The sequence below is a fragment of the Phlebotomus papatasi genome, chromosome 1 (assembly GCF_024763615.1).
Source record: "Phlebotomus papatasi isolate M1 chromosome 1, Ppap_2.1, whole genome shotgun sequence".
NCBI classification, from domain to species: domain Eukaryota; kingdom Metazoa; phylum Arthropoda; class Insecta; order Diptera; family Psychodidae; genus Phlebotomus; species Phlebotomus papatasi.
The window spans coordinates 107,452,243-107,567,579 of record NC_077222.1 but is presented as its reverse complement, the minus strand read 5'-3'; the positions used below and the strand labels follow the sequence as shown (position 1 = coordinate 107,567,579).

The 115,337-nt window shown below is 36.2% G+C and overlaps 7 protein-coding genes across 10 annotated transcripts; 3 read left to right on the top strand and 4 right to left on the bottom strand.

Annotated features, from left to right (window-relative positions):
* The first annotated feature begins 2,820 nt into the window (after positions 1 to 2,820).
* LOC129799111 (protein vav) lies at positions 2,821 to 27,172 on the top strand. 2 transcript variants are annotated; one of them, XM_055842750.1, is made up of 10 exons: positions 2,821 to 3,167; positions 3,245 to 3,426; positions 3,496 to 3,570; positions 3,715 to 4,045; positions 9,248 to 9,415; positions 12,665 to 12,988; positions 13,103 to 13,977; positions 26,438 to 26,590; positions 26,676 to 26,844; positions 26,908 to 27,172. In XM_055842750.1, exons 1-10 carry the CDS (start codon positions 2,952 to 2,954, stop codon positions 26,965 to 26,967), a joined length of 2,553 nt encoding a protein of 850 aa, XP_055698725.1. In that variant the 5' UTR covers positions 2,821 to 2,951; the 3' UTR covers positions 26,968 to 27,172. The 2 variants fall into 2 exon arrangements, with proteins under 2 accessions (XP_055698725.1, XP_055698726.1); XM_055842751.1 differs by lacking the exon at positions 3,715 to 4,045 and adding an exon at positions 8,956 to 9,061 and having other exon boundaries at positions 2,822 to 3,167.
* Positions 27,173 to 35,211: 8,039 nt separating this feature from the next.
* Positions 35,212 to 35,856, top strand: LOC129809931 (uncharacterized). The gene has a single exon (XM_055860088.1). It carries the CDS (start codon positions 35,212 to 35,214, stop codon positions 35,854 to 35,856), a length of 645 nt encoding a protein of 214 aa, XP_055716063.1.
* Positions 35,857 to 38,635: 2,779 nt separating this feature from the next.
* On the top strand, positions 38,636 to 46,452 carry LOC129799110 (protein pygopus). The gene is made up of 3 exons (XM_055842749.1): positions 38,636 to 38,949; positions 39,217 to 41,348; positions 45,772 to 46,452. Exons 2-3 carry the CDS (start codon positions 39,379 to 39,381, stop codon positions 45,890 to 45,892), a joined length of 2,091 nt encoding a protein of 696 aa, XP_055698724.1. The 5' UTR covers positions 38,636 to 38,949; positions 39,217 to 39,378; the 3' UTR covers positions 45,893 to 46,452.
* A 5,744-nt stretch (positions 46,453 to 52,196) lies between these two features.
* Positions 52,197 to 58,820, bottom strand: LOC129799108 (tubulin polyglutamylase TTLL6-like). Its single transcript, XM_055842746.1, has 2 exons — positions 58,696 to 58,820; positions 52,197 to 53,781 (listed from the first exon to the last, which is right to left on the bottom strand). Exons 1-2 carry the CDS (start codon positions 58,767 to 58,769, stop codon positions 52,242 to 52,244), a joined length of 1,614 nt encoding a protein of 537 aa, XP_055698721.1. The 5' UTR covers positions 58,770 to 58,820; the 3' UTR covers positions 52,197 to 52,241.
* A 5-nt stretch (positions 58,821 to 58,825) lies between these two features.
* Positions 58,826 to 67,858, bottom strand: LOC129799109 (zinc transporter ZIP3). 2 transcript variants are annotated; one of them, XM_055842748.1, is made up of 3 exons: positions 66,676 to 67,858; positions 59,041 to 59,410; positions 58,826 to 58,953 (listed from the first exon to the last, which is right to left on the bottom strand). In XM_055842748.1, exons 1-3 carry the CDS (start codon positions 67,423 to 67,425, stop codon positions 58,946 to 58,948), a joined length of 1,128 nt encoding a protein of 375 aa, XP_055698723.1. In that variant the 5' UTR covers positions 67,426 to 67,858; the 3' UTR covers positions 58,826 to 58,945. The 2 variants fall into 2 exon arrangements, with proteins under 2 accessions (XP_055698723.1, XP_055698722.1); XM_055842747.1 differs by having other exon boundaries at positions 58,826 to 59,410; positions 66,676 to 67,840.
* Positions 67,859 to 68,369: 511 nt separating this feature from the next.
* On the bottom strand, positions 68,370 to 72,473 carry LOC129799107 (uncharacterized). Of its 2 annotated transcripts, none has more exons than XM_055842744.1 (2): positions 71,677 to 72,473; positions 68,370 to 68,964 (listed from the first exon to the last, which is right to left on the bottom strand). In XM_055842744.1, exons 1-2 carry the CDS (start codon positions 72,188 to 72,190, stop codon positions 68,423 to 68,425), a joined length of 1,056 nt encoding a protein of 351 aa, XP_055698719.1. In that variant the 5' UTR covers positions 72,191 to 72,473; the 3' UTR covers positions 68,370 to 68,422. The 2 variants fall into 2 exon arrangements, with proteins under 2 accessions (XP_055698719.1, XP_055698720.1); XM_055842745.1 differs by having other exon boundaries at positions 68,370 to 68,961.
* A 48-nt stretch (positions 72,474 to 72,521) lies between these two features.
* On the bottom strand, positions 72,522 to 78,585 carry LOC129799106 (biorientation of chromosomes in cell division protein 1-like 1). The gene is made up of 3 exons (XM_055842742.1): positions 78,226 to 78,585; positions 75,681 to 78,163; positions 72,522 to 72,842 (listed from the first exon to the last, which is right to left on the bottom strand). The coding sequence occupies exons 1-3, from the start codon at positions 78,462 to 78,464 to the stop codon at positions 72,667 to 72,669; spliced, it is 2,898 nt and encodes a 965-aa protein (XP_055698717.1). The 5' UTR covers positions 78,465 to 78,585; the 3' UTR covers positions 72,522 to 72,666.
* Positions 78,586 to 115,337: the final 36,752 nt, after the last annotated feature.

Sequence of the window (115,337 nt, the reverse complement as noted above, 5' to 3'; positions counted from 1 at the left end):
GTAAAATTTGGCGGTAGGGTCAGGCAAAATTGAAAACTGCCATATTTAGAAAGTTTAAGATCAGGTATGACAGGTTCTTTGCTTAAATATCCTTTACTTGAATTTTTCTTGCTAAATTTTACAGGCTAAATATTCTCGAAGATCAGCTTGAATTTCTTTGGATAACTAAGCGATCTTTAAGCGGTCTTCAGACTAGTGGATTAGTCCAGTTCCCAAAGGTCCTAAAAATCTAAATAGCGAGCAATTTTATTGCTTTTCGATAACCCTATATGTCACTTATTTTTAATAACCCAACCCAATCCTATGTTAAATTTTTCCAAAAAATCGTGATTTATAAGAAATTAAAGCAGTTAAGCCATATGGCTGTCTTAGGTCTGAAGACCGTATTAGACGGTCCTCAGACTAGAGATTTAGCCCAGTTCCTGAAGATCTCAAAATCCTAAATAGCCACTAATTTTCTCACTTTTTCAGAATCTAAAAAGTCATTTTTCCTTAAAAATCAAATCCTAATTTAAATTTATCCGAAAGATCTTGATTGATTAAGAATTAGATCAGTTAATCCATATGGCTAAGCCTTAGGTCTGAAGCCCGTATTAGACTAGAGGTTTAGCCTAGTTCCCGAAGGTCCGGCTTGTCTGAACAAAATGTAAGTTGTTTAGACAAAATCATAAGCACTTAAACCGTATGGCTAAGCCTTATACGGGCTCCACACTTAGGCTTAGCCATATATGGCTTAACTATTATAATTTCTTATAAGTCAAGATATTTTGGAAAATTTAACGTAGGATTGGATTTTTCAGGACTGATGGCCTTATAAAATTGGTTGCCATTTAGGATTCTGAGGCCTTCAGGAACTGGGCTAAACCTCTAGTCTGAAGACCACTTTATATGGGTGTTTTAGACTGAAGTTTAGCTAGTTTTCTTATATTACACAATCCTAAATAACGGACACTTTTAGTGGTTTATCAAAATTTAATATATAATATTCTCTTAATATTCAATCTTAAGTTAAAAATTCGAAAAAATCCTGCCTGATAAGTAAGTAATGAAATTAGGCCATTTAGATAAACTTTAAGTCCATATTAAAAAGAGCTTTTTTACTCCATTATTAAGAAGAACATGCAATTTTTTAATTAAACGTAATAGAACATTCTTGATCTGTCTGGTAAGTCTCAATTGATTAACCAAATTTTAACTGTTATTATTAATGTGTTGAACAAGCTTAAGGTAAATCAGAGATTTTATAGTTTTGTGGTTTGTTTAATTTTAAGAAAAATGGGTGGTCGAGTAGAGGAACCCCAGGCGGTCGAGTAGAGGAATACTGGGGTGGAATGATAACTTTTCGACACAATCGAATCGATAGTATGATAAATCTATATCTGTTATATTAAGCGAATGTCGACGTTTTACACATTTTTGAAACATTTTAATTTTTTTCTAATTTAAAATTATATTATGACTAAATTAAGTTCACAATTAGATAGACAAAGATATATTCTATAGTTTTAGGCAAAAACCCTATCAAAAAACACAAATTATAACGTTTTTTTCATAAGTTTTTCACAAAATCTATCTTTAAGTGGTTGGCATAGGGTACTTTTCCTTATATTGCGTAATTCAGAAACAAAATTGTATTATTGTTATATTTAAAATATGGAGCCTAATACCCTAGAGACTTAGACACACTTACGACTTAAGCCGAGAGACGACTTAGTGGAAAATTATGGAAATGTACCTTCATTTCTAATATAATTACGCTAAGCCGTCTCTCGGGTCTCTCGGCTATTCTTCAGGTCTGTCAAGGCCCTAAGTCCTTAACAGACTTACGACTTAAGCCGAGACACGGTTTAGTGAAAAATAATTGAAATGTAGTTTAACCATTATTTCAAATATAATTACGCTATAAGCCGTCTTTCGGCTAATCCTCAGGTCTGTCAAGGCCCTAACAGACTTTTTTCTATTTTTTTGTAAAGATTTCATATCAAAATCTAATCCGAGAACTCCGAGAATATGGATTCAGCCTTGAAGATTACTAAAATCACCTAATAGAATTAAAGCGGTTTTTAAACATGTAAAGTGCAAGAAGTTTTGGAACGGAACTATTAAAAAAATATTTTAAAAAAATAACATTTCCTGTGTGAGAGATTTTCCGTATAAAATGCGGTAATGTTGGAATTAGAAAAGCTTAATATCGTCGCTTGAATTAGCAATTGTCGTAAATTTCTTATCAGGTAGCTATAGGAACACCATACAATCACAATTGGTACCATACAATTCAGCTTCATAATTGGTTTTTAGAGCTAAATTATACCATGATAAGGTCCAATTCCATACAAAAATAGGAGAAAACATCCCAATTTTAAAGCTGCCCCAATTCAAAGGTGCTCCACATTTCCTACCTGTTCTATCTGTAATTCTTGTAACAATATGCATATACACAGGCCAGTGATAAGAGTTGTTAATACAGAGGTTGCAGAAGTTACGACAATTGCAGATACAGACGATTAGAAGTTGCAATGCATAATGCGATAAGACCGTTTTTGCTTTGATCTCTCTGCAGCGTCCAACATCTGAATTGAAGATTAGCTTGATTGTTTACTTCTTGATCCCAAGAAGTTTAACCAAATGTTGCGAATAATTTAAATCTAATTGTTAAATGGGTTAAATGCTTTGAATAAGTTCATTTGTTGATTATCCTAGAGAATCGCATTGGCTTGAGGAAAAACGCGGGAAATCTCTTGGACGTAGAAACTAGCGTTCGCAGTAGCCGGTATGGAAAACTTTCTCCAGGCCGATCGCAGCGCTCTGTGAGCAACAAGTGAATAAAAGTGGTGACAGCCAGTGATAAAAATATGGCCGCTTTAAATTTTTCCCAAAAAGTGTTTTCCTCCTAATTTTTGCGTGTTTTGTGCTCAAATATTGGTTTATTGTGTGCCTAGCAGCTTGCAAAGATGGCAATGGCAGATGATCTGTGGAAATCATGCCTGTCCTGGCTGATACAGTGCCGTGTTGTGCCCTCAGACCACAAAGCAGCTTGGGCAGATTCAGAAATTAAAGTTTTGGCATTGACCCTCCGTGATGGTGTTATTTTATGTAATCTCATTAATTTTCTCGACCCAAATGCGCTCGATATGAAGGACTTTCATCGAAAGCCCCAAATGGCTCAAGTATGTGGTGGGAACCTTCGGAGAAAGTATTGATTTTCACGGTTTTTTTTTCTGTCTTTCCCTCCTTTGCTGTCCAGTTTCTCTGCTGCCAAAACATTAAATTGTTCCTGGAGACATGCAAGAATTACTTTGGTCTCCGGGATTCGGATCTGTTTGAGCCAACGATGCTCTACGACCTTACCAATTTCCACCGGGTCCTCATAACACTGTCCAAGTTGTCCCAGTGCCGGAAAGTGCAACAGCTTCATCCAAATATTCTGTGAGTTTTTAGTTTTCCGGGAGTTTTTGGGAGGACTTTTTTTTTGCTCATGATCTCTTGGGTTTACAGAGGATTCAATGCCCAATTGTCACCAAGTGAAAGAAGTCACTCAGAGGAGGATATCTACAAGGATTTGCATTCAACGTAAGTACAAACAAAAGAAAAAAACAATGAATATCCTGAAGAATGTACCTTTCCGGAAGGGGTCTTTTGTGGGTTTTCTATCTCACTTGTTCTCTCTGTTTGTGAACAACTTTGGGGGTGGATAAACAATTGTCCAAATGCTAGTAATAACAATCACACGGATTCCGTGGTGAAGAATGGGGAAAAAGAGGACTCCATTGAGGAAAAGGGGGTTCCTGTTGAGGAATGTCCAGCAAATCATGATGATTCTGAATGTGCCGAGAGTGCAGAGAGTGAAGTGGACAATTTGTTGGCGGTGAAGGATCCCGAGGAGGAGGATCAGGAGAACAATGTTAAGGGATTGTGTGGTGTACTGAACACATACAATTGGTCCACGTCAATTGCCACTGAACACCTCGTTGGGACGTCTCACAATGAGGAGAAAATCTACGAGGATCTCTGCTATGTCACCTTCTCCTCCGAGAGTTTTCCAGAGGTTCATATTCACACAATTTTCTCACGTCGTTTCTCGCTCGTAGTTGTCTTTCTGGCTGTGTTTTTACTTAGAAGAGCATTTTGGAGTTTTTTTTTTCTTTTGCATTCCCCATTTTTTTTTTACAAAAAACTTATTTTGCCGTCACCAGCACAGCAGAATCCTTGCTTTTATTTAGTTGTTTTTGAAAGGACAAAGGGACATATTTCAGGAGTAGTGGAAAAAAGTGCTGGAAGCCCAGGAGGATGAGCCACATCAAAGGGAGAGCATGAAAGTCTCAGTGAAAATGTGTTATTTTTATTCATCTTTAGTTTTAAGTTGATAATAGGATATTTCGTTGGTTGTATCAGCAATTGTTCAAACCTGATTTTTTCGGTTTTTCAACAATAATTTGGTTATTTCCTGAGTTATTTTCTGAATTTCCTGAATTTAAATTCAGTGTTTCTTTACTGGATTTAGCCATTTTAATAACCGAAATATGAAAAAAAGTATGTTAAAGTTATAAACGTGGCTTACAGGACAACTGAAATTAAATATTGCGAGTAATCACGGCGAAAATAGGAACAGTCGCAGTGAAAATAGAAATAGCCGCGGTGAAAATAGACAGCCACAGCGAAAATAGGAATAGATCCGGCGAAAATATGAATAGCTGCGGCGAAAATGGGAACAGCCACGGCGAAAATAGGAACAGACCCGGCGAAAATATGAATAGATGCGGCGAAAATGGGAACAGTTGTGGCGAAATTAGGAACAACCGCGACGAGAATAGGAACAGTTGTTCGAAAATTTGAAAAGTTGGGCAAAAATGGGAACAGTATTGTAAAATGACAGGAATTGTGATTCAAATTGTTCAAATATAATTTCCAATTTGTTTTCAAATGGCGTTTTTTTTAAAAACGCCATTGCGCATTTTGATCAAATTTTAGAGTATTGCAGCCTAGTCTATGAAGTTTCCAAAAAGTGGCGTGGGTTCGCTGTGGTTAACAATAGAACCGGAGAAATGAGGGGTAAAAGTTCATGAAATTCAAAACGCCATATCTTTGATTCTATTTGACCGATTTTGGTGAGAGGGCGCAAATTAATGGTATCCAATATCAATATAACATAACCTCAATTATCTCGACTGTCGCTGTACCGATTTTGATGATTACTTCGACATAATTGTAGACGACATTTGTGTCTACATTTCGTATGTACATCATTTTCCACTCAGACTACGCTATCTTCCCGATTTTTCCATTTTTGTGTAAAAAAAATTGATTTTATCCAATAATGGCGCTGAGAAAGTACACAGGTACCCACCCGGCAAATTCTGCAGAATTCTGCAGAATTCTGCAGAAATTCGTCAGATTTGAAAATGTAACTGCCGAAAATTCTGAAGAATTTCTACAGAATATTTGTTCTAAAAGTGGATCAGGTGGATCCGATCGTTGTATGAAAATTCTGCAGAATTTTCTGTAGAATTTCTACAGAAAATTTTATGAATTTTCGGCACTTTCCTCAAGATGTCGTTCTGTTAAAATTAACTTGGAATATTTTCTCTGAAATTATTTATCAATTTGATAGAATTTATAATCACGATTTTCATGATATATTTTATATATATAATATTAGATGAGATCATATATTCTGTCAGTAGAAGAGGTAAAAAGTTTGGAGTGGTATATCTCAGCTCCTGATGAACATAATTGGATGAGTGAACTATTGTTGGAAAGCTTGGTTCATTAGCTTTCAGAATCTGGTATATGTAATTGGCTATGGGTAAATCATGGTCATCCAGAACCATTTATGTCGAAGAAGACACTTTTTGCAGCGTCATTTTTGACCATCTACTGCTGGGACCAGGAGTGACCCACAATTCTCGCACTTGGACTGTTCGTTAGAGGAACTCAAAGGGTATAATTTGTGGAAGAAACTTTTTTTTTTGGACATCTTACTTTTTTTTATTCATCGACTTTTGCAAGAATTTTAACATTTTATACGCATAGAAAAAAATGACAGAAATCCTTCTATCTCATTTTCTGGACAAACTAATGAAGATATCGACTTGGAATGTTCTAAGTACTCCCCCATAAGTTGATCCAAGGAATCCAAATATCATATCAATTTCATCCCCACGTCTATCCTTCCCCTCCAGAAACCACTCTTTTAGGATTTTTGTAATTTTTTCCTTGCGTGTAAAATGTTAAAATTCTTGCAAAAGTCGATGAATAAAAAAAAGTAAGATGTCCAAAAAAAAAGTTTCTTCTACAAATTATACCCTTTGAGTTCCTCTAACGAACAGTCCAAGTGCGAGAATTGTGGGTCACTCCTGGTTCCAGAAGTAGATGGCCAAAAAAGACGTTGCAAAAAGTGTCTTCTTCGACATAAATGGTTCTGGATGACCATGATTTACCCATAGCCAATTACATATACCAGATTCTGAAAGCTAATGAACCAAGCTTTCCAACAATAGTTCACTCATCCAATTATGTTCATCAGGAGCTGAGATATACCACTCCAAACTTTTTACCTCTTCTACTGACAGAATATATGATCTCATCTAATATAAATACTGCGAGGGTATGCTGTCTACAGAGAAGGATTTAATAGCAGTACTCAACATACTCCCGACCGAAAATTCTGCATTTTTTAATAAATTGTATAAGAATTTTCTTGAGAACAAAAAAAATTTACATTGTGATTTTCAGCTGAGGCCTATAAAATTATTTATTATTTATGAAAAAAATATTCTTTTCATTTCAAGAATTATATTTTCGTCAAGTTCTTCCAATAAAATGTAGAGATTTGAAATAACCGTCTCTGAAGCAGCCATTAGGTAACGGGTGTGAGACTTCCCTTATTCGAGACAAATTTTGATAACTTTGGTTTTTCGCCCTTACGATCGGTAGTGCGGTTGGTGATTGATGGCCGTTAAAAAAAGAAGAACAAGAAAAATTGCGGAATTGCAGAACGAAGTTTTGCTGGGTACTAATATGATCGCTTTTATTCAACTATTTCATTTAAAGTGAGGTTAAAATGAAAGGTTTTACAAAATTCAGCAATTCTCTGACATAAATGAAGTTCGTCATATGGACAGGGTCGCTCAAAAAATTAAAAAAGTCAAAAAATTACAGTAGATTCTTTCTAATTCGGGCATTTGGTACCGAAATGTCAAACTGTTTGATTGAAGTGCAACGATCTTTTGTTCATCTGAATGCACATATCGACGGTTTCGTTCACTGAGAAAAAACGTGGGTGCGATTAACTTTTTTTCCTCATTTTTTAGGTGTAAAAATATATCAACATTTTTAATGTTAATTTTACACCTTTTTAAGGGTAGAAATAACATGAAAAAGGGTAACTTTAACCCCTAATACACATAAAAAGCATAATATTTACACCGATTTAGGATCAATACTTTAGGGTAAAATTAACATTTCCGGAATGTTATTTTAACTTTTTCGGATTTCTCCGCCGTCTTGGCTTACAAAGGAACAGACTAAAACGATGTTCAGGTTTTTCCTCAAAAATATTTCTGTAAAATTCAAGTAATACAAGATTTTTGCTTTCATACATTCCTTTGCACAGTGTGGGATATTTATTCTACTGATTGGTGGTGCATTCTGTTGAGGAAAAACAAAGACCAGAGAGTTAAACTCTGGTCTCCCTCTGGAGAGAGGGACAGTTGCACAAACCGGATAGCTGCAGAAAGGTTCTCACTAACTCGAGCGCGGAAGATTTACCCAAGCTCAAACTTAATAAGAGCACGGTTCCCGGTTAAAATCCCGAAAGCCAAAATCCCGAACGTCAAAATTTCGAATGTCGAAATCCAGAATTCTGGGGAAACTTTCTGTGTCTTGAGGAATTATTCTAATCTAAACATTATCCTCCATATAATTTCATCCCTTTCAGGATTTTGAATATTCGGGATTTTGGTTTTCGGGATTTTAGCTGCCTCCGAAGAGCACATATTCTTCTTACTTCCCTACGAGTATGTGTTGCTCACATGAAGTATAGGGGTAACTTTAAAATTCACTAATGCGCGGCACTTATTCCCTGAAGAGTGCCGTCACTGAGAAAAAAAAAACGAGGGTGCGATTAACTTTTTTCCTCATAACTTTAACACTTTAGGTGTAAAAATATATTAACATTTTTAATGTTAATTTTACACCTTTTTAAAGGTAAAATTAACATGAAAAAGGGTAACTTTAACCCCTAATACACCTAAAAAGCATAAAAAAAACACCGATTTCGGATCAATACTGCAAGGTAAAATAAACATTTCCGGAATGTTATTTTAACTTTTTCGGATTTCCATCAGTGCACTCATCCATTAAAGAGCGCCGTGCAGCATCTCCTAGGTAGAGTATGCTTTAAAGCCGGTTCGCAACAATTTATTCATTTTCAACTGCTTGTGTCAATCGGAGTCGCAGGTATGGGACATCTAGGTTAGCAGCCTATGCCTGTCGATCTTTTTTGATTTATAAAGTTTCTGGATTATGGTAAATTGACAGACCAAAAGCGCGACCGTAAATCCAACAAAACTCTGTATACGATTAATATATTAAGCTAAGGCAATGTTTTCTCTCTGTTTAGAAAAGTGTCTCGGATAAAATGGTGTGTTGTATGAGATAAATGATGTTGTTCATGGCTAATTTTTTGGTTAATGACCAGAAAATAATATTTAATGAGCAGTAATCAATAATTACGATCATTTATGTAAGAAAGTGAATAACCAGGAAATGCACAGTTAGAACAATTGCTGATTCAAACAATGTTTGCTGATATAAAATTTGTTTTTTTCTTTAGTGGCATGTATTTTTTTTTAGAAGTCTGGAACGGATTTTTTCCATTTGTTGTTCATTTTGATTTGTTTCTTTTTTCATTTCGCCGTGATTTTGAATGTTGGGCTAAAAAAAAATCTGTAACAGTACAACGGAGAATGCGGTGGTGAATGGCGATCACGATGAGCATGACATGAAAGAGGAGGAAGTTTACCAAGATCTGTGTTCAATTCAGCGAAGAAGTCGCAATCAGGTATTTTTCATTTTAAACTTTTTGGTTATTTTTTTTAATGAGCACCGATTTTATTTAACAATTACTTTTCTTATTTTAAATGTGCATTTTTCTGCTATCGATAAATCTCTTTGGGAAAAATAGTTGTACAGCATTCAGGTGAAAAAATGTTCCTGAACCTAATAATAGCTTTTAAATTCCCTCAAGGTGTCATCCTCAACAAGCTTCGAGCAGAGGGATTTTGTCATAAGGGAGCTCGTTGACACGGAAAGTAACTACTTGGACGTGCTGAATGCTCTTAGGTACAAATTTATGCAGCCAATGGAGAAGTTGCTGTCCAAAGAAGACATCAAAATCATTTTCCCAAAAGTCAGGGTGAGTTCAATAATATTATTTGATGCTTCCATTTCCTCTGGAAATTGTCCTTACTTCTATTGATTGAATGGATGAAGAAATATTTATTTCATTGCTGAGAAATAGGCCTACGTCATGAATTTCAACAAGAAATCAATATCAATAGTTCTGATGCCTTCTTTCTGATTAAATTTCCATGAAGAGATTTTTTCGTAGAGATTCCAATTGAAGTAATTGGTGCTATATTTCCGTTTCCGACCAATCGATTCAAAAGAGATTAATAAATAAACTATAAGACTTTTTGATAAATTTTCGATTACAATTCTCAAGTGTCACTCGAAGTAGAAGCAAAATCTCTAACATTGAATTATCCAGAAATTTACATTTTACAATGAAAAGCTTTGACACGGTTTCCCATTCAGATGAAATGCAATTAAAAGTTTGTCAATAAAACTCAAAGGTTTTTTACATTGTGAAATTATTCCATTAATTTAATTGGATTTCAGGAAAAGTTCTGTGCGCGAAAATTTTAATGGGAATGCATTGTAAATGCCACAGAAAGTGTAACTTTTTTTTGCTTTAACTATGTAGAGAGGGTAAATATCTACCGACCAATTAAAAGTTTACTCTAAACTTTAAATTAATATTCTCTGTAGTTTTGCCCTTTTTAAACCAAAGGTCAATTTTATCAGCCAAAAAATTAACCATGGAAAACATTAACTATCTCATACAACACACCACTTTTCTTTAATCCGAGACAGTATCCGCTCTTTTAAAAGAAATTATCGTCATTACAAACAGGAATCGCCCAAAATATTGTCTCTAAAGCCAAATTTACGAGCGTACAGACAAAAATTTGAGTTTTTATATTGATGTTAAATATTCGTCTTTGTTTAGAAGAGGGAAAATGTCTTGGATAAAGGGGAAATGGTGTAGTGTACGAGATAATTGCTATAGAGCAGGGGTGTGCAAAAACCGCTTGAAACTGAATAAACGTCAAAATAAGTTTGTCCAGGTAGCGTTTTGCCCATTGCCGTACAATTTTCATTTGACGTTTATTCAATTTCAAACGGTTCTTACACACCTGTGCTATAGAGAATGGTTGAGTAATTAAATAATCTCAAAAAAAAACTCTGATTTAGTAAATTAAAATCTTTAAACCGTTTGATTTTATCACTTTCATTTATAATTTGGGAAATTTTTAGGAAAGATTAAATACGTCGTTGTCGGATAACCTAAAAATCATTAAATTTACTACAAAGTTATTGCACTATGATGCAAGAAGCCTTGGTTCGATTTTCCACAGAAATCTAAAATTTACAAAACATGGGTCTGATAAATCTAATCTTTCATAAGAAAGCAAAAATTGTATTACTTAAGAACCTATTTTGAGTAGGCCTAGGTCTTATTTGTTGGACAAATCGTTATCAGGGTTAGAAAAATATCGTATTTGCATTTTTACACTTTTCCATTTCTTTATTTGATCACCTGATCATTTTATATTTCCTCTTTCCTCTTTATTATTCCCAGTCTTTCCAAGATTTCCCACCTTTCCCTCGTAATATTTAAGCTAAGTTAAGAAAGAAGATAGAGAGAGTGCGAGTATGTAATAGCTTTAAGAACTCTCGATGTGCAGTAGTTAATGCAGTTGAAAGACTTGCGAGGGAAGCAGTGACTAAGCAAAGTTCACGTTGCTAGAAAAGTGCATAGAGGTTCGATTTAGAGAGATGAATAAAGATTGCGCAAGCAGAATGATTGCAGCGTTCCCTTTTATTCAACCTAGCACACAGTGTCGTCTTACTTTATAACGCATATGCGTTTCTCTCATGAAGTATACAGATAAATGTAAAACTCAATAAAAAAGGGGTGACAGAGCATCCCAAGCATTGCGAAGTGCTCGAACTCATGACTTAGATGCTATGCATCAAAAGTACTTTCGCAACATTTACCTTTTACCGATTAACAACCGATTTGAACCGATTTATAAATCACTCAAACGGTCTCACAAAATACTTTTAAAAGTAATAGAATTAAGTTAAGAACAACAATCGCGACCCCAATAGGGATAAGCGGTTGAAAATGAATGAACAACAATCACTTATCGGTTCATAATGAAATTTTTAAAATAAAGAAAATGGGAAAACGTCCCATGATAATGTGAATGTTCTATTGTGTAGGGTCAGCGAAAACAGGAAATCGTTTTCTCTCATTGTTTGGCCTAACAAGCTTTCGGAAATTAAAGTGACATACATCAATCAAGACAGGGTTCTTTACAGATTCGTTACTATAATTGATACCGATGCAGTCGGATTGGAAATGTCAAGACATTTCAATTGAAACCATCTTTGGTTAAATCAGTTGGGAACTAAACCCTCAAAAATGGTTTAAATTTGACCTTGAAAAGCTCAATATTTCGAATTTTCCGGTCATCTGGTCATGTTCATCTGGACTTTTGCTTAATCATATCCAATATGAAAAAATCACTAAATCCATGTTTAAAAAAAAAACAAGTTCTTTTGAGATAACACAAACTTCATATTTAGTCCGTATACGATAATGACCTTGAATCATCCCATACAAGAAATTTTCAAGGTTAAAAGTCAAATAACGCTACATGGGGTCTTTCTCAACCGATTGAGGCAAGTTTGGATTCATTTATAAGGTTGTAGAATCCTTAATAAATGTAAACTAATTTCAATTAGTTATGAAACATTAAGTCATAGGTGTATCCAACAAATAGTTCCTTGCGACCTATGAGGTACTCACATGAAGTATAGGAGTAAATGTAAATTTTTACACAGCACGGTATTTACTCTAAAAAGAACACTGTACAGTGCAGCATCACCATACGCACTGTGTATGCAGAAGCTTGTCCATAATACGATTCCCATTTCTTTTTAATTGGGAATATGCAAAATATGTTTGAATTCACCATATTTTTTTTACACGGCTTCTCTTCTTGAATCTCGCGAAATACGCAGAAAAAATCTGATTTTCAGCAACAATTTCACCTCAATTCAACTGTGTTTTACTGAATTTGCATAAATGAATAAAATTAAATGTTAATTAGGGGATTAATTCAATTCATGCTATTTACGGGATTTCTTGTGGTGGAACTCTCACAGTGTTCAAATTAAATTATTCTGCTTCTATGAGCGACAACTTGTTGAACATTTAGGGCATGGTTGTTATAATAAACTATAAATCACAAAGTTTTGCTAAAGTTTAGAGATGGGAGAAGATGTCAAATGAGGATGGAATTTATTGCAGGAACTGGCGGATATTCACACGAAATTTCTGGAGAAATTGCGTGAAGCCGTTCAACCCAATTCCAAGTTGAAATTGAGTCAGGTATTTTTTGATTTTCGCGAACCATTCCTCATCTACGGTGAGTATTGTTCCAATATGACAAATGCCACGGATGCCCTTCGGGATCAGACAGCCAAGAATGAGAGTATGAGGCAGATGGTGAATCAGTGTCAGAAGGAACATAGTGAAGGAAGGGTTCAATTGCGGGATATACTATCGGTGCCAATGCAGAGAATTCTCAAGTATCATTTGTTGCTGAAGAAACTTGTGGATGAGACATCTCCGGTAAGTGTCTATTTTTATTATTTTTTGACTATCGTGAAAGAGTGAGAGACAGAGAGGGAAAGTGGGAATTGTTTACATCAAAGAGGCAATTCTCTTTTTTTTGTGGGGGAGCAGACACATGAAGATTTTCGGGGCTTGGAACGTGCCAAAGAGGCAATGGATGATGTGGCTCAGTACATAAATGAGGTGAAGAGAGATTCGGAGCATTTGGTGGTGATACAGAAGGTGCGTGAGAGTATCATGGATTTGGATTTGCCAAATGGGAATGATTTGCAGCAATATGGTCGTTTGTTGCTGGACGGAGATCTCAATATAAAGTCCCATGAGGATCAGAAGACAAAGCATCGGTATGCTTTTATCTTTGAAAAAATCATGATTCTCGTAAAGATATCCAGTACACGAATTGGCGATGGGCAGTATTCGTTTAGGGAGGCGCACAATTTGCAGGAATATCGCGTGGAATTGTGTCACAATCGTCGGACACTGACACGCGATGCCAGACTGAGATTTCAGCTGTTACTGGTGCGAAAGTCGCAATCGACGGCTTTTACATTGTACATGAAGACAGAGGCGGAGAGGAATAAGTGGAATAAAGCTCTGCAGGATGCCATGGATAATCTCGATCCGCCTGGATTGCGGAATACTGATCATAATTTTGTCATAACGACTTTTGAGGCTCCGGCAATTTGCAGGCATTGCTCCAAGTTTCTCAAGGGACGCATCCATCAGGGATATCGATGCAAAACTTGCGAGATTTCCGTTCATAAGGGTTGCATCTCGTCAACGGGACGCTGTCGTCAGGGTCCTGTGAGTATTCCACCGCCGGTTTGTGATCGTCAACTGTCGGAGTTCTACTGGTTTGTCGGCACGATGGATCGGGATACGGCCACGAGTAGCCTGGAGAATAGGCGCATCGGGACGTACTTGCTGCGGGTTAGGCCTCAGGGAGCGTCTAATGCCAGTGAAACTATGTACGCCCTCAGTCTCAAGTAAGTCGAGGTCCTATAAATTTTTTAGGTATCTCTTTCAGGATCAAGAGATCTGTTGAATGATCTTTCACTTCTTTGAGACCTTTATTCCTAGGGAAACCGCACTCCTCCTTTTTAGGGCTTTGATACTTCTTTTCGTGTCAGAAGTTATTTTGTAGTGAAAATTCCAAGGATCGTTTGCGTTTTGCCTTCGGTGTCCGAAAATACGATAGCGTTTCTGTTTTGGTAAACTCCATTTTCGATCTACTACTGTTCTCGTATATGGAAGTTCGTGTGACGAACTTTATGCCCTGGCTTCTTTGCATTGGTAGAGTCTACCAGGTAGACCCCGGTATTTTGTGAAATGATTGCTGGACATGTGATTACGTGGTACCCAGGTCATGTCTCCGTTTATCTTGTTCAGAGAGTCGTAACTTCGCAACTCTTTCTTGGTACAAGAGGTCATTCTTTGGAATCCCCTTAACCGGTGCTACAACAAATTACTGGTCTTGGCCTGACTCAGGACCCGTCGCCACTCGAACTTGTTACGCGTCACTGTTCTCCAATTCTGCGCCCCTAATGAGCTCACGTCCTGATCCACGCCGTCGGTCCATCGGAGGCTGGGCGGCCTCGTTTCCTCAAAGCATAGAGTCCGCCCCTAAAGATTTTCCAGGTTGAATCGTCCTCGACACGACAGTTATCTTCTCGGTAGCGCTCATACACCTCATGCTTGTAAAGGCTCCGGAATCGTGCCTCCATACATACGGGACCAAAAATCCGTCGTATTATCCTCCTCTCAAACGCGGCTAAGCAGGGAGGTGACATTAGCCTTTATCAGTACGACCACTTTTGATATAGTGTACTCACTCCCGCTTATTTTCTGTCTCTTTCACGCCGATTCTATTTTTTTCGTGCAACAAAAAGTAATTACTCGAAAAATTTTTACCAAAGTACACTGAAAAAAAACGGAATGGCAAAATAAAGTAAAATATGGAAAAATCGTCTTAAATACTATTTACTGATCAGTTTATGAGAAATTCGTAGTTTTTTCAATACTGGTGGAGATTATAATTGTACTAGTGGTTAAAAACAAATGTATCCAACTTTTATTTTCATTTTAATGTTTTATAAAAAAGTTTTGTACTTCAGAATATATATTATTTAACTAATAGTTAATTAAGAAATACATAATTTTTATTACAAAGGCATACATTATAAATATAACTGAGGTGAACATGAATTTATTTATAAATAATCTTATTATATTATCGCACCTTTTATAAACGGCTTTATTCCATATTGCAACTGTATAGATTGAATAATTTTACTTCAAGAATAGAATCATAAATATAATAAAACTCCAACAACATAATAGAAAATTTCATCATATGAGAAAATTGAAATTAATTGCAAATTTTAAATTTTAACAGGCTATTTTTTATGCAGTCATTCTAATATAATTATCACACATTTTTATGTTTTCTTCTTCACCTTGCGTTATTTATGTATTAATCTAGTTTCAATGTCAGCGATTACAATGTTTTCTCATAATTCCGATACATTAGAAGTTAATAACAAAGACAATCATATATATGAAACTAAACAACATCATAGATAACTTCATCATACGAAAACCTTCTAAATAGCAAATTTTAGATCATTGCAGGTGAGTTTTTGGTACAGTCATTGTAATATAATTATTATAGATTTTTACTTTTAGTTAATTAGATTAAGAGAAGTTTTTAAATTATTGCTCTTGATTATGTATCAAAACTAAAAATTCGCTTGCCCTAAAGCACATCTTTAGAAGGTAACAGATATAATTTATTTATACATTGCTTTTTTAATATGTTTTTTCAACTTTGTAAAATCTGGGGATTATAGGGTTAGCTCTTTCCGGACCACAACATATCCAGCGAACGAATTTCAGTAAAACTCACTTTATTGTAAGTCTTACTGGTCAAATATGATACTTTTGTAGAGAAAGAATTTTCTCCGCCTCTGGGAAATTGGAAAACTCATGGGAACTCTCGTCCCCTAAAGAACGCAAAAAATAGAAACTCGGGCAAACTTCAATTTTCCAAAAGCCAATAATATCAATTTTGTGAATTATTTTTGCATGTCAAATGACTCCTTTACAATGTTGATCACTAAAACAAGAAGAATTATTGACCAGTATCTTGTGGGATGTCCAGGAAGTGCTGAAAAGGACACCCAGCTCCTGCTTTCCAACAGATTCCTCAAAATATTTCACAGAATAACACTTTAACACACATTTCTCTCAACAGGATGTTATTGCAGACACATTAAGCTTTCTCAAGAGCCAAAAAACACTTCCTGGACAATCAGAATTCACCAAAATCTGGAAGAATAGGAAAAACTTCCCCGAAAGGAATCTTTTTCGCTGCCAAATGTCAAAATTATCGGCCATATTGGCAAAAATTTCGCTCCCGCTTGAATTTTCTTACAAGGTTGGTGTCAAAAAGCAAATGGCGGGCATTGGCGGGATAACCTTACATTTGACCTCAAGATTCATGCGGTCGAGAATTCCCAACAAGTTTGAACAGGTTTTTTGAAAATTTATAAAAAAAATTGTTTTTCGAATTTATGTAATCTGTAATTGATAGTTATCATACTTATTGGCCCCGAGAGGTTTTTCCTTATTCGGGTCTAGAAATATGAAAAAAGTCACAATATGTGCAAGGAAGCAGAAAATCGAAAATTCACGATTTTTGACCAAGAATATCTTAGCTCAGGAGTTAATTGGGATCCTGCAAAAAATATCCTAGATTTGGACATCCTTATAGTTTGTAATCATCCACAAGAATCGGAATTTTATCGATTCTAAATAGTCTAAAAAAATTATTTTTTCCATGGGTATCCAGAGTCCCAAAGGAGACGAAAGAGTTAGAGATTAACGGTCCACTGTGATCTCCCCATAAATTGACATTAATTCTAGTTGATTCTTAATTTTTGCTTTTTACCCCTTCTATATTTTCCTTCATACGTTCACCCTGATTCAGTCTAGCCCTAAAGAATCTCACCAATTTTTATAATGGGTAACATGGCGGAGCATATTTCTGTCGGACTTTTTTTCATTGATTTTTTTCAACTCATGATCTAGTCTTATTTTAGCAAATAATGCCACAACAAGCTGGATCAGGTTGGAGAAGTGATCAATAGATTCTATGAAATGCATAATATTATGCACAAAGGCATAATCACTGACTTTCAGTAGAATATTGTTGATCATATCTTCAACCTTAAAGTTGCAGATGAACTCGTTATGTCCAGCTGAGAGACCGTTTCTAAAATATGTCTCACATTCCTTGCAGACATCCTGCATGAATGTTGAAGGCTGAAGACTCTTAGAATTATTATGCAGTAATGAGTTCGTTCTGATTTCTCCAGAGAGGCAGTCTAGACAGTGTTCACACTTCAAATGCTTTTTAAGGGCAAACAAGATATGCCCGCCTGTCATTTCTAATATACTCTCCAAGACATTGGAAAACCTCTCCTGAATCAAAGACACCTCTTGTGTATTCAGGATATCAACCTCTTCTTGAATTGGGAGGTCGGTCTCCGCTTCTTCCTCTGTCTTGAAGACTATGCTACTCTTATTCCACTGAGGGGATTTTTAATTTAATTTAGAATAAGATTTAAATAAAATTCTATATATTTGACAAAATTTATAGGAATCGGTTTAGTCTTTCTAGAATAAGTGAACATTGGTGTCAAATGCATAATGGCATTACCACTATCTTCATTACTTTTTAATAGAAAATATCCTTTTTAAGTTAGAAAGTTTTTAGCTGTAGTTTTTTGAAATATTTTAGAATTTAGAAATATTTTATATAAATTGATTTACAGGTTTATACAGGATTTATTATTTTTATTTGTGAGTTCTTTAAAAATTTTATATTTTCACCGCATACTTGATTCAATAAGAAGAAAATAAACGGATCTGATATGAACATTAGCATATTTAGGGTGCCCTGAAGGTCTCAAATCTCTATCTCTAACCGTTTATCCTCTATGCGCGGTAACAGCTTACAGGACATGCGGACAAATAGCGTGACGTCATTTCTCAGAAATCGTATGAAACTCAAAGATAAGTTCAGAAAAGTGGTACTCGAGTAAAGTATTGAATAAGGGTGTGATTATAAAGGAATTATACCCAAGAAGGATGACAATTGGAAATAAATTTAATACAGAAAGATCCAGTCCGATTCCTATAGTTTCAAAATAAAATATCTCTAAAAAGCTGCAGTAATTACTTGTATTCTAGGCGTATGACACTTGCTTTTTTCATATTTCTCACAAATCCATTAAAATGTGTGTTTATTCTCTATTTTGTTTTGCGTAAATCAAATTACTGAAATTTAATTATATAAAACAAAAGCTAAGTTAATGGTAATAAGTAATTTACGAAATATTTATGATTTTTATATTATTTGGGATATAATACAAGAAATATTCTACAGCAGAAAAATTTGAACCAAAAAGGTCAAAAAAGTTGAAGGTTTCTCAGCTAGTGCCATACCCTAGTTCTTGCTTAGTCGTGTACTACAGCGTGTAGACGACAAAAACATTTCCTTGATATGAAGTTAATCGTAGTAAGGGTAGTAAGCTTTGGATTTTGTTTCTTCTACGATGTCAATTCAAGAGAATTCAATTACCTTTCTTTTGGGGAAATTCTTGTTAAAAATATTGATTTTTGACTAAGTATAGTGCCCGCTTTCTTATTCGGATGGTTGGGAAACAAAATGACAAATGTCCGCTTCGTTAACTGAATGGATTTTTTTGAATTTGTTCAACGTCTCGAAAATATAATACGAGTTTTTTTTTAGAATTAGAATGAACGTTTTAAAGAAGATTAAAAGACATAATTAGAGAATTCTATGCTATTAAACTTCTATTCTTCTTCTGCTAGAGCTTTTTGAGAAGCAACTAAATCTTTCCGTATGAAATGTTGGAAAAAAGATGGGAATACATTGGAGCTTGGTCCATAAAATCAAGAAAGATTAATGATTTGATAACCTACAAAGCTCAGGCTGGTTCCAATCAGACCAAGAAACAGCGTTAAAGTGCTAAAAAATGGTTGCAGAAATTCAACGATCATCTAACGATTAAAGGATTCTAAGACTGTTCAACTCGCCCCGCATCCCGAAAGTCTGCCCGATTGATAAACACTGGGGAATTAGGAAGACCAATCTCAGGGTGTAGGTCAAAACTTGATGGATTTCAAGAAGAAATAGAAAAAGACTGTCCGAGGCTGTGGAAATAGGTTTACTAAGTCCCTAATGAGAGCCTCAAGTGGGTCAGTGGATAGAGCAGTGGCTCTATGACTGTGAGGTCTGGGGTTTAAAGCTGAGCAGCAGCGGAAAAAGATTTCTCATGCCATATCGGCTTTGAATTCGTCCAGTGAATGAATGAATAGTAATGTCAATGGTGCATATTGGCAAAAAAGTGAACCGCCTAAAAACAATAGAGGCTGGTACGAAAACGAGTTTCGACATGAAAGTGGTACTTCAGTCGATACAAATATTCGCTGTCACTGATCCCAAACACACACCGAGAAGGGATGCTGTGATATAGTAACGGCACTGATTGTCCACACAGAGCTGCGATATAGAGCGGCTACCCGTATCGGGGGATAAGATAGAATAGGAGTGGGGAAGCATAAGGGGCCCAATTGGTGGCTTGGATGCATCGGAATATCCGAAATGGAGAACTGACCCCTGGCAAAATCTTATCTTAAAATCTTAAGTCCCTCATGAGAGAGTTAAGCAGATTGTCTGGGATTTCGGCAAGAAGCCATTGGATTAAAAAAAAACAAAATCCTAGAAAAATCCTTATAAAATTATCTTTTCGAATATACATTTGTGTTTTTCATATACACTGTGGTTAATATATGAGAGCAATATTTAAAATTGGAAATATTTTCGTCTACACGCTTTATATTGTGAGAATTTCTTAGAAACAAAATAACAAAATACCTGAAATTCCCCATTCAAAATATTTAAATTTCGACTTGGACTGACGGAGAGCACATTGACCTGTTCAATGTTTGACAAACAGTTACCCTTTTGTGTTTGGATTTCGACGTGAGATATTAACCTTTTGTAGGCTGCTCTAAATTGCAGAACTGTGGGGCTTGTGTTGCACCCAAGACGGGTGCGAACAGCCCCGAAAAACATCTCCACGTGGTCCTGATTTAAAAAGTAGGTACAGAGTCCCGTGCTCTCCACACTGGTCTTCACTTTTTCATAAATGTGGGGCAAGTTTGTCAGGCAGGCCCTAAGACCTACGAATCCCCGGTAGTTTTGAGACTCAACTACCAACTTCTTCCCAGATTTCTGAGCAATTTTGAGGTCATTTATATAAATGCAAGTTTCCTCGCAAAATGCTCGAACACTTGCAATGTTTTGTTGGGTGATAGTTCCTTTGAAGCTAGAAACAAAACATATCTTTACTTATTTATTAAACCAAGAGAAATTGTTTTTGTTCTTTACTAGAAAATTGTACCTTTATCTATTGAATCATCAAAAATTTTAAAGTTTGAGGAACTCTACTGTATTAGAATGACGACCGAGAACTTTGACTTATACTAAAAATACCATAATTCTAAAAACAGCATCTTGATCTTACCCATCATGTGACATCTTTCGGCTGTTGAGTAAATCGAAAGCGTCATTCATGATTCTGATAAACTGAGATGTAGCTTCACTTCCGGCGAATTCTTCAATTTGAAGAACTTCACGGCAATGATCTATGTCATCGGCGACAGATCTGCTTAATAACTGCACAGCGAGCCGTACGTTCATTGGCCTACGCTTGTAATCAATGTGTTCACTTTGCAGTTTATTGCGTAGATTTAAGCCTACTTCTTTTTGTACTTCGTACAACGCGACAACATACTTGAAGTTCACTTCCCTGTTTTCTGGGTCGAAAAGCTTGTGATGAGCGAAAGTGTTTCTAACAACTTTCAGCATGTGCACTGGGTCCGGATAAACAAATAATTCGTTGTCGGTGGGCGTAGAACGGTTTTGTTCGTTTGATGGGGTGATTGCAAATTTTGTGAGACTTTTTTTGAGATCACATCCCAATTCGTTGATGGATGAAATATTAACAGAAGCGTTATCGAATGTGATCCCCAGCACTGTTATACCAGCTTCCTGTGCCAAGCATATGGCTCGTTCAATTAGTATTTTCTTTTGTGGAGCTTTTAGAGATGCAATTGGGAAATAGCCAATTGGCAATTTCCATTGTAGATCTATAGCTACCAACATGAAAAGTAAGATCTCCCTTGCTGAGTCGGAACATTCATAAGCGGATCCATATGAAACATTCCCAATTTTTTGTAATTGCTGGAAAATACTAATCTCGTCAAACACTAATTGGCAATACACCACTTTCCCTTGGGATTGTTGACAATCGGTGTATTCTTTGAGGATTGCTAAGGTTTCTGCAGTAAATCCAGGATTGCATAGAATTGTTTTGTACCATCGAGAAATTGATCTTTGGTCTGGCAAAGCCTTCAACAGATTATCCCTGACAAACCTACAAAAAAACTACATTTTAAAATTTATAATTCAATTCAAAGTATTCGAATTTTAGACGATTTACATATTGTTTCACCTTTTTACAATAATACTTATATTTTCAATTTTAAATGTTACCTGTATGCGAGCGGACTTCGAAAATCTAAGCCGATTGCGAAGGTTTTCAATTCTTCGTCGTCAAATTTTCTGATGAGATTTTTGCCACGCTTGTTCTCAAACATTCTCTTTATTAGGCCTTTACACGGCCCTGGGAGTTCTTCCAGGAACTTAGATGTATTAGAATCTATTAGATTCTTTTCCTGAAGGTCTTTGGTCATTGATTCTATGTCTGTTATCTTCTTATCACGTCTTCTCAATTGAGACTGCAAATGCCTTACTTTTTGCGTTAACTCTCTGATTTTTTTATCCTTCTTGGCAACCTTGTTTTGAAGCTAAAAATTAGAGATTTAATTAAAGAAGTATCTCATTATTTATTAAAATATAATGAGTCTCGCGACCCTGAAAACACAGTAGAAAATAATAAACAAAAATAAGAAAACTTAATCGAATATTGATAAAATACAACTAATAGAGGTCTCAAAATTTACATATTTACAATTTTATATTGTTATTAAATCCTAATTTATAAGGATACTTGAATTCAATAGTTAAAGCACACCAAAAATATTCTTTTTACATAATAATTTAAGAAATCTACATTTTTAGAAACTTTGATTGTTTTATTACTAAATTAATATTAGATGTAAAATATTTCCGCGCGTCCGAGGCTTTGCGAGCTGATCGAACACCTAAGAAAAGAGCTCTGCCATATATACTTTATCGAAAATTTCTTGGGTGCTTGTACAAAATTAATTTCGATTAATTTGTCTATAAATTACCACATAACCATCTTGAAATTGAAAATTGTTTAAACAAAGCGTCCGAGGCTTTGCGAGCTGCTCGAACTCCCGAGAAAGAGCTCTGCTTCATATTCCTTTTCGTAAATCTTTCTGATGCATATAAAATTATTGTGCAATTAAATTTGTCTACAAACCACCACAAAACCATATTGAAGTTGAAAATTGTTCAAGAAGAGGGTTTCTAAAAATCATTAACCTTATAATTAATTAACTGACCAAATCGGGTGAAAATTCGACATTTGACCTTGAATAATTCAAGATGGCGAATTTTCCGGTGATAGGTGTCTAAGGACGAAATGTTCAGCTGGACTACCTCCATAACCATCCAAATTTCTTGTAAAATTAAAACCTAATTTTTGACCTATTTTTGGGGGATGGGGAACGCATCAAGGGGAGGGGGAAATAAAGAGACTAGTTTCGAGATAATGTCATTTGAGCATTATTAGCATTAAAAATAACTCACCTGTCTAATAACATGTTCAGCTTCTATACAGTTCTTGCCACCATGCATATGAGATCGAAAACTTGATCGTGAATGATGAGTCCTTTTATGATGATCGCCGAAAAACATTTTTCCAGCAGATATTTCCATCTCATCTTCTTCATCTTCTCGTGTTGGTTGCATCTCGTATCCGAGGCTCTCATTTGCAAATATCTCAGGTGGCATTTTAAAGTAATTGGCAAGCGGATTTGTCTCATCGGAAATTTTGGTAGGACTCTCATCCAAGTAGCAGGTATCCATCACTTTCTCAGTGCTAGGAATTGAGCACTGAGGCGTATTTTCATCCTCTTCCATCTCCACCACCTCTTCCATACTGCTCTCCAGAAGTCCCTGCAAAGAATTGGTGCTTAATTGAGCTTCAGACTTAGATTTAGATTTAGATAATCTCACCATTGGAACTGCATCGGGCTTTCGATGAGTTTGCCAGGATGAGCGCACGTACTTCCTTACGATGTCGTCAGGATTAAAGTGTGCACTGCACACTACATCATCTTTTGTGACAGGATGAGAAATCCTTAAATTTTTTATCCACAGTGCCCTCTTCTCATCACCTGCGGGGAATCTGAAAAAAAAGAAACCGAAAAAATATATTTCCTAAAATTAGATAGAGAAAAGTGTAGTAACGGTCATTTTGAATTTAAGTAAACTGTCTGGATTCAAGTAATAAGTTCACCATGATATAATTTTTCTCTTCTACGTGTATTTTTCTTGCATTTTCTCTTAAAATACCACGGTTGCATTCCTAATTTCATCGGTTGATTATGCGTTGTTATCAACGCTTTCACTTTTTAGCACTGAAATTCACTACTTCACTCAAAAATAGGTAATTTTATAAAAATTGTACTCACCTGTGAAAACTCACTTTCTGGCCTGTTTTGTGCAGAAAGCTCCTGCAATCCGTCACTGCACAACGCAATTTTGGCATTCTTAAACACTATAGACCACATATTTATTAAAAAAACAACAAATTAATTAATTATTCACCTGTTTTTTAGCTTTTAAAGAAGGACTGACTTACCGTATTTCGCGGAGAGACAAAGACATACTGTTAGAGCGAGACAAATATATAAGGAAATCGACTCGCTCAATTTGTATAGAAAACAGTTCTAATGTCACCTCCCTGCGGCTAAGAGTTTGCAATTTTGTTTGCTGAGGACCCACGTTTCAGACGAATACGCGAAGACTGGAATGATCACAGTTTTATACAGTAGTAGCTTAGTTTTCATGCCTAAGGTCCTGGATTGGAAAACTCTTGACAGACTGAAATAGGCTTTGTTGGTTTTCAGCAGCCGTGCGCAGACTTTTGTTGAGATGCTGTTGTCGGCTGTGATTGTTGGCCCAAGGTAGACGAAGGAGTTGAGTTTAAGGGAGTTGCTGTTGACAAAGCCACCATCCACTTTGATTTGCTTTCGTTTATCTGTAGCCCCAGACTTCGTGCCGCATACTCAATCTGAATGAAAGCCTCTTGTACAGCTCTGGGATTGCGTCCCATGATGTCAATATCGTCAGCTTATGCTAGGAGCTGCGTGGACATAATGAGAATGACCCACCTCATGCTCACGTCGGAGTCACGGATCGCTTTCTCTAGTGCCAGGCTGAAGAGAACGCCCGACAGTCCGTCCCCCTGTCTGAGCCCTTTGTTCACAAAACTCCTGTGACAACGATCGGTTCGCCTTAATTTTGTTTCTTACATCAGTCATAGTCATCCTAATCAGTCTTATCAATTTGTTCGGGATTTGGAATTCCCTACTTAAGGAGCAAGAGAGAGGCTTATCTTAAGTGGTGTTCTGTACTCATTTCTCGAGTCCTCAATTATAAAATCATGTAGGACAAATTTATGCAAGAAGAGGTTTTGAAGCCTGAAGTGTATGTTACGAAGTGTGTCCCACTCATTGGAGGTAACCCACAATAAGATGACAAAGTCCATTATGACTATGAAGTAGTGGTCCTGGTAGTCTCACTCGAGATCTTGCTTTGCTATTTCCTGGATGTCACAAACCCTTTCAAGGACAAAGAAAAATCGACAAACTTCTGCTCGGTTGGTACGTAAGCCGAAGAAGTTCTGTGTTTTTGCACAGACAGGCGACAATCAAAACTAGTGATTCCCAACTCCACAAACTTCACCCAAACAGAGACAGGAAAAAATTCTTGTCTAGACGAATGCTTGTCTATTCCATTGATTTCAACCAATTGCCATGTGCACTTCAACCCTTTTTTGACTCAATACGAGCCTAATATATGCTAATATATGCCTAATACGAGCCTAGTATGTGCTCTTTAGATCGCGATGATGTCGACGCGTTCATCTCGTATCAGTCGACAGGGATATTCTCGCTCTCTGCGCTTGACAATCCTTCGACACCATTCTCAGTCTTTGAGGCAGAGATAATGGCCTTGTTATTCTGTACTGCAGAATGTGGGAGGATTTATGTTCCTCAAAATTTAGTTCTTGAATGTAGGCAGGAACTAAACAAACTGGCTGATCGACATCAGGTAATTTTCACTTGTGTCCCCGACCATTCTAATGTGGAGGGCAACAACACTGCAGATACCTTGGCTAAATCTAGTGCCAAGACATCTTTCATTGCATCTTCCCAATCAGAAGGTGGCCAATGAGCACAAAATACACTCGGCTAAACTGTCAGGATTTGCGATAATGTCTAGAAGATGAAGAGGATAAAATTTACATCCTGTGCTAATATCCGATATTTGGGATACAGCGGAGAATATCCCTGGGCGACTGTATTTGCCATGCCTCCGTCATCAAAACGTCTCAATCAAGGAGGTTGGGTACAATACAGTAGACTCTCTCTCAATCGGGAATATGGGGCGAAATGTCATCCGGTTTATCGATAGATTTGGGCGTCAAAGCCTTTGTAAATTCCACAAAAAGTGCTCAATTATAAAGAATCACGATAAAATAGGAAGAACTACAGCGAATTTGAGCAAATTAGCTTCATAATTAAGCGTGAAAACTGTCAACAAAATTTGTCGCCCGATTGAAAAAGAGCCGATTGAGTGAGAGTCTACTGTAAATTGACTAGTCGCCCGGGCCTGTTTTTGGGACCGCCTCAGCATAAGTAATAAGTCCGCTGTTGCCATTAGTTACATTGAGTTTTCTTTATTGTTTGTCGATGAGACGAAACTCCTATAATAGTCACCACAGAATTCAGTGACCGCTACCCGAGAATAAAAAATTGCGTAAAACTCAGGATATGTGCAGTCTGTCGACTTCCTCCTCATTCACTTTAGTTCCAATTGCATATGTGTTGCTCACATGAATTATAGCCTTAACATGAAAAATTGTCTTTCAATGGCAAATCGAACATAAAATCGCGATGTTTATCATTATATTTATTTATTTACGCAATGATTTGAATTACAATGATGAAGCGTCTTTCTAGTCAACTTTTTTGGCTGAATCCCGGAAAAATTTCGTGTCCCAATGTCGTTTACATAGATAACTTCTGTTACCTCTGATTCTATCGATAAAATATGCTTTTCATCTTTTGCAGAACTGATAAGCATGTGATAAAGCACATGAAAATCTATCAGAAGCGTGATTCAGAGACTGTATCGTACTATTTGTCAACCAGAAGGTACTTTAAGACTATCATTGAGCTAGTCTCGTTCTATGAACGAAATGATTTAGGGGAGAATTTTGCTGGGTGAGTGCCACTCGATGGGCAGCAATAAAAAAGCTAAGTTTTTAATTGATTGAATATTGTTACTGATGCTCCAATTTGCCTGCAGCTTAAATCAATCACTTCAGTGGCCTTTCCGCGAAGTGATAGCCACAGCACTGTATGAATTTGTGCCGGATGAGCAGAATCAGTTGCCATTGCGGAAGGGGTGTCAAGTGATTGTGATCGGGAAGGAGGGTGACAGCAAAGGATGGTGGCGTGGGAAGACCAATGAAAGGGTGAGTTGAAAGTTATTTTGTATTTTCAGGAAGTGAATATTTGAATGGGAATTCTGTTTGCAGGTTGGGTTCTTTCCCAAAGAATACGTTCGGGAACATCCTATGACCCCGGATGGTCTATGATATTTCAATTCTCTGTCAGTAATTCTGTGCCAAAATTAACATGTAATTCACAAAATTGTTCAAAAATCACATGTCCATCCCAGAAAAAAAATGTATAACAATTCCCTTTGTCAACTGTGGTGCAAAACTTCTTAACTTCTCTGTCGTTTATTCAATACGAAAAATAATTAATTAAAAAAAAACTATTTATTGCAGAAGAAAAAAACTTAATGTTCAGAAAACTAATACATGTTGCAGTTGAAATAATTCAGTGTCTATCGTAGAGAAAGAAAACAATATTAACCGGAAATTCTTTTTTATATCAAAAAAGAAATTTTTGATGGCCGATTAAGCGTATTTTTGTAAATTCCATGTAGGATGAATTTTCAGAGAATTAAGGGCTTTTAAATATTCGAAAAAAAGAAAAAAAACAGAAAGTTGCCTAGAGACATTCCTTGAAGATTTTTACAAATTTTAACTGAGCTTCTTTGGAAGTCTGGCTTTAATAAATTTTAAAAAGAAAAATCGGAGAGGCACTAAAAAAAACGTACTGAAAGCTGCTCTTGTGACTTAAGAGGACAAAAATAATAAAAAAAAATAGAGCCAGAGGATGAATTTGGGTGTAAGAAAAGAGACAATTGATTAAAAGAAAATTTTAAAGGACGAATATTCAATTATCAAATATACAACATTATACAATATATTAATAATTATATATAAAAAATGATATTATTATTGTTAAAAAGTATTTATTGCATGTGATTCAATTAATGTTAATGAAAAAAAATGATGAGATATAATGAAAAAGAACCCTTTTGAGACATTGAACTTGAGAATATTTCGCCTCATGAGCACTTTTTTATCGATTATTCCACTTTTTGAGACACTTTTATTGTGAGCAATTTCTTTTTATTGCCGTAGAGAGGCATCCCTCTGTGTTAAATGTCCTTTTCACGAACATTAGGATCTTCTTCGCTCTATACAACCTTGATTTTTTATTTGTAATTCGCATGGAAGCAGTGTTTGACGTTCTAAGGTCCTTCTGCACTTTTTGTGGGCGTGGCTTAAATTTACTCGAAAACAACAGGCCGCCGCACGCATTTTACTTAATTTAGAGAATGTGTAGCCGTTCTGGGCTACTGACACTTACACTCAACATTTATAATATAATAATAATAATAATAGTTTATTTAATTCACAATAATAGGGTCATCCCTCTTACAATTGTGAAAAAAGAAAAGAAAAAAATTTACACAAAAAATTAATACATCAAAATGTGAAAAAAAGAAAAATCGACTTTGTGGTGACTCTCTTTTTGGGAATCGCAAGCTCAGTATCCGCACACTGAGCCTTCCCATGACACATGGCGCAGGGGGTGTCGTATCACGCACCCTGAAGCAGGTCATGGAGGCAACCTTGAAATTGCAGTAGAGAAGGATACCAAGGGAAGGGAAAGTAACGATACGATCGCTACTTAGCCGTTGTCTGGCAGAAAATCTTCTATAAACGTAAATACTGTGTTAGATTTTTGAAAGACAATCGAATTCCTAGGATTTAACTTCTTGAGCTTAAAAATCTGTCTTAGTAAACGAGCATGGCGATATAAAGGTTACTTTTAAGGGAACAGAGTTTGAAAAGAATTTTTTTGTGGCACAACGTTCCTTAGAGGAACTTAGGGCTTCCCACAAGGGGAGTGAGGGACATCAATTGTTAGTTTCTTATACAGGAATGGGGTTGTCAGTACCATGTCTTGTGAAATCAAGTGCAGTGAAGCTCACTGAATGCAATTCGAACACCTTTATTGCCAAAAATAAATTCCTGGTGACCTGAAGGGGATTCGAACCCGGGACACTTGCATCATAGAACGATTGGTTTACCAAATTCCTAAGTCATGCCTTTTATCAGTGAATTTGACTGAAATCGCTGAAGTGCTAAGCAAAGAATCTTATTCTTAGGATCTTAGCATAAAAATAAGACTGGGCTCTTTGAATAGAATCTACATTTTTCAATTCGAATAATCAAAGATTAATAAGGTACTAATAAATTAAAGAATATGCGTAAACTTCGAGCCTAGAAACGTAAAATGGAATCAAAGTGGGATTCTTGACAGAACGTAAGAGACATTTGTAGGGGAAAACGCCTTGCCTTAGAATGACTAAAGCGACGGTAAGGAGAAAAATCTAAGGCCAGATAATTTAACCTCACAAACACTGTCTTTACTTTACAATTAACGTACTTCACGGAATGTCCTGCAGCTGAAAGCGCACAGGCAGCGCAGTTGTGCAATGTAGGATAGCTGCAGCAATGTTCTCGCTTAGTCGAGCACAGAAGATTAACCCAAGCTCAAACTTATAAGAGCACAAATACTCGACTTACTTCGCTGCGAGTATGTGTTGCTCGCATGAAGTATAGTGGTAACTTTAAAAACTTGAAATAGCTTGAAAAACTTGATAGCAGTAACTTGAAAAAATTAGTTGTTCAAGGCTTTAGTCGTCCGAAGGTAGAGTGCTTTCCCTTATATAACCAATTTCGATTTATTTACTTCCTAAAGGGCCCAAAGACGCCTGTGAACACCAGGGTTAAAAATAACATTGTAGTAGGACTGTTAAGCGTATAGAAGTTCGATTGAGGGAGTAATACCAAAGACCACCGCCATGGGAAGTTCTCTTTTTTATATGGAGTTATTTGAAGCCAGCGCCTTTACTGAGCTCACAAAGCCGACAAAAATATAGTATATTTATCCCTACACAGGAATAAATAACTTCCAAAAGGGGAACAGTCCTCACTTTTAAGTTATTTCTCGTAACGGTTGCAAATACAGAGAAATTCCCATGTGTGTTTGCACGTAAAAGTACGCTTTGGCTTCAACTCTATAGACCACATATCAGGAGGTGTCCTAGACACACTTACGACTTAAGCCGAGAGATGGCTAAACGTAATGTTGTCGATATTTTCTAATTTGATAGCGAAATAAAGCCCGGATAGTGGAATCCCTTCCCTGTTCGTGTGAAATTCGTTTTCCCGCCTCTCGTTCCAAGTAAGGCCTTTTACTGACGGTATAGTTCTATTGCCCGCCGCTTAGGGATTGACTGACAGGAGACACTGTCAGTCAGTCGGTAACATGGCCTGTAGGGGAATTCTGTAACATTATGACAATGCCATATGACAAATTTTTGTATCAAAATTTGGGTATAGGCCAACATAACAGCAAAGTGAGTATCGAATGGCCAATGCAAGGAGCTCTATAAAGCTTTTAGTAACTGATATAAGTCGGATTTATGATTAGTTCTTCCGGATTTACCATATAAAAAAAAATGAAACTTGTCATATGACATTGTCATACTGTTACAGAATTCCCCTACTGGAAAAGTTCGGATGGGGCAAAGAGTTGGGTCGTTGCCGGGCAATTGGCCGCGATAAGCCTAGGTCTACATAAGGAATCTTTCAGGATAAAAGCCCGGCTACATTAATTATAATCGAAATAATGATTTTATTAATTTCCCAACAGTTTCCCACTAAATAAGCCGTTTTTTGAGTTAAATCGAGAGACGGATTAGTCAGAAACTGATGAAAATGTAAGCTGATCATTATTTTGGTTATAATTACGTTAAGCTGTCTCGCGGCTTAAATTTTCTTAAACTTCTTTTTTAAAAATTCTGAAAGAGACGTGGCTTAATGTGAAATAGTCTTTTAAGGTGTCTACACATTGAGAACAATTTTCGTCAAAAATTACTTTTTTGAAGGAAATTGGCTGCAGTGCTGTAGACAGAAACGTCAAAATTCTGTCAAAAATGCAATTTTTGACAAAAATTGCTCCCAATCTGTAGAGGCCTTTACTGAAATAAGAAATGGTTGATCAATTTCAATTAATTATAAATATTGAAGAAGTGCTTCAAACACATTCTTGTAGGAGGAAAATATTTAAAAAAAAAACTTCGAAACACTCCCTCCATGCCAAAAAATAAATAAATAAATAAAATCAAGGTTGTGTAAAGTGAAGTTATGTCCAAGAATTGTAATGTGAGCGTATGATAAAGAAGATGAGAAAAAAACCCATGAGCAATTAGTGTTGTAAATTTTCAATACAACCCAAAATTTTGTAGTGCACACGAATTTAAACCTAAATACCTAAATTTGGAAATGTCACACGTAAATTTTATGTAAAATTTTTAAAGAGATATCGTCAAAATTTTTAACATTTCACCGTCCTCGTGACAAAATTAAACGTGATTGGAAGTAAATTGTAGAAATAAAATTCGCACGAAATTATCAAAATATACGTGAAAATGTCCTCCCGAACAATTCGAGAAAAAAAAACAAACTTTTTAAAATGGAATTGAAATTTGAAATTAGAGAGCAAAAATTGTCCAAAAACGCAAATGGAGAAATGTTTAGGGTGTTTTCTTTTTGAGTATGAAAGTGGTTTAATTTTAGCACATTTTGACACACAAATGAAAACCAACACGGAGTATTAATAATTGCATAAAAAAAGTAACTTTTATCTTTTAGTTGACAAGTTAATTGTGTTTCTAGTTAGATACAGCGCCGGTGCATTTAGTTTCACATGTAGAAGAAATTGTTTAAAATCTCTGTAGTCCTCTCTCTCTATGAAAATATTTAATAAATATTTTTTAGGAATTATGTATTTTTTAATCAAATTAGTTTTTTAAATATGAAATTCTGTACCTTTCTGCAAAGAGATAAAAAATAGTGCATGTAGATTTGTTAAATTTTTCTTGTATATTTTATGTATATCTGAAGATTTTGTTTTTAAATGAGAAAGAAAAATAGACAAAAAAAATGGTAGAAAATATCAAAATGTTATCATAAAAAAAGCGTAAATAATGTTGAGAAAAAAAGAGTCGTACCACAAGAAAAATTGTGGAATTGAGAGAGTAAAATATTTTGATGAAAAGTAATTGTATTTACTGGCAAAATTTTATCTCTATATTTAGGAGTGATAGTGGAGAAAAGGAACATTTTATGCGACTGAAATATTACTGTAGCTAAATAAATATTAAAATATATATCGCCAAAGGATAAAGCTATGCATTTTTATTGGGGAATGTTGCAGTGTCTAAGGATGGAATGCAGCTATTATGGGCTGGTGGACTTATCCTAATTTAACAGCTACGTTTAAACTCCAGAGTTTCTATGCAGATATTTCCACCAAAGTGCACTAACACTTCTTTCAAAATGGAGTTATTTGTAAATTTATTTCACAAAACACGTATTATTATAATCAACACCAAGAATTACTCACTAGAATCCCGGAAACTGGCTTAACTCTTTCCGGACCGCAGCATATGCTGCAAGCCAAGTTCACCATTTTTTAATCAAAAATATCTAAGCTGAGGAATTAATTGAGGTCCTACAAAAAATATCTTACATTTTTACATCCTTATAGTTTGTAATCATTTACAAGAATAGGATTTTTATCAGTTCTAAATAATTAAAAAACATTGTTTTGCACAGAACATTCATATCCTGCTTTGGGTACTCAGAGTCCCAAAAGAGACGAAAGAGTTAAATCGCAAGATATTTTCGCCTCACAAATAATAGTAATAAATATTAATAATTACACGCGAACTGAGATATAAAATTACAAAAAGTTTCATTATCAACAATAATAATTGTTCAAGATGAACATGCACGTTCATACAAATTATTTTCAAATTAGGATTTTTTAATCTTTGAGGGATAATAATGGGTTTTAATTCATATCGAACTACTTTTGAATACTTAAATCGCCAGAATATTCATCATAAGTCCTCACATCCTAAAAAGGATACGAATAATTCAACAAAAAAGTCGGATAGTTTTGGCTTCACCAAGACTTTACAAAGGTTTTCGTTACCCCTACTTTTCAAGTCAATGACTTATCCTTAAAGGATTTAAGGACTATTACACTATTTTTAGATACTCTTACTACTAGGAATGTCTTGTCATTTCAATTAGAGACGAATAGTTTAACTAATATACGGATTTTAGTTTTGGTTAAATCGAGTCATTTCACGAAGTATACAAAACAAGCCTCACTTTAACGGCAAATATTGAAGAAACTAGGATGCTAAACGATCCTAAATTTTTACCATCCTATTTTCTATATCCTTAACTCTATCTGGTATCAATTTGCTACCATTCTAACAAGTAGTTTCTATGATATTAGAGATTGAAAATTGTCAAATTCTTATTGAAAGTAGGTCATTATGCTTAGTGCTAATGACACCCGTTCATTCACTTCTTGATCAGCATTTTTTCGTCAGCAAAATAAAGAATGTGCAATTTTGCAATGACGCATTATGGGTTCACGAAGTTCACCTTAGTAATTAAGTGGGGTAAAAATGATTTTGTATAAATAGGGTTAATTTTTGTTAAATAAATGAGATTGCGATAGAGATTCCTGAGTTTCACTTCTAGCAGCACGAGAGTGCTTGTTCCAGAGAAATCGCATCTCCCTTTTGGCCCAAGACCAGCGGCATCCTATTGCCTAAGGATTACCAGCGGCCAATTGGCTCCCTACTGCCAGGAAACAGCGGCTTCTCTTCAAGAAGCCTTAAGACCTAGGGCAGGCTTTGAGAATATTTCTGGAGGAATTTTTCCCTAGAGGCATTCATTTGCCGAACTGCAAGGTTGGAAATTTATTTCTAACCTTGGTTAAACTCTCTCGAGGCACCCCCGGGGGTAGCCTACACAAGGGGGCATTACTGCCTTAAGCCCGGTGGCTCGAAAGAGCCGTTACTAGAGGCCGTGAAAACAGCCGAGAGTCAGTTCAAATAGTGGAAGAATCCCCCAGGAAGTTCTCACCAGAGCAAGGGAATAATCTGACGAGATTCGGATTATTCTCTTCCTCTAGCTTCGGCTTTTCAGCTGTTTGGAGCCGAAACATGGTCCTTCGAGCCGGATATTCCTTACAAGATTATCCGGCATCGTTGAGGTCCCAACCCAAGGTGTCTACGCAGAGGACGTTAATCACCAACCAGAGGACTGCTTCTTCCCTGTGGACATACGACAAGCAGTTAGAAGGGAACCTCATCAGTGATCTATCAGCGACACTGACCATACCAACGAGAGTATCTTGGAAAGATATTCGACTCACCGTGACGTCAGTCTCCATAAGACGTCATTTCACCAGCGATTGACATCAGTTTCATCGTTTCTCGTCTCATCAGCAGACAGCTAATTCTCCAAGAAGTAGTGCACGACTCCTTGGAAGGATTCCGGCGAAGGTGTCCTGGGACAGCTCATCCTTCATCCGTTGTCTTCAGGAGGTTCGCAGACGACTTTTCTAAGTCATTCCATCACTGAGTCCAGTCTCACGTGATCAGCAGATTTATTCCAATCTGTGTTGGGTGCCCTCTATTCTCGAGCGGTGTTCCCATTCAACGGCAAACCGGATCCATTGCCAAATCTTCAGCCTGCAGTATTTCTTTAAGGAAACATCGCAGGATCCATCATCGAGTCCTGTCTCCGGTGATTCAACGATATTTTATCGTTAGACGACCTCATCAGAAGGTTCCAGACTACAGTTCTTATCGAATGAAGATTGAGAAAAGTCCAACGTCGTTTCAAGGTCCAGTCCAGACGACATCCATCCAAATCTTATTCAGAAGGTCACTACCATAAGAACGTTCTTCACAATCCTCGAGGAGAAAAACACTTTATCAGTTGACTGATCTTCGGTGAATTTACTCACCAGACTTCATCAATTTCTGGGAAATTTACGCCTTTCCAGAAAGAATCCAGCATCCGCCCAGATCCATTGGGAAAGCAATCACATTCGCTGATTGCCACAGCTTGTTGACTCACCACCTCGCTCCAACATTTCCAGAAGACAAGAGGGTGGAAATCCAAGAATCAAAAAAGCGGCAAGAGCACTCTATATATGAATGCTTCTTCATAAATTTGCTAATCCAGGCATTTTCCTTGTGGGACACCACACATTCTTCAGTATCTTCAAAATCAACTAGAGATACAGAATTATCTCAGACTCACTGCACCATCCACGCACTCACGAAATATATTCACAGATATCACTATCACGCGGAGAGGATGCAAAGTCCAACACGTCACATTCCGCATTAATTTCACACAATTCATCTACAATTAAAAATCAAAAGTGCAAACGTTGGAAGATTGAAGCGGCAATCCACGACGCGCGAAGAAGGCACAGTGAGGATCAGATTACATTTGGGTAAATCACACGTCCAGTGTTGACACACACCAAAACTTTCTTCAATAATTCCCTACAACTCTACTATCAGAATGGCTCATTCAAATCCAACGGAAGAAGAAATTCCATCAACTGAAGAAAACATCAGACTGTTGTCTCATTGGTTAGTCCAGTTTCCCAAACTACCTGCCATTGAGATCAAGAAGTTTTCCGGCAACGAAGAAAATTGGCATTCCTTCTTTGAGCTCTTTAACACAGTCATTCACGAAAATCCAAGGCTCAAAGATGTAACAAGGCTCCAGTATTTGATGTCATATCTTGAAAAAGGACCACTGTCCTTGATTGATCACCTGACACTCTCCAACGCCAATTATGCCAGTGCTATCAGCATCCTTAAAACCAGATATGAAAGCAAAAGGATTTTGGTCGCATCTTACGTCAAACCTTTAGTCAGGTACAAGAAATTCAAAATCTACTCCGCTGAAGATGTTATTGGGCTACATGATCGCATCAACGTGTCTCTTACGGGACTTAAGAATCTTCAGTACGACATCAGTTCCTGGGATCCCTTAATCGTATCCATCGCCATGAACAAATTTGATTCTGAAACTGCTAAAGCTTTTGAGGAGACTTTGCCTGATACAACGACGGTTCCATCCTTGGAAGAACTTCAGAACTTCCTTACAAGAAGATACAGAATCCTAAAAGCCATAGGAAACAACTCCAAGAGCAACTAAGAGGATCCGTTATTCCTGGGCGCGGGCCCCAGTATGTTCAAGATGAACATGCACGTTCATACAAATTATTTTCAAATTAGGATTTTTTAATCTTTGAGGGATAATAATGGGTTTTAATTCATATCGAACTACTTTTGAATACTTAAATCGCCAGAATATTCATCATAAGTCCTCACATCCTAAAAAGGATACGAATAATTCAACAAAAAAGTCGGATAGTTTTGGCTTCACCAAGACTTTACAAAGGTTTTCGTTACCCCTACTTTTCAAGTCAATGACTTATCCTTAAAGGATTTAAGGACTATTACACTATTTTTAGATACTCTTACTACTAGGAATGTCTTGTCATTTCAATTAGAGACGAATAGTTTAACTAATATACGGATTTTAGTTTTGGTTAAATCGAGTCATTTCACGAAGTATACAAAACAAGCCTCACTTTAACGGCAAATATTGAAGAAACTAGGATGCTAAACGATCCTAAATTTTTACCATCCTATTTTCTATATCCTTAACTCTATCTGGTATCAATTTGCTACCATTCTAACAAGTAGTTTCTATGATATTAGAGATTGAAAATTGTCAAATTCTTATTGAAAGTAGGTCATTATGCTTAGTGCTAATGACACCCGTTCATTCACTTCTTGATCAGCATTTTTTCGTCAGCAAAATAAAGAATGTGCAATTTTGCAATGACGCATTATGGGTTCACGAAGTTCACCTTAGTAATTAAGTGGGGTAAAAATGATTTTGTATAAATAGGGTTAATTTTTGTTAAATAAATGAGATTGCGATAGAGATTCCTGAGTTTCACTTCTAGCAGCACGAGAGTGCTTGTTCCAGAGAAATCGCATCTCCCTTTTGGCCCAAGACCAGCGGCATCCTATTGCCTAAGGATTACCAGCGGCCAATTGGCTCCCTACTGCCAGGAAACAGCGGCTTCTCTTCAAGAAGCCTTAAGACCTAGGGCAGGCTTTGAGAATATTTCTGGAGGAATTTTTCCCTAGAGGCATTCATTTGCCGAACTGCAAGGTTGGAAATTTATTTCTAACCTTGGTTAAACTCTCTCGAGGCACCCCCGGGGGTAGCCTACACAAGGGGGCATTACTGCCTTAAGCCCGGTGGCTCGAAAGAGCCGTTACTAGAGGCCGTGAAAACAGCCGAGAGTCAGTTCAAATAGTGGAAGAATCCCCCAGGAAGTTCTCACCAGAGCAAGGGAATAATCTGACGAGATTCGGATTATTCTCTTCCTCTAGCTTCGGCTTTTCAGCTGTTTGGAGCCGAAACAATAATAAAAATATCTGCACAATAAACCCTTAAAAGTTAAGTTTTATGAGATACAGTGAATACTAAGCCCTGTTTGCAGTGTATCAGGAACTGACTTGGCTGTGAACGAGCTTAGTTGTTTCTGGATTTTAGTCGTAAGTATCTTCAGTACATAATTCTGTTATGATCCAGAAATTAAGTAGAGTAAAATAGGCTAATTATGAATCGAATTTTTATTCCTAATCTTTGAAACTTCCTCAATGTTTCAGATGGGTAAATGAAAAAGTAACCGAAAAAATATCTATCTTTTCCTTCTGAAACAGTGTAAAACATCAAATTCCAAGATTAGGTTCTCTTCAAAAATTAACCTATTTCACCATAGATCCAGTAGGGGAATTCTATAACAGTAATTTAATTTTTTATGTGGTAAATTTGGAAGAACTAATTAAAAATCCGGTACATATCAGTTACGGAAAGCTTCACAGAGCTCTTTACAATGGCCATTAGATGCTCACTGCGCTTTTATGTTTTTTACTCCAGAATTCCTCAACAGGTAACTTAAAATTTAGTTATTTTCTATTACTAGATTATAATAACTACATCTGTGTATGGCTTGAGTGATTGCAAAGCATTCAACATCAGTAGCCATCTTGATTTTTTTCTGCCCATAGATGCCCTCTGAAACAGTGCAAAAAACATCAAATTCCAAGATTAGTTCTCTTTAAAAATTATCCTATTTCACCATAGGAAATTTTACCATATTCCAGTAGGGGAATTCTGTAACAGTAATTTAATTTTTTATGTGGTAAATTTGGAAGAACTAATTAAAAATCCGGCCCATATCAGTTACGGAGAGCTTCACAGAGCTCTTTACAATGGCCATTAGATGCTCACTGCGTTTTGATGTTTTTTTACTCCAGATTCCTCAACAAGTTACTTAAAATTTAGTAATTTACTCTAACTAGATTATAATAACTACATCTGTGTATGGCTTGAGTGATTGCAAAGCATTCAACATCAGTAGCCATCTTGATTTTCTGCCCATGGATGCCCTAGTGGGCTTCCAACCAAGAAATCCAGTGTTAATTTTGCCGATTCTGTCATAAATAGTTGATATGTAGAGCTCGAAGGTTCTTTAAGATTTGTACACGCAGAAATACAGCTCGATGAGGCCGTAAAATAGGTAAAACCATTTTCTTTGAAATTTTTCTTGTCGATACTAGAAACAGCATTTCCCAGGCCTCCCGGTATTCTTTCTTCAGTTTCTTCCGTTGCTACTGCACAAATTCCATTTGATTCACCAATTGAGGTGTGTATTTAGAGAGGAAATTCGTGTCAATATAATTATTTTTCACATAAATCGCGATAGAAGCATCTTGCTTATAAATTGAGACGCTGACATTAGCTTTTGTTTTCAAATGTATGGCGATTTCAACAAATTTTCACTCTTTCACGCTCGCAGCGCCGTGGTAGCCAAGGGAAACAGGAGCAAAACGCCATTTTTTCCCATTCAGCACACCTAGCGGCAATCCGAGGGTACTACAAGTGAAGCGTGTTTGTGATTGGAGTTCCTCCAAGCAATTTTTAGAAAATAACACAAAATTGTTACAAAATCCAGCGTGAATTGTAGTGCTAGTGTTAACAGTGTCGTACAGTGTGGCTGTAGGGCGTGCGTGAGTGACTATGTGAGTGAAAAAGTGATGAGAAGCCCTCCTTTTTCTTCCCTGGGAACTTTGACAACTTCGCGAGTGCCATTCGTAGTATTAACACAGGGAGATTTTCCAAAATATATGGATTTTTCAGCATATTCACCGCAATAATGACTAGGTGAGTGTTCCCTGAGGTGGTAGGTGGACTTTTGTCGTGCCAATGGGTAGCTGGGGATGGTATTTGGGGTGAAAAGGGCGGATTATGCGAATCGGTGACATTTGCATTCGGGGAGGAGGAAATGTCAAAATGTATGTCTCTGGGAGATTTCCGAGAGTATCTGAAGAATTTTTCTTCCCCATTTCTATTGGAGATAATTCTACTTATCAGAAGGAGTGTGCTTGAATCAATGAGGAGTTATTCAATGGGTTTTGCTTGTTTTTTCAGGGTCAGCCAGAGAGAAGAGCCAGAGAATGCTTCCTCATTGCATGTAGAGAGCTAGAAGCAAAATTCCCCCCCAAAAACTTTCCGGAAAGTACTTTAGGAGAGAGAGCGAGAGATTGTGTGGACAATCCCGTGTGAGACTTTCCGCGTGACACGCCCGTGACAATGACACACAATCTGGGCATGGCACCATATAGGATGCCGGGTCCCGGCATGTGTCCAGCAGACTTTAAGTCACCATCCGAGTCACCACAGTTGCCGGTATCGGCGCCCAGTAATCCCAAAAAGCGTCGGAAAACATCAAATGCGGCCAGCAATCAAATGAACTCGGCACCACCGCCAACGCCTCAGGATCTGCTGCCGCCACCGTTGACGGGCTACGGGGATACCATTGTCGCATCGAATCCCTTCGATGACACCCCACCGCCCACGAGTCATCCTCCCCCCATGAGTCATCACATGGCCATGCATGGTCCCATGAATCACCATCCTCACATGCATCACCCCCATATGGGAATGCCTCCACAGTTGAGAGGCATGGGCCCAATGGGGCCGGGTCCGATGGGTCCTATGGGCCCTATGCCACCTCACATGGGTCCTGGACAGCGAATGCCCGGCGGGATGTCGCCGATGGGCCAAGCTATGGCTCAACCCAGTGGAATGTCTCCCATGGCTTCCAGTATGTCGCCCATGGGCTCCATGGGGGGCATGTCACCGATGCAAATGCAGAGTCCGATGGGACCAAACAGCCAACGGTCCATGGGGAGTCCAATGGGAGGCGGAGGAGGCCCAATTGGGAGCCCCATGAATAGTATGCCGATGGGCTCACCAATGGGCCAGGCAATGGGGAGCCCAATGAGTGCGGGCGGTGGACATATGAATAACGGACAGATGGGACCTCCGATGCACAGTCCATTGGGCAATGGGCCAAGTATGGGGCATATGCAGGGAGCCGGAGGCCCTCAGAGGCCCATGAACGTGCCCAATGGAGCAATGACGTCAACAGGGGGCCCGATGCCGCCCCATCCTCAACCCCCAATGCAGCAACTCACAGCAATGGCGGCACAGCCGATGACGGGCCAGAGTGGGCCCGTAATGGGCAATCACCAGGGGCAAATGGGCCAAGCGCCCGGAGGTCATCACAATCACATGAATCACAGAAATCACCCCAATAGTGGGCCTGGAGGCCCTGGCGGAATGAATCCTATGGCGATGCACCAGCACCATCATCCGCATCCCCATGTAGCCCCAGGGCCGCAGCAGTCGCCTCAACAGCAGCCGCCGCAGATGCATCAGCAACAAGGGCAACCGGGTCCACCACAGCATGGTCATCCGATGCATCCACAGTCCATGGGGCACCCAGCAGGGCCACCACAGTCGGGGCCCAATCAGATGCCCCCTCCACAACAGCCGCCACAGCAAATGCCACCGCCGCAGCAGCCGCCGATGCCACAGCACCCGGGCCAGATGGGACCCATGGGGCATCCGCAGCAATCGCCGCAGCCACAGACGAGTCAAGGACCAGGCGGAGGGCCCGGCGGCGGAGCTGGGCCTCCACAAATGGGCTCACATCACCAGCAAATGACGCCCCATCCGCCACAGGTGTCACCGCATCAGATGCCACCACCTCACCAGATGCAGGCGCCGCCGCATCAACTTCAACCTCCCCAGCAGATGGCACCACATGGGGGCGGAGCTACAGGGGCCCTCAGTGCCATGTCAGCCATGGCGAATCACGGTATCATGGGAGCCGGAGGGCATATGCACGGAGGTGGAGGCCATATGGGTCGGCCGGGTCCTCCGCCCCATGGACCTCATCCTTCCCATCCGCCACACTCGCAGCATCCACCCCATTCGCAGCATCCGCCCCATCCGCCGCACATGCAGAACACACCGGGAGCCATGCCGCCGCCCGGGGGGATGTTCGGTGGCCCACCCGGGCCACCGCCTGACATGACACCCAAACCTATGCCCGTGAGCGCGGGCAAGGTGTATCCGCCCGATCAGCCCATGGTGTTCAACCCACAGAACCCCAATGCGCCGCCTATTTACCCCTGTGGGGTCTGCCATAAGGAAGTTCACGACAACGACCAGGCAATCTTGTGCGAATCCGGGTGCAATTTCTGGTTTCACAGGTGAGTCTCTCTCATTTTAATATTTATTGTCCAATTGGACTCTTCGAGTTCTACGATATCCGGCTGATCATTCAAAATCTAAAGTTTCAAGGGATAATCGTATTTTTACGAATGAGAAGGTAAAAACATAAAATAACGATTAATTTAGAAGTAATTGAGGTATTACTGCTCTTCTCCCAGATCACTTGCGTGTAAACAAAATGGATAAATTAAGTGCTAAATGTGAAATTTTATCGCCAAAACAATTTAAAGTGTCATGCTATTCTTAAACTTTGGGTAATAACATTTAATAAAACACCTGCTCAAGTAACAATTAAAAGTAACATGAGATTACTCTTGAGTGTAATTATTCACAAGAGAAAAAAGATGTAATCTAATTTAATAACCGAAAAGCATGAGTTTACAAAATGAAAGCATCGTTTGCCATAGACAGCATTAATTTTTTTGATATAAAGTCATTGGGAAATGTACAGTAACTTGTTTTGTAAACATGTTTTTATTTTATTTCAAAGAGAGTGAATGAAATGTAGATCTAGTCATCTCGCTCACTCTCATAGGGATTTTTCAATACATATTTACAAACAAAAATTATTGTTAAACTTCTGTTTTGTAAACTTGTTTTTGACATTTGAATAAGAGTGAAAGAGATCTATATTTAGTCATCTCGTTCACTCTTACAGATAGCGAAATCATGTTCACAAAACAAAATTTATTGTGCGTTGGCTATAAAGCCCAACGCACAATAACTTTTGTTTGCAAATATGTTTTTAAAATTTCCTATGAGAGAAAACGAGATAACTAGAGCTCTGTTTCATTCACTCTTTGAAATGTCAAAAACATGTTTACAAAATAAAAGTTATTGTGCGTTGGGCATAATATACAACGCACAATAACTTTTGTTTCTAGATATGTTTGCGAAACTGCCTGTAAGATTGTTGCGAGATGACTAGATCACTCGCTTTCATTGAAATGTTAAAAAACATGCTTATAAAACAAATTTTATTGTTTGTTGGGCATAATGCCCAACGCACAATAACTTTTGTTTAGTAAACATGTTTTTGACATTTCAATGAGAGTGAGTGAGATCTAGATCTAGTCATCTCGCTCTTTCTCACAGGAAATTTTGAAAACATGTTTACAAACAAAAGTTATTGTGCGCTGGGCATAATGCCTAGCACACAATAATTTTTGTTTGAAAACATGTTTTGAAAATTTTCAATTAGAGAGAGCGAGAAAACGATTCATTTCACTCACTCTCATAGGGAATTTTGAAAACATGTTTACAAACAAAAGTTATTGTGCGCTGGTCATAATGCGCAACAAACAGTAACAAATTGTAAAGATGTTTTTCAAACTGCCTATATAAAGCGGGATAGCTAGATCTAAGTTTCACTCAGTCTCATTGAAATATCAGTTACTTAGATTACAGGATATAAAAAAATCGGTAAATAAAATGTCGGCCAAAAGTTTCTTGACACATTTGAAAATGTTACTCAAAATGATTAAATACTTACAACTAACTTCTTTTAATCTGGTTATATTTTGTACTTATGCTATTTGAAAGATAATTGGTGACTTTGCACGGTGCTAAAATTTGCAATGGTTAATTTATGCATATAAATGATGATAAATCGGTTAATAAGCATATTAGAGATAGAGTTCGGTCATTTTTTGGTATAGTAAGGATCGGGTACCCGGTACACTTGCAAAAATCGAAAATTCATTCATATTGGTGTTCAGTGCATTTGTCAAATTTAAATTAGTAAACAAATGCACGTCAATTAAGATAGAATTAATATTCATAGATTCTATGTTTATTATTGCAACTGCAATAATGGACATAGAATATGGGGAAAAAGCTCACAAGAAGTTCATTAAGCTCAGAAGTAGATGCGTGAGAAGAGAGAAGAGTTAAATTAGTGAAAAAGAGATAAAAAAATACAAAAAGAAGTAATTTATTTATTAGATAGAAATTAGATGAAATGTAACAGATTAAATTTTTATAGGAATACAGAAAAAAGATAGGAAAAGGAAGGAATTAGGTGTAGGAAAAAGTTCAAGGTCTTAAAGGACACTGTAAGTGCCTGTAGCCATAGTTTTTTGAATTTTGTTTTATATTAGGAAATTTATAATTCATTCCACCAGGAAAAAATTTTACTTGTTCCTACTATTATAACCAGTTAATTTATAATAAAACTAGAGTAAGTGTGCCAAATTTCGGCATATAAGCACCGAAGTCCTAAGTTTGAAATGCAATATTTTTAATTCATATTGATATTTTTTGTTACTACTAAAATATTGAAAAAATAATGATAATATGGACATTGCTTTGGGTAGTATTTCGGCCACTTTGAGTGAAATACCGGCCACCTTTTTTCTGACCACCTTTTATGACGGAACGAATAGAAAATTTCAAAATGCCAAGCGGAACGAGTTTAATATTTAGTTTAATACGTTTATATGACCCACAAGCCCTGAGATCTTCCGTGTAATTTGTCCTGAAGACCTGAAGAGTAGCATCTCAAATTTACGCGCAGATTCCCGTAGCAATTTGCAATTTCTGAACTCTTCCAATGCCTTTTCCACATCATCTTTTTCATAGAAGCGATGGTTTTTTCTCTGGACATTGTAGAACTCAGAAATTGAAAAAAAAAACACACAATATGAAAAAAAAAATTAGGAAAGCAAAAGATGTTGCCGGAATAGGCAACACTACCTCACCGGAGAGACGCTCACAAAAAATATATACTTTTTTACGCGAAATACAGGATCCAGCTTGGAAATTTCACCCGAAATTTAAAGATTGATTCACTATTAACATAAACAAAAACAATCTTTAATGAAATTTAATCAATTTTCATGAAAAACACCGAAGGAAAATGTTTTGTACTTCACCACAAATCGCAAGACTGCTAGAAACACAATCGATCTGTTACTTTTTTTGTAAGACTCTCTCCACACTGAGTTTTTACAACGCAATTTAAATTCAAATTATACCTAAAATTTAACGATCTTTGTGTTAATACATCTTAAAATGAATAAATATTTAAAAGCAAAATGAATTCATTGACTATTCGAAGATAACATACATAATTTTAATTAATTTATTTCCATGGTCGAAATTACACTAAAAGTGGCCGAAATTAGAAGCTGGCCGAAATTTGGCACACTTCCCCTAGATGCTATACCTTAAAAGTAAGTTTGCATCATTTACCTGTTCTCAAATCATTTGAACCGATTCTGAAATCACTCAAAAGATTCCACAAAATAGTTTTAAGAGTAATAAAATTGATTTTCTGAAAAAAATTATTTATTGATTTATTACCGGTTCATTTCCGATTTAGAACCGATTTGAATCTATTTATAAATCACTCAAATTATTACTCAAAATAGATTAGGAGTAATAGAATTGATTTTCGGGTAAAAACTATTTATCGGTTATTAAACGGATCATTACCGGGTTATAATCAACTGGAACCGGTTAAGTTTTGTCAGAAATTCCAAGACCTTTTCAATAAGGTCAAACATGGCTCCATTTAGTTGAAAAATACGCTCTTTAGAGCCTTTTGGATCTTTGACCTTGAAATACCATTAATAGGAATGATTTAACGATATTTCCGTATAAGGACGAAATGTCCGCCGGGGCTCTTGTACCGCTTGTACCCATCTACTGAATCTTTTGCAAAAGTTGCAAAATAAAAAGCAAATTTATACCGGATAAATTGAAAATCCATTCAGTTTGATAAGTATTGAACCGAAATGTTCCATTTGGTGCAGGTTCTGAATTAGGCTATTCTAGAGTACTTTCTTAACCGTTTAAGGACAAGGGGATCAAAAATTTGGAATCAGAAAAATCACTTTTTCTGACTTATTAGAGGAGAATATAGGGGAAAGTGCTCTCCATTCGAACGTTCATGCCTTCGAATAATGTGAATTTCTTCTGTTTTTCATAAGAGTTTTACACAAAATTATCACGGAATTATCAATAATTGATGATAAGCCAACTAATATTTGATAGAAATGTGTAAGTCTCTTAGGAAAACTAAAAGAAAATTTACATTATGCGAGAGTACTTTCCCCTATTAGAAGCCCGTAGGAATTTTTTTTAGGGACACTGGTATTCCAATCGTCCTTAAATGGTGAAGGTAAAGTTAATTACTTTTGCCTCATAGTTGTCAGGTGCCAAATGGTTCCGGTTTATCCCTTCTGTAAGATTGAGCCAATTGCCGATGCGATCGCAAGTGTTGCTTGAAATTCAGCAGAAGTAAGCAAAATTTTTAGCTTTTTCAAGCTGAATTTAAATTAGTTTTATGATTATCATTGATCAGCCGGATAGTTCCCCTTGGGACCTTTGTATTTCCTTAAAGTGGGGGAAAAAAAAGTGCTAAAGAAGCATATTTTTGGTGTGATGTGTCTCCTGCAGGACATGCAGTGGCCTGACGGAAGCGGCATTTCAGTTCATCCATGCGGAAGTGTACGCTGAGTGGAGTTGTGACAAGTGTCTGTCTTCCAAGAATATTCCCCTCGTCAAATTTAAACCATGAATATTGCGGGGACATTTCTCTCATGCAACAAAGTATAACACACATTTTAAAACACATTTTAAATCACACAAGAACAGAGTACACAGTGTAAAATGGGACGAGAGGAAACATTTCAGTACTAACATGAAGAGATTACTTGTGAGGATAACTTTTAGGGTAAATGACAAACAAACAAACAAAAAATAATGCAAAATCTACAAAAAAAAATGGAGCATCAATCTGTGTTCATGCGGTGACTGATCTAAGAAATATCACGTAAAAAAAAACAACTGGATGACATTAAAAAGGGGGATGATGATGTCTCCAGGAAAAGAAAGGAAGAGGAATAATGAATGTGGCTCAAGAGAGAGAGAAATAGGTGTGACAGGACACTTAGGACACAAAGAATACTATCAGATTGTGTTATATAATTAGTTTCATGAGTGGACACACTGTGAGTGATTCAGAAGGTGAGAAAAATGGCAAAAAAAATGTGAAAATTCTGAATAGAATGCAAATTGTAGGACAATTCTCAAATAACACACAAAAAAAATGAATTTGCAGAGTTCAGGCACATTTTTTAATAAATTCTCTTTCTTAATTGACAAAATTCAGCGACACTGAACTGTGTTTTTTTCTTTTTTTTTTTGAGGATGAAAGAATGGAAAATTGAGAGAAAAAAAGCGCGCAAGAGAGAATATTATAGAGGATAAAAGAACATTTGCCTTGTTACAATGTAAACGAATATTAAATATTTAACAAAAAAAAAGTGAGAAAAAAATCAAGAAAAAAATTATCTATATTGCTAATTATTTATAGTTTTACCCATTTAAAAAAAAGATGAAAAAAAATATCTTTACGGACTGTTTTACAGTCCATCATCAATTTTATCATGAAGATGATGTGAGAAAGAGTATAAGAAATGGAATGTCAAAAGATTTTACTATTATTAATAATTCCTTTTATTTTTCTCCCCCAATATTTTTTTTTTAAAAAAACTTTTCTTTTGCTCCCAATAGATTAAGACTGGCTCTAACTTTAGATACAGAGAGAAATATTAAGTCACTAGTTCTGTGCATGTTTTTTTTTTATTTTAATTATATTTTATTTCTTAAAAGTAATTTAAATGAGCGAAAATCGATAAAAAAAAATTGTTTCTTTTTTGTCTTGCAACTTGTACATCAAAATTATCGTGTTTAAAAGGGAAAGAAAAACTTGGTATAGAGAAAAGAATCGAACGGAAAAATAGAAATTATTTGTCAAATAATTTTGTACTTAAGCGTGTGGACATGGGATGAAAGGTAATCTTGAGCAAGAAGAGAGAATCTTGAAGACAAAAATAGCACAGAGATTTTTTTTCCTAAAGCCCCAACATTTTTTTTCAATTGTTTTGATCAAAACCTCCAAATTGTTTTTCATTTTTAATCCTTTTTTTAAAAAATTGTTTTTTTTTACAAAAAATGAGAAAAATCTTTTTGTTCATCACGACAGACGAAAAGAATAACTATAATTCGAGCAATATAATCTGTTATAATGAAATAATTAACTATAAAAGAAAAAAAAATAAAATGAAAAGGAGAAAAAAACAACTAAAGTAATTAATATTTGAGATATAAATAATAAATGTGCGATGAGAGTGTATAAAAAAAACGTACTAACAACACAAAAAAAAAACATAGCAAAAAATGTAATTCTGATTCGAATGATTCTGTGAGAAAATGAATATTTGCTGAAATAGTTTAAATTTGAGAGAAAAAAAAGTGAATGAAAGGGGAATGATGAGACAATTTTTGACAGTGTACATAGCCGTTGAGCAAACTCTATCACATGAAATATCACATTTTACAAAATAGTCTTTGATAAAATTCTTTAATTCGGAGTGATCAATCTTTTTCTCAAGGAGAGATTCACAGACTCTCTGGTTGCCAGTGAAATAATTCAAAAGGATCATCTACAATTTTGAAATTTTGAAGAATTCTTTTAACCCTCAAACGGACAATTACAGATTTTAAGGTTATGTATGCCATAACCTCAAAGGAAGTATCACAAACTCGAAAGAAAGTCTCTTAGGATCCAATCCACAGTTATCAAAAAGATTTTACTACTAATTGAACCTGATTCTCCTTTTCTGTAAAGAAGTTTTCCCAGTATTCAAGGTTATATACGCCCTAACCTTAAAGGAAATATCACAAACTTGAAAGCAATTAAAAAAATCTGGAGAAGCAAGTCTCTTAGGATCTTATCCACACTTATCGTAATCATTTATTGCTAATTGAACCTGATTCTCCTTTTCCGCAAAGAAGTTTTCCCAGTATTCATGGTTATGCACGCCCTAACCTCAAAGGAAATATCACAAATTTAAAAACAATTAAAAAGGTTGGGATAGCAAGTCTCTTAGAATCCAATCACAATTATCGGAATCATTTTATAACTAATTGAACCTGATTCTTCTTTTCCGTAAAAGAGATTTTCCATTATTTAAGGTTATGCACGCCATAACCTCAAAGGAAATATCAAAAATTCAAAAAAAAAAAAATGGGAAAAGCAAGTCTATCAGGTTCCAAATCCACAATTATCGGAATGATTTTACTGCCTGTTGAGCCCGATTCTTCTTTTCGATAAAGAAAATTTCCCAATGTTTAAGGTTATGCAGGCCCTAACCTCAAAAGAAATATTACAAACTCAAAAAAAAAAGAAATTAAAAAGGCTGGAAAAGCAAGTCTCTCTTAGGGTCCAATAATAAATTATCGGAATGATTTCACTACTAATGGAACCTGATTCGTCTTTTCCGTAAAGAAGTTTTCCCAGTAATCAAGGTTATGCATGCCCTAACCTCAAAAGAGATATCAAAAACTTAATATAAAAACGATTAGGAAAAACAAATCTCTCAGGTTCCAATTTAACAATTATCAAAATGATTTTATTACCTATTGACCTTGATTAGTCTTTTCGGTAAAGACATTTTCCCAGTATTTAAGGTTATGTAAGACCAGCCCTCTGCAAAAAGTAAAACTTTAATAAAAATAAGCAAGGAAGCCCCTCAGGTTTTAATTCTTCGAATAACAATTAATTTTAGCAATCATCAGACTCATTTTTTGGTTATGTCATTGCTCCGCAATTTAAGGTTATGTACAGGCTAACTTTGAAGGAATTGTAAAAGCAAATAGATGAGCCAAGTCTCGCAAATTCCAATTCTACAATTATCGACCAGTTTTTACTAATGTGTTGAGCATGATTTTTATATAGAGATTTTCCAAGTATTTTGGGTTATGGATGACCTAACCTTGAAGGAAACTTTGTTATAGCGCAATGTAAAACAAAAGAAGCAGAGGAAAGCTTTCTTGTTTAAATTCTACAATTACCAACCGATTTTACTAATGTTGGTCCTATTTTTTTTTAATTTGATAAATCAGTTGTTCTCGTTGTTCTAGTACTCTTAAGGTTATTTACGATTATGACTTAATCTTGAAGGAAACGTTCAAAGTTCAAGTTTGTCAAATTCAAATTTGCACTTTATTATCGACCAGTTTCACTATTATTGAATCTGATTCTTTTATTTGATAAAGAGGTTATCCCAGTATTTAAGGTTCTGCATGACTATGACTTAATCCCAAGGAATTGCCATGGTTCAATGAAAAACAAATAGGTAAAACAAGTCTCTCAAATTCCTATTCTACAATTTACCGACCAGTTTTACTAATGTTAGGCCTGATTCCAATACTTGATATAGAGGTATTCCAAGTATTTAAGGTTATGTAGGACCTAACCTTGAAGGAAATATCATTGTTCAATGTAAAACATTAGAGGAAAAGCAAAGTATTCAGGTTCCAGTTCTACAATTTTATCGATCTATGTATTTTACTATTGTAAGACCTGATTTTTTACGGTTAAGAAATCCCAGGATTTAGGGTTATGTACGACATAACCTCGAAGGAACTATCAAAATTCAAAATTACGTTCAATTTTTTCAATTAATACAAAAAAATGCATATATTTCTTTCACAAATTCAACAAAACACCAATTTCCCAAAATACCTAAGGAGTAATATAGTTGAATTTCGGATTCATCGATTATATATCGGTTCATTATCGATTCAGAACCGATTGGAATCAGTTCAGGCCCGTCAGGAATTCCAAGACTTTTCAACCAACACAAATGATAGATCAAATTCCTGCCCTGACTGTACTAAAAGAAGGAAATTCCAGCAGCGATGTGAATTAAAGTTATCGTGCTTTTCTTTATGGTTGGCTTCCGCCTGCTTATCATTTTACTGACCTCGTCTGGAAATCGGTTGATGTTATAATAAATACTGTATAGACCCATTTTGCTGGATTAGGACGACAAAACCAGGCATTTATGAGGATCGTGATCGTGCAGAGCTGTAAGAAAATCGAAAAGAACTTATTCTCATTCGGTATTTTTTGAGCAGAATTATAGCGCCAATTCTACAAACGGTTCTTTTTTTTTGAATATTTTAGGGCCGAAGCCTAGTTCACAAAGTTAAAATCGGTTTCGAATTCTAGGTACTTTTAGAAACTTAAAATGCAGACCTGAGACCTTGCCATAAAAAATATTTGATGTTAAATCATTCTAATATTAGGCATAATTTAAAATAATTTCTTCTAATATGAAAGAAAAGGTTTCTAGGGGTACAAATAGATCTTTGCAAAATTTTGTCAAAAGCATGTTGTTTTCCAATGTGACATAACTTCTTCTCACATTTTATATGGAAAACATCCTTATAACAAATTTTTAACAAAACCTAATTGGCTTCTGATTTAACAAAACTTTTTTTCATATTCTGTGAATAAATATCCTTCAGACAAACTTTTTACAAAATTTAGTTGGCTGCTGATTTGGCAAAACATCCCCATATTCCGTTTGGAGAAACGTTCTTTTGACAAACTTTTAACAAAACCTAGTTGATTTGACAAAACTTTTCCATATTCTTTGAAAAATATCCTTCTGACCAACTTTTTAGAAAACTTAGTTGGCTACTGATTTAGCAAAATTTCCCCATATTCCGTTTGGAAGAACACCCTTTTGACAAACTTTTAACAAAACTTAGTTGGCTATTGATTTGGCAGCACTTTTCACACATTTTATATGGAATACATCCTTTTGACAAATTTTTAACGAAACCTAGTTGGCCTCTGATTTGACAATTTTTTTCATATCTATGAAAAACATCCTTCTGACAAACTTTTGACAAACCTACTTGGCCGCTAATTTGCCAAACTTTTTCATATTCCGCTTGGAAGAACACCCTTTTGACAAACTTTTAACAAAACTTAGTTGGCTGATGATTTGGCAAAACTTTTCCATATTCCGTTTAGAAGAACGTTCTTTTGACAAACTTTTAACAAAACTTAGTTGGCTGCTGATTTGGCAAAACTTTTCCATATTCCGTTTAGAAGAACGTTCTTTTGACAAACTTTTAACAAAACTTAGTTGGCTGCTGATTTGGCAAAACTTTTCCATATTCCGTTTAGAAGAACGTTCTTTTGACAAACTTTTAACAAAACTTAGCTGGCTGCTGATTTGGCAAAACTTTCCTATATTTCGTTTGGAAGAATATCCTTTTGACAAACTTTTAACAAAACCGACTTGACCGTTGATTTGGCGAAACATCCCCATATTCCGTTTGGAAGAATGTTCTTTTGACAAACTTTTCACAAACCTATTTGGCCGCTAATTTGCCAAACTTTTTCATATTCCGCTTGGAAGAACACCTTTTTGACAAACTTTTAACAAAACTTAGTTGGCGGCTGATTTGGCAAAACTTTCCTATATTTCGTTTAGAAGAACACCCTTTTGACAAACTTTTCTTGTTAATTTGACAAAACGTTTTTTAGCCTTACAAAAAATAAGGCGTTACGAGTACTTTACAAGAAGAATATCTTTCTGCGGTCCTGAGACTTGTCCGTTTGGGGGTTGAAAGCTAATACAATTTCAGTGATTAAAATATCTTTTTGTAATTTGTAAATAAATACAAAAAAAAAATCAATGAGGAATATCACAAGAAAAATATCTGGATTAAGAAAAGGATACCTCAAAACATTAACGAAAAAATCATCACAGAGAGGAAAAAGCGGAAAAAGTTGTGCAGAAAGCCGAAAAATATTTTCAAGGAAAACAAAAATAACTGACAATTTTTTTGTGATCCCCAAAAATCTTAAATTTTCATCTCAATGCATCTGAAAAGAAAAATACCTCTGCAAAATTACACACAAGATCAACAAAGATGTTTTTTTTTTGAGTGAGAACAGTGAATGAGAGCGTGAATTATGAGAAAAATAGATTTAATAATAAATAAACCTGTTGTGTAATTTTATTAATATTTTATTTTCATCGTGAAAACAATTTTTACTACGAATCAATTGTCCGGGAGATTTCTCTGAGCATCGTGGTGCGGTTTTTCCGGACACCACGGAGGGTGGGAATTTTGCTGATGTGGGGCGATTCGATGTCCAGGAAGGGGAAGTCGATGGATTCGGCATTGGCTTCGAGTTTTTTGATAATTGGCTCGAATTTCACACGATCTGTCCAGGTCAGGAGATCATTGTCGAACATATTCTTCAGGACGATATGCTGAATCCCACTGAGTTTCACCAGGGTCTCCCTCTGAGCCAGGGAATAGAGTCTGCTGTGATCACTTCCACGAATATGCTCTATTTTAATCGGTTTCCAATCGTCATTGACAGGAAAATCTCTGTTCTTCTCCGCGGGGTTCAGGTCAGGAATTTTCTGGAGCTTCTCCCGGGTATCCTTGGCTTTCTCTTGCCTGATCTGGGCACTTTTTGTTGTGGCAAAGAGCGAAGAGGGATGCTCAAGGTATTTAGTGTAGCTATCTTTTTCAGAATTTGGCCAGAGAAGCCGGTAATTCCCGCACTTCCTCCTCGAAGTCAGGAGAAGACGAAAAGTATCCCTTATGAGAGTATCCTTGACTTCTAGATCAACTTCTTGGTCTGTATGGAAGCTGGGACTCTGATTAATCTCCAGAATTAGAGGTTTCATCTTCCTATCGATGATTATGTCAAATCCAAGAACTTCAAATCCCCCAGAACGGAAGCGATGATTGTGGAAAGTAGCCCGATAGATATGCCTCAAAGTGGTGTAAGCACTGAAGATTGTCTTAAGGATAACATCGTCAATTTGATTCCACAGCTCCTGGACATTGAAACCCCCTTCCTGGAGGATTCTGTTCAGCACAGAAAAAGTTCTCTTGCTCCCACTCTCAGAGTCTGGGCAGAAAGTCTGGCTGTTCTTGTTCAGAGAGTAATTTGTCAAGTGCATGAAGATATTCCCTCTGTTGGAGATCGAAGGTTGATGGTACTTATTTGTCGCGAATCTGGCCAGTCCCTCATTGTAAATGTAAACCCTCAAGGGATCCATATCAGTGATCAGCACGTAAACTCTCATGTCAAACTTGAAACCATCGATCAGGAGGGGATTCTTCACATATTCCTGGCACACAACCTTCTCCTGAGTCATCGTGGTTGACCTCAAGTTCCTGCACAAACGAATCCCCCTTCCCTGGGATCCATGGTCAGGCTTCAAGATAAACACCGTTGATGGGTGGCTCCTGCTGTACTCCTGGGCATCATTGAGTTCCATTGGGAGGCACCAGGATTTGGGAAAAATATCATAATCATCGGGGAAGAACCTGGCCATTCTGTTGAGATTTCGAGCAAGACAGCGCTTCATGGACAGCTCTTGCATTCCTGGAAAATGATTGATGCGCTGAAAGGATTTCATCTGTCTGATGATCTCCGGAGAAATTGGTCCATCTGCCCACAGGATACTCCATGCTTCGTCTGAGTTCACAAGGCGAAAACCTAAATCCTTTGCCACTCTAATTACCGACTGGTATCGCGTCAAAGACGCACAGAATTTTATCTGCTTCTTCCTGGAAGAGACCATCCCAATTTTCTATAAAAAAGCATAATGACCAAGAATAATTTACAGGATTCAAGGAGGTCTTGATCTCAGAAGGGATCGTTATTAGGTGAGATTCTTAACAATCTCACCTACTATAATCCTAACAAAATTTCATGTCGTCCGATCGACCTCAAATTTGGCCAAAATGTTTTTCAGCACTTCCTGATCACGAATATATATGTGGCTAATTTACGTTCCCGGCCGGCCGGCCGGCCGGCCGCTCTTTGGAGCTTAATAGCTCCTAAACTAAAAAAGATATCGACTTGCGGTTTTCGGCAAAGGTTATATATCGGGTGAAAATTGCAACTTGGTGCATAGACCCCCCACCCCCCACCCCTCCTTCCGCCATTTTGAAGACCCCCCTTTTTTTGTTTTCTCAATAGCTCCGCCCCTATGGCATTCAGCGGACTCAAATTTTAGTATGTTATAGCTGGGCCTTAGAGCTTTCCATCAATACCAAACTTAAGGTCCCCCGACCCCCCTGACCCGAGCTATAAGGGTCCAAAAAAAATTTCTTAAAATGGCCATAACTCCGGTTCTAATTGTCAGAATTTAAAAAATGAGGGCTTTTTGGAAAGCTCTCGTGAAATGCCACTTCCCCTTCTAACATCGCAAGTTCATAAAACCACCGCTAGGGGCGCTTTTTTTAAAAAGAAAATTTTTAAATCTTAAAAGTTAAATAACTCAAAAATTCCTTATGCAATCGGGCTGAAATTTTAGTATGTTGTAGCCGTTGATTATACCTATCAAACAAAAAAAACCTTAAGTCAATCCATAACCCCTGACCCGAGCTATAAGGGGTCAAAGTTCGAACATTGACCGGCCTCTATCTCCGGTTCTAATTAACATAGCGACCTAAATTTTACCTTTTTGGTTTCGTCTCGATGAGCACTTTCAGATGGAAGTTCAAAATTTCACCACAGGTGGCGCTGTGATAGCGTCAAAATTCATCGAAATTCAAAGTCACTTTTCTCAAAAACGGCATTGTGCAAGTTAATGAAATTTTAGTATGTTGTAGTCCAGTCTAGGACGTTTCCAAAATGGTGCGTATGCGCGCTGTGGTTTCAATAGAACCGGAGATATGAGGGGTCAAAGTTCACAAAATTCAAAAAATCATATCTCCGGTTCTATGTGACCGATTTTGATGAATGAGGGCTTAAACGAAAGATCTCACCAAATGCTACAACTTTCTAGAATATTTGAACTTCGTGGGACCAACACCAGGGGCGCCACAGTCGAAAAACCAATTTCAATATCACATAACCTCAATTATCTCGACTGTCGCTGAACCGATTTTGATGATTACTTCGACATAATTGTAGAGCACATTTGTCTCTACATTTCGTCCATACATCATTTTCCGCTCAAACTACGCTATCACTCCGATTTTGCCGTTTAAGTGTGAAAAAATTGATTTTTCCCATAATAACGCTTTGAAATCACTCAGATGCCAATTTGACTGCCTCTACTCCACCAAGACACTTAAAATAGGGTTTTAAATGGAAAGTCCCGCAAAATACAACAATTCTTTGATATAGTTGAAGTTCAACAAATGACTACTTGGGGCACTCTGGATGAAAAAACGAGTTAAGAAACAAAAAACCTCGCATATCTTGGCTTCTGAGTAATCGATGAGATCATGTTCTATAGGAAAATTATAGAGTACATTCTGGTCTACATTTCACCCATATATCACTTTTCTGTCACTCCATCCAAATCTTTGATATTTTGGTTTAAATACAAAATTTGTATAATTTCACGAATTTTATTCAAGATAACTGAATGGCGTCTCCCAACTTCAGCTCCAAATCGAATTTGCATGCACTCCGAGTTAGCTCACGTTAAGAATCTCACCTACATAAGCCGGTTAGGATTATCTGTCCCTTTTTAAATTTAGGAAGACAAAAGTCGATAGGGGGAAGTGAGGCACCTTTGAAATTGAGATTTTTCTCCTAAGTGGAATTGAGCCATATCAAAAAGTAATTTAGCCTCTCAGTTTGTTTGTGCAGCAAAATTATATCACGATAGGGCTCAATTTTATTTAAAAATAGATGAAAAATCTCAATTTTAAAGGTGCCCCACATTCAAAGGTGCCCTACTTCCCCCTATGAAGAGCAAATGAGAAGTAGAAATTTAATTTAGTAAACCGAAAATCAAATTTGATCAGTACTCAAGTTAGATTAACTCTTTAAGGACGATTGGAACACCGGTGTCCCATAAAGATAATAATTTTTCCTGACTACCTAAAGGTATTTTTTTTCTAATGTCTAAAAATGTCTAAAATGTCTAAAAAAAAAAATCTAAAGCGCCTGGCAAGTTGGCCTTTTTATATGGAACTATTTGAAGGCAATTCCTAAATTGATCTCCGACTCAGCTCACAGTGCTCCAAGGAAAAAATTTATTTAAACAAAAATTTAATATATTTACCCCTCCATACGGAAAGGTATCTTATAATACGGAAAAACTTCACACTTTTTAAATAATTAGCATAACGATCACGAGTGTAGAAAAATTCCCATACGCATTTGTTGTGAAAGTAAGAAATTGGCTTCAACTTTGAAGGCCACTTGCCGGGGACTAGTCTGTACATAATTGTAAAGTAGAAGGTTGAAGGAATCTAGAATATTTTTTGTAAGTCTCTAGCTATTTGGTATGTAGTAAATATTTAAGCTCAAAAATGGCGAATTTTTAAATTCTCAAATTCATAATTAATTTTATTTATTTTTTATACTTCCAATTTTTTTTAAGCAAAACCCTTTTGGCAATAAAAACTACAATACTCATACGTAATATTTTTCATTAAAGCGAAAAATATTATTCATTAGTATTGTCAGAAAAATTACTTAAATTTTTAGACTATTTTCGTTCCTATCGTTCATAGAAGCAAAAAACATACCGAATCAGACTCTGTTGGACTTTCCAAGGTTAGATGTAAGACTTATCATTGATTATGTTACTCAGTTTAATTTTTATTGTTGATTTTCAGTCCGTAAAAAGTGTCTCGTCGTTAAAGGGTTAAATGAATAAGTTCCGCCCAGATACATTCAAGCCACGCCCCCTTAGAAAGTTCCAATGGATTTTTGATATCCCTTGCCTAATAAAGTTTCGAGTGTCTCAAGCTTCGAGACCTATTTTGATTATTGTTAAATTTAGGAAGATAAAAGTCGATATGAAGTGCAAATGAGCAGTAGAAATTTAATTTAGTAAACAGAAAATCAAATTTGATCATTACTCAATTTAGATTAAAACTCTAAAAGCATTTACAGTAGACTTTCTCTCAAATGGGCATTTGGGGAAAAAGGCCATACGGTTTATCGATAGATTTGGGCGTCAAAGCCTTTGTAAATTCCACAAAAACCGCTCAATTGTAAAGAATCACGATAAAATAGGAAGAACTACAGCGAATTTGAGCAAATTAGCTTTATATTTAAACATGAAAATTGTCAACGAAATTTTTCGCCCGATTAAGCAAGAGTCTACTGTAGATATCATTCAAATTTCGGCCAGGCTAAGATTATTTTTTTTTACTTGCCTTGATTTTAAATACTAATTATATTAATGGATAAATATTTAAAGTAAATTAGAAGTAGTATTAGTAAAATTTGTTAAGTAGAAAAAAATCCATTTTCGTAAAATATGCAAATCGTTCATAATGACTCCGGCACACTTTTTAGTTCAGGAAAATTTTATAAAGTCAAAATTCGCATCCCTTTCTATCTCAAACCCATTGCATATGTCTATCTCACTCTTTCGGACTCTTCTTCTTATTTTAAACATCACAAGAAATTTAATTTAGCTTGATCGAATTTGGAGTGCAAAAGAATGAGATAGACATATACAAAAACCTTTGGAAAAGAAAGATATGTGAATTTCGATTATATGAAATTTTCCTGATCTAAAAGGCGTGCCAGAGGAAAAAATCAAATTTGATCAGTATTCAATTTAGATTAGAGCTTTGAAAGCGATTTTAAATCATCATTCAAGTTTTGACAAAGCGAGAATTATTTTTATGGGTAAAATATTTTTGATAAGTAAATTAGTAAAATTTTGTTAGTACATTGATAAAATTTAGTAAGTAAAAAATCCATTTTTGTAAAATATGAAAATGGTTCATAATGGCTCTGGAACATCTTTAAATCATGAAAATCGCATGAAATCAAAATTTGCGTTCTTTTCTTTCTATAAAGATTTTTGATAAGTCTTTCCCATTTTCTCGCACTCCAAATTCGATTGAGCTAAATTGAATTTGTTGTGATGTTTATAATAAGAAGAGTGCAAAAGAATGAGATATACATATGCATTGTTTGAGGAAGAAAGAAATGTGAATTTCGATTTCATGGAATTTTCCTGATCTAAAAGGAATGCAAGAGCTGTTACTTACCATTTTTAGCAAGATACTTGTCAATCTGCTGCAGACTATTAAAAATTAGTTTATAAATTGATTAAGAAATTCGATTTTGCTTTCGGGGCGCATCTTCTTAATCAGAAAAAATTCAGAAAATTAAATTTGATCTCTCTTTCTTGCTCTAACGTTTTGCATATGTCTGTCCCACCTACCTTTCCTCACTCTTCTTCTTCTCTTGAACATCACAACAAATTTAATTTAGTTCAACCGAATTTTAAGTGCGAAAATGAGACAGCTATATGAAAAATCTTTCAGAAAGAAAGTGATCTGAATTTCGGTTTCATGAAACTTTCCTGAATGAAAGTTATGTCGGAGTCCATTAAAACCAAATTTTGAAGATCTATTTTGCATTTATTACTGGCCAGATGCTAATTTAATTATCAAAAATTTTTTATTTCCTTAAAAAGTGACTTAGATATCTCGAATATGAAGCCCTAAGACAGAGCAAAAAATCCTGAGTTATTGAAAAAAACCTACCTGGAAGCCTTTCCATTTGCACACTTTTCAATTTTCTCGCCGGAAGTTCCATTATTCCTCTCGGAATTTACCATTTTTTCGCGACTCACAAAATAAATCCCTTCGAAGAAAAAATAAATCAGCAGACTACTGAATTTTACATCGAGATGATCTCTTGATATTTTTATTTTCGTCAAAAAAACAGATCATTTTTTTATTTGGTTTGGCCATTGCTTAAAAACACTCACAAAATTAAACACAAAGAGTTGGCTCATTCAGCTGCAAATGAATGAAAAGAAAAAAGGAGAAAAAGAGTGTCAGAGATTCTTTAGCTGAAATCCGTGATTTTCAGCGGTTCCAACTCACTTATAAACATATTCATGGCTGTGAGAATGATGAAGCCAATGATAACGGCGAGGAATTGCGCCAGGCCGGCAGATCTTCGACGCTGATGCCAACGTGCCTTTTCCCTTGGCATCACTTCGCACACAGTCACGTAGAGTAGGGTACCAGCAGCCAGACCCTGAAGGATTGGCACACTCGTGGCTGACCAATCAGACTGCAAATCCACCAGACCCATCCCAATCCCAATTCCTGCCACAGAGCCAAAGGCAAAGATGAGAATGGCAAAGAAATGGGATCTGACGGTGGAACGAGAGTTAGCACTCAATTCTACGCCCAGGCAGAAGCCAACGACGTACTTGTGAGCAGCTACAGCTCCCACCAACAGAATCACCTGAGGACAGACAAAAGTATCCAATATGTATCACGGAATAATCTCTTGTTGATTGTAATGCCTCATTACGCCTATATTTGCATAGAATCCAGTTCAAGATTAATCCCTGTGCACGCTTGGAATAGTTTCTTATCTTTGAGATTTTTGCTAGTTTAGGCAAGTTTAGGTAAATAAACATTTGCATCAATGAAAGTAATGCTGGATTAAGTGACAATATTTCTGAAGACTTGACGCTTATATCAACTATTGTCGTACATATTAACATTTTGGCAATTTTCCAGAAAAGTAGACAATTTGTTAAAAATATTTTTAGCAATGAAAATTGTTCTTGTGGCATGAAATATTAAAGACAAAAATATTAAGAAAAAGATTTTTTTTGTATAATATTTGAAATTTCAGAATAAGTAAGAGGGGAAAGTGCCCATGCTTTGTACGATCCCAAGCTTCGTAATGATTAATTTTTTGGTAGTTTTGCTAGGTACTTTCCCCTAGTTCTTAAAATATGAGTGCGAAGTTACATTTATTGATAAACAGAAAAAAAATAGTCATCATGAAACTTGGGATCGTACGAAGCATGGACACTTTCCTCTAATCACAGCCTTTCACAGGTTTCAGAATTCTTCCCAAGGAGAGACGACCATTCGCTCCTTGGAATTTAAAAGGGGTCAACTCACTTTTTTGCGATTTTGAGATTTTAATGCACTTAGAAAGACAATTTAATAAAATTTCAGATGATACAAGTCATTAAATTTCGTTATTAGAAAAGTTTTTCAAAATTTTAATCTTTCTGATTACTTGCATAATTTTGAAGTACAAAATATATTTATCGTTCAAATTTTTGTGAAACAGGGGACTAACTGAAGCAAGTTGATCCCTTGTTATTCTAATTTCAGTAAAATTTGGACATCATTTAGAACGACAAGGATATAACTCATTAAAAAACATATTTTGAATGGTAAAAACAGGGGCATGACGTTCCCTATGTTTCCTATATGTTTCTAGTGTGCCGAAAAAATTTTGGAGTTTATTCGGTGTTTTCTGTCATTGTGGAATGAATTAGCAAAAAATATAAATACAAAATAAAAGGCAATTTAATATGGAATGGGCAACCGAAAACCCCAAATTGGCAACCTACGTAGTTTCGGAGATATCTCGTGAAATGTGTGAGAAAACAGGGAAAATTTTATACTGAAACAGGTCGCATTTTTCAGAGCTAATGTCGGGTAAAAATATAAAAATTTGGATGTTTATATTAGTGCTCATACAAATAGAAAAGAAATATATTGTTTTTGTTCAGTCATTAAATTGAGATACTTATTTACACAAAGTTGAATTCTTCATGCTGTCTCCTGAAAAATGGCCGAAAATTAGTTGGCCCCTTGTAATTTCTAAGGAGCGATATGACCGCTCTACATGGCGATTCTAATAAGAAGCCGACTTCTTGAAAATTCCTACTAACCTTTCAGATAATCTTATATGAATCGTATTAGTGTTCCACAAGAGATCATTTTCTCACCAATTTAATTTGAACGATACTAACGCTCCTTAAATTGGATCATGCTCACGGGAGCACCCTTCAACGCATCGAAAAGCCTGGATCCTCCAAAATACTTCCCTTTCTAACAAAGATAATTTGAGAAAAGTTTCTTTTTCGTGATTCTCTTACAAATAAGAATCCTTTCAACTATTTCAATCTTGTAATTCAATGTATATAGTAAAGAGAGGTAATCCGGATACTTTTCATTGAGTGCGACTTTAATGCTTGTTTTTGGACTGATGAAATATTTTTTTCGCCATTCCAAATCAATAGAATTATTCTTTGTTTAATTTAGAATCATAATAGAAATAGAATTTTAGCAATAATATTGATGAAAATTAATAAAATTACGATAATATTAATATATGCGCAAGAATGTTACTGCGACGCTTTTATGTAACTCCGTTGAATTCGATCAAACTCGGATGCTCATTTTAAGGAAAAGTTTAATGCATAAAAATGAGAAGATATTATTTCAAAAACATTTTTTTAGAGTTTTATTCCATCAATTCATTTCATTAATTTATTATTTAATTATATATATTTTTATTTATTTTAAGATTGCACTCAATTCTTTGATTTTTCTCGGTTTTCTTGGCTGACTTCCTTCCACGTTTTTTCTTTTCAGCTTCAATTGGCATTTGAGCCTTTTCCTTTACCATGTTTTTCTCCTTTAGTTTTATCTCCTTTTCTTCTGCCCTTATTTTTTTGTTCCTCTCTCTGGTCAACTTCCGTTCAGCAATTTCTTTCTTTTTTTGTAAATCCTGCCTCAATTTTTCCTCCTGTTCCTGTTTCCTCAATTTCCTCGGAAGATACAATATACTGGTGTTTCACATTGCTGGCTTTGACCCTCTTCTTCTGACGATGTTTTGGAATTTCTCCTGGCCAGAAATAGCATTGTTTTAGTGTGTCGAAGATCGGTTGAGTTTCAGGAGGATCGAGAGTCTCAGAAGTTGCAGAGAGTTGGTTTCCAGGGATGACTGGATCATTTGAAGGATTATTGTCGGTGGCCTGATCGTGCTGGTTATTGATAATGGACTCCTCTGAATGTTGGAAAACAATTTTCGGGAAATAAAGACCAGCGTCTTCCGTGCTGATGATGGGTCCATTGTCAACAGGTTCAATGACAATATAGTCCTGCAGTGAAATGTCTTCCCTCAAACTGGTGTCTTCATTTGCAAACAGACCAGAATCCGAAATAGCACTTGACTGATTTGAGTTTCCTGATCTGGAGATGGAGAAGTTATCAATTCCTGTATTTCTGTAGTCAATGGAGATTTAGGTCGAGGCTGATGTAAGAGATTGAGGTTCGCAACGTTCATTTATTTTACACCAAACCTCAAACAAGTTCTCATCTTCGAATGCTCCACTCCAAATGCGATCCTTTTTACATTCATTGAACTTGCTGAGAGTGTCAGGTGAGATGAGATGATCAATAATCCGCAGAGCTACTTGATAGTCAGAAGCTGTAAAAGCATTCGCAATGCTCTCGTCGTTCTCAGGAAGTGATTGATCATTTGACAGATTCGTTTCCTGATTCCCTGATTTCTTTGACTTCAGGATTTCCATGCTATTCACAACATCAGGATTGAATGGCACCAAACCACATCCTCGAAAGCCATTATTCGAAATTTTAGGAAGATCCAAATGCTTAAGGGCTGCACTCAAAACCTTGGCCACGTGCATAGGCTGGTATTTCACTTGCGTTTGCGTTTGCGTTTGCTGAGTTCTGGATGACGCTTAAGAAAATTCCTGAACCAAACGTCTCCGGGTCTTCCAGCTGTAAAATGGTTTGGAATTTTGTAGACCTCACAGATGAGTTTAACGCTGTCCAGAACTTGTTCCTTCCCGATGGGATGCCAGCCATCCGCACATCCCAAGATCCATTTGACAAGTTCTTTTTCCTGTTCTTTTGAAAGAATTGTTGGCCTGCCATTGGGGCACTCCTCTGGGTATTTGCCGGTCAATTTGTTGTGCAGTGTTGTTCTTGGGACATTAAATGTTTTGGATGCATATGCTATGGTAGAACCATCTCGTACACACTGCAAGGCATTCCTAATACCTTCCTTAGAGTCGGGCTTGTCCTTATAGGTCTTTTCTTTTGTTCCCTTTGGCATCTGAAACAGAAAAAGAGTCCTGAACAATGCAAATTCTGAACCAAAACATTGACTTTCACCGCATCCGACATGCATCGAAATGTAAACATTCACAAAAATCACTTATTTCTGTATGAATTATTAATATATTATCAATAAACTCTTACTCACCTTGTAAATCAATAACTACACTAACTTTTATTAATAATTTTGATTGCAAATAATGTTTTATTATATAGAAAAAACACTAAACTTTTTCCAGCGACGAGCTGTCAACAGCAAAATTTTCTCAGAAATTAAATTTTTAGTACACAACCCAGCTGACCCGAGCTTAAAAAATATTTCTTTTACCCACTTATTAAACCGATAAAAATATAATTTTTGGTTTTTCTTAAAGTAGAATAGTTATAATATGATACTTCAGTAATTAATTACAGAAATAAAAATATAAATTATATTTTAAGTGGATGTATCGGAGTTAAATCGGTCGCGGCATCCGAGTTTTGCAATCGTCGGAGTTACATGGCCTTACTATATTCTTACTGCTAACAGGCTTTTCTAATTTTTAAAGAATTTTCACAGCTCTAAATTTTCTCATTCTCGTCCCATCAAAATTTTCTGATTAGCTGAATGGCTGTCCAGTACAATTCCTATTTATTTATTATTTGTTTATGGCATTGACCAGTTTTGGTTCTACTTTGATTTTTTATTTATATTTCCCTTAAAGTTCGTCAAAAAATTTATTTTTGCACACCTATTCATTTGCTAGTAAATTATGAACCTTTAACTGAGTTTAAATTCACAGCTTAAGATCAACTAATTGTCTGCAAGAGCGTTATGCCAAAGGAAGGCATAAGTGTTTCCTGCCTACAGTCTGATGCACATCGGTAGGCAAGGTCCACTATTGGATGATGAAGATGCACATGCACTGCACACCCTTTACTTCTCACTCAGAGAGCTAACCCTAGGGACCCTGGCACATAGTGTATCCAATCAGTCTTTGAGAACTCAAAATAACAGCGGGGACTTTAGCAGCCCCGAATGTTCCAAGTCGCTATCTATTACCGTTTGGCCTTAGAGCTGGCGACAGCCGGACAGACGGACAGACAAACAGCGTGACATTATTACTCAGAAATCGACTGAAACGCGAAGATTTGTTGAGAAAAGTAGTCCCCTGGGGGCGGAAAGAGGAAATTATTAGTTAAAAATTAGGAACGATTGACACAACTTACTACTTTTAGCATCTTTAACCCTTTACGGACGATTGGGTCACCGGTGACCCAAAAATGAAATGTTTCCTACGGCCTTTTAAAAAGTTCCTTTGCTCTAAAAAGTCAGAAAAAGTGATTTTTCCTGACCCTCAATCTTTAACCTTCTCGTCCTTAAATGGTTAAAAGTTGTACTTTAGACAGAGGGTTGTTTTTAAGGGGTTACATATGTCAAAATAGACAAAAGCAGCATATTTTTCTCTAATTATTTTTGAACATAATACAAAAAAAATTATTTAATTCAAGCTCTTTAGGCATGTAAAAGTACAACATTTTTCAATTCAATTTATTAAAATTCTCAATTCCTAATACATTGGCAGCTAATACATAAAGAAACATTTAAACTATATTTTCTGCAATTTTCATTTAAAAATTTTAACAATTCAGCTTCTGAGACTTGATTTAAAAAAAAACATTACTTTTTTTTTTAGAGAAGATGTCTCGTAAGAAGTTCATATGAAATCCAAAAACCAAATGTTTCCTGTTAGCTGACGAGTTAAACTATTTCTTGAACGAAAATTTCACACAGAAAATACCATTTTGACGTATTTTACATCACGATTCGTCTTGTAGAATAAGTTGTGATCATGTAAAGATAATATTCTTCGTTTAAGGACTAGTTTAACTCATCAGCTAACTGGAAACATTTGGTTTTGAATTTCAGATGAACCTACTCCGAGAAATCTTGTCCAGTAATGTTTTTTAAATCTCCAAAAAGGCAGAATTGTTAAATTTCTTAAATGAAAATTCTGGAAAATAGTTTAAATTTTACACTTTTATATGTCCAAAAGTTTGAATTAAACATTATTTTTTACTCCCTCCGTTCCGAAATAAGTCGTACGTTTGGGGAAAAACTAGGGATTAAGGAATGGTTTCAGACAATGTTTTTGTTATTTGTAAATATCTTATGTATGAACTATCCTCCATGTTCAGGGATAATATGGGAATCCTACGACGATGGTAAGTTGAGGAATTCATATGTTGAAGTTGTTCATTTTTCGCATTTTTTTCAAAGAGCTCCGGTAGATAGTTAATTACTAAAAAATGGATTGTGATTAATATTACAGGCTAGAATTTGTACTAAACTTTTAGTATGCACAAGTAGAGTTCAACAGTTATTACCGATATGATATTTCTTATTGCTCAAATTTTGAAGAATAAGCAATAAAAAGAACATTCTTTTCTATGTTTTCGAATATCTGGGTGCTAAATGGTTAGAGATAGGGACTTGGGACCTTCGGCGGACCCCCCCATAAGTTGACCCTGGGACCATTAATATGTCCCTCATTTCTCCCCCCACCCCTCCCCTTCTCATCCAAAACCATTGGTATTGGTCGAAAACATGTCGTGCGATTTTTTCAGGGGAGGGTAGGGGCGGGGGAAAAAGTAGGGGCATATTAATGTTCCCAGAGTTAACATATGGGGGGGTCCCCCGAAGGTCCCAAGTCTCTATCTCCCACCATTTTGCACTTAATTTAGATTGAAAATAAAACGCAAAAATAAGACATTTTTAAGACATTCGTTCCTCAACTTACCATAAAGACTGGACCCCAATTTTAGTGCAGAACATTAACAATAGTTCTTCACAAGAGATAATTGTTGATACACAAAACATTTACCAACAAACTTTCCCTTAATCCCATTTTTTCCCAAACGTATGACTTATTTCGGAACAAGATTTTTTCCCAAACGTACGACTTATTTCGGAACGGAGGGAGTATTATTTATAACAAAAAAAATAGAGAAAATATTATGTTTTTTTAGTCTTCTTGACCCACGTAACCCCTTAAGAGGTAAAGAGAAAGTCAGGTACAAATAGACAAAAAATTGCCTTTAAAAATCAATGAGTTCTGGACATTCTAGCTAGACAATTATAAATTATTTATTAGTTTAAATTATGTAAGATACTGAAAGATAAAGGTCTAAATAAAAGTTCCAACGACCCTTCACTCGCCCAATTCTATTCTGGCCCCTAAAACCTTTTGCTGTGATATTTTTTTGTAACAAATGATGATCTTGCGAAAATTTGAACATAAAAATAATTTTTTTCGCTCAATTTTTTTTTCGTTAGACCTAGAAAATTTACTAAATTTTACTTTCAAAAATTTAAAAATTACGACAGTTGTTGATGAAAGCGACAATAATTTTAATAATAATTTTAGGACCATTTTCAAAATATTTTCCTTTTCATTTGATAAAATAGTTTCTGCTCGTTTTTTATTGCAATTTTTTTGAAAAACAAGTTAGAACATTTGTTGATTTAAGCGACAATTTGCCCTGGGACTTTGTATGCTTTGTTCCCTTTGATCATTTTCTTACTCAACAAGAAAAAAAGATAGCAGATAAGAAAAAATATTCACTGACCTTAGAAGCTGAGTCTTGGATCCCAATGGCCAATCCCTCGAGCAAGGAGTGAAGGGAGAGGGCACAGAGGAGCCCTAAGTGCCCGGTGAGGGTTTCCTCGCAGGGTTCTGCATGACTGACATGGCAGATTCTTGAGTTGGCCACTTCATCTCGCTGGACGCATTCCCTCACGCCACCCGCATCGTGTCCAATTGAAGTGGATGGCCTTGGGAGGAGACTCTGCGTCTCGCATGAAGTTGACGGAGCAGCACCAAATGCTGAAGAATCCACTGGAGCTGTGGCATGATAGTTGGGAATTCCTCGTGCATTTCTTTCTGCGTCAGATCTCTCCTGGTGATGCCTGTGCTGAATGGCTTCACCACAGAAGAAATGCACAAGTTCATCCACGGCATAGACAATGAAGAATCCTACGCAGAGGATGATCTCTGACCACTGAGGCATCTTCTCACGTACTTCTGGCAGCATGTGAACTAGCGATGTGGCCAGGAGGACACCAGCACCGAAGCACAGGAGCACAGAGATCAACAGAGGATGGTTTCTTTGTTGCCTCCGGGAGAGCCAAGCTGGGAGCATTCCGATGAAAAAACTCCCGGCTCCCAGAACAAACATAGCCAGGATTTTTGTGTGATCCTGACTCATGGTGAAATTGGTGGGTTTCACAATCACAATATCCATTCTTATCACTTCAATGGCAATGACACGGACAATGCAGAGGAATATCAGCTTTATTATGAGGAATTTTATTCCCATGAATCATCAACTTTTTGCAGAGTCAGGAACTTCAATAAATGCGCTTTTTGGGATTCAGCACAATACTAATTTTCACCGAGACATTGCTGGCAATTGTGTGAAACTTTTGAGGAGTTTGGAATTCACTGAAGACCCTGGGATGTCTGCTCTTATCACTTTTTCACTGAGATAAGCAAGATATTTTGTCACAAACAAACACAGAGATCACTCAAATCCATTGAATAAACATTTCCAACTACTACCAGATTTACTATCCACAAATACTTGACACTCTGCACGAGCAGGACTATCTCAAGCCGAAATATCGCGAGGTACACAATGACACAGATTCTCCTGGCCAGGAAATTCACAAGTTCTTATTCAATTTTGCTCCATGAAAATTACCAAATTTGTAAACAAAGCATCCCACGTGATCTATTCAAATTCCCTACGATTCTCATAGGTGGCGCTGGAAAACAGTTTGAGGCATTCCGGGCATTTTGTTTGAAAATTTTCACGCGAAACGGAAAAGATGTTGCGAGTGGGAAGAGTTTTGGTGGCGAAAAGCCCAGGAATCCTAGGAAGAAATCCCTTCCCTACAATCCTCAAGAGCGCAGGAAGTCCCAATGAAGTCAAGCACTATGGATCTGGGACAAAAATCTACATTGGAGGGAGCCATGGAGGCGAGGAAGCAAGAGCTGCAGAGATTGTCTCTGAAAAAATCGCCTACTCCATTGCCACGAAAATAGGAAAAAAGGTTCCAGGTGGTCCAAGTGGTGCCCCAGCCCCAACCGAAGATCACAGAGAAGAATTCAAGAAATTCAAAGAAACCCAAGCAAAATTCCAGAAAGACGATGGTCTTCCGGTCTTCCTGAAGGCGGGAATGAGGGATCGTGCTCTCTACCTCTCAACTCTGGCTTTCGCAGTTCTTGGTGTGGCAATGCAATTCAAATTCTACTACAGTCTGGGATAAAATTGTACATTTTGTCTTTGTAGAAAAAAGCTGACATATTAAAAGCTAGTTGAGCAGCAATTGCCGAGAGATCCGAGATATTTCATTCTCCAGATTCCTGTCCATGTGTTCACAGAGGTAGTGCTGCCGAGCTGAGCAGTCCTGACCGAAGTACGTGTAGTTGTGTGAGCTGGGATTGAAGGTAAGTCTCAAGCATCTCCCTGTTCCTTTGATATTCAGTAGCTTTTCCTCCGTTTGGCTGATTGGGGGCTTTTTCGAGGGCTTGGGGCCCTTGCCCGAAGCAGTGGACGTTGAATTAGCAACGGCTGCTAGATTTGTGTCTCGATTTATTGGTCGAGCTGAATGGGACCAAATCCAGAGGAGACCTGGATTGAGTCCTCCAAGCCAGAAGTCTTTCCCTCTGAATGGTGGCTGATTGAGCAGGAATTCAGTCACATCCTTGTATTCCCCAACTGTCTCAAATTCAGCCAAATGAGCCCCCATTGATTTGCAAAAGCTACTCGCAGCCTTCCAATTTATCTCTCGATTTGTTCCCAAATGATAGCAATTTCCACCTGCCCTTGTGAAGTTTTCTGGGCAGTGTTCTGCTATAAAGAAAGAGAATTAGGTTTTTTGCTTTGAAAAATTATTGGCCACGCCCTTTGTTGTGAACAGACCACGCCCCATTTTTTTTAAAGTGTGAAAAATATGTTGAGTGATACAGTGTTGAGGGACATGTTGCACAGAAACCAAAAAAGTGGGCGTGGCTTCTTAAAGGGCGTAACTATAATAAATATCTCACTAAGTTTACTGCCTTTACTATATACAAAAATTTTATGAAGCTATATTGCTTGTAAGATTTATTCATAAAAATTATTGGCCACGTCCTTTGTAATGAACAGACCACACCCCATTTTTTTTACTAAAAGAGTGATAAAAATGTGTTGAGTGATGTACAGTGTTTTTTTTTTATTTAAACGGGCTTTGAAGTGTAATTTTTCATTTATTTGAAAACGTGTAAAAATGAGGGACATGCTGCACGGAATTCAAAGAAGTGGGCGTGGTTTCTAAGAGGGTGTGACTTTAAAAAATATCTAACTAAGTATACTGTCTTTATTATATCCAAGAAATTTATGAAGTTATATTCCTTGTAAGCTGTATTCCTAAAAATTATTGGCCACGTCCTTTGTAATGAACAGACCACGCCCCATTATTTTTAAAAGAAAGTGAGAAAAGTATGTTGAGTGATACAGTGTTTTTTTTAAGTAGGCTTTAATTTAGAGTATATTTTTTTATTTATTTGAAAACGTGTAAAAATGAGGGACTTGCTGCAAAGAAACCAAAAAGAGTGGGCGTGACTTTAAAAAATATCTCACTAAGTTTACTGTCTTTATTATATCCAAGAACATTATGAAGATATATTCATTGTAAGCTCCATTCATAAAAATTACTGGCCACACCTTTCGTAGTGAATTTTTTTAAATAAGAAAGTGATAAAAATGTATTGAGTGATACAGTGTTTTTCTATTTAAATGGCTATTAAAGTGTTTGTTTCATTCACTTGATAACGTGCAAAAATTAGGGGCGTATGCAGCACAGAATTCAAAGAAGTGGGCGTGGTTTGTAAGAGAGCGTGACTATAAAAATCTCTCATCATGTTTACTGTCTTTATTATATCCAAGAACTTTATGATGCTATATTTCTTGTAAGCTCTATCCCTAAAAATTATTGGCCACGTCCTTTGTAATGAACAGACCACGCCCCGTATTAAAAATAAAAATAAATTAGGGTGATTTTTAAAGAAATCTTTCACAAAATATAATATTAAAACTTCAATTGGGGAAGCGTTTGATAGACTTTTCTTAAAAAAGCTACGCAATGTTGTCTTAAAAAAGCTTTTATGGAACTTCTCAAGCTTTTTACATCTACTCAAAATAATCGAAATCGGTTTAGCTTTGGATTCTTGGTGATTTAAAAAAAACGCTGCAGAAGAGCTTTTCATAATCTAAAGAGCATTTTTCACTCAATTTTCATCAATTTTTTGGCATAACGAGAAGCATTCTTGAAGTTTTTAGCAAGTTTTAAGCTATCGAAATCCACGACATTTATCAAGATTAAGTAGAAATTCGTTTTTATGGCGCTGGCATACCTTTTCAACTGAGTGAAATTCAATCAATTTAAATTTTACCTTTCACTCTTATAAATTGAAATGAGATGTAGCTGTCTGTTTCTGTCAAATTAAAATTAAAATTGAAAATGAAATTTAAATTTCAATTTTCATTTGACAGAAAGAGACAAACATATGTTATTTCAGTTTGAAAGAGTAAGATGTAAAATTTCAATCGATTGAATTTCACTCAGTTGAAAAGGTGTGCCAGTCAGCATCATTAAACATCACAAGAGCTTTTTTAAACCAAGAAATCGCAATAAAATATGTTTTCGCGAATTTTCAGAAAAATTCATAAAATCAAAAAGCACATCCCTTTCTTAAAAGCTTTGCGTAAGTCGATCCATCTCTTTCGGTTTCAAAATTGGATTGAAGTAAATTTAATTTGGTGTGATGTTCAAAAGAAAAAGAAGCACCCGAAAGAGTAAATTAGATTATGCAATCTTTTTTTTAAGAAAGAAAGGGATGTAAAGGAAGAGGCGTCTTAAGAACCGTTTAAAACCGAACAAACGTCAAATAAAATTGTACGTCAATGGTCGTCAAAACGATACCTGTAGACACTTATTGCGACATTTATTCGGTTTCTAACGGTTCTTGCTGATCCGTAGTACTCCATAATGTTTTCTCATTTTTTTTTTAAGACTCTCACGTTTTTACAAAGTTAGAGAATTTACCCAAGTGTTATTTTATTTTTGACCTTGAAATATTCAAGAAAGCAAAGATTCAAGTTCATGAAGTTTTTTTAAGTCTCTTGACAATCCCAAGTTCCAAAATCACAAGTTACTATCTCTCACCGTTTGGCCTCTTAAAATACAGAAGCTGCACTAGGAAATCTCAATTTTAGCCGCTAAAGTTAGTCAAAATTTCCGAAGGGGCGTGGCCAAAAAATTCTTTTATGCTGAGTTTAGGGGAAAGTGCCCATGCTTGATACCATTTGAAGCTTCGTAATGACTAAATTTTTCCTAAGTTTCTCAATAAATGTGACTCCGCAATATATTTTAAAAACTGGCCACTTTCCTATACTTTTAAAAAATGGTTGCGATGAGTCACATATATATTGTTGAAACATAGAAAATTTAGTCATTACGAAGCTTCCAATGGTATCACGCATGGGCACTTTCCCCTAATCTGAAAATCGAATATTGATTCTGACCTTCTCTTTGATTATTTCCCTGCATCATGTAGTAGAGGAGCTGTTCAGTTCTTCTCAGGCGCTTCTCCATGTAGTCCACTCGATAGACGAGTTTCTCAATCGCTCCCAGGAGATAGAGATCTGTCTCAGAGACTTCTCTAGGGCCATTCCCTTCCATTGCGGGAGCATTGAAGTCTAGAATTTTCCCAGGATGCCGACGATGTGGTTCTAATTCCAGTTCCTCCCCAAGTCGCCGGGTTACGAAGAACCCTGACGTTGGGATGTACTTTCTGGTCACTGGAAGAACTTTTCCCTCTCGATGTGAATCCTCTTGGTCCTCACTCAATGTCCAGTCAGTCAGTAAGGTCGACCAAAGGCCATCTTGTTCGTCCACTGCGTCTGTCCAGGAGGTCACGGAATCTTGACGACGATCAGGACGTCGCGTAGAATTTTGAAGATAAATCCCATTCACTGTGTAAATCCAGGTCAACGAGAGAAAAAGCCACCAAAGTGTCACACGTTGATCTACTTTCATTTTTTTTATTTGCAAATTATCCGCAAAACTTCCACCGTCTTCACTGGTCACTGTGTCTCTGGGAGAATGACTAGAGATCTTCCCTTTGATAATTGAAGTTATTGCACAATTTTTCACACACCGTTTGGCAGAGACGTATAGAATCTCCCAAAGTCAATGGTCTGGAAGTTGCACCGTGAAATCCGCAATTGAGACTGAATCATGCAGTCGAGACGATGGAAAACCCACCTGCAAAAACCACTTTCTTCTTTCACTAACACACAAATACATCTTCTGCCCAAGCTTCTACACCTCATTTCGCATGGGAATTTTGTGAATGAAAACCACAAACTTTTGTGTATAAACAAAATGACGTGCTTTATTGCATATTACCGCCATACAAAAGAAAAAAAAATAAACTTTGTGATCGTGTGGTATAGGAAATCCCCTTAGAATCTCGGAGGAGGAAGTGTCTTCAACTGGAATTGAACCTGGCACTAGGCTGTTCCTCCGTCTGATGTATCAAGGCCCCGTCGGCGGCTTCGCTGTCCATGGATCAATGGTCGAGGCTTGTAGAGATCATCACTTGAGTAGCGTTGTTGTTGTGTGATTGGGGTCTTCACTTTTGGGATCTTCTTGTCCTCAATAACGGCTTCATTCCCATTCAAATCACCTTGAGAGGTTGAAAAGATAAAAGAAAATTCATTTTTACGATATCAGCGCCACTACTGATAATTTAACAAAGCTTTAGAGTTCTGGAAAGTCCCTTCATTTCACAAAACAATTCAATTATCGTTTAATTTCTGATCAAATGAGACCAAATTTAAAATAAAAATAAAAATAAGTTTTTTACAAGAACTTTGACCTTTGACCTTGAAATGACCTTAAAAGGAATCAATAGGGGTCATTGGCTTATGTATCAGAGTTGTAAAAGATAGAGAAGAGTTTCATATAGATAAAATAAAGATGATGATTCTTATTAAATTTCATGTGCTCCGATCGGGCTCAAACTTAAACAAAAAGGGTTTCATGAATTCTTCATCACGGTGGGTGGCTAAAAAACTTCCCTAACCGCCCGTTTGCTAGACTCTCAAACGTAATTTCCTTCTGCTCTTTTGAAAATCTTTATTTTTATTTTTCACCGTTACCTCAATGGCCCCTTTCTATAGCCCATAGTGTGGGCTCAAAATTTAGTATGTCGTATCTGTGCCTTTGAATTTTCGATAATCTAATATTTTTGTAAATGGTCGTAGCGGCTATACTTCTAATTATTGTCAAAATTTCACCATTTTTGGAGATTTAGGGCAGAATCACATTGGCAGTAAAATGCTAACCGTATTTCGTTAATTTACGTATTTTTATTGCAATTCTTACGCAATTCTCGATTACCCTATTACCTTACCTCATACTCAGTGGCTCTATGTGAAAATAATATAAGAAAATTGAAAAAATAAAACGGAAATACGATAAATGGTGAGCAAAAAAAAAACTATACGAGAAATTAATCGTACAGTTTTTTTTGCTCATCGCTTATCGCATTTTCGTTTTATTTCTTCAATTTTCTTTTATTATTTTAATCTAGTGCCTCAGAGTATAAGATAATTATTAGAGTATTAAGATAATAGAGTATTAAGATAATAGAATTTGACGCTAAAATTCCAGGAAGTTGTCCATGGAGTTTCAAGTACGTTCTACTGGAATTCCAGCGTTAAATTCCGCGAAACTCCACGGAACATTTATATGGAAAATCAAACGTGAATCGTCCGCGGGATAAGCTAGAGAAATAATTTGGAAAATTCCACTTAAATTCCACTCAAATTTCCAACTGAAAAATGATGACTTTTTAATCTTTCCTGAGTGCAATGCATTTGCCCTTTAAAACGGATAAAAAAGCATATGACCATTGTCCTGCAAATGAATTTTATTCATCAGTCACTGAAAGCGTCACTGAATATCTAGAATGACACAAATTCTATTAAAAGAGCACACCGTTTATGCGCTCAAGTGATCCTTTCAAATGGATCACTGTTGACATTTCATACCTAATTTTCAATCGCTGAAATATCACGTTAAAAGTTTAAAGCTATCAATTTAAGAGTTTCGACACGTTACCCTTATATGAGTAAATAAAATAAATACTAAATAATAAATAATCGTAATAGTGATCGAATTAAAATGTTCAAATTTGATCCATTCGATCCATTTGAGTGAATCCCATATTTTCAATATTTTTTCGCATAATATCCTGAAGATTGAAAATAGTTGTCTCAAAAATGTCATTTTCTGCAGTGATAATCCTAATTAAACCTAAAAACACTTATTTTCGCTGTTTTACTTTTATTAATTAGCAGAAAAATATTTCTGAACATCCGATCTTTCTGAAATGATCGATTTGAGGAAGCTTTCAATGTATCATTGAATGTGATCCTTTATTTGGACCACTGAAGTCATTCATTAACCCATTCAGTCAATGTACTAAAAATACTTGAGATAGAATGTTCATATTTTGGGATTAGTTGCCTACAGATTAATAGATGAATTTTTTGAAAAGAAAAAAAATTATCTCATGGGGGCGCGGGGAGCCTCTGTCAAACACACGTCTTAACGGTCACTGAATTTAAATTCTGTGCATTAATTCATTACAAACTTTATTGCTTTATATAGAGTAACTATCCAAGAAAACAAATTGGCAACTAGAATTCAAATCAGGAAATAGGATGAAGGCCAATTCTAACAAATTCGACGGGGTGTCGAATTTTCCGTCCGCCATTTTGAGCAAAATTTTTGCATGACTTCACGTGAAGCAAGAGAGCAATAACAAAATGTAATTTCATCTCTGTCGGACTATTTTTTATAAGTAATTGAAGAACTAAAGTTAATAAAAATCCATTCCCGACAGCAATTCGGATAAAAATTTCCCAGGAATAAATCATCAAAAATCACTTATTTTGCGTATGATGTATAATACCATGGTAAGGAATGGGTTAAAAAAGAATCAATTCAGTTCAAGAGATTCAATGAAAATGAACCTTTTAGGCCATGATTCATCTGAAATAATCCCTGATGAACCATTCATTTTTACCAGTGTTGCTGGTTTAGTAAAACATTAAAATCCTAGTGATCTTTGCTAATTCTTTAATATTCGGAAATAAAAACATGAAATGCATGTGACAACTTTATTTTTCCTCCATTTTATTTAGGTGGAAAAATCCACAAACATTTCCATGGATGTATTCCAGAAAAAATCCTCTATAAATCCATGGGAATATCCTTGGAATCTATTATGGAAAATTCCCATGGATTTTTCAAGGAAAAATAGTGGAAAATTCCGAGGAATTTTTCGCTTGTTATTCCTTTTCCGCTTTCTTTTGCTATGGGGTTGGTAAGAAAATGTTGCAGGGGGATGATTATCTTATTATTATTTAGAATCTAGATAATTTTCAACTCTGTGAGATAAGTATTTTCAGGAGATAGTAAATAGGGGAGTCGAGGCAGTCAATTGGGAACTTACCGAATTTATTCAATGTGAGTTTCACTCGTTTGTCTTCCGGAAGATCACCTTTGAGATCATTTAATTCCAGTGATCTCTTGGTCCTTATGTTTGGATTTGCATGGATAAATCCATTTTTGGGGGTTTTCTTGGTTTTCTGGTCAGATTTGGGTTTCTCCTCTGACACCTTCTGACCCTTTTCTCGCCACCATTTCTCCGTGGGGCTCTCCGGGTGCTTTGAAAGGGGATCTGGGAAGTACAGAAGATCATCTTCGTCCTCACTATCTGCCAATGTTTCCTTCTTTTCCGGCTCTGGAGTTGGTGGGAACTTCGGAGCATCTGCTTTGACTGGACTTGAGATGATTGGTCCAGCTGTTGTCTTCCCGTCAGATTTTATACAAACAAATTCCAGTTCAATCCCTTGGGAGAGATCCGACACTGTTGGATCGTTTTCAGCTTTGGAATTGATGTAGTTCTTGGCCAGAACCATGGCTTTTTCCATGTTTTTCTTGCTCTCATGATCGATTTTCTTGCGCATCTTCATGAGACGCTTGGCCTCTTTGAAGTTGGAGGCGAATTTTGGCTTCTTCTTGGCCAGGGATTTTTTGGCTAGTTCCTCAATTTTTGCCAGAGTTGGATCATTTGATGCTCTATTGACGATCATTTGGAGATTTATTTCGCTGTTGGCTGTTAGGATCTGATCCACAATGATTGGTTTGGTCTGGAGGGTGACTTTCTCACTGGGATCACTGGAAGAACTGGCAACAGTGGCTTCGGGTTTTGCTCCTTGGATAGTTTCTGTGTCTTTTGGAGAATTTGAAACTGAAGTTGTGTTGGATTCTCTTCCTGCGGAGGAAGTTGATTGACTTGCTGTGGTTTTTTCAGTTCCGGAAGCTGAGGGAGTTGGTTGATTTGGTCCACTTTTCCCATCATTGGAATCTCTGTCTGTTGATCGACGTTTCTCGGTGTTTTTCTCACGCTGACTGGAGTGATCGTCAGTTTCTTTGTCTTTTTTCTTAGAAGAGGAATCTTCCTTGGGTTTCTTGTCGCTTCGGGAGGAAGATTTCTGGCTCGAGGATTTCCTGTGGTCGTGTCGACGATGATCTCGGCGATGGGAATCCTTGGAGTGGGATGAGTGGCTCCTTTTCTTGTCATCCCGATGGGAAGTTTTGTGATGGGAAGATCCTTTGGACTTCCCGTCGGATTTTTCTTTTCCGTCAGATGGCGATGCCTTCGCCAAGTCCGAGCTATCGAGGGTTTCTGCCTCGACTATTTGCAGCACGGGACTTGCATCGCTGTCAATGGCCGTGGAGGAGTTTTCCTCCTCCTTGGCGTCAGTTTTGGGTTCCGGAGGCTTTGAACTCTTCTCCCGGGAAGATGATGACCTGCTTTTCTCCCGATTCCTGTCCCTGTGATGGTGATTGTGATGCGAGGAGGAGGATCGTGAACTCTTTTTGGATTTTTTCCTGTCAGAAGTGTGGAGTTTGTCCTTCCGGGATTCTCGGTCTTCTGGGTTTTCAGGCTTCTTTTCCACAGTTGAAGATACTTCTTCTTTAGCTTCTGTCTTTGCTGGTTCCGTTTCTGGGGGAGCAGGAAGCTGTGGAGGCGGCGATGGAGGAAGAGGAGGAGGATTTTCAGGTTCTGGAGGCTGTGCAAAAATCCTCGCCTGTTCGAATTTAATTTCATCCTTCTTGATGTCAAATGTCGTGAGTTTTTCTGGCTTTGGGGAGTGAGAATTCTCCGGATTCTCGGAGAATTCTGGCATTTGGGCTTCCTCGGAGAGGTCAATCTTGAGACTGCCGTCCTTGGAGTCACTCTCATTGGTGACAATGGAGAGGCGACTGTTGCTGGAGACTTGAGAGAGCTGTGAATCTTGATTGCCAACTTCCATGGCTTCCACGACATCAGACACCGTCCGTTCAGGTACTTCCGATTTTTCCACCATCTGATCAATCCGGGGTGGTTGCATCACCTCTTCGGGCTGTTCAGGTTCTTCTGGCTTCACTTCATCTACTTCCATGGGTTCCGCAGGATTCTTTCCACTAAAAACTGAATCCTGGGATGTTAGGCCACTTATTCCGGACACATGAGAGCTCTGACTCTCATCCTCCTCCTTCTTCAGTGAGCTGGCTGGACGTCCTTCCAGTGGCTCAAAAGGAGGAGATTCCTCATCGTCAATCCTGTCGTCCGATTCATTCAATTCCGGAACGACTTCTTCCTCCGTTATTTCTTCTTTAATTTCCTCACCTGAGAACTTTGACTTGTCTGATTGGGTGGAATCTGGACTAACAGCCTCTAGCAGATCCGTCGGCAACAAATCCATCTTCATCTCACCATTCTGGGCAGCACTTACCTGTGATTCCTCCTTGGGTTTCACCTGAGGCTTCTCAATGCCCAAATATTTGTACACCACATCCTCAATTTGTGGCAGGAAGACTGTGGAAATTTTGGGATTGACCACTTGATCCACAATCCTGTCAACACCTGTCTCCAGGAAGCTCAACCTTGAAAGAAAAAGGCGTCAATGGGCTGAAGGTCAAAACAAACTTCCTCATTTTTGCCTTACCCAATGATGTTCTTGCGCAATTTCTCCCTCATCTGAATGCGATTGGCATCAGCTCGCCACTCTTCCTGCTCCAGGAAGGTGTTGACTTCATTCTCAACCCGTTGCCGGAGATTCTGGTAAGCTGGTTTGGTGTCAACATCAGCTAGACATTCTTTCCGGAATTGATCAAAGAGTCCCTGCGATTTCACTTCACGCACTATCGTGTCAACTAGTTCTGTATTCACTTGGTCACTATCCATCGCGAATTTGGGTGTTTTCACTCCGGAAGAGTGGGTTTTTCCTCGGTATTTCACAACTTTCTCCTGGCCAGTTGATGTTTTTCTCAATCAGCTGTCACACCCAGTGTTGCCAACACTTCGATGAACCTATAGAGATGCTCAATCTCCCAAAAATCTCCTAAATTTCAAATGTTTGAATTTGAATATTCACCGGGAGTATTGCCTTGTCAAGAATATTTATTGCGTGCGTATATCCTTATCCTTTAATAATTTTCACATGCATTTTTTTTCTGGTGGATGGAAAACAAAATAATTTTTGTTTGTTTATCAGAATACGGAATAGGATAGTTAAATCGTCAGTTAAATCAGCATTTGTCGTAACTTCCTTTTGACAACTTTTCAGGAGACGAGATTTTCAGTTCAGCATTATTTTTCTTAAAAATGAGCCCCGAATGCGATACTTTTGAGTCAAAATAATAAAAGTGGCACTAATAAACAGTAAGTTAACTTGAGAAAATCTTTATAAAATGATTTAAAAGTTGAGATATTGAGATATATGTTAGAAGAAACACAGTAATATTTTATCGTAACTTCCATTGTTTATAAAGCCGTAACTTCTAATGTATGGAGATCTTGGAAGTTTACGACAATTTTCAAAAACACACATTACAGTAGAGTCTCTTAAATCCGAATCTCTCAAATTCGGATGCCGTTTGGATTCAAAATGTCAATTGTGAGGTTATGTTAGAAAGTTCGTAGGTGAATGAAAATCATATTTATGCGCTTCTTCCTGAATGTTTACATATATTATGGCCGTGTAAAATGAAAAGGAAGTATGTTACCACTAAGACTTGCAAGAAAGTACGGGAATTTGATTCAAAGTACAATTTAATCCCACACAAATTTCGTAAGTTTTGAAAAAATCGTTCGAATTTGGGAGGTGTGAAGTCAAAAATACCCCCCGAGCGTTCGAATTTAGGAGACTCTACTGTAAAACCGGTCAGTTTTATAACTTTATTTTATATGAACAATTTTTAATTATCTATTACAAGTTTTATATTTTACAAAATTCTATAGAACTGCCTTTATTATGATTAATAAAAATTACCTTGAATTTGTTTCAGAGAAATTAAGTTTTATAAACAAAACGTCTTTCAAATTCGTGCATTTGGAAGCGAAATGTCATCCAATTTATGGAGAAATTTGGACGTAGAATAAAAGTATGAAAATCAAGTTTTTTATTAAAATTATATAATCAATATAAATTTACAAAGTCTTAATAATAATTGCAAACTTGTCAAGAAAACTTCTATGCAAACAATTAGAACACAACAAAAAAAATCGAATGCCAATTTCAGCAGAAAACATTTGTTTCCGCTATTTGGCAAACATAATCAAAATTGAAAAATGTAACCAAACTTTCTTTTTAAATTCAACTATACACTCTGAGCTAAAATGTGTTCCAATTGAAAAAGAACAGAATTAGTGAGGATACACAAATTATCATATTTGTAATTTGCACCTGAAACTTGACAAAACAAATTTTATTACTTTCATAAATTTTATACAAATTCAGTAAAATTAATCATTTCAAAATATTATGATTTATAATTTTCACGTCTTATTAGAATACATGGTCAAAAATAATAAGTCTTTATAGTGTAATCTAGATGTAAACTCTAAGCAATTCATTTCTTAAGAATGAAATACAGTAACTCTTGCTTATAATTTAGTTCTTTTTTCGATCGGGATATTTTTTAATTCACACGATAGTTACATAAAAAAAATATTTACATTTTTGCAATTCACGTTCAACCCTAAAATTATTCATTATATTTGGATAATATTTGTCTTCTAAATTCACAAATTTGCGAGACTATAACTCTCAGCGTACAACAAATGCTAAAACTTAGCATTTTTATACAAATGTTGCTAACTATTAGTAATATTTTTATGCGTTTTAACATTTGGTGTTCGCAAAGCTGTCTACACATTATGAGACATTTCTATTAAAAATTAGCATCAAGACGTGACCTTCAAAAAACTTGCCTTCACATTGGTATGAATTTTTGATAAAAAAGATGGGTTTTTGAAGTAAATTTGTATTTGTAGTCAATTTCTTTCCAGAATCAATTCAATTAAAGGTAATTTTTATAAAAAAAAATTGAAAGAAATTACTCGCTACATATTGGAACAAAATTCAACAGTAATTTTTGAAGGAAAACATCACGATTCGAGATTATTTTTCATGAAAATTTGTTGTTTCACTGCTAAAAAAAATTAGAAATGCGTTTGCGGACGTTCCTTGAGATAATATTTAGTAAATTTTTGTGCAAAATATCTCTAAAATATAAAAGAAGAGTGTTTTTCTGGAGATTTCATGCCTGGTGGAATCCACCGCAGCTTTGAAAGAAAGAAACATTGAAATTATACTTTAAAACCTTTTTGAAGTATTTCTTAATGAAATCCAGCTCCAATGTGTAGACACTTTTATAGTCTTTAATTCAAGTCACTTTTAGTCTTTAATTTAAAAAAAAAATATTCTAAATAATTCTCCTAACTCCTAGATCAAAATTTCCGGACCTAAATGCCCACTCGAATCTTCTAAATTTAGGGAAAATCTCCTAGAGTTGGCAACACTGGTCACACCCTTTAAAGAATTTCTCCTGTGGAATTCAATAGGACAAGCATAAGAAATGTCTGTCTGTGGTCAGCTGAGATTTCAACCTAAATTCTAATGAAATAACCATCCTGGGACTTGTTTTGTGGAAAATATCTCTGGAAAATTCTATTTTTTATCTTTCTTGTGATTTATTTCTGGTTGTAAAGCTGTATTTTTGTTAAAATTAGCTATACCCGGCGGCCCCGTCGATGGAATTCCGCGGACGTTGCATTTCTCGATGTCTTTTTTATGCACACAGCGCCTCTTGTGGTGGGTGTTGGAAACAAATTTGATTTTTAAATGTCCTCAACTGCTGTTTTATAATAAAAATATTCTTTATGCTCGAATTTTATTGACTTTTTATGCAAAAAATGTTGAACTTCTTGTAAAAATACCTCTAAATGAGACAATTCATGCTATTAATTCACAATTTATAAAATACTTCAGAAGATGTTTAAAATTCCAATAGTGATATATATCTACCCGGCGCCTCCACTGAACGGGGTGAACCCGGCGTCTCCACTGGCTTTTTTGAAAATTTAACAAACCATTTTTTAAATATTTTGAACATTATCACCAATAATTTTGTAATAAAAAATATTATTCTTGTCGCTTTAACATGTGAGGAAGACAACAGATAACCTTTAGCACAAGACTTCTTTTCTTTCCTGAAATTCTCAAGCTCAAAACATCGTGGCGGGTCTTAAAGGGGCAAGCAACAAATAGTGTTGAAGCGTACACATTTTAATAAATCTTCTTCGGTCAATTCCGTGGTAGAGAAGAGAGTATATGCGCCCAGGGAAAATGACAAAAGCACAAGTCAAAAATAAAGAGGAGAAAAATAAACTGAAGATGGGCTATAATGGGTAAAAAGGCCAGCGGGAGAGGAAGGTGATGGCCAAAGAAAAACAGCAGCAACAAGCAGCCGATGGCCTATAATCCGTTTTCTTAACCATTTCTCTTCCTTTCTCACATGGCGTTGATGGGCTTTTGTTGGCGGATGGGGGGGCATCCCATATCGTGGAGTAGCTTGGGATGAATATGTATTGCATTTGGGTTTATTTGCGGTAGGGACATTCATATGCGTGTAACATTACGATTATTAATGTGTTGAAGATGAAAAAGCCACACATAATACCACCGGCAAAATGATAATTAATCAAAATTATTTGTCGCTTTGACTTGAAAATATCTCGCGACTCTGTTGTGACACACAATGAAGCGAATCACCATCAATTTTGCTCACTGTGTTGAATACACCCAACAATAATGCATAACATTGAAAATTGTACAATTCCTTAAGTAGCTCCTCGTGGTATTGAGAATGTCATGTTGGGGATTTCAGTGGGGCTTTACGGTAAAGTTGTGCTGAAAGTTCTGTTGCAACATACGTTGGAATTTACTTAGTTTCCCCTGGTGGTTTGTTCCTGAGATAAATTTTCTTCATTATCTGTTATAATCTCCCCAAGTGTGTCCTAGCTAAAATAGAAAGTGTGGTTGATTTATTTGATCAAATGAGCTAAGGAGCTTATCTCTATCCCTTTTTTGAGACGGTAGATTTTATAAACAGATCATTACAAATTTGTAAAAAAAATTGTATTTCCTGTCCTGAAAGTATTACATCGCCTGACCAATCCGAAGGGATTTCAGCTCCTTCATTCACTTGATTTGAGCACCGTCAGTATTTTACCAACATTTTTAATTTTATTTCGAAACATTTAGAAATTCCTTCAAGTGGTACTTAAATTCTTTTGTTTGTATTCTTTTCACAGAAATTTTGAGCATTTGTAAAATCTTATTTAGCAGATTCCTCTTCTGCTTTTTATTAAAAAAACGTAAATGTCTGAGAAATTGTAACAGTTGAAGTACTTTCATTATATCGATCATGGGTTATGTTCATAATCGAAATGAAATTATGCAATTAATATCATTATTCACTGAACAGTAACTCATTGCAACACCAGGAATTGTCCAAGTGTTATCACGAATAATTTATGAGAAAAAGAAACATCACTTAAAGGACAAAAACAGCTGATTTAAAATAGTTTATGTAAAAATATTCGAACATAAACAAATAAGGACATTGTGAGGACATTTTATGAACCAAAAAATAGAAAATAATAAAGATCAATGGGTGACTTTTATTTTCGAAATGATATTTTCGAATCAAAATTCCCTCCTGGGGTATTTTGATTTGGAATCTTCTTTTCGAAATTTAAATCTTCTATGAAAGTTAATGCTCTGGTTTATTTATGCTTATTTTTTGGTAAATGAAATTTTTCTGAAAAAACAATCGTGTTCGAATTATTTACGAAAATCTGGGTTTAACATCAATTAGTTTATTAATTTAATTAGTGATTATCAATAAGTAAATGGGAATATAGAGGTAAAAAATAATTATGTTTTTATTTAAAAATTGTCGTAAACAATGCTAAGTTTCATCTTCTTTTGTCACTTAATCAATTAATTATGCATTTTTTCTTCATTTCAATTTTCTACGTCTTTACGATGTTTGGAAAAAAAATTTATCGGACTTTTCATTATAGCTGAGACACAGTTAGACTCATAGCTCATAGCTAGACTCTAACTATTAGGGAATATTATCCAAGAAGACTTGCTAGTGCATAGTACAAAAGGGGACATTTCAAAATATCCTTGATTATTGCAGCCCTATATTCCGGGGCCCATCAAGCCTAATAAGGTGAAGCTATTTTTCACATTTCCTTGTAAAAATTTGCAGATATTGCACCGCGACATAAACAAATTTACTAGTAGTTCTTGTATTATTTCGGCGAACATTGTGAAATGTGTATTTTTAAATCGCTTTTAATGCACAATTTCGAAATCAGACCGATAAGTCAATTCTCTTTAGGGAAAACTTTCCATTAGGTTTCAATGCCTCAATGCAAAAACGTATGAAAAAATGAATATCGAGAGGCCCGTATTATAGAAAATCTGCTACATATCCTATTTTAGTCGAGACTCACTCACGGGATTATAACAGACGGTAAAGAGATTTTACCTGTGAAACCAACCACTGGATGATATTTTCTAAAATATAGCGGTGCATTTTGAAACAAGTTTCATACTAATTAGTCTCATACTAATTAAACTGGTTTTGCAAATGCGATTTTTACACAACTAACCTTAACATTTCAGTTGGAACTGTAATATTTTTAACACAAAATTTGTGTTGTTTATTTCCTTCTAAAATAGTTTAACATCTATGTTTTATCTCTTTTCTCTAAAATAATTCATAATGCTTTTAAAAAGATAAAAATAGATATTATCTTGTGTATACTATATCGTACACCATGTCTTATAGAAAGTTCACCTTGTTGGCAATATCGTACACCAAGAACCCAGAACCCGTCCCAGAACTTTTACAGGGCTTTTTCCATTACATCTCATTTCTGGGCCGTCGATTTTTTTGTTTTTTGGCATTGTATAACTTTAAAAAATGAAAAAAATATTATTTTGAGAAATAGAAGAAGTGGACGATATAAGAAAAATAACTGAAAAAGGTAATCCACCAGGAAATTTTCTCTCTCTCTGCCTGTCTCTTTCTCTGTCTCTAGATCTAATGAACCAATCACTGTTAATATAAATTGAGACAATCTTCAATGATTATATAAAAAAAATCATCTAAAATTATCAAAGTAAAATTATTTGCGCTTCGTCTCAACCAAAAAATATTGAAAACAACATAGAAAGATCTTTCTTATATTTTTCTTCAAGCGTTTATCAATTTAATCGCTTAACGATTTTATGAAAGTATTCTAAAAGATAAGAGAGTCCGATGTTTGCCTCAAATTTGGGGATATTGAAAGCTGTCCGAAATAATGTTTTATTACACTATATTGATTTTAAACACTAACGAATCCGATACAACATTTAGATTAGGAAATATGTGAAATCGAAATTCTCATCCCTTTCTTTCACACTCTTCTTTTCGACATCACAACGAATTCAATTTGTTTCAATTCAATTTTGAGTATGAATTAGTGAGATAGAGGTATACATAACGTTTAAGAAAGAAATGGATGGAATTTAGAATTTAGACTTCATGAAATTTTCTCGATCTGAAAGGTGTGTCGAAGGCTTCACTTCTGAATTAAAATTAATTACGCAAATTAAGTTTTTATGCCGCTGGCACACTTTTTATATCGGTATAATTTCTTGAAATCAAAATTCGCGTCCTTTTCTTTCTCAAAAGATTTGCATAAGTCTATCGTATTCTTTCGGTCTCTAAATTAGATTGAACTAAAATAGATTTATTATGATGTTCAAATGAAGATGAAGAAAGGTTATAAATAGTGGGATAGGCATATGCGAAGATTTTTAACAGAGAAAGGATGTGAATTTCGATTACATGACATTTTCTTGATCTAAAATGTGTGCCAGAGTCATTTGTGTTAATTTTAGATAAGATACTTGTACCATTTTTACAATATATCATTATTCTAGTAAGATCTTCGAATAGTAATTTGATTTGTCTTCTAAATTTCGTCTGGTCAAAAAATCCAGTCAGTGGTCAAAATAGCCCAGATTTCCCCTATTTTTCAGATAGGAAATATAAAATTTCGACATATATATTTGAAAATGTGAAAACTTATTTTAGCTAAGATTTTATAGTTGTGGTGAGGATTTTCTGATTAGTGGGATTCCACCTTAATTGCAAAAGTCATCCTATGTAACAGAACATTTAGCAAGAAATCTCGGGACCTCTCTTGTTGTTGGTGTGCTATTCCGTGAGTAAGGTAACTTTGGAGTAGAGAACTTGCAATGTGACCTTGAGTACAATAAGTACACTAAAGTTCAGATACAGTAATGTGTAAGAATTCTGTACCCAAGGCACAAGAATAAAAAAAGGAAGTCGACGATGGTGATTGAAAGGGCAAGAGTTTCATAGTATTATGCTTATGCTATGAAATGTGCGCGGCTTCGATTGATGCAAACAAAAGTCCACCAAGTGTGAGAGACAGAGATTGACTTGTCGTCTGTGCATGATGAATTGACAAAAATCTCCATCCTCGTCTGAGTCTGAGGCCTCCATCTCAATCACAACACACCAAGTCTCTTTTTTTTTCCAGACCATCATCTCCCTCATATGAAGCAATTTTTATTTAGCAAGAGCACATGGACAAAAACCAAGTGTATTAAAGAGATTCAAATTCAATAATATCTTTTGTTCAAATCATCCGTGATTGTCACTTGTGTGTGTATGGCATACAATATAAATTAGGAATTACCCAAAAAGATGCCTATTATTGAGTTGAGATGGAAAAAAAGTCAACTCCTTCATCTTCCCATTCTCACAATTCCTTCATCATCGTCCGTGGTCTTTCATTATCCCCATTTGCGATATCTGATTGACAGTGAATTCCGATTATTTAGCACAATCAAACGGGGTGGCTGAAAGCATAACATCAAGACCTATTCAGTCATATACTTCAATTTGAAAACAATTTTTTTTAGTAGATCTGAGAAAAATGTCTGCAACATTGTAATCAGAATTACGTGTAATTTTTTTGCTTTTTGGAATTCAAATTTGAACTGACATAACGGTCAATAACGAACTTATACGTCATTTTTATCTAAATTTAATTTATCAAAATTATTGAATAGGTACTTTGCACCTTGATCTTAAAGCAATTTTTTATATACTATGAAGTAATTTGGATTATTTTTCCCAACGAGCCCAGTTAGCTGAAAAAAGCAGCGTTTTCAGCATATTTTAGCTGAGTCGATCAGCAAAAATATGTTGACCGGTCAGCAGTCCTCGAACAAAAAATGCTAACCAAAATATATAGAAATGGTACTGCTTCGCGAGTTTCGTCTTAACATTATCTTTCAATTCAAATTTAAATTGATATTATTAAGCTACGTCCTTTTGTGTCATTTTCACTCCTCGTATTCCACAGAGACAGCAGCCTACCCGGCAAATTCTGCAGAATTCTGCAGAAATTCGTCAGATTTAAAAAAGAACTGCCGAAACTTCTGCAGAATTTCTGCAGAATTTTGTTCTAAAGGTGGATCCGATCGTTGTATGAAAATTCTGCAGAATTTCTACAGAAAATTTTATGAATTTTCGGCACTTTCCTCAAGATGTCGTTCTGTCAAAATGGACTTGAAATATTTTCTCTGAAATTATTTATCAACTTGGTAGAATTTATAATCACGATTTTCATGATATATTTTATATATAAATACTACGAGGGTATGCTGTCTATAGAGAAGGATTAAGTAGCAGTATTGAACATACTCCCGACCGAAAATTCTGCATTTTTTGATAAATTGTACAAGAATTTTCTTGAGAACAAAAAAAAAATGTTGCGATGTGATTTTCAGTTGAGGCCTTTAAAACTATTTATTATTTATGAAAAAAATATTCTTTTCATTTCATTAAGTATATTTTCGTCAATTTTTCTAATAAAATGTATAGATTTAAAATAACCGTCTCTGAAGCAACCATTAGGTAACAGGTGTGAGATTTCACTACTCGAGACAAATTTTGATAGCTTTGGTTATTTTCCGCTACGATCGCTAGTGCGGTTTTTGAATGATGGCCGTTAAAAAAGGAAGAAGAAGAAAAATTGCGGAATTGCAGAACGAAATTTTGCTGGGAGTCCGGTTGTTATCACGCCTAGAGCTCAAACGGTTAGAGATAGAGGCATGAGAACTTCGGACCTCCCTCCCCCATGAACCGGTTCCAAACTTTTCTGAACCGGTAATAAACCGGTTCGTAACCGATAACTATTTTCTTTCTGTACTTAAATTGTATTAGAGTCAAGTTATTTTGTGCGATTTTTTGAATGATTCAATCTGTTCAATAAATCGGTTGTGAATCCGTAAACGGTAAATTATGTAAAAGTACTTTTGAGGTATAGCGTCTCAAGCCGCTTACACACTAGGAGCTTTTTTAAATGTTTTTTTTAAAGAAAATTTCCTTTATCATTGTACTTAAGCAGAAACGTCAATTTTTTTTTAAACGTGCAATTTTTGACGTAAATAACTTCTAGTTTGTAGACGCCTTAAATTACGAGCTCGAGCTTTTCGCAAACCTGAGACGCTTTGCTACCTCTTTTTTATCGAAATCTATTATTAAATTAATAATAGATAATTACTAAAATATATTTAATTTGATAACATTTTTGAGATTTTAGTAAAAATCTTTTCGAAATTGTTGAATTCAAATTCGAATTGACATAACGATCAATAATGACTGCTTACGTCATTTTTTAATCTAAATCTAAAATATATAAATTATAACAATATTTAATTTGATAATCCCTTACACATGTTTATAAATATTTAGTTTGAAACCATTTTTTTAAATTGTAATAAAAATCTTTTGAACCATAATTTTTAAGTCATCACATCTTTTAAGTCAGGACAATTTTATGACATCGAAATTAATATCCTTTTCTATTACAAATGTTTTGCATATGTCTATCCCATTCTTTCGACTTCAAAATTCAATTGAACTACAGTAGAGTCTCTCAAATCTGAATTTCTCAAATTCGAACGCCGTTTGGATTCAAAATGTCAATTGTGAGGTTATATTAGAAGGTCCGTATGTGAATGAAAATCATATTTATGTGCTTCTTCCTGAATGTTTACATACATTATAGTCGTGTAAAATGAAAAGGAAGTATGTTACCACAAAAACTTGCGAGAAAGTACTAGAATTTGATTCAAAGTACAATTTAATCTCACACAAATTTCGTTAGTTTTGAAAAAATCGTTCGAATTTGGGAGGTGAGAAATGTCAAAAATACCCCCCGAGCGTTCCAATTTAGAAGACTCTACTGTAAATTGAATTTGGTATGATATTTAAAAGAAGAAGAAGAAGAGTCCGAAAGAGTGGGATAGACATGTGCCAATCGTTTGAAAAAGAAAAGGATGTGAATTTCGATTACATGAAATTTTCCTGATCTAAATGGTATGCCAGAGCCATTATAACTTGAATTCAAATGTGAATTTACATAACGGTCAGTAACGACTATTAAGCTTTAATTAATTTTTATCTTAGATCTGAATGATCCAAATGAATTAGAGCGAGAAATACAATCAAGAAACAGGTCCGAAAATCTTGTTGTTTTGCGATAAGGCACCACAATATGTAAGAATGGGAGGAAAAGACGAGATTTTCAGAAAGATGATGATGAGACGTCCATGACCGATTGCAGTCTGGCAAGAGATGCAACAACAGACGGAGATATAGAAAAATTTGTTTCATTTTGATATAAATGGCGACTCCGCCTTTCCGTTTAACTGATTACGTGATTTCGTCGTTCCCACCGCCACTTTTTAATACACATTTAATGACTATGTGCACCTCATAACTATGACATTGAAATATTTATGTCTCTCCTCTTTTTTCTCTTCTTCTATTATTTCTCCATTTCATTCGCTCTACCTATATGCAACATCTATGCTGACTTCCTAACACATGCACTTGCCTGTCTGGCACCTTACCTTTTTGCAGAAAATTATGGCAAATTTTCTCAAGGTGTGTGGCATAGAAGATAGAGTTCCTATATGGAAATGAGATTGAAAGTATCTAGATTAGATTAGATTAGATTACAGTGGGGGCGGTTCCTCGCGGAACCGCTGCACCCAGGCCTCCTTTTGGGCCCATTATGCATCCCCGGTTAAGTTAATCCCCGTTAGGGGCAAGATGGTTCAAGCCAGCCCGTTTTTCGGATAAACTCCATTAAACAGGGCGGCTTCAATCTTGATAGGTCTTCATCAGACAGTACCGCTTTACCTAGCAGCACTCGTCTGATGTTGCATAAGCTGGGGCAGTCACACACATAGTGAGTGACCGTCTCCTCAGTTTGATTGCATCCTCTGCACATTATGTTACATTGGACACCCATCCTATTCAGATGTTTATTTAGACAGTGACCGGTTAGAACATTAGCAATCTGCCGGGCTCTCCAGCGACTACCTCCCACCAGGTACGCTGTCCTTTTCTTATCCAAGTTGGTCATAAACAGTTTGGACACGCGACAATCTTTAGTCGCGGCCCATTCCGTTTGATGAAGTTTTAATGAATCCTCCCGTATAATAGATTTCCTCATTTGCAAGGAAATCCCTACAGCAGGTTCGGGACCAATGAAGGCGGTCCTTGCCCCCGCTACCGCGAGGCGGTCCGCTTCTTCATTTCCCGCTATGCCCCTGTGCCCAGGTACCCAATGTAGACCGACGTCACATTTCTGTGAGGCCGCTTCTAACATTTTCCTGCACTCAGTCACGATAGCAGAACGCGACTCATATCCTGTTATAGACAGAATCGCAGCTCTACTATCTGAGAAAATTTGAACTTTTCTACCCTCGATGCCAGATTCCAGTAGACTCTGAGCACCAAGCAGGACTGCGACGACCTCAGCCTGAAACACTGTCGTGTACTGGCCGAGAGGCACTGATCCAGCAATCTGAAACTCCGAGCAATGGTAACCGGCGCCTGAGGATCCCTCAACTCGAGAACCGTCAGTGAATAGAGCGACCGCATCGGACTCAATGATCTCATCCGCGCGTTCAGCCCAGTCAGCCCTCGTATGAAGTGTTGCTTTAATTGATTTCTTGGGTAGTCTTCCCTCAATGTGGAAGTCATCCCTCATTAGAAGGTCTGGATGTCTAGCAACAGGCTTATCGAGTATTCTCGTATGGCCTGCTGGGTGACAACCAACCTTCCAAGTTCCAGCTGAGCGTAACCTCAGAGCTGCCATGCTCGCTTCCGACTTTATGAAAATCGGTAGTGGCGGCAAGCTTAACATGACCTCCAGAGCAGCGGTTGGCGCTGTCCTTATGGCCCCTGTTATCGCAAGACAGGCCATTCTTTGAAGCCGCTGTAGTGCCCGCGCCGAATTTTTAAATTCGACTCTCGGCCACCATATTACAGCTCCGTAAGAAATTATTGGCCTAACGATTGCTTTGTACATCCATAATACGATCTTCGGTGAAAGACCCCAAGTCTTACCGAAAAGTCGTCGACAACCGAAAAGGGATCTAGTGGCCGCATTAATTCGGTTTTCCAGATGTCCCTTCCAGGATAGTCTGTGATCAAGTAAAATACCAAGGTATTTAACTTCCTTGTGAAGGACAAGTTCCTGCCCAAATAGCTTGGGTGGTCCGAAACCTTCCAGTTTCGTTTTTCTCGTGAAAATGGTTAGTGCGGTCTTACCAGGGTTAACTGACAGACCGCGAGACCTACACCACCTTTCAACGATAAACAGTGCGTTTTGCATAAGATCACACAGAGTAGATAGAAATCTACCTCGTATGACTATGCAAACGTCATCGGCATACCCCTGTGCAAAGGTGCCTGCCGAATTTAATTCCACTAGTAGGCTATCGACAACCATAGACCAGAGCAAAGGAGACAGCACTCCACCCTGTGGGCAGCCGCTGCTAACGGCCGCAGTCAGATGAGCGCCGGCAACCTCTGCCCCGACCACACGCTGCCTCACCAAACTAGTTATGAATCTTTCTAGGGTATGGCCCAGACCGAAGTCTTTCATTGCCTTGTGTAGAACATTAGAGTTTACCTTATCAAAGGCACCCTCAATGTCCAGAAAAGCAACCAGTGCCATTTCCCTGTGTCCAACTGATTGTTCAATGCGACTCACCAATTGATGGAGAGCCGATTCTGTCGACTTACCTTTTTGGTAAGCATGCTGCATAGGACTAAGGGGATTCTTAGTAAGAATTTGGCTCCTTATGTACCTATCACATAGTTTCTCCAGTGTTTTGAGTAAAAATGATGTCAGACTGATAGGTCTGAAGGACTTCGGGTCCTCATAATTACTCTTACCTGGCTTCGGAATGAAGACAATGCGTGCACGTCTCCAGGCATGCGGTACATGACCGGTAACGAGACACGCTCTAAAAATTTTCACCAAAGACCCAGTAATTAATCCCACAACTCGCTGAAGCAAGGCAGGGAAAATACCGTCTGTCCCAGGTGTCTTGTACGGTGAGAAAGTTCCGATTGCCCATTCCACACTCCCACAAGTGACAATTTCGGATACTATCCCACAATCAGTACTCCTCCCAAAAAGAGTGATGGAGGAGACATTTTCCGAACTGGTCTCATTAATCGAGCAGTTCGGAAAATGTGTTTCAAGCAATAGGCGTGTGACCTCGGCAGCAGAGCCCGTATAGGCACCGCTAGGTGTTCTCAGCATGCCAAGTCGTTCAGAAGGATCTTTGGAGAAAACTTTCTTAATTCTGGCCGCTTCTTTCACAGCCAAGATTTCAGAACAGAAATCTCTCCAATTGTCCCTTTTCCATTTTCTAATCGATTTTTTATATTCCCGTTTACGTGCGGCCGCTTCATTCCAGTCACGATCCTGCATCGTATTCCGGGCACGGTTAATGGACTTCCTAGTACTCTGCCTTAAAAGGTGGAGTTCCTTAGGAAGTGCATTCCGTTTTGCTTTAACTAAGCCAGCAGTCAATGGACAAGCCTTTTCGTATGCCGTAAGCAAGGCCGAGTTCAGTCTGTTGACTGACTCTTCAATGCCATTAGCATCCCCAGGCATGTCCGTGCTGTTTTGCCAATTCTCACAGAACGACTGATCGAAGATTGACCAGTCGGTTTTACGAGGATTGCGGTATGGTCTTGGTCCAGTGGTCACAGCCGATATGCCGAAATATATCCTCCTATGGTCAGACATAGTAAGGCAATCCGACACATGCCAACCACTGACCCATTCTGCAGCGCGTCTTGTTCCAAACGTCACGTCAATGACCTCCTTCCTGCGCCTGTTGGCGAAAGTAGGCTCATCACCGACGTTCAGTATGTCAAGGTCGTTAATACAAATAAATTCTAATAATGATTCCCCTCGCCTGTTTGTGCCGCTACTTCCCCACACAATATGATGTGAGTTAGCATCAGCACAGACGAGGAGTTCCCACGAGTTTCTGTGGCATGCCTCGACCAATTCCGCCAGCTCCGAAGGTGGCGGCGGACCAGTCGAGTCATATGGCATGTATGCAGAGGCAAAGACCATTTCTCTACTTCCTCCTATGGTCTCCACCTCCACCTTAACAGCCGCCAAGTCTCCTGTAGAGAATTGTGGTAAGAACATGACATTTATATCTTTAGAGACGTAAATACATGTCCTCACTTTTACATTGTCACGGCTGCTATAATACAGCGTGCCGCGCAATTGACTTAAACCCTTAACCTTGTTTCGGACTGTCCAGGGTTCTTGGAAGAGTCCGATGCATTTCTGAGACACCGCCAGCTTTTCATCCATGGATACCATGGCTGCGCGGCAGTGCTGCAGATTAGCTTGTATACAGCTAATTGTGTTCCTAATTGTGCCAGCTGTAAGATGCACATTAGGTGTTATTGGGGAATTAGCTTGACCACCGCTGGAGCATTCCCCTAATACACCAACGGTGGGTTCCTCAGAAATATTTTCGCCCCTGCCTTGCGGCGCTGAGTACTGGGAGCTAATGATATTTGCCATTAAAGGCTCAAATTTTCCTGTTTGGTTACTCACTGTGTATGTCATTGTCGTAATTAGTCGCCCCTCGAAATGCCTCATGAATGTTTCAACCGTGTTTCGCGCCTCATGTTTCATGTGTGTCTAGGGTGGAGAAAATCGCCAGAGGGTATGCAGAGAGGTGCAGGCCGAAGTGTCTGCCAAAGCAACAAATCAACCAACACACTCTCAAACCAACGGCACAATGTCTCTAACCACCCATTTTTTGTTCACTCTTCACTGCTTGGGCGAAAAGAAATTTCACGATTTCTTACAAAAGAGACACTCGCGGGACAGACAATCGCTCACAATCGGTGCGCCGCGATAGTGGAAATACACTTATGCACAGCCATCACCAAAAGCTCGCGAAAAACCACGACAAATCACTACTTTTCACAGAGAGCTCATTTTTCGCGTCTGAATCGAGCGACCGCCAAAACAGGTTTTTTGAAAGTATCTAAAATAGATACCAAGGAAAAAAAAAAAATATAAAGAACACAGGATTGACGAATTGAAATTTTCCTCAAGTCTTCAATTGTGATTTATTGTATCCATCTTCTTCTAACACCTTTCTTCTACATTTTCCCCATTTCCCTTGTCAATGTCCAGAAAATTTTCGCCATAAATTTCAATTTTGTGTCGATTCTTCCTGCCAACCATCTTACACAACAATTGAACCAAGATTTTCCGTCTTTCTCCTCAACATTTGCAACATTTTCCCGAAGCATAAAATAGAAAGTTTGTATCAATGGATGAGGAAAAGTTCTTTTGCGTGAGAAAAAGTGCGAAGAAAATTGAATTAAGATGCCATTGGGGGATGGAGGATACTCTCATAAGATGGCAAAAGGGATGCTGATGTTGCAGATTTTTCTCCTCGAGAGATTTTCCTCCCACAAATTAGCCTACACACACTCACAGTGATTTTACCTGGCCAAATAAAATGTCGAATGTAACGCAAATTTATCTGACTGGAGGTCCAGAGGGTTTGGCTCTTTGGGAGATAGATCCTATGAAATATTGGACTTTTCTTCTTGGAATTAGATTAACATCTGTTTATCTTTTTTGTGCTTCTGTCTGAGTTTTTCACTAAAAAAGTTCTTGAATGAAAATAATTTTTACCCAGAAGGGTTCGTGCCAGTAATTTGAATTAAAAATTCACGTTTTTCTAGTTGATGCATTTATGATCAAAGTTGTGGCTTCTGTAGATTAGAGATTGAGTTATTGAAATGAGAGATGTGAAGTCTAAATTGTGCATAAATAATGAAGCAATTATAAAGAGATTGTAAAGAATCTCAGCTAAAGAAAACAGCATTGAGCATTTCATTCCTTCTCCTATTGTTTATTGCTTCATTGATCTTTGATCTAACTAAACTTGTACTAAAAAGTTTGTATTAAAATTTCCAAGATAGATTTAGGAATTATTGCTAACACAATGATGTCTCGTACTCGAAACATTGTGAGGTTTTTACTGTCTGAAAAGTTTCAAAATTTCTTTAGATCTTGATTTTCACTTGTACTAAAAATATTTTATAATGTAAATGAGGTTTCAGTCAAGACTGTTATTTATTTAGTTCAGGAATATTCTAAGTACAATGCTTGCTAATTCGGATCGGTGTTAGTCGGATGACATATTGACGGTTTAATTTTAAATGTAGTTTAATACCCAGCGACTAACTTGTACTAAACATATTTAAAAATGTGAATGAGGCTTAGTACAAGCATGTGAACACGTCAATCGTATTCTTTGTCTCTATTTATTAATTTCATTGTAGTTTCAATCAAGAAAGTTAATTTTATTTATCGCAATTCACTTTAGTACAGGCATGTTCTTAGTACAATGCCTGCTGTCTTTTTCAAATCGGAGTTATTCGGATGACATCTTGACGGTTTCTTTCTAAGTGTAATAATAATAATAATAAAACTAATGCCCCAAGCAAACAATTTTACATTTAAGGGACTATACAACATTTTTTTTTAAAGAAAATAATCAGAATCAGAATAGACATGAAAAACTTGTAGTTTATATACCAAGCGACTAACTAGTACTACAAATATTTAATAATGTAAATGGTGTTTAGTACAAGCAAGTGAATATATTAATCGTATTCTTTGCTACTATTTATTAATTTTCTCGTAGTTTAAGTCAAGAGAATTGATGATATATCTCAATTCACTTTAGTACAGGAATGTTCTAAAAGTACAATACCTGACTGCCTTATTCGGATCAGGAGTTATTCGGATGACATCTTGATGATTTCATTTTAAATGTAGTTTATATATCCAGCGACTAAATTGTACTAAAAATATTTAGTAATGAAAATGGGCTTTATTACAATCATGTGAACAGGTTAACCGTGTTCTTTGACACTTATTTTTTATTTTTTATCAAAAGAGTTAATTATTCATAGCAATTTATTTTAGTACAGGCATGTTCTAACTACAATGCTTACTAATTCGGATCGGAGCTATTCGGATGACATCTTGACGGTTTGATTTTAAATGTAGTTTATATACCAAGAGACTAACTTGTACTAAAAATTATTAATAATGAGTAAATGAGGTTTAGTACAAGCATGTGAACAAGTCCATCGTATTTTTTGTCACTATTAATTTCTTCGTAGTTTAATACAAGAGATTTAATTACGTGTAGCAAATGTTCACTTTAGTACAGGCATGTTCTAAGTACAATTCTTGCTGTCTTATTCGAATCGCAGTTGTTCGGATGTCATCTTGACGGTTTCATTTTAAATGTAGTTTATATACCCAGAGTGTACAAAATGCTGACCGTTTTCAATTCAGCTTGAAATATATGTATTTTTGATTGGAATTTTTTATTTTATTTTTTTTAATAATTGACTCAATATTTTTAGAACATTCTTGAGATTTTGTACGAATATGAGGTTAATAGTGTCACTATTCATTCGTTTTATTTTTTCATTAATACACGACTAATGTTAAGTTTTTGACACAATTTATTTTAGTACATGCATGTTCTAAATGTTTTGATCCGTTTATAATTTTTTAAACCCTTTTTTATCAATTTTAAATATATTTTTTTGCGTTATATTATTATTTCTTGTTATTTAAACATATTCACCTAGTAACTTAAATTGTCATTATGGTTATTATCTGTACTAAAATGAAATTCTTGAAAAAAAATCGCTTTTAGTACAATTTTTAGGTCACACCACAAGTGTGATTTCACTTGTAATTGTAGAAATTTTTACTATCTGTCAAAACTTATTTTAGTACATGAACTAAATTTTTAAATAATTATCCCTGATAAGTCCATAAAACTTGCAAGAATCTTATTGAAAAACGGTATGAATCTTTGTTACAGAGAGCAATCGAATTGGAGAAGAATTCAGTGGTTCGATAGCAAAAACTACTTCAAATTAATCAATTTGTTTGAGAAATTAACCGCTAGATCAGAATGAAACCTTCTTGAATGAAACATGGCATTTTTTCCCTCAATCATCCTAGTCGATCACGAAAATATGATTGTGTGACTTTTGCTGCCAAAATCGTTCTACTTTCCATTTTTTTTTGTAACTGCGACTAAGCACAGCCAAAATTAAATGCTTTTTGAGGCCATAGTGTTTGGGAAGTGATCACATTTGATGATGATGAAGATCATAATGATGGAATATTTGTCTAACATGCTTTATATCGCACATCGGGTATCTTTTTTGTCGCGCGAGCCAAATTGCATGATTGGACGATCGAGTCAAAAATTGGGGTTGATCGATTCACATCTTGTGGATCACATCACGAAGATTTTGATGGTTCATTGAAGAGTCGCCCTTTTCTTAAATCTCTTTTGCGGGGGGAATAAAAAAGATGCAGATGAGGTTCTGCGAAAAAAAACAACGACAAGTCCAAAAGATAATTAATGACACGAATGTTGGATGATCAACGTGCACAAGATCGCTCAGTATGTGATCATCCTGGTACTATTCCCGACTGACCAGTTGGAATTGTTTTATATTTTTGTTAATACACAATACTTATTTAAAAAAAAAAAATATTTGTAGTTAAATTATCATTCATTTTTAAAATCTGAGTATAAATTATTTTGCATTGATTTTTATGATTTTCAATAATATTCATTTTGTAATTATAATGCGTTGAAACAGGGATGAGCAAGAACCGTTTGAAACCGAATAAACGTCAAAATAAGTTTGCCCAGGTAGCGTTTTGAACATTGACGTACAATTCTCATTTGACGTTTGTTCTGTTTCAAACGGTTCTTGCTCACCTCTGCGCTGAATAAATACTCTTAAGTTCCACAAAAATCTAAGACACACTTGTTTAACTGTGCCTTGTGTTGGGCTTAAGTTCCACACATCCTATAGTGTCTTTGATGTTTCACACTCAGTGCCTATCAAAAATTATCTGCAATTCCGGCTTTAGGAGTTCTACTCGTCCTATTTGTAACATTTTGTTCTAACCGGTATTCTCCATTGGGAAATATTCCAATAGCCAATAATACACCATGAGAAAAATATTCAAAATGACAAAATTGTTTAAGAAATAGTTCGTATAATTGCCTCAATTCTGATACCAAGATCAAGATGAAAATTTAAAGCTGTTGAGCATTTTCAATATCAAGATTTTGTATTTTGCCACAATTCATTTGTAGAACTTAATGTCCTAGCTAAGAACTAAGATTTCAAGACTTTCCACACTTAACGAAACGTCACTTATGATAAAAATCTTTATTTCCTTGCAGAATTTTGTTTAAATTTTGCCACAATAATTAGGAAAATTAATTATAAACCGTGTTAAATGTATTTCGAAAGTCATAATCATACAGTAGAGTCTTCTAAATTCGAACGCTCGGGGGGTATTTTTGACATTTCTCACCTACCAAATTCGAACGATTTTTTCAAAACTAACGAAATTCATGTGAGATTAAATTGTACTTTGAATCAAATTCCCGTACTTTCTTACAAGTTTTAGTGGTAACATACTTCCTTTTCATTTTATATACGATCATTATGTATGTAAACATTCAGGAAAAGCACATAAATGTGATTTTCATTCATCCAGAATACACGAATATTTTAACATAACCCCACAATTGACATTTTGAATCCAAACGGCGGCGGCGTTCGAATTTGAGAGATTCAGATTTGAGAGACTCTACTGTAATTGGTAAATTTTGAAATGTCTGTGGTTTGTGTCTTGGATATCAAGATTCAAAGACATCTGACAGATTTGACATTTCAATCTCTCAACTAAAAGAACCATCCCAGTGAGTGATGATAAATATTGAGTACCCGAATCGCTTTTTGATCATTTTAGAATCAATTCGTGATCAGCCGGGTTTGATTTGATTCCGAAGAGAAAAAAAATGCCATTTTACAAGAATGGGTTCAACAATCACTTCTTGAAAGTTATAAATTCCCCTGTGAGTGGCTGCTGCTGCTGTTCTTTGCCATCTTTTGCCGGCTCAATCACACTATTCGTCTGGTATTGGATGTTTTTTTATTCTCACCAAAATGTGCCGATAAATGATGATATTGATGCGATGATGAGGAAGATCTTCTTTCTGACTCTGCGCCCATTGACACAAAATGGACACGTTGTTCATCATCTCAGACCGCCAGACTATCTCACGCAGTTTGTGGGCAAAGAAAGAATTGGATGTGGAAATATTTTTCCTTTAATTTCTTTTAATCTCTAGCTTGTCCCATGTGAATTTCTATCTTGGCACGATTAATATTCACAAATACACTTTGAGCATTTCGTTGGGCAAATGCCGGTGAAAGACAACACTATTGATGCCTGGGAGAAACTTAAGCGTATCGATCACCGATCGCGCGTCCTGCCGTGCCTCAGGTATTGATTCCTAAATTGCGCCTAGCTGGAGATCTACAAACAAATTTGATGATATACGACAGAGGTGGCCTTCCCTCAGCATATGCTTTTAAATCTTCTCACCATCATCGTTCCACTGTTTCGATTTGCCCTTTTCATTCATTCAATTTTCGGCGTGTCAAGACACTGGAGATTTGCAATTCTCCAAGACAATTTATAATTTCATTAAATAACACAGTTCAGGGTCGTGAATTGCATACGATAGAGAAACATAAAATATTTGGTGTATTTAGTGTACTTTAGTGTTTTAAATTAACTAGAAAAGATATTAATGTCTTGAAAACAAGAATAAGGGTTTGCGTTTTAGCTAAAACTTTTGAATAGTTATTTTTATGGAATACATACCCGGTATCATACATTCAATGACCTTAAATTGTTAATCCATTTATTGACAGTAGGTTTGCTAAATAATCATTTTTAATTCTTTACGAGGTATTCGTGGGATTAAATATTTAATGACGTGTAGATAACGTTTAACGATAAGCGTACAGTAGGATAAAATGGGGTAATTCGGAATAATTTTTGTCTAATTCGAAATTTTGAGATTTTGGGAAAAATCCGCTAAGTGCGCTGTAGACCGCCCAGTAGCAGCTTCCCCGTAGGGTGAATGCTTCTTCCGTGCTTCCGAAATTGTTGCTGGTGCATGTCTTGGCTTACTGTTTTTTGGTCTTGATTGTGCAAGTGTTTTACGCAATTAATGAGGGCTTTAATTAAGGAAAACCTTCAATATTAAAATTTGAAATATCTGCCTTAAAAATACTTCTTTGCGCTTATTCAAAAGAAGGGGATTTCGAAAACCAGCCACCATTGTGTCTTGGAAAACCTTCTCCAGTGGTTTGTTTCTGGGATGAAACCTCTTTTCGATCAGATATAATCCCCTCAAATATGTCTTGACTAAAATAGAAAATCTAAGTTACTTTCAGACTGCCATGAAAAACCTCTGAGAAGTGCTTTAATATAGCAGAGAAGACATTTAATTAAAAAATGATTGACATTGCAATTCAAGAGCCTGGATACGAAAATTTGGTTATGAAATAGAAGAATGAAATTAAATCAATTGATGAAGTTTTGGGCTCTGGTATTCCTTACTTATGGCTTCTACACATTAGAAGCGATTTTCATCAAAAATTGCCTTTTTGAAGAAAATCGTCAGCACTTCTGTAGGTGGAAACGTCAAAATTCTGTCAAAAATGCAATTTTTGACGAAAACTGTTACCAATGTATAGAGACCTTTACACTTTTCCATCGCAAAAATAACAGGAAAGATTATGCTTTTTGAAGATAAAAAATTATTCTGCAAAGTTAATTGAGGAAATTTATTGATAAACGCTTTAATATTTAATCATCATTATACAGAAGAAGGCATCTGATTTTCACAAGTAGGGTAAGATGGGGTAGTTTCAAGTAGCTAAACTTTCTTCGGGAGTTATTTGATAAAAAAATATGGATCAAATTCAAACTTACTATGTTCCATTAGTTTCTCTTGAGTATTGATTATCTAAAAATCACAGGACGATTGCTAAATAACTATTTCAGGAATATTTAAATTTCAGGGAGCAAAACGTTTAAATTGCAATTTTATCAAAATAAATGTCCTGTTAATGAACTTGCTCACTTTTATGTAACTCGTCGGTTTAAACGTTCGAAATTCTAACTGTTTTTTTTTTGATAAGTTCTTTTTGATATACCTTTGAATCGATACAGAGAAAATCTCAACCGGAGAGAGATCTCAATTCGGGAAGGTTATTACTGAACAAGACGAATTTTTATATATATTATTGCCATTCACTAGTGAAGTTAGATAAATTCGAATATCGATTTTAAAAGGTAAAAAGAAATTTTCACTTCTTTATAATTCCATAAGGTGGCTAAAATACTTCCTGTTCGAATTTCAAAATATTCTATACTGTCAAAATATGCCAATTTTTACTTTGTTGTGAGAAACGCTCACAATTCCTGTCCTATTATCAGTGACTAACTCCTTTTCCAGCTTAATGTGGTGTGATATTTCATACATTTTCCTCACCTTGTACGAAATTTTCATTTGAAAATTCGAAATCGCATTTGAATCTTCGAACTTCAACGACATTTTGTGTAAATAGAGTTCCTTATTGAGCCCAAACAGAAGATTTTGATTCTCCAATAGTGTCTTGGATAAAAGGTAAATGGAACTCTATTTGCACAAAAAGTCGTTGATGTTCGAAGAATTCAAATTCAATTTCGAATTTTCATACTACATTTTCGAACAAGGCGGGGAAAATTTATCAAATATCACACTAAAAAGCTGGAAAAAGAGTTACTCAGTGATAATGTAGTGATTAAATACTGGGGCAAGAACAGTAAACGTCGTTAAAAATCTTCATAAAATCTTCAAATAGATTTTCGAATTTTTCAAGATCTACTTCTGTACAGAAAGATTCTTACCTTTCACAAGTAGATCTTTAAAAATTATAAAATCTATTTGAAGATCTAAAACAATCTTTCTTACTTCTTAACACTTTCGCAAGGTGGCGGAAGTTACATCCTGTTCGAATTTCGAAGTGCTCAAGTGTCAAAATGAGACGGTCTTCACATTGTTGTGTGGAAAAAAAACAGAACAACGAAGCTTACTGTTCTTGTCCCATTATTTAATCATTCTATAATCACTGAGTAACTCTTGTGCCAGCTTTTCAGTGTGATACTTGATAAATTTTCCCCATCTTGTTCGAAAATTTAGTATGGAAATTCGAAATTAAATTTGAATTCTTCGAACATCAACGACTTTTTGTGCAAATAGAATTTCATTTACTTTTTATCCAAGACACTATTGGAGAATCAAAATCTACTTGTGTTTGGACTCATTGGGGTGTGGTTGTCTGATAACTCTTCAAATGGACTATACAATTAGCCGAGTAGTAGTTAAAACAAAATTCCTATTTTAGGTATTTTATAATCGTGTAATTTTTTGTCTTCGGAAAAGAAGGGACGGTTTGTGTCTTATCTATACATTTCGAATCGAAACCTTCCTCTAGAGAAAAGGGTACATTTAAATTGATTTCAAGTGCAAATCTATTCAGAAATTGCAAAGAATTATCATTGCGGATCTCTGCAAGAACCACCCCCATAAAGCTTTTCAAACGCAACTCCTTGAGCTTTTTGAAGAGCAATTCATCAGTCTGAATTAGAATGTGACCTCGGCCAATTGAAAGTTGGAAAAGCTCTCTCCAAGGAGGCTAATCCTGAGTGCAAACTAGGATGGTGGTAGGAGTCCATTTGAATTTGGAGTGCTCTGCAGCAAAATAAATGTAGGACATAGAGGCGGCAGCGATTCCTTAATTTATTGCTTGCGATTTATTTGACTCTCTTCCATGGTGATGACTATCTCTCTGGGGCTGGGAAGGGGTGGAAAAGGCATAAATGGGAGGCTTTACATGGGCGATATATGAGATTGCGTGTGCTGTTGCAATGACACAAAGAAGAATGTTGTGTGGACGCTTCTTCTTCGTCTCTCACCTTGGATAATGTAGAGTCCAAAGAATTTCTCCCCATGTCCACCTTAATCCTCCTCCCTGTACACCTCATGCGCGATTTTTTTTCGTCTTCCCCCCATGGTGGTCAGGAGTGTGTGATATGCGATATGTTGAGGTGGTTGTGGGTCTTATTTTCCCGTGCCAAAGGGGGAGAGACTTGGGTATCCGACGAATGTGCGATGGGGCGGTTTCCACTTCATTTTATTTCGCGCAGATAAGACAAAATTAACGTTGTGGATGCGTTGTGTGACTGTTGGATACCGGCAATTCAAGTCGGTGTGATCCTCTGATGTGATTGCATGCCCTCGAGGATATTTATATCGGTTTTCTTTCCAACTGACCACGATAGGACGCGGGGGAAGTGTGTGGTCAAATGAGAGACTCTTCCAAAGTCAAAAGACTTCCAAAAAGGAGACGGAGAGGAGGAGGAGGACTTCTTTTATTTTTTTGGAGGACATGGCAGATTAATTGGGAGGGCGGAACTCAATGAATCCTGGTGCACTTCTCATCTATTTCTCATTCATAAAGTTTCCTTCTTGATTGCTATTCTCCCTGTGTCTTCGCGGCCCCGAAAATCCCACTTTTTTCGCCGCCAATATAGCTCCGGTGGTGTCCGCTGGGATGAAATGAGTTAGGGCACCACTTTAAATGTCTCTAGAGAGACTTTAATATTTTTGGTCCAAAATAAATGTCTGGGGCTGTCGTAATATTTTTTTTGTGATTTTAATCACATCCTTTTGAGATATTCTATTTTTCTGTAGGGGTGAGTGGGGCGGTTCCTTCCACTAACTTTGAATTTGATTTGGTGACCTGCGGCTTAACCAGTTATTTTCAATTTTGGATATGTTTTAGGGACTATAATGGATGTCATTTCTTCCTACATACATACTTTGAAAAATCCACTTCAAGGTTATTTGAAGGTCATTTATTAAGGCGTCCTTAAAGGCCCCTATTGGGAGCAATTTTCGTCGTTCGTTGTCTTTTTGATAGATTTTTGACATTTTCTCCTAGAGTAGTAGGGTGGAGTCTACACTTATGGACAGCGTGCAAAAATCTTACGTTCTTACGTAAAACACATTTCGAAAAGTTATAAAATTATTTGTTTATGATTTAATTAACAATTTTTGGAAATATGTTAAACGTAAAAACTTAAGATTTTTGTGTTCTCCATAAGTGTGTATAACATCCATAAGTGTAGACTCCACCCTATAGATTATTTCTACCAAAAAAGAATTTTTTTCACAAAAATTTATCGCAGTCAATGTGTAGATGGCCATTAAATGTATATTTTTTATCAAATAATTTGAAAAAATTACTTTATTTGAATATTTATTGAATTTCTCTAAATAGTGTGTGTCAGAACTGATGTAAATTCCTAGCCAATCCGTTTTTAGAAAAGAAGACGATTTGAAAAGTGAAAAAACAAAATTTTGATCAATGAAAACCCTATTTTTTTCAAAAAGAGTTTAATATTTATAAAATTAAACCCATTTTCGGGGATTGCAGGTAAAATGAAAAACTCTTTATTTTCAATTGGTTTTTTCCATTTGCTAGAACTAGAATGATCTTTTGAAATTGTATGAAATTGAAAATCGTCTATCCACTGAGATAAAAAAGAGGGTGCGATTAACTTTTTTTTCCTCGTAACTTTAACACTTTTTAGGTGTAAAAATATATCAACATTTTTTAATGTTAATTTCACACTCTTTTGAGTGTAAAATTAACTTGAAAAAGGGTAACTTTAATCCATAATACACCTAAAAGGCATAATATTTACACCGATTTCGGATCAATAATGCAGGGTAAAATTTACATTTCCGGAATGTTATTTTAACTTTTTCGGATTTCTCTCAGTGTCTGCTAGTATTAGTCAAGTTATTTCTAGGATTCAAATATTGATTACTCAAAATTATTGAAACTATGATTTTTAGTTGATTCTTATTATTCACAAATAAAATTTGAAAAATTCGAAGAGACAGAGCCAAGCCAAACCTATCTAAAAATCGACCGCAAGTCTGAAGCGGAAGTTCACATATTCGCCGCTTTAGCGCTGGCAGTTCTTTTATTTTGAATTTTTGGTATTCTTGACAGTTCAATCGTCAGCAACATCAACAGTGCGTAAACCTTTGTTGCAAAAAGAGAATTTTTGTAGAATTTCAGGATGAAAGAACATTTGAATTTCAATTTTATTAAAATAAATGTTTTTTCATTAATTCATACACTTTTTCGCAGTTCGTAGTTTTAAATTTTTGAATTTCCAACGGGATTTTATGTAAATTCCTCTCTGAAATACTTTCGAATCGGTACAGTTCTCAAATCGCCAAGATTATTACTGTAAAGGAACGTAAGGAATAATTCCGAAAGCTATCTAAAGAATTTCCTATTCGAATTTCGAAATGCTCGATTGTCAAAATGTGTCAGTCTTCAATTTGTTGTGAGAAGCAAAACAAAGAAACGACTATCATAATTCGTGCCCGAAGTATTATCCCTTGATAATCACTATTTAAATATTCTACCAGCTTTTTTATGTGATACTTCATAAATTTTCCTCACTTTATGCGAAAAATTTGAAATTGTGTTAATAAATACTTTCGAAGATCAACGACGTTTTTTTTTTTTAAATAGGCTTCCATTTACCTTTTAGTTCGGGAATCAAACTCCACTTGTGCCGTTGTCCACTACCTATATTGAAAAAAAAAACCAAAGAAAACTTAAATCTAAAACTTTAATTTATGTCTAATATTTAATGTAGGAGAAATAATTCAATGAGTATATTTACAGTTTTTGGAGTAGGGAAATTTTTGGGAAACTTCAACCCTTATTCACGTTCCTTTATTAAAATGAATAAAAACGGTTTTTACGCTGAATTGTACCCAGGTTAGGGGGGAATGGGGCTATTTTGAGTTATGGGGCTACATTGATATACGATTTTTTCGCATATTTCCAAAAGGAACTGGGCTTTTTCATAATGTAATTTAGATAGATAAAACAATTGTGGATCGACTATAAAACTATGCGAAAAACCGTCTATCAATCGTACATATCGCATCATATCGTACAGATCAAAGTAGCCCTACCTCCCCCTACATCTTTCAGTTTCTTTTAATTATAAAGCTAATCTCTTTAGGTGACAATCTTGAAAAATACGCTAAACATCTCAGTCATTTAATTAAGAAATGTCAATCTTTAATTGTAACTTTATAAATATTTAAGTCGCTTTTAATTTGAAGTTTAGAGACTGCCCTAAGCTTTTGTATAAAATAATTAGTGTTTTCAAATTACCCCTGTGTTAAACTACCCCACTTACCCCTATGGAAAGAAAAATAATTTACTGACTTCCAATGCATTTTTATTAGAATACTAAAAAAATTGACAAATTTCTTCAAGGCATTTTCTGTAGAGTTTATCTTCTGTGTTTCAGTGGCAAATAGATGAGAAATTTGCCACTAAAAGAATAGGATGATAAACGAGAAAGAGACACTCTTGGTTAATTTTTGCCATGTCTCGAGACAATTTTACAAAGAATTCTCTGGCATTTTGTCTTGTTCGTGTCCTTTTCTCACTCTTCCCATTGGTCATATTTGATGGCCAAAGATGCCCCTGCAGTAAGAACTTTGGCCACAATATATTTAGAATACATATGCGTGTCTGGCTCAGTCTATGGGTGGATCCATGATTTTTGGGGCTAGTTTTAATTAAATAAATTGATGGTTTTCGTGAAGATATGTGATTAATATTGATTTCCAGTCTCAACGAAAATTTATCTCTTTTTGTCTTCCCCCTCAATGAATTTTTATGTGAAAGAAATATTTCTTTAAGGTGCTGCTGAATTTCTTTGATTCAATAAATTGCTCTCTGATTGTCGTTGATATTTTCCTAAATTATCACCTTTGTCTTTAAATTGTTGTGGATGCCGATTGGCGACAACCACTGCGGCCAGAAAGATGTTGGGAGTTTTTTTTTATTCTCTGTTTTTTTTTAAGAACTTGATCTCGATAGTCGGCATGTGTAAATTGAGAAGAATTTCAATATATTTAAATGTTGGCCGAACATGGGGAGGTAAAGACAAAAGGAAGAAGAGAAGGAGAAAATATGGTTAAAGAACGATTCCCATAAGATGTCATAAATCGAGTGATTTACGGATACTCTGATGTTGACCATGTTGCAGTGGAGACGCCGTGTGTGAAATTATGTTGTATGTTGATTCGCGAATGGCCTCTGAATTGACAATATTGCAAATTAAAAATTGCATCCTCAGTATTCCCTTTTTTATACATAGGGGAAAGTGGGGCAGTCACTTGGAGGTTTTATCGTTTCTGACTTTTTATATTATTCCTTAGATTAATCCTTTGTTATTCTTTAGATTCCTTAGTTTGGGGTTAGAAGATTCAGTTATAATAAATAACCTACTTAGGGGAATGTAGGCATGGTTCGAACAGAGTGAACCTTCAAACGATGTGAATTTTCTCTTTGTTTACAAAGAGCTGGCCTATCATTTCTTATCTTGTTTCATGAGCTTAATAATGATCTATCTTATGGCTAAGAAATGACGAATTAGCTCTTTGCAAACAAAGAAAAAATTTGCGTTGTTTGAAGGTTAACTCTGTGCGAACCTTGCCAACATTCCCCTAGATAAAGAAGGATTAAAAATTTTGAGATAGATAAAGGCTAGAAATTTAAGCTGAAAATTTGCTGCGAAAATTAGAGATTTACAATTCTGAATTAAAGACTTTTGACGTTTTATCTACACAGAAAAAGATATTTCGTTAAATTGTTCGCAAATGTTTGTGAATTCCTATTAGGGACTTACGAAATGGTCGTAAATCGTATAACCCACTAGAAAGTTTCTTAAACTTTGTACCTTAAACTGGTTTAAATTTTGAAATAAGCGCTAAATTATGCATCTTAAAAGGTGCTTTAAGTTTTGTGTGAAACTACCCCGAGACTTTAACTTGAATGCTTTAAATAAATTGTCCACTTCTTAGAAATAAATGTAATTTATGCCTAAACTTAACTGCAACGGACGGGTTATACTAAATTTTGCTTCTGTTTTTCATCCAAAAGACTTTCAAAGTCCAATCCATGTGTAAAACCGCCCCATTCTCCCCTACCCTCCTTCTCGGGGATTTTTTTTGCACTCGGACACAGCATATGCAAAGAACATGGGAGAAAGAAGACAAAAACGCTTCAGCCCAACCAATAAGACCAAAGAACAAATATCAATTGAAAATGTTGACAGGCAGCAAAATTGAATTCAAATAACTCATTTGAGCGCATAGCTTTTATCTCGCGATGCTTACCATATAACATTCTTTTTGTGCAATGTGTCCATATATATTGTGCGATGGGTGTTTGTGGCCAGAATGATCAGGAAATATAAAGGAGGGGAATTGAGGAGCTTAATGGGAGGGAAAAAGAAGATCGTCGCGTCGCCGGCTGGTCAATTTCTTCACCAGAAAGCTGTTTCGGATGTATCGACAATGTTTGATCCCAAAAAATCTACCCCGTGGGCCTATTATAAATCACACCAGTATATAGTCTTCATGGTTATTTTCAACTCTTTCTAACTTACCATCCATCCTTTTTGCACTATCCCGCCAGCCATTCTCGATCACAATAACGAAAATTGGAACGGAAATAAATTGGAGGTGTTTGCAGGAAAGAGATGAAGAAGGGTCGGAAATTGAATTTGATCGTACCATGGTTTAAGGATCAATCAGAAAAAAAAAACATATTGGTTATATTGACATATTTATTTGTTAATTTTACAAAGCTGGTAGTGTTTATTTCATTGCAGAAAAAGCTTCTAATTTAGATTTACCAAATTAATTAATCTCTTAACCATCTTTTGTTAAACAAGGGATTTTTTATTTGATACTTAATTGGTGTCCTCAAAGTTAGAGATTGATTCTCAAAGATTCTCTCAGCTAAAGAATATTATATCACTTTAAATTACAAAATGTCGTTGATGTTCGAAAAATTCAAAAAATTCGAATTTTCAAAACATATTTTCGGGTAAGGTTGTGAAGATTAGTGGTCAGGAAATATTGATTCCGTTTAGTAATAGCCTTTCGAAGAGGCAAAGCCACTCGAAAGTCAAGCCATACAGTAGACTCTCGCTAATTCGGCTCTTTTACGATCGGGCTAATTTTTAATTCGGGCAGCAGTTACATTTGAAAATTATGAAGGAATCAGATCTAAATGTTTGTTGTCATTTTTCAAGTTTGATTATGACTATTAAATATGAAGTAGATATGCTCGAATTTGCCTTGGTTTGTCTTAATTATTATGTGATTTTACATTATTAAGGAATTTTTACTACATTTACTATGAATATGAGTATGTAAACTAAGTATGAGCGTGCAGATGAACAAAAAATCGTTGCATTTCAAACAGTTTGTCGCCCGAATTTCTCTCTAATTCGGGTGACATTTCTGTCCCAAATGCCAGAATTTGAGAGAGTCTACTGCACCTATTCGAAAATCTACCGGAAGCCTAAAGTGGAAGTCCCCATATTCGCCGCTTTAGCGTTGATTGTTCTACCATTTCGAATTTCGGTATTCTTGACACTTTAATCGTCAACAATGTCACCAACAGTGCGAAAACGTTTGGTGGAATTTCCGGATGGTAGTGATAAATGCACTCACATATTTCGAAATTCGAACAGGGAATTTTATGAAATACCTAGCGGAATTATCAAGAAGTCAAAATGTCTTTTCTTTGACTTTTGAAATCGATTTTCGAACTTTTCAAACGAATTATTCTGACTTCTTGTGAAAGTGATTGAACACTCTTCTGTTCGCTTGGTACGTAATCTCAAGAAATTTTGTGTTTGTGCACGAAGAGCGGCAATCAGAACAAGTGATTCCCAACCCATAAATTTAACACAAATAGAGACAGGAAAAAATTCCTGTCTTCAATTTGCTACTTGGAGTATGTAAGTTAAATGATCAGCAGACCAATGTTGACGACCCCCCCCCCATAAATTTATATTATCTACGACAGTATTTTTTCCTTTTTTCCTTCACCTGCCTCCCTCCCCTCGAAAACCATGTTTTTTGGCTTATTTCGAAAATGGCTTCTACAATTTCTTTTATTTTCGAATGAAATAGTCAAGGCGAATTTTTCGTCCTTGAACACCTATGTTTGAAAACCATTTTGATATCGAATTTTTGAATCTTGAAATTTCGGAAAATTTTTTTTTTGGAATTTCCAATCCGACTGCATCCGACTTAATCGGTCATGAGTCGGTATATTGGACGTAAATGATTTATTTTTCCTGGATTTACTTTTTTATTTGTTGAAAAGCTTCTTACTTATGCCAAAATATTCTAAAATGTAACTTTTCTTAAGCAATTTCTTAATTCGGAATGATTTTTTTTTAAATTTATCAATAAGTTTATAATATGTAGTAAAGCGGTATGTATCCAAATAACATGTGAAAATTTTATACATGAATAATTCTTTCTCGTGAGTTTGAGCACTACGCAAAGCTGGGACGTTTTGCCATCTCTTTGTTTCATTCTTTTTAATTTTTGATTTAAATCAGGTTTTGGGAATTATATTTTTAAAATTTCAAACTTAATCTAATAAATCGAATTTGAAGACATATTTAACCCTTTAATGACGAGACAGTTTTCACGGACCGAAAATCAGCAATAAAAATGAAACCGATATATTAAATCAGTAAAAGGTCTTACATCTAGCCTTAGAAAATCCAACAGAGTCTGATTCGGTGTATTTTTTACCTCTATGAGCGATAGGGAGAAAAATAGCCTAAAAATTTAAGTAATTTTTTAGACAATACCAAGCAATGATAAATTTTCACTCTTTGTCTGAGTATTGTAGTTTCTTTTTCCAAAACGGTTTTGCTTAATAAAAATTGGAAGTGTAAAAAATAAATAAAATTAATTATCATAATGAGAATTTCAAAATTCGTCATTTTTTAGCTTAAATATTTACTACATAGCAAATAGCTGGAGACTGGCAAAAAATATCCTAGATTCCTTCAACCTTCTACTTTGCAATTAAGTTAAAACCTAAGGAAAAAATAAGTTTAGGTAGTCAGGAAAAATTATTTTCTTTATGGGACACCGGTGTTCTAATCGTCCTTAAAGGGTTAATGAAAATTTGAAGTTGTTATTAATCAAAATAGTTATTTAGGGTATGATGGGGTAATTTGGAACTTAGAGACTTCCTAATAGTTTTAAATGGGAAAGAGGAAAAACAACGAAGAAGTAATCTCGAATTTAAAGTCTTGTATTTCTTCGTGGTTTTCTTTTCTTCTTTAGCCATCTGAAACAGTGAGAAAATCTCAAAATTACAAAATAGACATGATTCCAACACTGAGAAAAAACGGGGATCCGATTAACTTTTTTCCTCATAAGTTTAACATTTTTTAAGTGTAAAAATATATCAACATTTTTTAATGTTAATTTTACACCTTTTTAAGGGTAAAATTAACATAAAAAAGGGTAACTTTAACCCCCAATACACCTAAAAAGCATAATATTTACACCGATTTCGGATCAATAATGCAGGGTAAAATTAACATTTCCGGAATGTTATTTTAACTTTTTCGGATTTCTCTCACTCAGTGAAAATACCCTATCTTACTCTACTGGCCACAGAAAAACTTTCTTCTCCAACCTCTTCATTCAATTTAAAAATTGTTACTGTTGCTGATGTTAAGGCAATATTTGTGCAGAATGTTTTGCAAAAGTTGCTTGCAACAAATGCGGTGAGCATCACCAAAATAAATTTGTCATCATTACGTTCTTTGCTAATTTGCGATGTTTGTTAAAAGTACAGAATATAACTTAGACATCAATTGTTGAGGTTTGATTTTAATTGACTGTGATAAAGTATTTTGTTGATATAACCAATTATGTTCATCTCTCCCGTTATGACGGCCTGAGGATATTGCATCATGTGATTATTCTGATGAAAATTTCATGACAAATATTAATCAGTTGTCGTGCGATGGCATGAGGAATATCACGATTTCTTGAAATTTGATCAGGCAGTAAAAAGAGTTTGTCTCACGCAAAGAATAGATTTTGATGGGGATGATGAAGAAATTATGGGACATTTGCTCTGGTGGACGGAAAAAGGCTATGTGTTCACAAAAGAACTTTTTGGTGAATAAGGTGAATTTCTTTATGTGGATTTCCTCGAGCGTTTCTTCCATTCTTTTGCCATCGTCACATGGCCTTTTTTTTGTGAACCCTCAAATTCCACCATTGGAGACATTTTGTAATGTCATCCATGGGTATATTTGCTCTGGCATACAATGATGATGATGATGATGGTGATTCCATTAATGGAAGAGCAAAAATAATAAAAGAGATGGGACATGGAGTGAAAGATGAAGCTTGGCGGAGGAACTGGAGGAAAAAAAAACGATCCATGGTATTTTTATGAGTTGAGACCATTTTCATTATTGAGCCTTCTCATTTGTGGTGGGGTTCAAAGAGACTTGATGTGACTGACAGGAATTTTCGTCTTAATACATATTTTTTGAGATGCGCGATCATCATCAAAGTGGAAGATGGATTTCCTCCTTCCTCCCTGGAATCTTGTCATCTTCTTTTTCTACTCTCGCGCGACCCAATGTGCTTTGGGATAAGGTGAGAGAAAAAAGGTGGTGTTGTTGTTAGTTGTGTAACAACAATACAAAAAGACCAAAAAAAAACTCAAAGAACCACATTTATTTAAACGACCCACAAAGATGACGACTTAAGACAAAGTAAAATAACACAAGAGATAAGAATAAAAAGGTAAAAATGGAGAAAAAGATTAATGAGAAACGCCCCACAAGCCAAAAAATTAATAGAACTCAAATCTTGATGAGCTTTTTGGGTAATTTTTGGACGATGCGTCGTTTGAAATGGGGAGGGCAAAAAAGCTCTCGCACGTTGACAACAAAAAAGTTTATGACTTTGAAAATGTTGTCAGAGATTTTTTGGGCTTCATCTCAGCCTTTTTTTTGCCCTCCATCATCCATTTGAATTTGATGTGATAGTATCCTTTAGCCAAAGTGGGTTGTCGCTTTCAGAGAAAATCTGACCCAATCGATTTTGTATTCAGAAATAAGTTACCACTCACATTAGATCGATATGATGACGATGGAAGGAAGGCGGACGAAATCCTTCATCCACTTTATTTGATGTTTCTCTTGCGAAAAAAAAAGCGGCGGTGGAAAAAAGATATTGTTGATATGGAAATTTATTCAGGGAAAGTTTTGTGATGGGCTCAAGATTAATCGATCTGCCACTTAAGTGGTTCTTCTTCTCCCGCAAAACTCCCTGAAAACACTCCTCCTTTTGTTAGCCATGTGCAGCCTGTTCACAAAACATTCTCACATAGGCCTGGCACAGCTTGGAAATCGCTTCATCCGACCCAAATCTTGGGTACCAGAGGGGAATGAAAATGGACGAGATTTTGAACTTTTAGGGAAAGTTACTCTCGAAGCTTCGCCTATTTGTTGTGCAAAAATAGGCACTTTATTTGGACTTTTTAGTAATTTTTAGATGAGATTCATCGCGATGAAGAATGGTCGTCTTTTGGAGGACTATCTCAGTCAAGTGGTAAAGTGTACCACTAGACCTTATGCCGAAAATAGACACAGGCTGATCCTTGAGAATACTTAGCTCGAAAAATTTGGCGGTAAAGGATCAGCCCAAACTATCATACACTGAGGATTTAGGATTAAGGATTAGCATCTTCAGCGTAAATTTCTATTAAATGTGCGAACTTTGATCGCTTGAAGACTTCTTAAGTGCAATATCAATGGATTTTTCGTACAGAAAGATACACTCTGACCTTCCCATTACTTCAATCTTAATGCATTTTAAGATTTTGCGACATTGCGTACCATTACTCTCCATGCTTTTTCACCCAATTGACATTTCGAAAAGCACCCAAAAACACCCAAAGTGTGGCTTTTTATTTTCAGCACTAGCGCTGATGTCACATAATCCCCGTAATTTCACTAGACCTCATGAATTTAGAAGATCAGCCTGATCCTCCAAATTATGGGCTGATCCGTGAGTGTATCGACACCAATCCTCATTTTTCGGGCTGATTTCTAAGTCGATCCCTGTGTCTATTTTGGGCTTTAGGGTAAGGGTCTCGACAGACCTGAGGATTAGCCGAGAGACGGCTTAGCGTAATTATATTAGAAATAATGATTAAACTACATTTCCATAATTTTCCACTAAGTCGTCTCTCGGCTTATGTCTTAAGTGTGTCTAGGGCACAAGATGGGGTAACTTGGAATCATGTCTAATTTGAAACTTTCAGATATCCTAACAGTTTTAGATGGCAAAAAGAAAAAATAACGAAAAAGCACTCTAGAATGTAAAGTCTCGGACTTCTTCGTGGCTTTCTTTTTTCTCTTTGACCATCTGAAACAGTGACAAAATCTAAAAGTCCAAAATGATTCCGAATTACCCCATCTTACCCTATGATGCAAGTGTCGCGTGTTCGAATCCTCTTTATTGGATATTTGGACTGGCGCGATTAGTGTATGATTGAATATTTTCCGGTGATCTCCAGTTGGAATGGAGTTACCTCAAGATGAAAACACTTTTTTAATCTTCCCCAGAGCTTTCGGTCCAGATATGGACCTTCTTCAGTGGTCGACTAAACTATGTTTACTCAAGAAATCACGAAACATAGTTTAGTCGACCACTGAAGAAGGTCCATATCCGGACCGAAAGCTCTGGGGCAGATTAAAAAAGTGTTTTAATCCTGAGGTGACTCCATTTCCACTTGCGTTTACTGGAAAATCTTCAATCATCAGAATCCCCTTTAGGTCATCAAAAATATTTTGACGTTAAAAGTCAAAAGGCATCATTCTGTTTAATTCTCTTCCGAGTGATTGCCGTATTTCTGCGGCTGCTATTCGTAATTTCTATCTTCAGGCTAAATCCTAGAAGCATTTAATTTGTTTCTTGAACTTTCTTAATTTTAAATTCTTGTCATTCTCTATTTTTATGTTCCTCTTTTTTTCTGAATTTTTGTTTTTATCACAACTGTAATGCCCAACGCACAATAACTTTTGTTTGTAAACATGTTTTCGAAAATTTCTATAAGAGCTAGCGAGATGACTAGATTTAGATCTCACTCACTCTCATTGAAATGTCAAAAACATGTTTACTAAACAAAAGTTATTGAGCGTTGGGTATAAAAGGGATGACCCTATTCTTGTGATTAAATAAAGATAATAATAATAATAATAACAACAAAGTATATGACTTGCCTCGAGCGAGCTTTACTGCACTACAATTTACGTGGTATAGGACTGACAATGTCATCCCTATAGGGGAATACA

What these genes read in the sequence shown, in the direction of transcription:
- LOC129809931 (XM_055860088.1), top strand. Translation starts at nt 35,212, where the DNA reads ATGGCTCATTCAAATCCAACGGAAGAAGAAATTCCATCAACTGAAGAA.
- LOC129799109 (XM_055842747.1), bottom strand. Translation starts at nt 67,425, where the DNA reads ATGGGAATAAAATTCCTCATAATAAAGCTGATATTCCTCTGCATTGTC. An exon ending in TCCAAGACTCAGCTTCTAAG is followed by an intron (nt 59,411 to 66,675) that starts GTCAGTGAATAT and finishes GTCTGTCCTCAG; the next exon opens with GTGATTCTGTTGGTGGGAGC.
- LOC129799108 (XM_055842746.1), bottom strand. Translation starts at nt 58,769, where the DNA reads ATGGTAAATTCCGAGAGGAATAATGGAACTTCCGGCGAGAAAATTGAA. An exon ending in GCAAATGGAAAGGCTTCCAG is followed by an intron (nt 53,782 to 58,695) that starts GTAGGTTTTTTT and finishes GGTCTCTTCCAG; the next exon opens with GAAGAAGCAGATAAAATTCT.
- LOC129799107 (XM_055842744.1), bottom strand. Translation starts at nt 72,190, where the DNA reads ATGAAAGTAGATCAACGTGTGACACTTTGGTGGCTTTTTCTCTCGTTG. An exon ending in GGGAAATAATCAAAGAGAAG is followed by an intron (nt 68,965 to 71,676) that starts GTCAGAATCAAT and finishes CTTTCTTTATAG; the next exon opens with CAGAACACTGCCCAGAAAAC.
- LOC129799106 (XM_055842742.1), bottom strand. Translation starts at nt 78,464, where the DNA reads ATGGATAGTGACCAAGTGAATACAGAACTAGTTGACACGATAGTGCGT. An exon ending in TTGCGCAAGAACATCATTGG is followed by an intron (nt 78,164 to 78,225) that starts GTAAGGCAAAAA and finishes TTTTCTTTCAAG; the next exon opens with GTTGAGCTTCCTGGAGACAG. An exon ending in ACTCACATTGAATAAATTCG is followed by an intron (nt 72,843 to 75,680) that starts GTAAGTTCCCAA and finishes CAACCTCTCAAG; the next exon opens with GTGATTTGAATGGGAATGAA.
- LOC129799111 (XM_055842750.1), top strand. Translation starts at nt 2,952, where the DNA reads ATGGCAATGGCAGATGATCTGTGGAAATCATGCCTGTCCTGGCTGATA. An exon ending in CAGCTTCATCCAAATATTCT is followed by an intron (nt 3,427 to 3,495) that starts GTGAGTTTTTAG and finishes TTGGGTTTACAG; the next exon opens with AGGATTCAATGCCCAATTGT. An exon ending in CCTCCGAGAGTTTTCCAGAG is followed by an intron (nt 4,046 to 9,247) that starts GTTCATATTCAC and finishes AATTCCCTCAAG; the next exon opens with GTGTCATCCTCAACAAGCTT.
- LOC129799110 (XM_055842749.1), top strand. Translation starts at nt 39,379, where the DNA reads ATGACACACAATCTGGGCATGGCACCATATAGGATGCCGGGTCCCGGC. An exon ending in TGCAATTTCTGGTTTCACAG is followed by an intron (nt 41,349 to 45,771) that starts GTGAGTCTCTCT and finishes TGTCTCCTGCAG; the next exon opens with GACATGCAGTGGCCTGACGG.